Raw genomic sequence first — 138,803 nt, 5'->3', positions numbered from 1 at the left:
TACATAAAAGACAAGAATTTGGAGTCAGGAAATGAGGAGGAGAGCTGTTTAATGCGTCATTCACTTGTAATCACTTTTTTATGTCTCTCTCTGTGTGTCTCTGTCTCTCTGTTTCTGTCTGTCTTAGTCCCTCTGTCTCTCTCTTCCCTATCTCTGTCTCTCTGTCTGTCTCTGTGTCTCTGTCTCTCTCTGTCTCTCCCTCTCTCTGTCTCTGTCTCTGTCTCCGTCTCTCTCTCTCTCTCTCTCTCTCTCTCTCTCTGGGGTACATGGTTAACTATATTTCTGAGACAATCCAAAACCACCTGCATAGGGATAATATAACCCACAATAGTCTCTGCCCTCCTACTTCAATTAAGATACTCAAGAGATTACTCCACAGAGTTCTTCAAAGGGATCTATAAAAGACACTAACTCAACCGAGTCCCTTCTAGCCCCACTCTTGTGACTTTAGGATGTGTATATTTCACAGTAAATGCTAATTACCACTGGAAGCTCCCTGATATCCAAGGAAGTGCTCATCACTGTTTGTGTGACCATCACTTGTGCTCTTGTTCACAGCCTCAGACAGTTGGACCTCAGTTCAGAAACAGCCCACCCTGATGTTCACCTTCCCACTTCCCTGATTCTCATGCACAGAACTCTTTGGTGTCAATCAGTGACATTTTAATTCATGAGAAATGAAGTGAAATTGGTAACATGGTCTATTCTGACTCAGGACAGGCTTGCCTGGCACCTTCACTTCCCCTTCCAGTCAAAATGTCATCAGAGGTGAGTCAGTCACCAGGTGAGACAGGAGCAGACATAAGAGCAGAGCTCTGAGCCGCTTTTTGTCCCCCATCAACTGTACATTTTCATCTGTCATTTGATGGTCTATGAGCAAGTGGTGTTCCTCCTAGGACAAGAAAGTCATAAAAGGGGCTGGAGAGATGGCTCAGGAGATAAGAGCACTGACCCCTCTTCCAGAGGTCCTGAGTTCAATTCCAAGCAACCACATGGTGACTTACAACCATCTGTAATGGGGTGTTTTTAAAAAGATTTTAAAAATAAATCTTTTTAAAAAAGGAATGTCATAAAAGGAAGTGGAGGAGACTGGAATACATGTATTACTGACAAAAAACAAAAACAAAAACAAAAACCCCCAAAACTACTTGCTTTCTCAAGGTTCCTACCTTCACCTATAATGTTACACTGCCTGTCTGAGATATTCTGCAACTCTCCACATGAAACTGAACCTTGAATAATCTGAGAGACAAAGAAAGAAGACAATTGAGGGTTACACCAGGAGGCTCAGAAAGAGTGAGACTTGATTGCACCCACACAGACATTTTCTTCATGTTACCAGAAAATCAAAAGACTCTAACCCAAAGCTTAGTGAAAATCCACTCAGCAGAGGATGGAATTTTGTTACATATAGTCCTATTGATGCTGGTGGTAGAGATATGGAGGAGGTAGGCATTGGGTCCCTGTTGTTAATAATGATGTGCAGGTAAACATGTTTTCATAAGGATCCTGGAGATCACCGTCAGTAAGCCCATTAAAACTATATAGATGGGTGAGGGTAGGAAGAGGTTTGTTCCTGGGTAGAATTAATATTCTAAGATGTTATGAATGAGATATTAGGGCCACATTATGAAAACAGGAAAAAAAGCTACTTCTAAAGCCACTCTGACATCAAAAGAGTGCAGGAGAAGAGCCTGTTTAAGAGCAAGCCACAGTTTGGGATCAGATACAACCACATATGGATCCCAAGTAGAGATCACAGTGTAGCTTAGTGGGAATATATTTGCTACCATAACATGGTCCTGACAGCACACACACAAAAGACTGAACTTTAATCTCATATGTACACTAAGACTGAGATGCCCATATTCTTCCAAAACTGGGGGTAACCTGGTTCTATTGTAAACAAGAATGGGACCTCAACACCACTCCTTACCAAACCCTGGGCTGGAAAGTTTGGGCTTGGGATAGCAAAGGCTGTCAATTTCAACCTAGGTGTCCATGTGAGTGCTTTGTTTCAGGAACCCAAGAGGAACTGGTTGTTCATTGCCTACTCTTGAGTTTGAGTAGTTAAAATCATGAAGGAATCAAATTTACTCTCAGCTATAAATTGGAGTTGGTTCTGTCATTTCTTCTTGTACTGACTAGGTTCCAGTTTCAACACAGATAAAGTTCTAAGTCATTAACTGTGACAGTGGGTGAAATAGTTTCCTTCAGACCATGTGAGAAGCTCTGAGGCTTTGACTGACACATGCAGATTGTATAATGACACCGAGGCTCACAAGTTTGTGTTCCCTTCTGTGAGGTTGGAGTTGTCAGTTGTAATTTTGGCCTTGTATAGCAGTACTTTGCAGGCAGGACAGAGAGAAGATGGCCCTCTGTGGGATCTCTAATTCTTGCAAATGCCTCTTTAATCCAGTGTTTTCTCTCTTAACTCTACCCACAATAAATTCCCTTAGGAGACTAGACAGAGGTGACTCAAGCAAATTCAGGAGGACCTGAGTCCTACAATACAATGATCCCATGTGCTGGGTGGGAGAAACAGTACATGTCACATGTAAACTAAGCCTCAGTACCTGATGTTATAGACCATGGAGCTGAAGGCAAAGCTCCATTGACAATCCTTATCTTTACTGACACACTGCCTGTCTCTCCAGAGAATTCTGTGTCCCTCCAGCTGCACTGATCTCTAGTCTGTGTCTTAGGACAGCAACTTCCAAGATTTTAATGTTAAAAATCTCTCTTACAGGTGGGACTGAAAAAAACCTTCCCTTTAAATTTCCTGAGCAGCACCAATACCTGTCCTCATGACTTTATGTGTATACAGAAATCCCACATGAGACTAGGATTCAGGTACCTATGCATGATAAGTCATGACAAACATGAGGTGTTTAAAATCAGTGAGTTTCTGAGCAGAGAGTGCCCTCTGTTAGATGCACAAAATATTCGGAGGCACAAGCAAAGACCAGTAGCTTATGTTGCAGAAGTGACTGTAGTGAACACACACACACACACACACACACACAAAACAACAACAACAACAACAACAACAACAACAACAACAACAACTAATTTATGGTCTAGTATGTGAAATGCTGCAGAAAATTTCCAGAGTCATGTGCCTTAATTTTGGAGTAAAATCTAACTGTCCATGTGTTTTTGGTTCCTGAACAGGATATCCTTCAAGCTATGGACGATCAAGATTAATATCAGCTCCTCCATGCTCTACAGACAGCTGAGACGGCCTCTAAGGGTAGGGACAGTAGATATGTGACTGCAGACAGATGACTCATGCTCACATCTGATTCACATGGTCTGTGTGAGCCTGAGCAGAGCAAGCCCTCTGGTAAGATTCAGAATTTATTGGAAAAGGCACAACAAAGTCTTTTCCTTTACATTCCAGGAGGAGTCACATTGGCATACCGAATAACACATAATTTCATGTGTAGTAGGTAGGATGGAGAGTCCTGTAGTTCTGCAGAAATTCTCCAGAAGCAGGAGTTAATTTTGTATATCAGTTTTCCAGATAGAAGACACATAGTTGGTGAATCTTGAAATCTCTATACTGTAACCTTTAATACTAATAAGACAGAAACTTTGGTCAGGACAGCTGTCTAGAAGAGCAGCTTAATCTAATTCTTTGTCTGAGATATAGCACTACACATCCTCCTTTCAGCAGGACAAATTCAGAAAAAATTCTGATATTACAATTTTCCTACATGGGGTATGGCCTCACCGAATGCTCAAATCTACTGTGGGGAAAAATAATAATAAAAGAACCCGACAGGTATTTAGCAAATCCAGACATGTTTCCCTTGTTTTACTAAGTAGAAACACCACACAAAACACCCAGAGATCAAAAAGGACCTCCAAGTGTGCATCTAGGTGTGTCTATAGAACTCAATGGACAAAACCTACATATATGGTCTCTTTTCAATTAGTGATTTTGAATTTGTCCTTTATTCTGTACTGAAATCTGCTCTCATGTTTCTGAATAGACTACACCTGATTGCAATTCAGAGCTCTGCTCACACTCAAGAGTATTTGTGAGAAACGGTTATACCTACCCAAACTCTTCCTCTAGAATCCCTGCATGATCTTTTAATAATTTCATTTTATAAGATTTATTATTTGTATGTGTTTGTTTCCCTATGTGAGTTGCTAAGGGCCCACTAAGGACAGGTGACTCTGTGTCATCCACTGGAGCTGGAGATAGTTAGGGTTGTGTTGTCTCCTAAGATTGTTGCAGGGAACTGAATTTGTGTCATCAGGGAGAACCACAAATTCTCTTATCCACTGAGCCATCTCCCCAGACTTTCTTCCATGTTTCAATGCTCTGTGGCTTTGTGGTTGCAGTAAACCCTTTAGACTACCTTCTAGAAGCCAGTGTGCTTTACAATGTTTTGCAGCTAGAGCTTTGTGAAGATAGGAATCTGCCTGGGCTTCTTTTTTATTTAAATTAGGTTATTTATTAACTTTCCAACATTGCTCTCCTCAGTGCCCCCTCCAACAGTTTCTTGTCCCATTAAGCCTCCTTATTGCCTCCATCAGGCCTCCTCTTCCTTGTGGCCTGAAGGCTTCCTTGTGACATTAAGCTCATCTTCTCTCATTGAGGACAGACGAATTAGACTTCTGCCACATGTGTGCCAGGGGCCTCAGACCCACCCGTGTATGCTACTGGTTTGTGACTTAGTCTCTGGGAGCTCCCTGGTGTCTGGGTTATCTGACAATGCTGATCTTCCTATGGAGTCGATGTCCCTTTCTGCTTCTTCAACCCTTCCACTATTTCAAACATATGGACCCCAGACTTCGTTGCAATGGTTGGATGTAATTATCTGCTTCTATCTCAGTCAGCTGATGATAGGGCTTCTCTGAGAACAGCCACTCGAGGCTCCCATTTGTAAGCACATTATCACTCAGTAGTGTCAGGCCTTCATCTCCACCTAGTCATGCCCAAGTAAGATGGAACGTTGGGCCAGTCATTGGACCTCCTTTCCTTTAGTCTCTTTTGCATTTTTGTCCCTGCAGTTCTTTTACACAGGGACAAATCTTGGTCAGGAAATCTGATTGTGGTTTAGTGACCATATCCCTCCTCTTTAGGTTCTGTCTATCTCGTGGAAGTGAACTCTTCAAAGTTCCTTTGCCAAATGTTGGGCATTTTGGCTAAGGTCACCCCTAATGAGTCCTGAGAGTGTCTCCCCTCCTCGGCATCTGGTACTCTCTAGAGTACCACCTCTCACTCCCCGAAGTTACTTATTTTCATTAATTCTCTTGGGCCTCTGGGCTTCTCTCCTGTCGCTTTCCCTCCATATCTGATCTCATTCTCTTTTTCTTCCCCTACCCACTCCCACCCAGGTCCCTCCTTCCCTCAGCCTGTTGTGATTATTTCCTTCCACTTTCTAAGTTGTGTTGAAACCTCCTCATTTGGGGATTTCTGTGCTACAATTATTCTATTCTGTAGATTGTATCCAAAGCATACTGTACGTTTTGGATAATATTTGCTAATATTCACGTATCAGTGAGTACCTATCATGCATGTCCTTTTGCATCTGAGTTACCTCACTCAGGATAATATTTTATGGTTCCATTCATTTGCCTGCAAAATTCATCTTATTCTTTCTTTTTGGAGTGAAATAATATTCCACTGTGAAAATTAACATTTTCTGTATCCACTTTTCAGCTGAGTGACATATGGATTGTTTCCAGGTCCTGGCTATTACAAATAAAGCTGCTATGAACATGGTGGAGCACATGTCCTTGTAGTATGGTGGGGCATCTTTTGGGTGTATGCCCAAGAGTGTTATAGTTGGGTCTTCAGGAAGAACTATTTCCAATTTTCTGAGGAACTCACAGATTGATTTCCTAAGTGGTTATACATGTTTGCAATCCCATCAGCAATGGAAGAGTGTTCGTCTTTCTCTACATCCTCATCAGCATGTGTTGTCACTTGAGTTTTTTGATCTTGGTCATTTTTTACTGGTATAACTTGGAATCTCAGGGCCATTTTCATTTTCATTTTCATTTCTCCGATGAGTAAGGACTTTGAACATTTCTTTAAGTGCTACACAGCCATTCAAGATTCATCTGTTGTGAATTCTCCATTTAGCTCTGTACCTTATTTTTAAAATTGGGGTGTATGTTTTTTTGGAGATTGTCTCTTTGAGTTATTTATATATTTTGGATATTATTCTTCTGTCAAATGTAGGATTCGTGAAGATCTATTCCCGATCTTGCTTTTTTGTCCTATTGAAAGGTTCCTTTTCCTTACAGAAGCTTTTCAATTTTATGAGGTCCCATGTGTCAATTGTTGATCTTAGAGGCTGAGCCACTTAGAGGCTGTGGCCTGTTTAGAAAAATTTCCCCTGTGCTGTGTTTGAGGTTCATTCCCACTTTCTCTCTCTCTCTCTCTCTCTCTCTCTCTCTCTTCATTTTCATTTTTAATTAAGCAGATTCAAAATTCTCCAAATACTGACAAAACTTTTCATTCTTTTATAAATCCATCAAAAATGATCAGAGTTGGGCATATTTATTAAAATACAAAAACTTCATGGCAGTCTGATATATTTACATTTAAAATAATAGCATTTTCATACTTTTCTGTCATTATACATGATTATGAGTTTTGTTCTCTGAATAATTTTTGGCACAGGTGTTTGGCGCCTCCACCATGATTGAGTACGAGAAATGTCATTTTTTTTTGTGGAAAACTTACAATGTGCATCTTCATGTTTGTATATTTCTGCCTATTTGATCTTGTAGAATTTGCTTAATCTATTGGAGACTTAATTTCCTCTTTGCAGAACTCAACAGAGTTGTTGAGAGGTCTAATAAAATTAATGTGTTTGGAATGCCTTGATAATGATATAGAGTTATATTCTCATAAAGAGAAATTATTCAGGTTCAGGTTGATAACATTTATCATTGCAAGACTTTCTTGTGCTAGGACAGGCTGGGTTTTATCTAATTAACAGGCTATGCAAGGGATTCTTTTGTTTTTCAGGAGCCTTGGTTTGTGTGTGTGTTCACCTAATGTAAGAAGTATTTTTTGGACCCATGAATCATTTTTACCAGCTCACTTAGTGATTGGTTGCCTCCTTTGAAGAGCTTTCTCTATTTTGATGCACTTCTTCATTCCAAGCTTGAAAGATAATTAGGGCAAGATGAGTTCCAGGGCTAGAATTTGCTTCCCTTAACTGAATTGATCATGAATGGATTCTATTAAGATTATTTATTGGAAGAAAGTTTGAAATAAAATTTCCTGAAATAAAATCACCTGTTTTTGGCCAGGTTTAAACTTTAAGTATGAAAGTTACTTATTGTGAAAACAACGTTAATAAAATAAGTATGATGCATTGTTAAAAGTTTTCCTTATAAAATAAGACTATTGTTTCCGTTCTTTGGTTAAAAAACCACTCATTCCTTATCAATGAATAAAAAGATTTGATTTGTTATGATGGAAACATATATTACAAATTTTATGTAGTTAGTGTCACTAACACCTTGTAATACAGTTCTTTATGGTTTATTTCTGTAAATTTTATTCAGTTGTATTCCTTGATCTAAAATTCACAAACATATGCCTTTGTGAAGTGGGCAAAATTATCTCAACACCATGATTCTTGGTTACAATGAATATTTCACTCAATGATTCCAAATTCTTTTCCATTCCTAATTGTTATCTTTCCAGGTTCTGGAAGCTACTGTCACTTCTGTTTTATTAATTTGTTTGTTATTATTTATTTATACTTCTTGAGATTACTGAAACAGGCTCTCACTGTGTAGCTTTTGTCATTCTACAACTGATACTGTAAACCAGGCTGGCCTTGAACTCACAGAGATCTGCCTGCCTCTACTTTCCAAGTTCTGAAGTTAAAGGCACTTACCACTAGTCATAAGTCTTCCTTAAGTTTGGTACTTTTATCGTATCTTGTAAAGTCCATGCTCATAGATACGTATTTTAAGATGTAAAATTGCTTTCATAGTTTCACAAAATGGATGAAAATACTTTTGGGTCTGGCCTTGTTAAATATAGTAGTAATAATATCTTAAGAAGGAAGATGTTTTTTACTGCTGAAAGTTTAAACAATGAAATGGAGAGAGAGAGAGAGAGAGAGAGAGAGAGAGAGTTAGCATATTAGTGTGTACCCTTGTAGTGTAGTTGGAGAACTGGAGAGCATACTGTTTATGCTAAAAGAAGCTATTGTTAACTTAGCTGTCATCCCCTTGAGATAATAAAATAATGAGGTCTCAACAATACTTTCACCCATTTTTCCTTCCTTCTTTGAGTGTATAATATAATTATTCTTTTCCCCACCTTTTCTTCCCTCTGAACATACCTAGCCCCCACCCAATACATGCCACTTTGCTCGTTTTCAAATTCAGGCCTCTCTTGTATTTATTGTTGCATAGCTATGTGTCTATCTAAATGTTTATGTTTATACACATGTATTGTCCAACATAACAGGCTCAATCTGGACAATGCCATTCACATGCACACTCTCAGAAGTCATCATTTGCACAGCCAATTGGTGTGTTCTTTCCTGGAGAAGACTATTTCTCCCACTCCCAGCATTCCTTAGTTACCTGTAATTCTTTAATTGGAAGTTTTCTTTTCCATATAGGCTGGAAGGAAACCCTATGTGACAAATGTACCACATGCCTTCAGAATGCCTGTCCCTTGTGTAGTCTTTTACGATGCTTTAGACACAGAAGGTATACTACAGATGGTGAAGAAAGTCTATTTGTTGATTTAGAAGATGAACTTTAGATCTTGCCATATATTTTTCTCACCCTCCTGAACCATCCTCTGACTGTTCCACATCCCACACCTCTCCACTCCTCTGTCTCCACAGGGATGTCCTACCCCTCAACCCACCTGGCCTTTAAATTCCCTGAGGCCTGTAGTCTCTTGAGGGTTAGGTGCATCACCTCTGAATGAACACAGACCTAGAAGTCCTCTACTGTATGTGTGTTGAGGGCCTCATATCAGCTGGTGTAAGCTGTCTGTTTGGTGGCCCAGTGTTTGAGAAATCTTGGGAGTCCAGATTAATTGAGACTGCTGGTCCTCCTACAGGACCGCTCATCTCCTCAGATTCTTTCAGCCTTCCCTAATTCAATAACAGGAGTCAGCTGCTTCTGTCCATTGGTTGGGCGCAAGAATCTGCATCTGATTCTTTCAGGTGCTTGTTGGATCTTCTCGAGTGTGGTCATGCTAGGTCTTTTATTTTGAGCTCTCTATAGCCTCAGTAATAGTGTCAATCCTTGGGACCTCCCCTTGAGCTGGATCCCACTCTGGGCCTTCTTTTCCTTGGGCTCCTCTCCATTTCCATCCCTGTAATTCTTTCAAACAGGAACAGTTATGGGTCAGAGATGTGACTCTGGGATGCCAACCCCATCCATCACTTGATGTCCTGTCTTCCTGTTGGAGGTGAGCTCTGTAAGTTCCCTCTACCTACTGTTGTGCATTCCATCCATGATCCCTCCCTTTGAGAACTGAGAGTATCTCACCTCCCTGGTCTCTGCTCCATTCTAGAGGATCCCCCGACCTCTGAATCCCTGAGGTTAATTCTCTTGGGCCTCTAGGCTTCTTTCCTGTCCCCTCCCCTCCATGTCTGATCCTGTTTCCATTTTTTACTTTCCCTCTGTTGTCCCATCCATGTCCCTCCTTCACTGAGCCTCCTGTGATTATCTCCTTCCACTTTCTGAGTGGTCTTGAAACCTCCTCACTTGGGCATTTCTGTGTGTTACAGTTATTACAGTCTGTAGTTTATATCCTAGGTATTCTGTACTTTTTGACTAATATCCACTTATCAGAGTACATATCTTGAATGTCCTTTTGGGTCTGAGTTACCTCCCTCAGGATGATAATCTCTGGTTCCATCAATTTGACTGCAAAATTTAACATCTTCTTTTTTAATAGTTGAATATTATTCTATTGTGTAAATAAACCACATTTTCTGTATCCACTCTTCAACTAAAGGACATCTGGATTGTTTCCAGCTTCTGGCTATTACCAATGAAGCTATTATAAACATACTGGACGCCTTTAATCCCAGCACTCAGGAGGCAGAGGCAGGCGAATTTCTGAGTTCGAGGCCAGTGTGGTCTACAAAGTGAGTTCCAGGACAGCTAGAGCTATACAGAGAAACCCTGTCTCAAAAAACCAAATAAATAAATAAATAAATAAATAAATAAATAAATAAATATTAAAAAAAACATACTGGAACAAATGTCCTTGTGGTATGGTGGGGCATCTTTTGGGTATATGCCCAAGAGTGTTCTACCTGGAACTTCAGGTAGAATTGTTTCCAATTTTCTGAGGAAATAACAGATTGGTTTCCAGAGTGGTTGTACCAGTTTGCAATATCACCAGCAGTGCAGGAGTGATCCTCTTTCTCGACATTTTTGCCAGCATGGGATGTCACTTGTGTTTTTGGTCTTAACCATTCTGAGTGTTGTGACTTGGAATCTCAGGGTCGTTTTCATTTGCGTTTCTCAGATGAGTAAGAACTTTGAACATTACTTTAAGTGCTTCTCAGCCATTAAAGATTCTTCTTTTGTGAATTCTTTTTTTTTCCATTTTTTATTAGCTCATTTACATTTCCAATGCTATACCAAAAGTCCCCCATACCCACCCACCCCTACTCCCCTACCCACCCACTCCCCCTTTTTGGCCCTGGCGTTCCCCTGTACTGGGGCATATAAAGTTTGCCTGTCCAGTGGGTCTCTCTTTCCAGTGATGGCCGACTAGGCCATCTTTTGATACATATGCAGCTAGAGTCAAGAACTCTGGGGTACTGGTTTGTTCATAATGTTGCACCTACAGGGTTGCAGATCTCTTTAGCTCCTTGTATACTTTCTCTAACTCCTCCATTGGGGGCCCTGTGATCCATCCAAGAGGTGACTGTGAACATCCACTTCTGTGTTTGCTAGGCCCCGGCCTAGTCTCACAAGAGACAGCTATATCACGGTTCTTGCAACAAACGCTTGCTAGTGTATGCAATGGTGTCATCATTTGGAGGCTAATTATGGGATGGATCCCTGGATATGGCAGTCTTGATGGTCCATCCTTTTGTCTCAGCTCCAAACTTTGTCTCTGTAACTCCTTCCATGGGTGATTGTTTCCAATTCTAAGAAGGGGCAAAGTGTCCACACTTTGGTCTTCGTTCTTCTTCAGTTTCATGTGTTTTGCAAATTGTACCTTATATCTCACTATACTAAGTTTCTGGGCTAATATCCACTTATCAGTGAGTACATATTATTTGAGTTCTTTTGTGATTGGGTTACCTCACTCAGGATGATGCCCTCCAGGTCCAACCATTTGCCTAGGAATTTCATAAATTCATTCTTTTTAATAGCTGAGTAGTACTCCATTGTATAAATGTACCACATTTTTTGTATCCATTCCTCTGTTGAGGGCCATCTGGGTTCTTTCCAGCTTCTGGCTATTATAAATAAGGCTTCTATGAACATAGTGGAGCATGTGTCCTTCTTACAGGTTGGGACATCTTCTGGATATATGCCCAGGAGAGGTATTGCGGTATCCTCCGGTAGTACTATGTCCAATTTTCTGAGGAACCGCCAAACTTTTGTGAATTCTTTGTTTAGCTCTGTACCCCATTTTTACAAGTGTGTTATATGGTTTTTTGGAGGTTGACTTCTTGAATTATTTATATATTTTGCATATTAGTCCTCTGTCAAATGTAGGATTAATGAAGATTTATTCCCAAACTTTAGGTTGCTTTTTTGTCCTATTGACAGTTTTTTTTTTGCCTTATAGAAACTTTTCAATTTTATAAGGTCCCATTTGTCAATTGTTGTTCTTACAGGTCCATTGGTATCCTTTTCAGGAAAATTTCCCCTCTGCTGATGTGTTTGAGGCTCCCACTTTCTCTTGTATTAGATACTGTGTCTGGATTTATGTGGACTTCCTTTATCCACTTGGACTTGAGTTTTTTTCAAGGTGACAAATATGATCTATTTTCTTTCTTCTATATACACACCAACAGTTAGCCCATCACCATTTATTGAAAATGCTTTCTTTTATGGATTATTTGTCAAAGATCAAGTGTCCATAGGTGTATGGGTTTATTTCTGGGTCTTCCATTCTATTTCATTGACTTAACTGTCTGTCTCTGTACCAATAGCATGTGGTTCTTATCAGCAGTGCATTGTAGTGCAGTTGAGGTCAAGAATGATGATTTCCCTGAAAGTTCTTTTATTGCTTATAATTGTCCTGGCTGTCCTGGGATTTCTTTCTATATGAAGTCAAGATTTGCTGTTTCCATGTCTTTGAAGAATTGTGTAGGAATTTTTATGGGGATTGTTTTGAATCTATAGATAGCTTTTGGTAAGATGGCCATGCCCACTATATTAATCCTATTTATCCATGTATATGGGAGATGTTTCCATTTTCTGAGATTTTTTTTCTATTTCTTTTTTCAGGGATTTGAAGTTCTTGTCCATCTAATCTTTCACTATCTTGGTAAGAGTTGCACCAAAACATTTTATAATATTTGGGGCTATTGTGAAGGGTGTTGTTTCCCCAATTTCTTTCTCAGCCTTTTTATCATTACTGTGAAGGAAGGCTACTGATTTGAGTTAATTTTATATTCTGCTACTTTGTTGGACTTGTTCATCAGCTGTAGGATTTCTCTTGTCTAATTTTTGGGGCCGCTTAATGTATACTGTCACATCATCTGCATATAGTCATACTTTGACTTATTCCTTCCCAATTTGTATCCCCTTGTTATCCTTTTGTTGTCTAATTGTTCTAGCTGGAACATAAAATAGTATACTGAATAGATAATGTAAGAGTGAGCAACCTTAGATTGTCCATAATTTATTATGAGTGCTTCTAGTTTCTCTCTATTAAATTTGATGTTATCTGTTGTTTTGCTATATTTTGTTTTAGTTATGTTTAGGTAGGTGCCTTGAGATCCTGATCTATGTAGGACTTTTAAAGTGAAGGGCTGTTGTATTTTGATGAAGGTCTTTTCAGATTCTAATGAGATAGTTATGTTTTTTTCCTTGAGTTTATATAGTGTATTACATTGATGGAATTTCATATATTAAACTATCCTTGCATCCCTGTAGTGAAGCCTACTTGATCGTGGCGCAATGACAGTTTTGATGTGTTCTTGGATATGGTGTGAAAAAAAACTTTAAGACAGGGTTTCTCTGTGTAGCCCTGACTGTCCTGGAACTCATGCTGTAGACCAGGTTGGCCTTGAACTCAGAAATTCGCCTGCCTCTGCCTTCTAAGTGCTGGTATTAAAGGCATGTGCCACCACACCCAGCAGTTGAAATAATTTTATTGACTATTTTTGCATTGATATTCATATGCAAGATTGTTTCGAAGTTCTTCTCTTTCTTTGTTGGGTCTCTGTTCTTTGTGTGGTTTAGGTATCAGAGAAACTGTGGCTTCATAGAATGAGTTAGGTAGTGATTCTTCTGTTTCAATTTTGTGTAATAGTTTGATGGGTATTGGTATTAGCTTTTCTTTGAATATCTGGTAGAATTCTGCACTAAAACCATATGGCCCTGGGATTTTCTTAGTTGGAAGGGTTTTGATGAAAATTTATATTTCCTTGGGGATTATGGAATTGTTTAAATAGTTTTGCTGATCTTAATTTTACTTTAATACATGGTATCAGTCTAGAAACTCTTCCAGTTTGTGTAGATTTTATAGTTTCATACAGTATATACACTTGTAGGTTTTGATGATTTGTAAAATAAAAACTTCCTCAGGTCTTTTTATGTCTCCCTTTTCATTTCTGATTTTGTTAATTTTGATACTGTCTCTGTGCCCTTTTGTTAGTTTGGCTAAGGTTTTAAATCTCTTGTTAAGTTTCTCAAAGAACCAGCTCTTGGTTTTCTTGATTCTTTGTATCATTCTCTTTGTTTGTTTCTTTTTTATTTTAATTATTTACATTTCAAATGTTATCCCCATTTTCAGTTAAACCCCTTTCACCTTCCCCATCCTCTTTGCTTCAACAAGGGTGCTATCACTTCCAACCACTCTTCCTGCCTCAACACTCTAGCATTCCCCTACACTGTGGCATCAAGTCTCCACGGGACCAAGGGGCTTCCTGCCCATTGATTGAGATAAGGCAATCCTCTGCTACATATACAGCTGTAGCCACTGGTCCCTCCATGTGTGCACTTTAGTTGGTTTAGTTCCTGGGAGCTTTGGTATGGTTGGTTGATAGTGTTGTTTTTTCTGTGGGGTTGCTAACTCCTTGAGCACCTTCGGTTCTTCCCCTAACTACTCCATTGGGCTACCTGAGCTTAGTCCCATAGTTGACTGTGTGCATACACATCTGTATTGGTCAGGCTCTGGCAGAGCCTCTCAAGGGATAGTGATAACAGAATCCTGTCAGGAAGTGCTTCTTGGCATCAGCAATAGTGTCTGTGTCTAGTGTCAGCAGGAGGGATAGATCCCTAGGTTTGGCAGTCTCTGAATGGCCTTTTCTTCTGTCTCTGTTCCTCTCTTTGTCTGTGCATTTCTTTTTGCTAGGAGTAATCCTGAATTAATATTTAGAGATGAGTGGTTGGCCCCATTCCTCAACCAGGGCCCATGCATATCTACTGGATATGGTCTCTACAGGTTTTCTCTCCCCTTTGTTGGGTTTTTGGCTGTCATCCCCATTGTGTCCTGAGAATCTGGTACTTTCAAGTGGCTATCCCAGTTCCATATCCCCCACTGCTACACAGCTCTATTCAATTTCTTGACCCACTGTACTTTTCTCCCATCTCCTTCCACACCTCATCCTGCCCCTACCCCCCATTTTAGTCTCCAGTCTTTCACTTCCACAGTAAGTACTGTGTCCAATTTTCTGAGGAACCACCAGAGTTATTTCCAGATTAGTTCTACCAGCTTGCAATCTCAACATCAGTGGAGTAGTGTTCCTTCTTCTCCACATCCTTGGCAGGACCTACTGTTACCTCTATTGCTCTGTAGAACAGCTTCAGGTTAGGGATGGTGATTCCACCAGAAGTTATTTTATTGTTGAGAATGGTTTTTGATATCCTGAGTGTTTTGTTATTCCAGATGAATTTGAGAATTGTTCTATCTCTTTGAAGGATTGAATTGGGATTTTCACAGGTGTCTTACTTAGGGTTTTACTGCTGTGTATCATGACCAAGACAAGTCTTATAAAGGAGAACATTTAATTGGGAATGGCTTACAGGTTCAGTCCATTATCATCAAGGTGGGAGTACAACAGCATCTAGGATGTCATGGTGCAGGCAGAGGTGAAGGTTCTACATCTTCATCTGAAGGCTGCCAGTGGAAGACTGACTTCCAGGCAGCTAAGGGTGAAGGTTTTAAGCCCACACCCACAGTGATACAGCTACTCCGACAAGACCACACCTCCAAATAGCGCCACTCCCTGGCCCAAGCTTATTAATACCATGACAATAGGTATTGCATTGTGTCTGTAGTTTGCTTTTGGTCAGATGGCCATTTTTACTATGTTAATCTTGCTGATCCATAAGCATGGGAGATATGTCCATCTTCAGAGGTCTTCTTTAATTTATTTCTGAGAGACTTTAAGTTCTTGTCATACAGACCTTTCACATTGTTGGTCAGAGTCACACCAAGATATATTATGTTATTTGAGACTATTGTGAAGTTTATTTTTTTTTGAGGGATTTTTCTCACAAGTCAGTTTATTTTTCCATATTAATTTTTATTAGAATTTTCTATATTTATATTTCAAGTGTTTCCCCTCTGAGTACCCCCTATCCCCTACCCCCTACCCCTGCTCACCAACCCACCCACTCCTGCTTCCCAGCCCTGGCATTCCCGTACACTGGGGCTTAGAGCCTTCACAGGACCTAGGGTCTCTCTTCCCACTGATGACCAACTAGGCCAACCTCTGCTACATATGCAGCTGCAGTCCTGTGTCCCACCATGTGTATTCTTTGGTTTGTGGTTTAGTCCATGGGAGCTCTGGAGTACTGATTAGTTCATATTATTGTTCCTCCTATGAGGCTGCAAACCCCTTCAGCTCCTTGGGTAATTTCTCTAGCTCCTTGACTGGGGACACTGTGCTCAGTCCAATGGATGGCTATGAGCATCCACTTCTGTATTTGTCAAGCACTGGCAGAGTCTCTCAGGAGACAGACATATCAGGATCCTGTCAGCAAGCACTTGTTGGCATCCACAATAGTGTATGGGTTTAGTGATTGTATATGGGAGGGATTCCCAGGTGGGGCAGTTTTGTTTCTCTAATTTCTTTCTCAGCCTGCTTATCCTTTCAATAGAGAAAAGCTACTGATTATTATTATTTTTTTTTTAGTTAATTTTATATCCAGCCACTTTTCTGAAGTTGCCTATTAGCTGTAGGATTTCTCATGTGGATTTTTTGGGATCACTCATGCATACCATTATATCAGACACAAATAGTGATATATTAACTTCCCCCTTTCCAATTTGTATCCCTTTGATTTCCTTTCATCGCCTGATTGCTCTGGCTAGAACATCGATAACGATATTGAATAGATAAGGAGAGAGTGGACAGCCTTGTCTTGTCCCTGGTTTTAATGGGATTGCTTCAGTTTGTTGACTATTGGTTTGTTGTATATTGCTTTTATTATGTTCTGTATTGACCTTGAATTCCTAATTTCTCCAATACTCTTAGCATGGAGGGGTATTGTATTTTCTCAAAGGTTTTTTTCAGCATCTAATGAGATGATCATGTGGGTTTTTTTTTAATTTAGTTGTCATATATTGTGGATTACATTGTTGGTTATCAATGTATTGTATAATCCCTGCATCCCTGGGATGAAGCCTACTTGATCATGGTGAATGATCATTTTGATGTGTCCTTAAATTCAGTTAGCAAGAATTTTATTGAATATTATTACCTCAATTTTCATGAGGGAAACTGGTCTAAAGTTCTCTTTCTTTGTTGGATCTTTGTGTGGTTTAGGTATCAGTGTAACTGTGGCTTCATAGAACATATTGTGTAGAGTTTCTTCTGTTTCTATTTTATGGAATAGTTTGATAAGTATTGGGATCAGATCTTCTTTGGAAGCCTGACTCTGGTCCTATGATTTGTTTGTTTGTTTGTTTGTTTGTTTGGGAGGGGTTATGCTACTGTTTACGTGATTTATCTTGTCCTGATTTAACTTTGGCACCTGGTATCTGTCTAGAAAATCATCCATTTCACCAGATTTTCCAGTTTTGTTGAGTATAGGTTTTTGCAAGTAGAATCTGTTAATGTTTTGAAGTTTTTTTTTCAGTTTCTGTTGTTATGTCTCCCTTTTCATTTCTGATTTTGTTGCTTTGGATACTATTTCTGTGCCCTCTGGTTAGTCTGGCTAAGAGTTTGTCTACCTTGTTGATTTTCTAAAAAACAAACAAACAAACAAAAACAGACAAAAACAAACAAACAAAAAGAAAACAAAACCTACCTTCTGGTTTTGATGATTCTTTGTATGGTTCTCTTTGTTCCTACTTGGTTGATTTCAGTCCTTAGTTTGAATATTTCTTGCCATCTACTCCTTTTGGTTGTATTTGCTTCTTCTTGTTCTAGATCTTTCAGATGTACTGTTAAGCTGCAAGTGTATGATCTATCAAATTCTATATGGAGGCACTCAGTGTATGAGTTTTACTCTTATCACTGCTTTCATTGTACCCCATTAGTTTTGTAATGTTGTGCCTTCATTTTCATTAAATTCTAAAGAGCCTTTAATTTCTTTATTACTTCCCTGAGCAAGTTCTCATTGAGTAGAGTATTATTCAGCTTCCATGTGTATGTGGGTTTTCTGTTGTTTTTGTTGTTGTTGAAGACCAGCTTCAGTCTTTTGTGATCTGATAGTATGTCTGAGATTATTTCAATATTCTTGTATAGGTTTAGGCTTGTTTTATGTCCAATTATATGGGCAATTTTGGTTAAGGTACCATGAGGTGCTGAGAAGAAGATATAATATTTCATTTTAGGGTGAAATGTTCTGTATATATCTGTTAAGTCCATTTGACTCATAACTTCTGTTAGTTTTATTATGTTTCTCTTTAGTTTCTGTTTGCATTATCTGTCAACTGGTGAGATTGGAATGTTAAAGTTTCATACTACTATTGTGTAAGATTCAATGTGTGCTTTGAACTTCAGTAGTGTTTCTTTTACAAATTTGGTTGCACTGGATTTGGGGGCATAGATTTTCAAAATTGAGAGTTCATCTTGAGGATTTTTCTCTTTGCTGAATATGAAATGTCCTTCCTCATCTTTTTTGATAATTTGGTTGAAAGTCTATCTTATTGGACACTAGAATTACTAATCCAGCTTGTTTCTTCAAATATTTGCTTAGAATTTTTTTCCAGCCATTTACCTTGTGGTAGTAACTGTCTTTGTCACTGAGGTGTGTTTCCTGTACGCAGAAAAATGCTGGGTCTTATTTACATATGAACTCTGTTACTTGAGTAGATGAGTCCATTGATTTTGAGAGATACTAAAGAGCAATGATAGTTGCTTCCAGTTACTGTTGTAGTTAGAGGTAGGATTACACTAGCATGGTTTTTTTTTTTTTTCGAGTATGTTGTGAGATTAATTTCTTACTTTTTGTCAGATGTAATTTCCTTCCTTGTATTGTAGCTTTCCTTTTATTATCCTTTGTGGGGCAGGGTTGTTGGCAAGAGGATGTTTAAATTTTCTTTTCTCATAAATATCTTCGTATCTGCATCTATGGTAATTGAGAATTTTGCTGGGTAAAGCAGCCTGGGCATGCAATTTAGTTCTTTTATAGTCTGTATGACATCTGCCCAAAATCTTCTGGATTTTTGAGTCTCTATGGAGAAGTCTGGTGTAATTCTGTTTGGTCGGCCTTTAAATATTACTTGACTATTTTCCTTTACCACTTTTAATATTATTTCTTTGTTCTGTGCTTTTTGTATTTTGATTATTATGTAACAGGAGGAATTTCTTTTCTGGTCCAATCTGTTTGGTGTTCTGTAAGCTTCTTGTATGTTCATGGGCTTCTCTTTCTTTAGCTTAGGGAAGTTTCCTTCTGTAAGTATTTGAAGATGTTTACTGGCCCTCTCAACGTGGAGTCTTTGCTCTCTTCTCTACCTATTATTCTTAAGTTTGGACTTTCATTGTGTCCTGTATTTCTTGAATTTTTTGAGTTAGGTACATTTTTCCTTTTGTATTTTCTTTGACTTTTGTGTCAATGTGTTTTATGGTATCTTCTAGTCCTGAGATTCTCTCTTTTATCTCTTATATTCTGTTGGTGATGCTTGCATCTGTGACTCTTGATCCCTTGCCTATGTTTTCCATTTCCATGGTTATCTACCTTTGAGTTGTCTTTAATATCTCTATTTCCATTTTTAGATCCTCGATGGCTTTGTTCAACTCCTTCACCTGTTTGTGTTTTCCTGTATTTCTTTAAGATATTTATGTGTTTCCACTTTAATCACTCCTATTTGTTTATCAGTGTTCTCATGTATTTTTTTTTCTTTTTTTTTGGTTTTCTTTTTTTTCGAGACAGGGTTTCTCTGTATAGCCCTGGCTGTCCTGGAACTCACTTTGTGACCAGGCTGGCCTCAAACTCATTAATCTGCCTGCCTCTGCCTCCCGAGTGCTGGGATTAAAGGTATGCACCACCACACCTGGCTTCTCATGTATTTCTTTAAGGGATGTATTTATGTCCTCTATCATATTCATGAGGTGGGATTTTTAGATCTGAATCTTGCTTCTCAGGTGTGGTGGGGTATCCAGGGCTTGCTGTAGTGGGACAACTGGGTAATGACATTGCCAAGTATTATTGGTTTCTGTTGCTTATGATCTTGTGCTTGTCTCTCATCATCTGGTTATCTCTAGTGTTAACTGCCCTTGCTATGTTTTACTGGAGCCTGTCCCTCCTTTGAGACTGGTTGTGTCAGAACTCCTTGGAGTCCAGCTTTCTCTGTGATCCTGTGATTCTGGTTGTGGCAGAGGTCCTGTGTTGTGGATGGCCTGGTGCTGTTCTTGTGAACCAATCCCCTAATGAATAAAGGAGCCAATCTCTGGGTGAGTAGGCGGGACTTTCAGGTTGGAGGGAGAAAGAGAGGTTGCAGGAGAGAGTTAGGTCCTTTTTGGAACAGGACCTCAGAGGGGTAAGATATAGCTGCTAGAGTTTCTCAGTATCATGGTGGATCTGCAGTGATGTGCCACCAAAGTAATCATATTTTAATAAGGCTTACAAGATAAGGTTTTAGTTGTTGTGCCCAGAGACTGAGTTACCATTTTTTCTGAACTATGTTTGTGTTGTGTTTTCCTTTACACAGCAGCCCATCTGGGTTCAAGAGAGAAAGGTATGGCAGTAAAGTGTGGGTTTGCTAGATGTGTGCCACAAAGGCCATGGGGGATTTGAAGGATGGGGTTGGTGTGGTTGCAACCCAAAAGTTGGAACCTAGCAAGATGGGTGGAGACATGTTGGGAGGTCCAAGCCAGAGAGTCTCTATGCAAGAAAACAGGTCAGCCATCATCTGGTAGTGTTTGGCTGGCCAGGCCACCAGGACAGAGGTACAAGTGCAGAAACCTGCAAGTTTGTTTTTAATATTTCCTGCTATAGTCTTGGGAGTCAAGCTCCCTGTGAGGTTGTGAGATTGTAGTGTGTCCAAGCTCTGGTGGTCCTGTGATCCTGTGTATTGTCAGAACTCCTGTGATCCCGGGTGTGTTAAAGCTCCTGTCTTCCTGGTTGTGTAAGAGCACCAGGGAATCAAGATTCCTCTGGATGCTCTAGGAGTGAGCAGGGAGCCAGAGCCATGAGTCCACTCTGGGTGAAGGTGCAAACCAGAAGGAATGTACCTCTGGCTGGACAGGGTTCATGTGTCACTGGTTCCCAGGTGGTCCCAGTTATGCCAGGTGTTGGAGCTGATGTTATTTACTCACATGAGACCCTGGTATAACAGAGCTCCTGGGAGTCAAGCTTTCTCTGGGTGTTGCTATAGTGGTTAGGAAGCCAGAACCTTGGGTTCACTCCAGGCTCAGGTGCACAGAAGAAGTAATGTGTGCCTCTGGTTGGGTTGTGCTTCTTTTATCCAGGGCCCTGAGATCCTGGTATGTCAGAGCTCCTGACAGTTAAGCTTTGTCTAGGTATTGCTGGAGTGGATGAGGAGCCAGCATTCTCTTTGTTTCTAATTGATTGATTTCAGCCCTGGTTTCGACTATTTCCTGACATAGATACCTTTTAGGTGTGTTTGCTTCTTTCTATTTTAGAGATTTCAGATGTGCTATTAAGTTCATTGAATGGGATCTCTCCACTTTCTTTATGAAGACACTTAATGTTATGAATTTTCCTCTTAACACTATTTTCATTGTGTCCCATTTGGGTATGATGTGTATTCATTTTCAGTGAATTCTCTGAAGTCTTTTGTTTATCTCTTATATCTTCCCTGACCAAGTTATCATTGAGCAAAGTGTTGTTTAGTTTCCATGAGTGTGTGGGCCTTCTGTTGGTTTTCTAGTTATTGAAGTCTAGCCTTAATTCATTGTGATCTGATAGAATACATGGGATTGTGCCAATTATCTTGTATCTATTGAAGCTTATTTTATGTCTGATTATATGGTCACTTTTGGAGAAGGTACCATGAGGTGCTGAGAAGAAAGTATATTCTGTTGTTTTGGGGGGTGAAATGTTCTCTTGAAATCTGTTAAATCCATTTGGTTGACAATTTCTGTTAGTTTCCCTTTGTCTCTATTTAGTTTCTGTTTCAATGACCTGTCCATGAATGAGAGTGTTGTATTGAAGTCTCCCACTATTACTGTGTAAGGTTGAGTGTGTATCTTGAGCTTTAGTAATGTTTCCTTATGAATGTGAATACAGTTGCATTTAGGGCATAGATGTTCAGAATTGAGAAGTCCTCTTGGTGTATTTTTACTTTGATGAATATGAAGTGTCCCTCTGCATTTCATTTGACAATTTTTTTGTTTAAAGTATATTATGTTGGATATTTGAATGGAAAGTCCAGATTGTTTTGGGGGACTATTTGCTTGTAAAGCTTTTTTATAGCCTTTTACTCTGATTTAGTTCCTGTCTTTCATAGAGATATGTTTCTTTTATGCAGCAAAATGCTGGATGCTGCTTAAGTATCCAGTCTATTAGCCTGTGCCTTTTTGTTGGGGAATTCAGTCCATTGATGTTAAGAGATATTAAAGATAGATGATTGTTAGTTCCTGTTACCTCTGTTACTGGAGGTAATATTGTGTTTGTATGATTCTTTTGAGTTTGTTGTGATCTATTTAGTTTGTTGTATTTTCTTGGGTGTAGTTACCCTCTTTATAGTGGGTATTTTGTTCCAATATTCTCTGTAGGGCTGGATTAGTAGACAAATATTATTTAAATTTGTTTTTGACATGGAATATCTTGGCTTCTCCATCTATGGTGATTGAGAGTTTTGCTAGGTATAGTATCCTGGGCTGACTTTTATGTTCCCTTATAGACTGTAATATGTTTGGCCAGGGTCTTCTGGTTTTTAGAGTCTCTCTGGAGAAGTCTTGAAAGAACCTCATGGGGAAACCCCCACTCAATTCCCAATTTGGCGTGCACCCAAGAATCATGAACAGTCGACCACCTTGATGTAAAAACACGAGGTAGTTTAATGGCAGAGCTCCAGGTCAAATTATATCTCACACAGGAGATAGTGGTTTCAACTGTTTAATGGCAGAGCTCTGGGTCGAAACATATCTCACATAGGAGACAGTGGTTTCAACCGTTTAATGGTGGAGCCATAATGGCAGAGCTCCAGGTTGTACCGTATCTCATGCGGGAGACAGTGGATTCAACCCTGAGGCTTGGAAGCTAGGGGGTTTTATAGAAAGGGGGTAGGGCTGGGGGAGGAATTGGCGCAGTTTCACATGATTGGTTCATTTAAACATCAGCAGGGAGGAATTGGTGAGGTTTCACATGATTGGTCTATTTAAAAATTAGCAGACTGTCAGAAGGGCAGGAGATAGGGAGGCGCCGGGCCAGTCTGGCATGTCATTCTCTTTACCTTTATGGCTAAGCAGCCTCAGGAATGTCTCAGTGATGGGCCTGCCCGGGCATGTCCTGGCCTGTTCTGCTATGTTCTCAGCCCCAGGTTTCAAAGCTCACAAACAACTCTTTGGGCTATTTGACATAAATTACATGAATTACAGGTCTCAAGTTTTATTTCCTTTCAGTCTCATGTAATTCTGATAAGTTTACCTTTATATTTTGCTTGACTTTAAGCTTTTAGTATACTTCATTTGTTCAGACATTTAGTGTTTTTGATCATTATGTGATGAGAGGATTTTTTTTCTGGTCCAATTTATTAGTTTCTGAAGGCTTCATGGACATTTAAGGCCATATCTTTTTTTAAGTTATGGAATATTTCTTCTATGATTGGTTGAAGATATTTTCTGGCCGTTTGAGCTGGTATTTTTCTCACTTTTCTATTCCTGTTATTCTTTTTTTTTAATTAGATATGTTCTTTATTTACATTTCAAATGCTTAATTTCCTGGATATTTTGGGTTAGGAGCTTTTTACATTTTATATTTTCTTTAACAAACATGTTGATGTTTCTATGGTATCTTCTACATCCGAGATTCTCTCTTCTGTCCCTTGTATTCTGTGATGCTTGTATTTGTGAATCCTGATCTCTCTCCTAACTTTCCTTCACCATGGTTGCCTCCCTTTGTGGTTTCTTTATTGTTTCTATTTCCATATTTAGTTTTTGGACCATTTTTTTTTCAATTCCTTCACCTACTTAATTGTATTTACTTGTATTTTTAAAAATATATTTATTTGCTTCTTCTTTAATGGCTTCTAACTGTTTGCCTGTGTTTTCCTATATTTCTTCAAAGGAGTTTTGATATCATCCTTAAAAGCTTTTACAACCTTCATGAATTTTTATTTTAGATCATCATTTTGCTTTTCATGCATGATAGAGTATCCAGGGCTTGCTGTGGTGAAAAAACTGGGTTTTAATGGTGCCAAATTGCACAGAGTTCTGTCATTTTTGATCTTATGCTTGCCTCTGGCCATCTGGTTCTCTTTGTTGTTAACTTGCCTGGATGTCTCTGACTGAAACTTTTCTCCTGGAAAGCAGGTAGAGCTCTGTGACCTGAGTTTAGGCTGGTTTAACTGAAGGCAGGCAGTGCTGTCTCTGATTATGGTCTGCCTCCTGTGTCTCTGTTTAGAGTAGACCTCCTGTGCCCCTGGTTACTGCAGAACTCTTGTGCTATTAGTTACTGTCAAAGTCCTGAGAGTTTCACAGACCACAGTGTTTTGCAGGTATCTGTCAGGCTGGAGTGCTGGCATGGTGTGAATGTGAGCTCAAAGGAAGTTCTTGAATTTCTGTGAATATCTAGTGCCTGGAAAACTCTCAGATGTATGTACATGAATGAATGAATGTTTGAAAAATTTAATGATGGAAGTAAAGAAACGCATACCAGTGCAATGCCTTTAAAGGGAGGCTCATGGTGTAAGATAACAAAACAATTAACAAACTGCATGAGATTTTCTAGTATTCCTCACATCATAGGCTGGACCTAGAAAATATCAGAAAGACAAAGAGGAGAGATTTCTGAAGGCCAGGCCAAGAGTCTCAGAAGAAGACAGAAACTTGATTAGACCCACACAGACTTGAAATCCTCTTCTGGTCATCTCCAGAAAATCAAAGACTTCATCCCAATGCTCAATGTAGATTGCCCCAGTCTAGGATGTAATTTGTTTCATCTATGGTCCTATTGAGCATGGTGGGGGAGAGCTATGGAGGAGGCAGGAATGAAGTTCCTGTTATTAAAAATGTGTTTTTAAAAAAGCACATTTTCATAAGAATCCTGAAGAACCCTGTAATTACCCCCATCAGAAATATACAGATATATAAGGGCCTTCATATCAGGAAAGGCAGACGTCTGTGTTTTGATGGAAATAAACATCTAAGGTGTTATTAATGGAGCATCAGGGCCACATGGTGAAAACAAACAAACAAACAAAATGCCAATCTTATATAAACAAAGGGCAGTGGGAAGTTCTTGGTCTGTAGTTGTACAGCATCTCTCTGGGCTATGATAAAACTACAATTAAATAGATACCAACAACAGATTGGGGTGTAGATTAGTATGAGTATGCTTGGCTACCATAAACAACCCCCAGGCAGCACACAGATAAAAAGGACTGAACAATACTCTAATGTGTTCAAGAAAAGTGAGTCCAAGATCCCCCTATTCCTCAATCACTTGGAATAACCTGGTTCTACTCCATAGAGGAATAGCCTCGCAACCCCATTCCTGATGCAACACTGGACCAGTAATATTTGCATGGGATAACAAACACTGATAGTTTCAACCTACATGTCCATGTGGGTGTTTTAGTTTAGGAACCCAGGAAGAACTGGTTGTTCATGATCTACTCCTTCGTTCAGGCATTTAGAGTCTGAAGGATTCAAATTTACTCAGTTAAATTTCAGGTCGTTTCTTTCATTTCTGTTGGCACTGAATGAGGTCATGATTCAAAGGTCATAAAATACTAAGTAATTCACTGTGGCACTATGTGAAATGAGAGTCATGTTTCCTTCAGAAAGACACAGCCTCTGTGAGAGACTCTGATGATTAGAAAGTTATAGACAGGTTTTTTGTTGAGTCTGAGTCATACAAGTTACTATTCCACTCTGAGCTTTGTGATGAGGCCTTAGGTAGCATTGTTGTACAGGCAATAGAGAGAAGATGCCCCCCTGTGGGATCTCTGATCTTTGCAAAGGCATTGTTCCTTCACTATTGGACTCCCTAAACTCAACCTCTAATCCATGTCCTTAAAAACTGAGAGAAGTTGACTCACAGGAGGATGCTAGAGGATCTGAGTTCTCTAATACAAGCCCCTCTGCTGAATGGGAGAAACAGTCTTTGTCATATGCAAGCTATACTACAAAGCTTGATAATAAATGCCTTAAAACTGAGGTCAGAGCTCCTTAGAGCATCCTTATTTTTACTGACTCATGGCCTACCTGGAGCTGGGGGATTCTGATCATTACTGATAATTCTGGACCAGTTCCCTACCAAGTTTTATTGTTCAAAGTTCTCTTGCATATAGGACTGAATAAGACTTCCTATTAAGCTTCCTGAGCAGCACCCACAGCCTGTCCGTGGGACTCTTTGTGTGTACAGGTCTCATACTTGAGACCAAAAGCAGTTCAAAATTCTGCTAACTACCCAATATGAAACATAGCAAAAATTGATCTGACTGAAATCAGTGACTCTCTGAGAAGAAAGAACCTTGTGTTATATGCAATATGTACTGGGAGGTACAATGCAAAGACTAGTCCTTTATGTTCCTGGAGTGACAAAATCATATCAGAAAACATAGAATTTAGTCATGTGGTTTAGATGTGGAGTCAAATCTAACTGTCCATTTGTTTTGCTACCCAAACAAGATGTCTCCTCAAGCTATGGATGGCCAAGATAACATTAGCTCCTCCTTGCTCCACAGACAGCTGAGAAGAGCTTCAGGGTAGAGACAGTAGATACTTGACTACAGACAGATTACTCATGCTTCACATCTGCTTCTCATGGTCAGTGTGAGCCTGAGGGGGGGGGGGAGAGAGAGAGAGAGAGAGAGAGAGAGAGAGAGAGAGAGAGAGAGAGAGAGAGAGAGAGAGAGAGAGAGGTGTATTAGATTTAGGACTTATTGAAAGGAACACAGGAAAACCTTTTCCTTTACATTCCAGAAGAGACAGTGACACACCAGATAACACATGATTTCATCTGAAGTAGGCAGCATGGAGAGGAATTTGGCAGAAATTTTCTCAGGAAGGAGTATTTTTCTTATAGTGAATGTTGAAATCTCTATAATGTCAACTTAAATATGAACAAGACATAAGCTTGGGACAGGAAAGCTATCTAGATGAGCAGCATCTGTTCCTATTTTCCAGAAGAAGAGGCTGCATTGGACTCAATTCCTGAAGACACTGAGGTGTCAGGAGGATCTATGTTCTCTGTTCCTCCCCTTGGGAATCTTAACTATTCTTTGAGATTTCATAAAAATATCAGAACAGTTGCCTGATGAACTGAGCATCTGTAGAGCTCTGTTCTACATGCAGAGTCAGAAGGAGATACCCCGGTGTCCTAGTCTAACTGTGGTTCTCATAGACGTGCACTGGCTGGTCCCATGAACTAGGAGACTCAGAAAGGAATTAAATCAGTCTACTATGTTATTTCCAATAGGTTATGTTCCAACCCTGCCTCCACTCTCCCTAAGTGGCCTTAACTCAGGAGTTCAAAACACTGACCTGTAGCCAGGACTTTGTAGTGGTCTCTCTTTTAGTAATACTTGATAGGTTCCTCAGACAGCTCCCACCTGAAATCCAAAGATCCTTCTGAGGGCTACATTTATTGTGAAATAATTATTTACTTATTTATTTATTTATTTATTTATTTATTTATTTATTTATTCATTCATTCCTTATGAAAAATCTAGGCTTATTCCAGTCCTTTGACTGAATTAAGACAACACATAACTTATTCTAAGTAGGATGTACTCAGAAAAATATTTCTGATATTTCAGGTTCCCTATACCAGATGTGTCCTGCACTAAATGCTCAAGTCAGATGTACATATAAGGAAGTCTGACAGTGAGTAGGCAAGTCCAGACATGATGGTCTTGGTTTACAAAGTAGAAACACTCACGAAACGTGGTACACATATGTAAAAATAAAATATGTGGATTGTTTATAGGGTGAAACATGTGGATTTCTTTATGTTTCACCACAGCATATCAGATTTGTAGGGGAAAAACATCTGTTTTCACCTGGATGGCATTCTGAAACTTTAGGGAATCCGTTGCTGTACGCTGTTTCTCTGACACTGTGAGCAGGTCCCAGGACACTGATGGCTATTACAGACTATGCATATTCTTCCCTGTCAGCAGCACTTACCCCTTTCTATCAGTAAAATCTTGAACATTTTTTGGCACATTGAGTACTAATTGAACATCTTCCCCTTCAGCTTCATTGAGCAACAGTGATCTTATAATGAGTTGAGCAGTATGAGGAGAGGACGATTAAAATTCAGGCTAGGACCTGAAAAGATGACTTAGAGGATGAGAGCTTAGGCTCCTATTTCAAAGATTGTGGTTTACTAGTGTCACAAACCGGGCCTAATCAGAACCCCCTCAATCCGTGGAAATCAGGGGTTCCAGCAGATGGGCATAGAGTCGGTGGGATTTGGGGTGACAGACTCAACACAAGGGAGTGTGGTTGAATGTAATTTGTCAAATTGAGCATCAAACTTTTTATACAGAAGAAAATAGGGAAATTAGGTGACACACCAGCAAGGTACAATGAGGTTACTGGATTCTTACACAAAACAGAGGAATGCCTACAAAGGACTGGCAGGAACCAACTGGGATAAAATTCAATGTTAACAACTGGGAATCAAAAGCAGCCCTACCTAAGGTCCACTTAATCTTAGAAGTCAGGGGCAAGGGCTTCGTGCCCTTGCCATAGTTCCTATTCTAGTCTATTGTATAGTCCACCTTCCCCCTAGGCCATTGTAAATACTTGTGTATGGGTGTAACTCAGCTATCTATAGTTCTAAGTGTCTACTCTGGTTCCTCCTTAGATCACAAATTTCCTTCTTCCTAGATAATGGTAAATTCCTGTGTAGGGCAGTGACAGCTATCCATGCCCAGGGTCAGCGCAACGACTGCCTAGGACTGGTGAAGAATCTAACTTAGCTATATGTCAAAAATTCAATCCTTAGAAGCACTTATAATAGAGCAATATTAAGGGAAAGCACACAGATCCGTTTACCAACTAAAGCAAGAACATTGGAGCATTCATTATACAGGATGCCACGATTCCAGGAGGCTAAGTTTCTGTGAACTTTTCACCTCGGGACAATGGCTAGGTTTTTTGGGGGCCTGTTGCACTTGTCACTACTGGAGTGGATGTAGCATCCTAGCACATGCATTGCCTGCCTCCCCTGCCTGTTTCTGAAATCCTAGGAAACCTGGACACTCTACTGCTCTCTTCTGGCACTACGTATAATTAATACAAAGGAACATATGTAGGTATAACACTCATAAATGTTAATAAATCTTTAAACATTTCTTTTAAAAATAAGTTAAAATTTAAGGTAGAAGGAAGACTCTGGAATCTTGGTACTTGTGCATTTAATAGGATAGTTGTGTCCTACGACCTAAGCAGTTGTGTTCACGTTTCTGTCTCCATGTATGTGAAAGAACCACAATGTGAGGACTCCCCCATGTTCTGACTCAGGTGAGATGACACCCCAAATCATTCACAAGAAACGGCCTTGATGCAAACTGCAAGAGGACTTTTTATTCCAAGAACGCTTTGGGGCCCACAGTCATACACCATGCAGGGGTAGAGGACTGTGGCTCCCTGAGTAGCTAGGTAAGGCAGTATTTAAAGGAAGAAAACACAACTCAAGGGGGTGGGGAGGGCATTGTTGGAAAATACCAAAAATACCAGTTAAGAGTCATGAGGAAGTAGAAAGTCAAGACAGTTTTCTATGAGCCTCTAACAATAGTACATTTGCATAGCAGGTTCCAGCAATGGTCAAGGTGGGTCAGGGTGATTTTCTTTGAACGAACACTCGCTGAACCCAGGAAGCTGGGTTTTATGATTAGCATGTCTTGGAGCATTGAGTCACAAAGGTCACATTATCAAGCCTGGGCCTAAAGGCCTAGAATTTTTTGGTTTTTATGTTTCACTTTTTCATAGGTATTGGTTATGTCTTGGGTATAGATCTTGATGGAAAATAGCTACCATGGCATGACACCTTTTCAATTAGTTCTCATCAATGTGTCCTTTACTTTGTATTGAACTATGTTGTCTTGTTTCTGAATATATCACACCTGTCTGCTCAAACTCAACAGTACCTGTGGGGTACAGTAGATGACTTCCCTCACTGCTTCCTCTAGAGTACCTGTCATTTCTTTAACATTTAATGCTTATGAGATTTATATTAATGGTATGTGTGTGTGTCTGTGTGTGTGTGCTTCAGAACTATATGACTAAAGGGCCCTCTGAGGACAGTGGGCTATATAAATTCCCCCCTGGAAGTGGTGGTAGTTAAGGTTGGGTAAAGTCTTCTAAGATGAGTACTGGGAACTGAACTCAAGTCCTCTGAGAGAACCACAATTACTGTTACACACCAAGCCATTTCCGCAGCCCTTCTTTCACATTTTTTTGGCTCTGTGGCCTTTGTGGTTTCACTCAAACCCTAACATTGCCTTCTAGATGTCAGTCTGATTTATAGCTCATTGCAACTAGAGTATTTGTGGGAAGATATAGTACCTGGAAAACTGTGAGATACATGTGAATGAATGAAAATATGAACAAATGGATGAATGAATGAATGAACATACCAATGCACTGTCTTTAGAGGTAGAGCAAGGTATAACTTAGTATGACTTTGCTTGGATAACACACAAAAAGTCTGAACTGTACTCTCATGCATTCACTAAGACTGAATCTGAGATGTCCCTATTTCTCCATCACGGGGAGAAACCTTGTTCTACTCCAAACAGTAATGAAGCACATTATGACCAAAGAAAGGGTCAGAAAGCTTTGACTTGGAATAATAAAACCTGATAATTTCAACCTACATATCCATGTGAATGCTTTGGGCCATGAACCCTAGAGATGTTCATGGTTTTAAAATTGGGAGTCATGGTCTAGTCTTGGCATGTAGGTAGTTACAGTCATGAAAGTACCAAATAAACTCTGAGCTAGCATTCAGGTTAATTTTAACATTCCTGTTGGTACTCACTATATTTCAAGTTCAATACTCATAAAAATCTTAAGTCATTCATTGTGGCAATAGGTAAATTGAGAGCCACATTTCCTTCAGACACATACATCACATGACCATGTGAAAGGCTCTGATAATTGACCACAATAGAGAGGTTGTATCTTGAGGTCAGTATCACAAGTTAATGTTTCACTTGGTGGGGTTAAAATTGACACTTATGATATGAACTTGGGTAGCAATGCTGTGTAGGCAACATGGAGAAATGGCTTCTTGAGGGACCTCTGATTCTTGCAAAGGCCTCTTTAATCCAGTAGTAGTTTTTCTTATCTCTAACCCCAACACATGCCCTTAGGAAACTAGACAAAATGTGACTCAGGCAGGTAGAAGAGAAGCCCTGAGATGATGGGCCCTTTGGTGAGTTAGACAATGAGTCTTTGTCACATGTGAGCTAAGTTGTAGAACTTGATGGTACAGACCTAGCACCTGAAGTTGTTGCTCCATTGTCTCTCCTTTCCTGTGGCACCACAGAAATCTGTATCCCTCTATCTGCAATGATGTTCACTTCTCAGCCTGGGCCAGTACCCTCCCAGGGTTTACTGTTCAAAGCTGTCTTTTATTAGGACAGAATAAAACTTCCCATTAAGCTTCCTGAGAAGTACCCACAGCTTGTCCACAGGATTTGATGTGTGAACAGAAATCTCACACATAAGCTCTGGTGCATGATTAGAATTCAGCCAAGCTGGACAATAACATGGGCCAATTTTTTCAGGTGTTTGATGGAGACTGACATGAACCACAGGGCTGCAAAGGCAAAGGATGAAACTCAGGGGATAAGTCTCAGAATGATTTAGGGAAATGAAGGGTAAAGGCTATATGCAAGCTTATATCAGAACCATTGTTTTTTGTCATTGTTCTATAATGATTTTCTCAAACAGGTCAGTACCATGAGATATATTTTCTGAAATGCAGATGACTGGCTTTTTTCTTTAACTTTTTTTGTGTTCAGTAATTTTGACTATATGTTTATCTCTATAACGCATACATACCTGGTGTCCACAAAACTCAGTCCACACTAGATCCCATAGAACTGGATTGACAAATGTTTATGAGCTACCATGGGAGTGCTAGAAATTGAACTGGATCTTCTACAAGAGCATCCTGTGATATTATACATGAAGACATATCTGCAGCACTCCTGGGTGGATGCTTTCAGAGGCAGATCTAATTGGTAGAAGGTAGAGAACAAGAAATTGATGGAACTATGCCTGGAAGAGATGAGTGTAGTCATTAGATCTAGGCTAGTGGTTTCAGATGATACCTGTATGACAGCATTGTTTCTAATATCCAATATCTGAAGCCAATACTTGTAAGAATTATTTCTCTAAAGAGAACAATTTTTATGATGAAAATAAAAAGATGCAGCAGCTGTTTTAAATCAAGAACTCTGAGCAGAGAGAGCCCTGTGTTAGATGTAGGGTCTATTGAAGTGTAGGTTGAAGCAAAACAGTGCCACTTACCTACAAGATTTGTGACAGTGGCAAACTAGAAAACGTTATTTCCTGTCTATTACTTGCAATTCTGCAGAAAATTTCTAGTGGCACGTGTCTTATTTAGTTAAATTTGGAGTCAAATATAAATGTCCATTTGTGTGTGCTTCCTGAACAAATTGTCTTCTCAAGCTATGAATGACCAAAATTAGCATCATCTACTTCCTGCTCCATAGACACCTGAGAAGGCCTCCCTGGCAGAGACAATAGCTATGTGGCTGAAGACAGATAGCCCATGTTCACATACCACCTATGGTCTGTGTGAGCCTGAACAAAGCTAGCCCAGTGTTAGATTACAGATTTAATGGAAGGGACACAGCAAAGCCTTCTCCTATACATTCCAGGAAAAGTGACAGTGACACAACAGATAACACATGATTTCATCTGTAGTGATAAAATGTCCTGGAATTCTGTAGAAATTTGCAGAGGCAGGCATTCTTTTTGTATACCAGTTTCCCAGATATAGGACACATGGTTAGTGAATGCTGCAATGTCTATAATGTAGGTTTATATCTGAACAACACCTAACTTTTGGATAGACTATGTGTGTAGATGAGCAGCATCTGTTCCTATTTGCCTGGCAGAGAGAATGAGCTAGACTTAATCCCTGCAGACACAGAAGAGACAGAAGGATCTATGTCCTCTCTTTATCGCTTGGGAATATTCATTATTCTGTGAAGTGTCACAAGACCATCAGAACAGTTGCCTGATGAACTAGGCACCTGTGCATCTCTGCTCACCATGCAGATTCAAAAGAAGATGCCTGTTAGTGATGCCGAGTAACTGTGGATCTCACAGCAATGCATGGTCTTGTCTCATGAGCTAGGAGACTTAGACATGTGGTAAACCAATCTGCTCTGTTATCTCTAACAGGTCATGTTCCAGTCCTGCCCCTACTCTCTCAGAGTGACTTGATGTCACACAAATGACGTGGAGCCAAAACTTCTTAGTGGTCACCCTCTAATAAGACTTTATAGTTCCCTCAGATATACCATACCTGAAGCACAAATAACTTTCATAGGGCAACATTAATGGTGAGAGAAACACATTCTTAGCTTATTCAGACTCTTTGGCTGAGGTATCCCTCTACACATTCTTTTCTCATCAGGATAAATTCAGAAAAATATTATGATATTCCAATTTCCCTAAACAGCTTGAGTCCTGATAAATGTTCCTGCAAAATGTGTGTGTAAAAGTACAACAGAGTAGACAAATTCAGACATGATGGTTTTGTTTACAAAGTAGAAGCACTGTACTAGGTATCCTAAAGGTAAAAAAGAAAAGGAATGGGCCTATTACATTTTCAAACTCATGGATTTTTTTTAAGATTCATACTCAGCATATCACATTTGTAGTAGAAAAACTGTTTTCACTTTTGTGACATTCTGAAGTGTAGAGAATTCAGTGGTGTACATTGTCTCACTGACACTGTATGAAAACCCCAGCACATTGATTGCTGGCTATTACAAAGTATGCAAGTTCAATTGTCTCAGTCACAGTTACCACTTTGTATCATTTGGCACATTAAGAAGAAATGGAACATCTTCCCCTTAAGCTGCACTGAGCAACAATAATCCCATAGTAAGTTGAGCAGTATGGGGAATCGACCATTGACAGTCAGGCTGGGACTTGGGGTAATGACTTAGTGGTTGAAAGCACTGACTACTCTATATGAATTCTCTTCTCATGTTTGTCAATAAATCACACATGACTGCAGTTCAGATCTTTGCTCACACTCAAGATCATTTGTGGGGAATGGAGATGCCTACTCAAAACTCTTCCACTGGAATACCTGCATCTTCTTTTAATCATTTTATTTTATAAGATTTATAGTGTGTGTATGTGTGTGTGTGTGTGTGTGTGTGTGTGTGCGCTTCACTGTGAGTTCAAGAGCCCTGTGAGGACAGATCACTTTATGGAATCTCCTGGAGCTAGAGATAGTTAAGATTGTGTACTCTCCTAAGATACAGCTGGACCAATGAAACAAAGGGGTAGAAGTTCAATATTCCCATTAGAGTTCTGTACTGCCCCCATATTTTTATTAATTAATTATTTCATTTATTTACACCAAAAATGTTGCCCTCTTACAGTCCCACATCACAGAGTTCTTCTCTCCATTCTCCCTTCCCTTAGCCTCTGAGAGGGTACTTCCTTTTCCCCAGTATTCCCTCACCCTGGATTATAACTTCTCTACAGCATTATGTGCATCCTCTCTCTCTGATGCCTAACAAGGCAGCACTCTGCTACATGCTTGTTGGGAGCCTTGAACGAGCTTGTGTGTGCTCTTTTGTTGGTGACACAGCCTTTGAGAGTTCCCAGGGGTTCATTTAAAGTACTGAATTTTAATCTATGATGCTTGCTTTTGCTTGAATATTTAACTGGACCTGTAAAATGTCTAGGAATTGTAAAGCAGAACCAGGAAGATATCTATATAAGTATTTCCAGAGATGTTTGGCATGCGGGGAAGTAACATGCAGGAAAAGTTCTAGCCTGAATGTAGGTGACATCATCTATGGATTTGGAGCCGAGATGGAACAGAATTGAAGGAGGAATACATCCATGCACCTGTCTACTCTATTCCTTCTAAGCAATGTGTCTGTCACTCACAGCTATCAGACATTAGATTCTTTAGCCTGTCAGCAAAGATACAACACCAGCATCTCTCTAAGGGCTGGCCAGGTCTTCAACTTGAAACTGTGACCCCTGGAGTTTCTACCACTTGGGCTAAGTAGCTATCACTTATTTAGCCTCTAAATAGGAAGACAGTATTTTTGGACTATCCAGTGTCCTGTTGCGTAAGTCAATACAACAAATCATCTTTGTAGTGTACATCATCCTATTAATCTAGAGGAACCCAATGCAAAACCCCAAATTGACAACTCTGACTTAATTCCTGAAAGCAGACACTATAGTGATCTTTTCAATACCCCCCTATTCCCTCACAATGGAAAAGTCTTGGTTAGGAAAAGAAAGTTGGGAAAAGGCTAGAGTAATGTGAAGCTGGAGTCAGAGGTTCACATACAAAGGAAGCAGAGTTATTATGACAAGTTGCTAGTTGGGGCAGCTTTGAGGTTACAACAACTACATCTGAAGAACATGGATGAAAAGACACTTGTAGGTGTTAAGAGTACATTTCATTGCCCCCTGTTTCTGTGAATTCTAAGTGTAGTTATTAAAAGCAATTCAGTTTTGCAGAGTCCCATAGGACTTTCTGTAAATAGCTAAACAGAGAGAATCACAGTGTTACCTTCTTTCCATTAGGAAAAAAATTGTCTGTTTAGTAAAAGGAAGGGTTCCTCGGATCTATATGTGTTAACACAGGTGCTACTGTTCTCAAAACAAAAGTCACAGCTCTTCTATTAAAAGGAAAAATGGTAGTTTATTCTGGAAACATTTTGAGTGACCACAGCTAGAAACACAGATTTTAGTTACCCCAAATTCCACATTCCAAATTGGAAGCAGTTTCCTGAAATTTTACTCTTACAGAACAAAGTCATAAATCACTGTCTAAATCTGATCTTGGTAGTATGTGAATCAGGAAGTCTCTAGAATTTTGGAAATAAATGAACATCCTTTTCGATTTAAAATAAAAGATTGAGGAATACATTAGAAAATGAGATGATATCTTACTCATGCTTATAGGTTGGTATAATCAATATTATGAGAATAACCATTCTAACAAGGTAATTTGCAGACTAAATGCAATCCCAATCAAACCTCCATGATATTTCTCACAGAAATAGAAAAAAAATCCTATATTCTATGTGTGTGGGACCACATGGGCCATTCTACCAGATGAAATGGGATAACACTAGTGAGGTGGAGTGCCAGAGTCTTGTACTGTTGGGGTTCAGAACCCAAAGAAGGATGCATGGAATAAGCAAAGTAAACTCTAACCAAGAGGTTCAGTTCACACACTCTGGTCCTTAGAAATCTCAGGCCACCTTCGTTTATACATCTATTGCTTTTCCACAGCTGAAAAGATTTTGCATTCTCTTTCATGTTTTCTCATGAATAATCTCTTTTTTTTTATTAGGTATTTTCCTCATTTACATTTTCAATGCTATCCCAAAGGTCCCCCATACCCACCCCCCAATCCCCTACCCACCCACTCCCCCTTTTTGGCCCTGGCGTTCCCCTGTACTGGGGCATATAAAGTTTGCAAGTCCAATAGGCCTCTCTTTGCAGTGATGGCCGACTAGGCCATCCTTTGATACATATGCAGCTAAAGACAAGAGCTCCAGGGTACTGGTTAGTTCATATTGTTGTTCCACCTATAGGGTTACAGTTCCCTTTAGCTTCTTGGGTAATTTCTCTAGCTCCTCCATTAGGGGCCGTGTGACCCATCCAATAGCTGACTGTGATCATCCACTTCTGTGTTTGCTAGGCCCCGGCATAGTCTCATAAGAGAGAGCTATAACTGGGTCCTTTCAGCGAAATCTTGCTAGTGTATGCAATGGTGTCAGCATTTGGAAGCAGATTATGGGATGGATCCCTGCATATGGCAATCACTAGATGGTCCATCCTTTCGTCACAGCTCCAAATTTTGTCTCTGTAACTCCTTCTATGGGTGTTTTGTTCCCATTTCTAAGAAAGGGTAAAGTGTCCACACTTGGGTCTTTGTTCTTCTTGAATTTCATGCGTTTGGCAAGTTGTATCTTATATCTTGGGTATCCTAAGTTTCTGGGCTATTGTCCACTTATCAGTGAGTACATATTGTGCAAGTTCCTTTGTGATTGGGTTACTTCACTCAGGATGATACCCTCCAGGTCCATCTATTTGCCTAGGAATTTCATAAATTCATTTTTTTAATAGCTGAGTAGTATTCCATTGTGCAAATGTACCACATTTTCTGTATCCATTCCTCTGTTGAGGGGCATCTGGGTTCTTTCCAGCTTCTGGCTATTATAAACAAGGCTGCTATGAACATAGTGGAGCATGTGTTCTTCTTACCGGTTGGGACATCTTCTGGATATATGCCCAGGAGAGGTATTGCAGGATCCTCCGGCAGTACTATGTCCAATTTTCTGAGGAACCGCCAGACTGATTTCCAGAGTGGTTGTACAAGCTTGCAATCCCACCAACAATGGAGGAGTGTTCCCCTTTCTCCACATCCTCGCCAACATCTGCTGTCACCTGAGTTTTTGATCTTAGCCATTCTGACTGGAGTGAAGTGGAATCTCAGTGTTTTTTTGATTTGCATTTCCCTGATGATTAAGGATGTTGAACATTTTTTCAGGTGTTTCTCTGCCATTCGTTATTCCTTAGGTGAGAATTCTTTGTTCAGCTCTGAGCCCCATTTTTTAATGGGGTTATTTGATTTTCTGGAGTCCACCTTCTTGAGTTCTTTATATATATTGGATATTAGTCCCCTATCCGATTTGGGATAGGTAAAGATCCTTTCCCAATCTGTTGGTGGTCTTTTTGTCTTATTGACGGTGTCTTTTGCTTTGCAGAAGCTTTGCAATTTTATGAGGTCCCATTTATCGATTCTTGATCTTACAGCACAAGCCATTGCTGTTCTATTCAGGAATTTTTCCCCCTGTACCCATATCTTTGAGGCTTTTCCCTACTTTCTCCTCTATAAGTTTCAGTGTCTCTGGTTTTATGTGGAGTTCCTTAATCCACTTAGATTTGACCTTAGTACAAGGAGATAGAAATGGATCAATTCGCATTCTTCTACATGATAACCGCCAGTTGTGCCAGCACCATTTGTTGAAAATGCTGTCTTTTTTAGAACTTCCTACATTTAACAATAGTGCACATAGTGTGCTTTTCCCTTTCCTTCTCCCCCTCAATCTCTGTGGTTTCCTGCTAATCCATGAACTGTATCAAGAAAGAGAAAACATAGCTTTAGCAAGTAGTTAATAACTAACCCAGCACATTTGTATACATCTGAATGACCATGCATGGTTGGTAGCAATTGCAGTTACAGTATAAGAGGATGATTGACTACATACACAAGAAATTCTCATTTAATTATTGACACATATCATCTCTCTATACTCTACCTAGGAGATCTAATTCTTCTGATGCTCAGAGCACTAAGAAAATTACTAATCTGAGTCAGTTCATCATCCTTACTTGGCTCAACTAATTGTTTGGAACAGGATAGTGAGAAAAATGTTGTCAGCACCAAGTTCCCATCAGAAGAAAACATTAGGAGGTTAAGTAATGTACCCAGAATAGGGCCTTAAGTTGACTCAACTTCATCATTAACAAACAGATTAATAGTGACCAATTTCATTCTCACAAACCTCGGAGACAAGCAAGAATAAATCATAATCCAAATTTTCTTTTTCTGATCATGAGGAAATGTCTGTCACATACAAAGTGAAAGTAAAGACTTACAATAGCAATGCTAAGAAATGTAAATGTAAGGGAAAAGCAAACAAACTAATCCCTCAGAAGAGACTAGGAGTTGCTGCATAAGTATTCCCAAAGGTCCTTGCCATATGGTAACACAGCTCCTCAGTTCTTGCCATAAGGGCATACATCTGCATTAAACTCAAGCACAGTTCCCAGAGAAGGTGGTAGCCACCACCATCAGAGCACACTAAAATCCAGTGTATCTCAAAATTTGAGACCAGCAGGTCTGTCCCTGTTTCTATGCCTGCCTCAGAAAATTGGACTTTCACATTACTTGAATAAGAATGGTTAACAGGTATAAGCATAATTGTGGCTTCATCGAATCAATTGGTGGTGTATCTTCTGTTTCTTTTTTGTAGAATAGTTTTGTTGGAAGAGTATTGTTATTAGGTCTTCTATAAATGTTGGATAGAGTTCTCCACTAAACCCATCTGGTCCTGGACTTTGTTTTTTGGTTGGAAGAATATTAATGACTATATTTATTTCTTTGGGTGTTATGGGGTCGTTCAGATGTTTTATCTGATCCTGTTTTAACTTTGGCATCTTGTATGTGTCTAGAAAATTGTCCATTTCATCCAGATTTTCCAATTTAGTTGAGTATAAACTTTTGTAGTAGGATCTGATTATTTTTTTCATTTTCCACTGTTTCTGTTGTTATGTCTCCTTTTTCAATACTGATTTTATTAATTTGGATACTGTCTCTGTGCCCTCTGGTTAGTCTGGCTAAGGGTTTACCTATCTTGTTGATTTTTCTCAAAGAACCAGCTCCTGGTTTTGTTGATTCTTTGTGTAGTTCTTCTTTCTTTCTTTCTTTCTTTTTAAACTTGGTTCCTTCATCCCTGAGTTTAAGTATTTACTGCCATCTACTCCTCTTGGGTGTATTTGCTTCTTTTTGTTTGAGAACTTTCAGGTGTCCTGTCAAGCTGCCTTGCAAGCTCTCTCTAGTTTCTTTTTTGTGGCACTTAGAGCTTAGGTACTTTAGCAGTCCTAATGAAAGCTCTTAGGACTGCTTTCATTGTACCCCATAAGTTTTGGTATATGTTTCATTTTCATTAACTTCTAAAACATATTTAATTTCCTTCTTTCTTTCTTTCTTTCTTTCTTTCTTTCTTTCTTTCTTTCTTTCTTTCCTTCCTTCCTTCTTTTCCTTCCTTCCTTCTTTTCTTTCCTTCCTTCTTTCTTTCTTTCTTTCTTTCTTTCTTTCTTTCTTTCTTTCTTTCTTTCTTTCTTTCTTTCTTTCTTTCTTTCTTCCTTGACCAATTTGTCATTGAGTAGAGTGTTGTTCAGTTTCTATGTGTATGTGTGTTTTCTGTTATATTTATTCTTATTGAAGAACAGCCTTAGTCTCTGGTGATCTGATAGGTTCCATGGGATTATTTCAATATTCTTATATCTGTTGAGGCCTGTTTTGTGGCCAATAATATGGTCAATTTTGGAGAACGTACCATGATGTGCTGAGAGGAAAGTATGTTCTTTTGCTTTAGGATGAAACGTTCTATAGATATCTGTTAGATCCATTTGGTTCATAATTTTTATGCGTTTCACTGTATTTCTGTTGAGTTTTGGTTTCCATGATCTATTTATCCATTGCTGAGAGTGGGGTGGTAAAGTCTCCCACTATTATTGTGTTGGGTGCAATATGTGCTTTGAGCTTTAGTAAAGTTTATTTTATGAGTGTGGGTGCCCTTGCATTTAGAGCATAGATGTTCAGAATTGAGAGATGGTATTGGTAGATTTTTTCTTTGACAAGTATGAAGTGTAATTCCTTATCCTTTTTGATAACTTTTGGTTGAAAGTCGATCTTTTTTAAATATTAGAATGGCTATTCCAGCTTGTTTTGTGGGACCATTTGTTTGAAAAATTGTATTCCAACCTTTTCCTCTGAGGGAGTGTCTGTCTTTGTCACTGATGTGTATCTCCTGTCTGCAGCAAAATTTTGGGTCCTGTTTATGTATCCAGTCTTTTAGTCTATGTCTTTTTATCAAGGAATTGAGTCCATTGATGTTAAGATATATTAAAAAAAAATTGAGAGAGGAAAATTGATTGTTACTCCCTGTTATTTTTGTTGTTACAAGTGGCATTATATTTTTGTGCCTATCTTATTTTGGATTTGTTGAAAGATTACTTTCTTGCTTTTTAGGATTTTCACATTACCTGAAGAAAATGTTGTACATTTACATAATGGAGTACTACTCATCTATTAAAAACAACGAATTCATGAAATTATTTCGCAAATGGATAAAACTAGAAAATATCATCCTGAGTGAGGTAACCCAATTGCAAAAGAAAACACATGCTATGCACTCACTGATAAGTAGACACTAGCCCAAAAGCTCCAAATAACCAGATAAAATTCACAGACCACGGGAAGCTCAAAAAGAAAGAAAACCAAAATGTGTGTGCTTTGGTTCTTAAAAGGAGAACAAAATACAGGAGCAAATATGGAGATAAAGAGTTGAGCAGAGAATAAAGGAAAGGCACCCAGAGACTGTCCCAACTGGGTATTCATCCCGTATACAGTTACCAAACCCAGACACTATTGTGGATGTTGAAGGAGCCTGATAACACTGTCTCCTGAGAAGCCCTGCCAGAGCCTTACAAATACAGAGGCAGATGTTATCAGCCAACAATTGGACTGAGTGTGAGGTCCCTAATAGAGGAGTTGGAGAAGGGACTGAAGGAGTTGAAGGAGTTTGCAATCCCATAGGAAGAACAACAGTATCAACCAACCAGAAACCCCTGAACTCCCAGAGACTAAGCCATCAACACATGGCTCCAGCTGCATATGTAGCAGAGGATGGACTTTTCATGCATCAATGGAAGGAGAGGTCCTTATTCCTATGAAGGCTCAATAGATGCCCCAGTATAGGGGAATTGAGGATGGGGAACTGGGAAGTTTGTGGGTGTGTTGAGGAACATCCTCATAGAAGCAGGGGTAGGTAGGATGTGATATGGTGCTTCCTGGAGGGAGGGAAACCAGGAAAGAGTATAACATTTGAAATGTAAATAAAGAAAATATCCAATAAAAATAGCTAATAGACTACATCAAATGCTGATGAGGTTGTGGAGAAAGGTGAGGCTTCATTCATTTAGCTTGTAGGGTTACAAACTAGTGAAGTAATTTTGTGTGGAGAACTGTAGAAACCTATGGTGAACTCCCCCATATAACATTAAAACAGTCTACCAATCTTGGTGTTTCATCAAAGAATTTGACATCCTATACAGATACCTGTTCAGTAATGCATATTCATAACAACTCTATTCATAATAGCCATAAATAAAAAAATTAATGACAATTAACTGATGAGTTGGCAACAAAAATATAATATATACACAATGAAATAATTTTCTGTGCATTGATTTTTGTGTCCTTAATTTGATCTCTAGAAAATACAAGGGAACAGTGCCTTTTTTTATGGGGCTACAACATAAATGGTTACCAGGCTTGTATACTGTGAGGTGACCTAACACTTGGGCACAAGTGCATTGCAGGGATAGTCATACTGCTCATTAAGTGTAGGCAGTGTAGGGTGAGTTTGTGGAGAACTTGTAATTTGTCCTTGGAACACTTGGTCCAAAAACAGAAAACTTATGCATACAGAGGTTATACAGATGCATAAGAAGCAGAGTACCTCCAAAATTTCAGAGGAACCTCCTGTCATTTTCTCTTGAGGCTTAAGGTAGAGTATGCCAAAATACCTTTATATTTTGTGACTAAATTGATTACATATCTATTTTATATCCTAGGTAATTAATAGAAGCTCCTCTTTGAATTTTTTTTCAGGAGCAATTTGGAATCCCCAACAAGGCAAAATTTTCTTTGCTTTATCAAATATTTTTTCTAAGGTATCTGTATCTGAATCATCCAGCAAAATTTCATCCATATAATGACCAATTGTAGAGGAAACTATTTCTGAATTATTTTTAATGGCTTTTGCATATAATACTGATACAAGGTACGACTGTTTAATGTTCCTTCTCCCAAGACATTCCAATGGTAATTCCTAGTTGGCTTGGGATGGTCAAACATAGGCACAATGAAAGCAAGGGATATTGAGAAAGAGCAATTTTTTAAGTCTATGACTAAAATAGACCATGCCTTAGGCAATAAAGAAGTTAAAGTGATTCCATGTTGTAAGGGACCCATAGGTCGAATGACTTTATTGATTACATTCAGATCTCTTAACAACATCCATTTTTCAGATTTCTTCTTAATAACAAATATAAAACTCCAGGGGCTAGTGGACTCTTCAACATGTTAAGTCTATAGTTGATCTTAGACTACCTCTTCTAGTGTCTGTACCTTTTTTAAAATTTATTTAAGAGCCATTGCTCTACATAAATAAGCTTATTAGTTAACCATTCTAGTGGTAGATAAATTCGTTTTCCATCAACAGTGGCTCCCTCATATAAATTTGCAGAGCCAAGCTATGCTGATTTCTGTTTGTGACCAGGCTGGACAATCAGTCTTTAATTGTCTTTAGTTACATTTTTTAAATATCTAAATTGAAAACATCTCTTTTAAAGCCTATTTCTGTGACTCCTGCTGTTGCAACAGATCTCCACATAAATAAATGTCTATTTCTGCTACTTATGGCTTTAATATTCCTACATGATCTTCTGATCATATGCATTTAATCATTTTTAGATTTTCTTTTACTGGAAACAATTTCAGTTCCTAAGAGCTGTACCTTTTCAAGTGGCCACAGTGTATAAGAAAATTATCCTAACACTTGAGAGTAAAACTTCAAGTTGGGAACATTAGGTTTTCCTGCTCTCCAGGGACAATGCTTATCTGTCCAGAAATCCAAAACATCTCACCCCAAGGCATGTTGTTCCAGTTCAGGGTTCCAATTAGGAAGGAATTTGAATTTTGTGGATATGGTACCAACAAGACCAGTACCAGAGCTGTGTATTGAATCTGATAATTAAAAATGATATTGGAGAGCAGACCTTGTGCTTCAGTTCTCCCAACCCCACCCACACCCACAGATAGATTGACCCCCAGTAGTTCTGACACCCCTAGGCTCCCAGGTGAGCCTGTTATTACTGCCCCAATACCTGACCTAAACAGGATCTCCTGGAGCCCAGGTGATCCAGTAATTCTAGCCTACCTGGAGACATACCATCCTTCCAGTTAGCATCTACTTCTGGAAGCAGATCCTGTGCTATAATCCCCTTGCCCACCCTAGTCACACCCAGAGACAGCTTGAATCCAAAGAGTTGTGACACAGCAAGGATCCTAAATGAGGCTCTCCAGACCCCCTCCTATTCCCAGAGACAGCTTGACACAAGAAGGCCCAACATAAACAGATTCATAGGAAGGACAGGCTCCAGTCAGAGACAGCAAGGTCAGTTAACACCAGAGATAACCAGATGGTAAGATATAAGAAAAAGAACAAAAGCAACAAAACCAGTATTACTTGGCAATATCAGAACCCAGTGATCTCAGTACAGCAAGGTCTGGAAACACCAACACACCTGGAAAAAATTCAGATCCTGAATTAAAATCACATTTCATGATGATGATAGAGGACTTTAAGGAGGACATAAAGAACCCCCTTTAAAAAATACAGGAGAACACAGGTAAATAGGTAGAAAAATTAAAGAGGAATACACAAAAATACCTAAAAGTATTACAGGGAAATGCAAACAAACAGGTGAAGGAATTAAACAAAACCATCCAGTATCTAAAAATGAAAGTAGCAACAATGAAAAAAATCACAAAAGCAATCAAAACTGAAAATGGAGAACCTAGGAAAGAGATCAGAAGTCACAGATGCGAGCATAACCAACAGAATTCAAGAGACAGAAGAGAGAAACTCAGGAGTAGAAGAAATCTTACAAGATATTGACACAACAGTAAAAGAAAATACAAAACATAGAGAGCTTCTAACACAAAACATCTAAGAAATCCAAGACACAATGAAAAAAAAAACCTAAGAATAACAGTTATAGAAGAGATAGAAGATTCCCAACTCAAAGGGCCATAAACATATTCTATAAAATTTTTGAAGAAAACATCCCCAACATGAAAATAAAGATAGCCATAAATATACAAAAAACTTACAAAAAGACAAATAGATTCCACCAGAAAAGACATTCCTCCAGTCATATAATAATCAAAACACTAAATTCACATAACAAAGAAAGAATCTTAAAAGCAGTAAGGTAAAAAGGTCAAGTAACCTAAAAAGGCAGACCTATTAGAATTATACCAAATTTCTCAACAGAGACTCTAAAAACAGATCTGGGGCAGATGTTACATAGACTCTAAGAGAACAAAAATTACCAGCCCAGGCTACTATACCCAGCAAAACTCATTTACCATAGAAGGAGAAACCAAGATATTCTATGACAAAAGCAGATTTAAGCAATATCTTTCCACAAATCCAGCCCTACAGAGGATAATAGAAGGAAAATTCTAATATAAAAATGGAAAGTACAGCAAAGAAAAGCAAGAAATTAATCTCCTCACAACAAACCCAAAAGAAGAGAACTACACAAACATAATTACACCTCTAACAACAAAAATAACAGGAAGCAACAATCATTGGTACTTAATATCTCTCAACATCAATGGAATCAATTCCCCAATAAAAAGACATAGAGAAGCGGGATTATAAGTAAACAGGACCCAGCATTTTGCTACATATAAGTAACACACCTCAGTGTCAAAGGCAGACATTAACTCAAAGTAAAATGCTGGAAAATTTTTTCCAAGCAAATGGTCCCAAGAAACAAGCTTGTGTAGTCATTCTAATATTCGATTAAATAGACTTTCAACCAAACGTTATCAAAAAACATTGTGAAGGGCACATACTCATCTAAGGAAAAAATCTACCAAGATGAACTTTCAATACTGAACATGCTCCAAATGAAAGGGCAACACATTCGTAAAAGAATCTTTACTAAAGCTCAAAGCATATATTGAATCTCACAAAGTAATAGTGGGAGACTTCAACATCCCATCCTCACCAATGTACAGATAGTGGAAACAGAACTTAAACAGAAACACATTGAAACTTAAAGAAGTTATGAATCAAATATATTTATCTACAGAACATTTCACCTTAAAACAAAAGAATATACTTCTTCTCAGCACCTCATAGTACCTTCTAAACAATTGACCACATAATCAGACACAAACAAGCCTTAGCAGACATAAGAAGATTAAATTAATCCCATGCATTCTATCAGACCACCACAGACTAAGGCTTGTCTTCTATTAGAACAACAACAAGAAAACCCACATGCATGTGGAAGCTGAACAGCTACCTACTCAATGATAACCTGGTCAGGGATTAAATAAATAAAGAAATTAAAGACTGTAAAATTTACTGAAAAAGAAGGCTCAGCATGCCCAACTTTTGAGACACAATGAAACCAGTGTTAAGAGAAAAATTCATAGCTCTGAATGCCTCCATTAAGAACCTGGAGAGATCATACACTACCAGTCTAATAGCACCTCTGAAAGGTATAGAACAGAAACAAGCAAAAACACACAAGAGGAAAATATCGCAGAAAACAAAAAAAGTCAGGATTAAAATCAAACAAGTAGGATTAAAGAGAACTATACAGTGAATCAACAAAACTAGGAGATGGTTCTTTGAGAAAATCAACAAGATAGATAAACCCTGAACCAAACTAACTAGAAAATACAATGACAGTATCCAGATTAACATAATTAGAAATGAAAAGAAAGACATAACAACAGAGAATGGGAAAATTTTTAAAAGTCATCAGATCCTACTGCAAAGAACTATACTAAAAACAACTGAAAAAAAAATCTAGAAGAAATAGATGATTTTGTAGACAGGTACCAGATACCAATGTTAAAACAGGATCAAATAAACCATCAAAACAGTCAGATAACCCGTAAGTAAATAGAAGTCATCATTAAAAGTCTCTCAATACCAAAAAAGCCTGGGGCAATATGGTTGCAGTGTAGAATACTAGCCGACCTTCAAAGAACACCTACTATGAATACATCTTAAACTATTCCACAAAATAAACACGGGGAGAAACTACCGAATTCATTGTACGAAGCCACAGTTATGCTGATTGAACTTAAAACCATTTTGCCTTATGATTATTGAAGCAAAAATACTCAATAAAATTCTCACAACTAAATCCAAGAACACATCAAAACAAAAGTCACCATGATCAGGCAGGCTTATCCCAGGGATACAGGGATGGTTCAATATAAGGAAATCCATCAATGTAAACCACTATATAAACAAACTCAAAGAAAAAAATACATGATTATCTCATTAGATACTGAAAAGCCTTAGACAAAATACATTCCTTCATGTTATATGTCTTAGAAAGATCAAAAATTCAAGGTTCATACCTAAACATAATAAAAGCAATATACAGAAAACCAATAACCAACATCAAACTAAAGAGAGAGAAACTTGAAGCAATCCCACTAAAATCAGGGCCAAGACAAGGCTACCGGCTATTTATTTTGTATTTATTCAATATCGTGCTGAACATCTATGCTCCAAATGCAAGGGGACCCGCATTCGTAACAGAAATATTACTCAAGCTCAAAGCACATATTGCACCTCACACAATCATAGTGGAAGAATTGAACAACCCATTCTTTTCAATAGACCATGGGAACACACACTAAACAGAGACCCAGAGAAACTAACAGAAGTTCTGAACCAAATGGATTTAACATATATATAAACATTTCTTCCTAAATCAAAAGAATATACCTTCTTCTCAGCACATCATGGTACCTTTTCCAAAACTGATGATATAATTGGTCACAAAACAGAACTGAACAGATATAAGAAGGCTAAAATAATCCCATGCCTCCTATCAGACCGCTATGGATAAGGACTGATGGTCTTCAGTAGCAACAAAACCAGCAGAATGCCCACATATACATGGAAGCTGAAAAATGTTCTATTCAATGATAACTTGTTCAAGGAAAAAAAATAAAAAAATAAAAGACGTTTTAGAATTTGTTGAAAATAAAATTACAACCTATTCAAACTTATAGAACACAATGAAAGCAGTGCTAAGATTAAAACTCATATTCCTGAGTGCCTTCAAAATGAAGCTGGAGAAAGCATACACTAATATCTTGACAGCACACATGAAAACTCTAGAACAGAAAGAAGCAAATACACCCTAGAGGAGTAGACAACAGGAAATAATCAAATCAGGGCTGAAATCATCCAAGTAGAAACAAAAATAACTATAAAAGGAATGAACAAAACAAAGAGGAGGTTCTATGAGAAAATCAACAGATAGATAAACCCTTAGACAGACTAAACAAAGGGCACAGAAACAGTATGCAAATTAACAAAATCAGAAATGAAAAGGGAGATGTGACAACAAAAACTGAGAAAATCACAAAAATCATAAGATACTATTCATAAGATCCTACTACAAAATCCTATACTCAACACAACTGGAAAATCTGATTGAAATGGACAAATTTCTAGAAAAATACCAAATACCAAATTTAATCAGATCAATAAACCATCTAAACAGTCCCATAACCCATAAAGAAATATAAGCTGTTATTAAAAGTCTCCCAAACAAAATTCCCAGGACCAGATGGGTTTAGTGCAGAACACTAGAAGAGTTTCAAAGAAGACTTAATACCAATATTCTTGAAACTATTCAACAAAGTAGAAACAGAAGGAACACTACCCAATTTGTTCTATGAAGCCACAGTTATGCTGAAACGAAAGCCTCACAAAGACCCAACAAAGAAAGAGAACTTTATATCAATTTTTATTATGAATATTGATGTAAAAATACACAATAAAATTCTCACAAACAGAATCCAAGAACAAATCAAAACAACCATTCATGAAGATTAAGTAGGCTTCATCCAAGGGATGCAAGGATGGTTCAATATATGGAAATCTACCAAAGTAATCTACTGCATAAACAAACTCAAAGAAAAAAAAACTACATGATTATTTCATTGGATGGTGAAAAATCATTTGACAAAATTCAACATCCCTTCATGTTAATAATAGTCTTGGAAAGATCAGGAATTCAAGGCCCATGCATAAACATAGTAAAAGCAATATACAGAAAACCAGTAGCCAATGTGAAACTAAATGGAGAGAAACTTGAAGCAATCCCACTAAAATCAGGACTAGATAAGGCTGCCTCTCTTTCTCCATATCTACTCAAATATCGTTCTTAAAGTACTAGCTGGAGCAATTAGACAACAAAAAGAGTTCAAATGAATACAAATTGGAAATGGAGAAGTAAAAATATCACTATTTGCAGATGATATGATTGTAAGTGACCCCAAAACCTCCACCAAAGAAATCTGACAGTTGATAGACACCTTCAACAAAGTAGCCAGATATAAAATTAATTCAAACAAAAATCAGGAGCCTTCCTATACTCAAAGGATAAACAGGCTGAGAAAGAAATTAGGGAATCGACAACCTTCAAAATAGTCACAAAGAAGATACAATTTGCAAAATACATCAAACTTAAGAAGAAGGAAGACCAAAGTGTGGATACTCGATCCTTAGAAGGAGGAAGAAAATGCCAATTGAAGTAGTTACAGAGACAAAGTTCAGAGCAGAGACTGAAAGCACAACCATCCAAAGACTGCCCCACCTGGGGATCCGTCCCATAAACAACCACCAAACCCATACACTATTGCAGATGCCAATGAGAGCTTGCTGACAGGATACTGATATAGCTGTCTCCTGAGAGGCTCTGCCAGTGCCTGACTAATACAGAAGTGGATGCTCACAGTCATCCATTAGACAGAGCACAGGGTCCCCAATGAAGGGGCTAGAGAAAGTACCCAAGGAGCTGTAGGGGTTTGCAGCCCCATAGGAGGAACAATAAGATGAACTAACCAGTAAGCCCAGAGTTTTCTGGGACTAAACCACCAATCAAAGAAAACACACAGAGAGACTCATGTCTCTAGCTGCATATGTAGCTGAGGATGGCTTAGTAGGTCATCAATGGGAAGAGAGGCCCTTGGTCCTGTGAAGGTTCTATGTCCCAGTATAGGGGAATGCCAGGGCCATGGGAGTGGGTGGGTTGGGGAGCAGGGGGAGGGGGAAGAGGATAAGGTATTTTCGGATAGGAAACTAGGAAAGGGAATAACATTTGAAATGTAAATAAACAAAATATCTAATAATAAAATAAATTAAAATTACATACACACACAAACAAAATATCTTGGCGTGACTCCAGCCAAACAAGTGAAAGATCTGTATGACAAGAACTCAAATTTTCTGAAGAGAGAAACCAAAGACCTCAGAAGATGGAAAGATCTCCCAGACTGATGGATTGGCAGGATTGATATAGTATAAATGGCCATATTGCCTAAAGGAATATCTATAGATTCAATGCAATCCCCATTGAAATTCCAACTCAATTCTTCATTGAGTTAGAAAGAAAAATTCTGAAATTCATTTGGAATAACAAAAAACCCAGGATAGCAAAAACTATTCCCAACAATAAAAGAAATTCTGGGGGAATCACCATTCCTAAACTTAAGCTGTACTACAGACTAGTAGCAATAAAAACTGCACAGTATTGGTATATATGGAATGGAATTGAAGGCTCAGGAATGAAATCACACACCTATGGTCATTTGATCTTTGGAGAAGGAGCTAAAGCCATCCAGTGGAAAAAAAGATATCATTTTCAGCCAATGGTGCTGGTTCAACAGGTGGTCAAAATATAGAAGAATGCAAATTGACCCATTCTTATCTCCCTGGACATAGCTCAAGTTCAGGTGGATCAAGGTCTTCCAAATAAAACCAGATACACTGAATCTAATAGAAGAGAAAGTGGGGAAAGTCTCTAATACATGGTCATGGGGGAAAAGTTACTGAACAGAACACCAGTGGCATATCCTCTAAGATTAAGGATTGTCAAATCAGACCACATAAAGTTGCGAAGCTTCTTAAAGGCAAAGGACACTGTCAATAGAACAAAATGGCAGCCAACAGATTAGAAAAAAATCTTTACCTATCCTACATCTGATAGAGGGCTAATATACAATATATGCAAAGGGCTAATATACAATATATACAAAGAACTCAAGAAGTTAGACTGCAGAGAACCAAATAACTCTATTAAAAATGAGGTACAGTTCTACACAAAGAATTTTCAACTGAAAAAATATCGAATGGCTGAGAAGCACCTAAAGAATAGTTTAAAGTCCTTACTTATCAGGGAAGTGCAATTCAAAATGACCCTGAGATTCCACCTCACACCAATCGGAATGGCTAAGATAAAAAATTCAGGTGACAGCAAATACTGGTGACGATGTGGAGCAAGAGGAACACTTTTCCATTGCTGGTTGGATTGCAATCTGGTAGAACCGGCTTTGCAAAACAATCTGGAGATTCCTCATAAAATTGGAAATGGTTGTACCTGGAGATCCACTACTGGGCAGATACTTAAAAGATGCTCCAACATCTAACAAGGACATGTGCTTCACTATGTTCATAACAACCTTATTTATAACCAGAAGCTTAAAAAATCCTACATGTTGCTCACTGGAAGAATAAATACAAAAAATATAGGATGCTTACACAATGAATTATTACTCACCTATTAAAATGATGAATCCATGAAATTCTTAGACAAATTGATGGAACAAGAAAATATAATCCTGAGTGATGTAGCAAAGACAAAAAAAATACCATGGCATGTACTCACTGATAAGTGGATATTAGCTCCAAAGCTCAGAATACTCATGGCACAACTCACAGACCATATGAAACTGAGAAGAAGGAAGACCAAAATGTGGATGGTTCAGTCTTACTTGGATAGGAGAAGAATAATAACGGGAGGTAGAGGGATGGAAGGATCTGGGAGGGATTTAGAAGGGGGATGAAAAAAAGCAAGGCAGGATCAAGTATGGGAAGAGATAGGAGAGAAGTACAGAGAAGTACAGAAGTACAATTTTCTGATAGGTCAGAAAATTGAATAGAAATATGTAGCAATGGGGGAATGAGAACTGGGGGTAGCCACTATAAAATCTCAGATGCCAGGGAAGTGAGAGTTTCCTAGGACCAAACAGGGATGACATTAACCTAAATAGCAAACAACAGTGATATAGAACCTGTAGATAGCACCTCTAGTAGATAGGCCCAATCCCCATTTGAATGATGAGGCCACCTACCCATCTCAAAATTTTAACCCAGAATTGTTCCTGTCTAAACTAAATGCAGGGACAAAATATAAAGCAGAGACTGAAGAAAAAGCCATCCAGAGACTGCTTTACCTAGGGATCAATCCTATTTGCATATACCAAACCCCAACACCAAGAAGTGCTTGCTGACAGGAGCCTGATATAGCTCTCCCATGAGAGTTTCTGCCAGCACCTGACTAATACAAATGCAGATGCACACAGGTAACCACCAGTCTGACCCCAGGGACCCCAATGGAAGAGGTAGGGGAGAGCTGAAAGATCAAAAGGGGATTGTAAACCCATAGGAAGAACAGTAATATTAACTAACTAGACCACCCACAGCTCCCATGGACTAAACCACCAATCAAAAAGTATGAAAATGGAGGCTGGGCTTGAGCTACATATGTAGTGTGAGGGGAGTCCCTTGGTCCTGTGGAGGCTTGGCGATGAGAGTTCCAATTGTGCTTCTACAGACTCATAGATGGTCCTCAGGATTCAATGTATGAACAGGAACAGAAACCCAGGGAACCATGAATTTCAACTCAGTGGCATAGTTTAACCACAAATTGAGCTATCATTATGTCTGACAGTGAAAGTTAATTTCAAGATAAAAACAATGAGTGGAGATTGCACCAAGGATTTTACATCTGGACCTCAAACAAGTTGTGGGTTGAAACTATTTAGAAACCACCAATGTGCACAGTGAATCATGGATAGTTCCATCTGGTAGAATTGGTGTTAGATGAAACTACTTGAGCATATGACAGGATGTTTGTCTCCATGCAAACACTGCACTATTTAAAAGGGGACTCAGAACACTTGGAAACTTGAGGCTGCTAAAATTAGCCTTCAAGGATTCTAAAAAACAAACAAACAAAAGCAATATATTTAATCCACAACCTAAGCTCTTAACCTCAATTGGTTTTATTATATTGATGTCTTTATTTTGCTTTGGTAAACAGGTTTCATATTAAATCATGGCCTATCCTTGTACACTTGGTTACGTCAGGACTACAGGCATGATTAACAATGAAGGCAGTACATGAGTGGTAACTGACAATTTTTACCACTTAACTCATCTCCATTTTGCACCCCATCAATACGGAAATGACCACACACTGCTGTAGACGAGAGGAGAGAGGTAGGTCACTCTTCCATCACAGACAGACAGACTGGGAGACTGGACTTTGAACTGACTGGGTTGTAGACCTCACATTGATACTTTCCAGCATCCTCCCTCCAGACGGGATCTATGCTGAGTTGGCACTTTGAAGGGGAAAGTGTCATTCTCTCTGTGAGCTGCAGACTCTGCTTATTGAAGAGCCAACGGATGGAGACTCCAGGGTCAGCTGAGAAGCAAGTGAAGACTACTGAGCTCTGTACTCTGACTGTGGTGTCAGTCACTCGCACAAAAGGCCATGAAACAGGGTCTGTAAAGAAACAGAGGAGGGGACAAAATAACAGTAGTCCTTCAGAGAGCTCAATGATTCCCTCTATAGTTCACACTTAATAAAGCATCCAGGGAGGGGAAATTAGAGCTGTTACGATAGACATATCTTGTGATTTTGATTTATTACACGTGGGCTGTGTGACCCTGATTATCCCACTGAGGGTATTGTGTTTTGACTTCTCTATAACATGGCAGATGGTGCATGATCATTACTGTGTCTCTATGAGTTAAACTTAGTTATGATCAATCTTAAGACCTTGGAATGAGGTAGCTGCTCAAATTCTAAGTATATGCCAGGAGAAGAATATTCCCTATGGTGTACCTCTGAGGACAAGTAGTAGGGTGGAATAACTGTCTCCATTGCTTCTCGAACTAGGGACACTGACCTTCCTGTGAAGTCTCAGAAACCCAAAACAATAATTGATGAATTCTCCAGGAACATGTGCAGTGTGATTCAGAAGGTGTTGGCCCAGATGACCTACAAAACTTCAGCTTTCATGGCAGTCTATAACTGGTTTGATAGTCTATGGAATTTGTGAATTCACTATAAGCATGTTCTCTGCAAGTTCTAACAGAAAATCAAAACAAAGCATTGACAAAAAGGTTCCCAGTGGCACGTGGAGATGAAGCATGAAGAGTTTGGAGCCAGAGCATCCTGGTGGGCTTTGTGTGGAGTCAGTGTGTCCTCAACCATGGCTTGCCCAAGCTCCACAGAGTCTCTCTTGGAGCCAGGTGTACCTTGAGAACCCCAAGAGTCTGTGCTGGGTCTGATGTACTAGAACTGAGTTATTCAGCATATGTTCTCCTCTCTGCAATAAAGTACTGGTGAGGGATTCTGGTCTAACGAAGTTTGTCTAAGGAATGCATTTCCTGCAGTAATTGCCCAAACCCCAGTGTTGGGGGCTAAATGGAATGGGAGAGTAAATAGGTTCAGCTCTTTCCAAACAGTACAGCATATAAAGCAGGAGAAGCCATACAAAACAGCTGGAGGGCAGTGAGAGTTACTTACTATTTACATGGACTTGCACATGTGCTCTCTCAAGTTTGAAGTCCTTATGTAAAATTTCTAACATGTACAATCCTGTATCATGCTCAGTGACATTCTGGATCAGCAGGGATCCATTAGTGTACACCACCTCTCTTCCACTGTGTGCAAGCCCCCAGATAGTGGATTCCATGGATCTGCTATATTCTGCAATTTTAAAAATATCTGTCCTATACACCGATTTGTACCAGAAAAATGTCTGAACATCTTCTGGCACATTGCAAACAAGGAGAAGAACACTTTTCCCTACAGCAATATTCCAAGGCACTGGTTCAATTATGAGTTGATCAGAGCTGAGAAGATTACAGCAAGTAGAAGCTACAAGAAAAGAGAAAAGTTATCAATTCAGGAGCATATGGTTGGAGATAAAATTAGTGAGCTTTGTCTGGAGCAGATGAATTGATCCCTCAGTCTAAAAATAGAGGCATAGGTGTGTCTCTACTATCTGATGGAGGTGAGCAACATAACATCAATTCTCTCAGGGGTGCTGAATGTATCATTTCCTCTACAAGGATCTCTCTCCCTCTCTCCCTCTCTCTCTCTCCCTTCCTCTTTCCCTCTCTCCCTCCCTTTCTCTCTCCCTCCCTCCCTCCTCCTCCACCCCTCCTCCCTCTCCCATCCCTCTCTCTCTGCCCCCTCTCTCTTCTCTCTCTCCCTCTCTCTCTCTCTCTCTCTCTCTCTCTCTCTCTCTCTCTCTCTCTCTCTTCTCTCTCTTCTCTCTCTATTTTTTTCCATGGCTGCCACTTCACTCCCCTCAGTCAGACACTGGGTACACTCATGCCCACTGAAATTTGTGATGATGTCTCCCCTGAACACTTTATAACTTTTGTTCCAATCTACTTTATAGCTACAGCCAGCCATTAAATTTCCCTAATACACATGCCTGCTACTTTGCCCTGCAGCAAATGGAACTGGGACTGAATGAGGGTAAGAAGAAGTTTGATTTTCTTGGCAGGCACAAGTATTAGAAAACGTTCAAAGACTAGAATGGCTGAGTGTATGTCAAGGTGAAACAAACTAGAGTATTTTGGAAAAATGGAAACGATAGTTTAATATGCCACAACAGGATTGCACTCTGGGAAAGCCAGCAATATATAATGTGTAATAGTATATTGATAGTGCAGGGTCCAGACCACTGCAAGACAATCCACCCCTCTGCTATCGGTTCTGGGAGATAGAAGGAAACATACCAGCCTGAACAAGTCATGAGGACTAAGTCAGTAAGCATCACAATTCCTTTCATCTGCATGAAATTGTAGATTATATTTACAGACTTCTGATGCTTGGACCTAATAAATACCCTAGTTTTATATGATTGGCCTAAAATGCTGGTTCCCTCTAAGCACTGGGAAAAGTAAGGGTAGAGTCATGGCAAATGAACCTCAGGGTCACCTGTGGTTAAGCCTGGGTCAGATGACTGTGATCAGGGCTTCTTGGTACTTACTTCACTGTGAGAATGCAATGGTCTCCTCATATGCTTGGCTTCAACTCTGATTCTTGGCAGACTCTGACAACTAAAGCTGAGTTGCTTTCCTTCAATGACTTCTTTATTACAGGAATGAGTCAGAAAATAAAATCTGATCTAGGCCTGTTTGGCTCTAACCTAAGTGTCTTACACTAAGTGCTCAAACCCCAACATGGGGACACAGTGCAGTGGGGAAGGAGACACAATACAGTCACGACAATCCTGTGAATCTGAGCCCCACCCAGCAATGAACAATCACAGAGAACCACTTACTGTCCAGCTGGAGTTGCACATGTGCTATTTCATCTTTCAGATCTGTACTTATAGTTCGTAGAGTATAGAATCCAGTATCATTGTGCATGACCCTCTGGAGCAGCATGGATCCATTGCTGTACACTGTTTCTCGACCACTGTGTGCAGGCCCTGGCAAGCTTGAACTTGTGGCTATTATGTGTTGGATGAGCTCAGATTTCTCCTCTGCAATCACACCTTTGTACCAGAAAAGGGATTGAAGATTTTTTGGGAGATTGTGAACCAGTAGAAGAACACTTTCCCCTTCAACAATGCTGGGTGGCACTGATTCTATACTGAACCTTGCAGTGGAGCCAGAGTCCTTGGAGTTTGGAACAAAGCCTAAAGGTAAAGAAAGAGAATTGTGTTTATTGTGACCATTGTGTATTTTTTCTTAATTTTTTTATTATTTAAATGAATTTTATCCATCAAACATATTAATAATATTGAGTATTTTGAGAATAAAATGGTACATAGGAAATTTGTTCAACTTTTATAGTCATATCATTTCATAGCCTAAAAATATCATTAATGAACATTTAATACTATCCATAACGTAGGATCCAATATCTATTGTTAAACACTAAATTGTTTAAAAACATACAATATATTGTTTGGGAATTACACATAGTAAATGAGCAAAAATATTAAAAAATGAATCATTAAGAAATGTATTCAAGCCAGGCACTGATGGCACATGCCTTTAATCCCAGCACTTGGGAGGCAGAGGAAGGCGGATTTCTGAGTTCAAGGCCAGCCTGGTCTGCAGAGTGAGTTCTGGGACAACCAGGACTATACAGAGATACCCTTTCTCAAAAAACCAATATAAGCCCTTATTTGATACTACCTGACATAGTGAGAGAGTATCTAAAATGCATTATATATCTGTGTACATTGTCTAACTATAAGTTTACTTTAAAAAAATTATCAGTGTTTCTAGAGCATTTCATCCTAAAGCAAAAGAATATACCTTTTTCTCAGCACCTCATGGTACCTTATAATCAGTCACAAAACACTCCTCAACAGATACAAAAAGATTGAAATAATCCCATGCACCCTGCCATATCACCACAGACCAAAAAAAAACCCAATGGAAAGCATGCATACACATGGAAGCCGAACAACACTGTACTTAATAATAACTTGGTCAAGGAAGAAATAAAGAAAGAAATTAAAGCTTTTTAGTATGTAATGAAAATGAAGACACATCATACCAAAACTTAAGGGGCACAATAGAAGCAATGGGAAGAGAAAAACTCATAGCTCTAAGTGCCTCCAAAAAGAAACTGGAGAGAGCATGTACAAGCAGCTTGACAGCACACTTGAAAGTTCTAGAACAAAAAGAAGCAAATATACTCAAGAGGAGTAGATGGCAGGAGATAATCAGGGCTGAAATCAACCAAGTAGAAACAAAAGGAACTAAACAAAGAATCAACAAAACTGGAAGCTGGTTCTTTGAGAAAATCAACAAGATAGATAAAACCTAGCTAGACTTGCCAGAGGGCATAGAGACAGTATCCAAATTAATAAAATCAAAATGAAAAGGGATACATAACAATGAAATATCTTAAAATAATTATTCTGTTTGTTGAATATTAACAGTTGAAAATATCAAAATCATATTTGACAAGAATCATGATAATATTATTGATATTTTTCTCACTGTGCTTGAAATTAGCATTTTTAATGTTTAATTTCAAAGGGTCTTAGCGATTTTGAATATTTAAAATATATTTACTGATAAAATAATTTCTCTCTATTGTATATTTTTGAGATGAGGCCCTGTGTCCTGGGGAGTGCTCATTGTGAAGACTATCTGTGAAGGAAGTGTCTCCCTGTCCTACTTTGTGTCCCTCTACTTGTGATATTCTCTGCATAGTGCTCTCTACTTAGGTGACAACATGGTTCTGGCTCACTGTCCTCAGATCCCTGATATCATTCAGCGTAGAATGGTGTTGGGGTGGTGCACCCCTAATCTTTGACCCTACACCTCCTTCATCTTAACTCCCTGACCCTTTGTTATTGTTTTTATTGATGTTGTTGTTCTCTTCTGAACTTCTTGTTATTCCAATGACATGAATTCAATTTCTACCTTTCTTTACTGGCCATTTTTCCAGTCAACTTGGATTGGGACATTGTAAGTATTGGGATTTGTCTTATACTTTTTAAGGAAATACAGTCTAGAAATAACCAGGTCCATCTAGGGAAGGAAGGAAGGAAGGAAGGAAGGAAGGAAGGAAGGAAGGAAGGAAGGAAGGAAGGAAGGAAGGGAGGGAGGGAGGGAGGGAGGGAGGGAGGGAGGGAGGGAGGGAGGGAAGAAGGAGGGAGAGAGGAAGGAAGGAAGTTGCAGCACCCTTTATGTCTCTCTCTGTATGTGTACATATATTGAAAGATATATATAATTCATGGGTATGGGCATACATAGCAAAATGTTTCCAATTCCTTTGCAAATTATATTTGTGTGTGAGTCCTGTGCAAAGCTGTATCTCAGGGTGTGTGGATGAATGCAGGACATAGCACGTAGGTGGAGGTCAGGGGACACAGTGGGTTCATCACTTCTCAGAACATCAGAAAATGTAGCAAATAACTACATGCATTAATGCATGTTAATGATCAACACAAGAGTATTTTTTATAGGGCAGGCATAGATGTGAATATTAGTCTTCATAATATTCTTGTCATGGTAATTAACATTCCATGAGAAAAATCTCATGCCCATGCTTAAAATTTATATTCAATAAGAGCTTCTTGATGAACATCTTCTGTCTCACTCTTTCTATTCTTGTCTAAAATCCCAAGACTTCTCTCAGGACCTTTTGCCTATTAGGAGAATCTAGACAGCAGATGGAACTACTATCATTCTCCTGATCAACTGGGAGCAGAGCTCCTGAAAGATGGTGTGCCCTTTTCAGAGGACCACAAGGTTATCTTCCTGCTGTGAAACTTCAGCTCCAGCACAGCTACTGAGCTTGATTATACTTTCCCTCTCTAAGTGGAAGCCCCTCCCAGGCAGGCACATCTCCAAAAGTTCCAAGAGCTGGGGATTTGTTTGTGTTCAAGACACTTCTTTCCCCTGCTCCACTCTTAGTACTGTCCATTATCCTTCTTCCCTTTCTCTCTTTATATTTTAGTTATCTAAACCACACTGTGATTAAAAAAAAAGCTGATAAGTCTCCCTGTGTCATAGAGCACAGCAAATTAACTCAGGACTGATAACTAATATACCCTGGATTTGGACTGTCAGTACCAAAGAGAAAACCTTTGTGCTTCATGTGTGAAGGCCAAACCCAACTGCTGACACAGTCTACCCACTGATCTCAAAGTTCTATGAAGATAGAATTTTAATCTCAGCTAGAAGTGAACAGAGATGCCTGTTAGTGCTCCAAATGGGACCAATAGAGTGATGCATAAGGAAAGGGGCAGAACTCTTCTGAGTGGAGCTACCAGGCAGCATTCTGACCCAAGACAGATGACCAGGAGCAGATTTATGGAGTTTCAAACCTTGGGTTTGGTAGAGTGGGTAAGCTGAGTCCTGGAAAGACAGGGTGAACTCCATTGTCCCTGGAAGAGTTTCAAGATGATGCTCCCAGTTCTGCTTGATGAGCTGTGTGAAGGGTCTTTCTATGTGCTCCCTGAGCTTTCTGGGATGCCCTGAACTTCTGTGTAGGAGATGTCCCTCAGTAGCTACCATATCTTTCCCAAAGGAAATGTATATAAGAGATAAATGAACATGATTCACTTGCAGTGTAGCATGCATGATAGCCAGCCATTAGGTCTAAAATGTCTATGTCCTTGACTTCTTGATCTGTAGGGGAAGAAGTAGAAGCCAGGCTAAAAGGTAAGTTCCTGGTTCAGATAAATACTATTTTGAATATGGATTGTGTGTCACAATAGTGCACATTATTGATAACTAGGGGAACTGCAGCTCATGCCTGGAGAACTATCCAGATAAATATAACCTGTTGTCATGTGCCTGCAGAAAATAATTCCCTGAACTAGACCCAAGAGGACAGACATTTCTTATGAAGACTAATGTCCATTTCCCTCTCTCTGGCAACCATGACTTTCCATAAACCCAAAAGCCCAGGATAGTCTGTTAGTAGGCTGTGAACATGTCCAGCTATGCCATCCTTGCTCAGTAACTAGGGAGTGTGGAGAGCCATGCCTTGAGCAATCACCATAATAAGATGGCGCTGGCCTCAGCTGTGCCTAACTAGTAAACAAGCCTTGTACGCAGGTGTGAGAGTGAACTCACTCCTAGTCACTCCCATTCTCGGGGTGTAATAGTGGGGTGATGGGCGAGCAACGAATCAGGAGCTGTCATGCCATATCAGGTGCTGAAACGTCACGCTGCGGGTTTTAAAAGTGGCGCCATTTTCCCAGTTCAGGGTCTTCCTGAAGAAGTAAGCAATAAAGCTTTTGCCACGGAAGATTCTGGTTTGTTGTGTCTTTCTTGCCGGTCGAGTGGGACGCAATAAGGGAGTATCCCATTGTTTTCTCAACCAGTTGCACTTGTTGTCTCTGACGATCTTTTTCAAGGACAAGTTCCTGGACAGAATCCCAAGAATGTAGACAGGGGTGATATCCTTAGGATGAATTACCCACCATGAGTTAAGTTACCTCCATAGTGAAGTCAAATGAAGCATTCTGATCAATTGCAGTTATTCTTTACCATGTGAGTCCTGCACTAAATGCCCAAACCCCAACATGGAGTTACAACAGAGAGGGACTTTGTCTACTCAATGTGTATACTGAAGTAGGTGCAAAAAACCCAGTGTAGAGATAAATGCAATGGGAAAGTCAGTAGGTCCAACTCCTCCTAGACAGTTCAGTGTATAAAGTAGGATAAGCCATGTTCAGCAATTGGAAGTCATCGAGAATCACTTACTATTTACAAGGAGTTGAACATAGGCTTTTTCAATTTTGAAGTCTTCTCTTAAAATTTCTAGCATGTAAATTCCTGCATCATCCTCAGTGACATCAATCATCGCCATGGATCCATTGGTGTATATAAGCTCTCTTAAACTGTATGCACTCCCCATAATGGTGATGTCCATGGCTCTGCTGTATTCTGCAATTTTGTATGTATCTCTTCTATATGCTGATTTGTACCAGAAAAATGCTTGAAAGTCTTCAGGCAAATTGTGAACTAGGAGAAGAACAGTTTTCCCTACAGCAACATTCTGAGGAAGTGATTCGATCTTGACTTGCAAATGGTGACAGCAAGTAGAAAGGGAGGCTAAAAGACAAAACAAAACAAAACAAAACAGAAAGAGAAATTATAATTGTGAATATTGGGTTTGTGGGAATGTCATGATCTTTGTCATGAGCAAGTAGATTTATCATTTAGCCTAAAGATGCAGGTATTGGCATGTCTATCCAACTTGGTGAATGTCAGCAACTAGACTTCTATTCTCTCAGGGATGCTAAGTATGTAATTTCTCTGTCATGATCTCTCTATCATAACCTCTCTCCTCTCTCTCTCTGTCTCTCTCTGTCTCTCTCTCTCTGTCTCTCTGTCTCTCTCTCTCTCTCTCTCTCTCTCTCTCTCTCTCTCTCTCTCTTGTTTTTTCCATGCCTGGCTCCTCAGTGCCCTCAGTTAGATACTGGGCACTCTCATGCCCACTGTAGTTTTAGATAATGCCTCCTCTGAATTCTGTGACTTTTGTTCCAATTTGCTTTATAGCTAAGGACAACTACTAACTCTACTGATCTCTGTGCTTGCTGCTCTGCCCTGCAGCTCTCAAGACTGGTGCTTAATAATAGGAAGCAGAAGTCTGGCCCCCTTCTCATGCAAAGTTATTTAAAAAGGTTCACATAGTAGAATGGCTGGCTTCAAGTGATCCTGAAACATGCTAGAGTCCTTTGGAAAATGGAAGCCTCAGTTTAATATGACATTACAAGAGTCACCTGTAGTATATATTGTTTAATGGGATATTGATATTGCAGAATCCAGACCACTGCAGGACAATCCATCCCTGGGTGTATGATAAAAGAGAACAGATGACACAGAGCAAGCCATAAGGGGCAATCCAGTATGCAGCACTCCTCATTTTATCTGAATGAGATTGTAGACTATATTTAGAGACCTCTGAAGCTTGTACCTAATAAATACCCCAGTTTGATATTTCCTCTAAGCACTGTGAAATATTGGGTAATGTCATGGAAAATGATCCCCAGGGTCACCTGTGGGCAAACCTGGGTCAGATGACTATTATAAGTGCTTCCTGGTATTCACTTCCCTGTAAGAAGGTCATAGTTTCCTCTTATACATAGTTATAAATTTCATACTTTGAAGAGTCTGACACCTTAACCTGAATTGTTTTCCATCAGTGACTTCTTTATTACAGGAATGAGTCAGAAAATAAAATCTGACCTAGGCCTGTTTGGCTCTAACCTAAGTGTCTTACACTAAGTGCTCAAACCCCAACATGGGGACACAGTGCAGTGGGGAAGGAGACACAATACAGTCATGACAATCCTGTGAGTCTGAGCCCCACCCAGCAATGAACAATCACAGAGAACCACTTACTGTCCAGCTGGAGTTGCACATGTGCTATTTCATCTTTCAGATCTGTACTTATAGTTCGTAGAGTATAGAATCCAGTATCATTGTGCATGACCCTCTGGAGCAGCATGGATCCATTGCTGTACACTGTTTCTCGACCACTGTGTGCAGGCCCTGGCAAGCTTGAACTTGTGGCTATTATGTGTTGGATGAGCTCAGATTTCTCCTCTGCAATTACACCTTTGTACCAGAAAAGGGATTGAAGATTTTTTGGGAGATTGTGAACCAGTAGAAGAACACTTTCCCCTCCAACAATGCTGGGGGGCACTGATTCTATACTGAGCCTTGCAGTGGAGCCAGAATCCTTGGAGTTTTGAACAAAGCCTAAAGGTAAAAAAAGAGAATTGTGTTTATTGTGACCATTGAGTATTTTTAAGATGAGGCCCTGTGTCCTGAGGAGTGCTCATTGTACAGCCTAACTGTGGAGGAAGTATCTTCCTGATCTACTTTGTGTACCTCTACTTGTGATATTGTCTGCATGGTGCTCTCTACTTGGGTGTCAACATGGTTTTAGCTTACTGTCCTGAGATATCTGATATCATTCAGCATAGAATGGTGTTGGAGTGATGCACCCCTAATCTTTGTCCCTACACTCAGTTACTCTTTGTTATTGTTTTTTTATTATTGTTGTTGTTCTCTTCTATAGTTCTTTTGGTTCCAATCACATGATGGCAGTTTCTACCTTTCTTTACTGGCCATTCTTCCATCAACTGCATCTGGGACATTATAAGAATTGGGATTTGTTTTATATTTTAAGGAAATACAGGCTAGAAAAATAATCACATGTGTCTAGATAATGAATGAATCAATCAATGAATGCAGTTATAGCATCCATTATGACTCTCTCCATATATATGTAAATATATAAAAGTTTTATAAGTATAGATATGTATGTATATAAATATATATGTATATGTGTGGACACACACACACACACACACACACACACATATATATATATATATGGGCATAAAGTGCTAAATTTTTGTAATGGTTTTGACTTTTAACACTTATTTACAAATTAGTGTGTGAATGCTGTGCAGGGCTATGTCTCAGTGTTTGTGAATGGATGCAGGACACAGTAAATTAACATTACATAAGAAAAATTTCATGCCTATCCTTAAAATTTTTGTTCACTATGAGCTTCTTGATGAACAGCTTCTGTCTCATTCTTTCTTTTTTTTTTTCCATTTTTTATTAGGTATTTAGCTCATTTACATTTCCAATGCTATACCAAAAGTCCCCCATACCCACCCACCCCCACTCCCCTACCCACCCACTCCCCCTTTTTGGCCCTGGTGTTCCCCTGTTCTGGGGTATATAAAGTTTGTGTGTCCAATGGGCTTCTCTTTCCAGTGATGGCCGACTAGGCCATCTTTTGATACATATGCAGCTAGAGTCAAGAGCTCCGGGGTACTGGTTAGTTCATAATGTTGATCCACCTATAGGGTTGCAGATCCCTTTAGCTCCTTGGGTACTTTCTCTAGCTCCTCCATTGGGAGCCCTGTGATCCATCCATTAGCTGACTGTGGGCATCCACTTCTGTGTTTGCTAGGCCCCGGCATAGTCTCACAAGAGACAGCTACATCTGGGTCCTTTCGATAAAATCTTGCTAGTGTATGCAATGGTGTCAGCATTTGGATGCTGATTATGGGGTGGATCCCTGGATAAGGCAGTCTCTACATGGTCCATCCTTTCATCTCAGCTCCAAACTTTGTCTCTGTAACTCCTTCCAAGGGTGTTTTGTTCCCACTTCTAAGGAGGGCCATAGTGTCCACACTTCAGTCTTCATTTTTCTTGAGTTTCATGTGTTTAGGAAATTGTATCTTATATCTTGGGTATCCTAGGTTTTGGGCTAAAACCCCATGACTTCTTTCAGGTTCTTTTGCCTATTAGGAGAATCTATACAGCAGATTGAACTACTATCATTTCCCTGACAACCTGTGAGCAGAGCTCCTTACAAATGGTGTACCCTTTGCAGGGGGACTCAAGGATGTCCTCCTTCTGTGAAACTTCAGCTCCAACACAGCTGCTGAACTCCATTGTACTTTCCCTCTCTAAATGAGCCTCCTTCCAGGCAGGGGGATTTTCCAAAGTACCATGATCTGTGGTTTTATCTGTGTTCAAAATCAGTATTCCCCAGAGCTGTCTCTAGTTGCATATGTAGCAGAGGATGGCCTAGTCGGCCATCAATCGGGGAGAGGCCCTTGGTATTGTGAAGATCATATGCCCCAGTATAGAGGAATTCCAGGGCCAGGAAGCAGGAGTGAGTGGGTTGGAGAGCAGGGCAGGGGGAGGATGTAGGGGATACTGTTTGAGGAAAGCATTTGAAATGTAAATGAAGAAAATTTCTAATAAAAACACTGCTTTCCCCCACTCCACTCTTAGTACTACCCAGTGTTGCTTTATCCTTCTCTCTTTATATTTTAGTTATCCAAACCATGCTGTCATAAAAAGACTCAGAAGCCTCCCTATGCCCTGAGAAGACATCAACTTAACTCAGGGCTGACTTCTACTGTGCCCTGGATTTGGTCTGTCAGCACCAAAAGAGACCCTCTGTGCTTCCTTTGTGAAGCACAAACCCAACTGCTGATACTGTCTATCCACTGATCTCAAAGTCCTACAAATATGGAATTTTAATCTTAGTAAGAAGTGGACAAAGGTGCTTGTGAGTGCTCCAAACTGGACCAGCAGAGTGATGCATGAGGAAAGGGACAGAACTCTTCTGAGTGGAGCTACCAGGCAGCATTCTGACCCAAGACAAAGGACCAAAAGAAGATTTATGGAGTTTCACATATTGGTATGAAGTATGGAGTTTCACACCTTGAGTAACGTCAAGCTGAGTCCTGGAAAGATGGGGACTCCATTGTCTCTTGAAGAGTCAAGATGATGCTCCCAGTTCTGCTTGATGAGCTGTGTGAGGATCTTTCTATGTGCCCCCTGGGATTTCTGGGATTCCCTAAACTTCTGACTAGGTGATGTCCCTCAGCTACCATATCTCTTCCAAAGGAAATAAAAGATACACACACACACACACACACAATATATATATATATATATATATATATATATATATATATATATATATATATGAGATAAAAGAGATAAAAGAACATGATTTACTCGCACAGTAGCATACATGGGAGCCAGCCATTAGGTCTAAAAACTCTGTGTCCTTGACGTCCTGATCTGTAGGGGAAGAAGTAGAAGCCAGGCTAAAAGGTAAGTTCCTGGTTCAGATAAATACTATTTTGAATATGGATTGTGTGTCACAATAGTGCACATATTGATAACTAGGTGAACTGCAACTCATGCTTGGGGATCTATACAGATGATCATATTCTATTGTCATGTACCTCCAGAAAAGAATTCCCTGAGTTAGACCCAAGAGGACAGACATTTCTTATGAAGACTAATGTCCATTTCCCTCTCTCTGGCAACCATGACTTTCCATAAGTCCAATAAGCCCATCAGGACAGTTAGTTAGTAGGCTATGAACTTATCCAACTATGTTATCCTTGTTCAGTAACAAGGGAGTATACCACTGTTTTCTCAACCACTTGCACTAATTGTTTCTGACTATCATTCTCAAGGACAAGTTTCTGGACAGAATCCCAAGAATATAGACAGGGTCTGATATCCTTGGGGTGAATTACCCACTATGGGTTAAGTTACCTGCATAGTGAAGTCAATGAAGCATTCTGATCAATTGCAGTTATTCTTTACCATGTGAGTCCTGCACTAAATGCCCAAGCCCCAACATGGAGTTACAACAGAGAGGGAGTTTGTCTACTCAATGTGTATACTGAAGTAGGTGCAAAAACCACAGTGTAGAGATAAATGCAATGGGAAAGTCTGTAGGTCCAACTCCTCCTAGACAGCTCAGTGTATAAAGTAGGAGAGCCACTTACTATTTACATGGAGTTGAATGTAGGCTTTCTCAATCTTGAAATCTTTTCTTAAAATTTCTAGCATAAAGAATCCTGCATCATCCACAGTGACATCAATTATCAGCATGGATCCATTGTTGTATATAAACTCTCTTAAACTGTATGCACTCCCCATGATGGTGGTATCCATGGCTCTGCTGTATTCTACAATTTTGTATGTATCTCTTCTATATGCTGATTTGTACCAGAAAAATGCTTGAAAGTCTTCAGGCAAATTGTGAACCAGAAGAAGAACACTTTTCCCTACAGCAACTTTTTGAGGAAGTGATTCAATTTTGACTTGAGAAAGTTGGTAGCAAGTAGAAAGGGATGCTAGACAAAAAAAGAGAGAAAGAAAAATTATCGTTGTGAATATTGGGTTGGTGGGAAGAAGATGATCTCTGTCATTAGTAAGTAGATTTATCATTCAGCCTAATGATGCAGGTGAATACCAGCAACTTGACTTTTATTCTCCCAAGAACACTGTATCATTTCTCTGCTATTCTCTCTCTCTCTCTGTATATATATATATATATATATATATATATATATATATATATATATGTGTGTGTGTGTGTGTGTGTGTGTGTGTGTGTGTGTGTGTGTGTATCCTCACTGCCCTCAGTCAGATACTCCCATGCCCACTTAAGTTTGAGATGACTCTTTGTGACTTTTTTCCAATTTTCTTTATTGCTACAGCCAACCACTACTCCAGCTGATAGGTGTGCTGCTGCTCTGCCCTGCAGCCCATGGGATTGGTGCAAATGAGGGCAAGGAGAAGTCTGAACTTTGCAGACTAAGGTATTAGAAAAGTTTCAGATAGTAGAATGGCTGGCTTCAAGTGATCTTGACACATGCTAGTGTCCTTTGAAATATGGAAGCCTAGTTGAATATGATACTACAGGGGTTACCTGTAGTATATATTGTTTAATGGGATATTTATATTGCAGAATCCAGACCACTGCATACACCCATGGGTGTATGATAAAAGAGAACACACTGAGCAAATCATAAGGGGCAATCCAGTATGCAGCACTCCTCATTTTATCTGCATGAGATTGTAGATTATATTTACAGACCTCTGAAGCTTGGAACTAATAAATACCCCAGTTTGATATTATTGGCCTAACACTGGTTCCCTATAAGCAGTGAAAAAATTAAGGATAATATCATTGCAAATGATCCCCAGGGTCCCCTGTGGTTAAGCCTGGTTCAGTTGACTGTGATCAGGTATTCCTGGTATTCACTTCCCTGAAAGAATGCAATGGTTTCCTCATTTTCATAGCTACAACTCTGATTTTTGATAGACTCAGACTTCTTAAGCTGAATTGCTTTCTATCAATTACTTGTTTGGTACAAGGGAGAATGCTACGCTCACTCCAGTGAAGTCTGCCTGTCGAGGTCAAATGGCCTGGAGGCAGTCACTAGGCAAAGAGTTTCAAGGAAACAGCCTCCTGAAACCTTGGCATTCTCATAGCCCGAATACTCAAACCCTATCCCCACATTAGTAAGGTGTATGCTCTATTTCAGTATTCTTTTATTATAAGTGCCTTTAAAGATTGAATTTAAAATAGGTGAGCCTCCACCAGTGTCCCACCATGTCCTAGAAAATCCTTGAAGCAGAGGAGCTTGGAATTCAGTAGGAATTCAGTAAGAAGGTTACCTATTCAGTAACATTCAAATTTACTTCTAGTAGAGACTGTGAAACTAATTAGGCATTACAAAGAACGGAGCTAGAATAGCTCAGGGCTAGTCTGCAGAGTGATTACTTAGGACAGTAGCCAAGTCTCACCCAAACAAGAGAATACACAATGGCCTAGCGAATAGGTAGGGTAACCAGGAAAGAGTTAGGGAATCCCCCTGGGACAGGTTTCTTCACTAGACCCAAAGGAACAGCATAATTTACTAAGAACCCCTGGTGGTGGGTTTAAAAATAGACTAACATTACCCAGTCTCCATTCTAAGTGGTAAATGCAGTCTGGTCCCCGCCATCTTTTGATGTATGCATTCCTTTTGTTTTGTGTCACTGTAACTTAGAGGATGTGTCTCTCCTGGTTTCTTGCTATTCTTCTGTATAAAAAAGTTTGATACTCAATTTGACAAATTACACTCAGATCCAACACACTCTCTTCTGTCGTATTTGCTGTCATTCGGCAACTCCTTCGCCCACCTGCAACTAGAGACCCGTTCTGTGCAGATAGGAGACCCAAAAAAGGGGTTAGTCTGCGGCAGGAGAGTCACACTATATAGTCTGATTTTATGGATATTTGACATCACTATGTGTATTCTGCACTAAGTGCTTAAAGCATGGCATGGGGACACAGCAGTGGGGGAAAGGAGGCAGCGTATAGGCATGACAATCCTGTGTGTCTAAGCCCCACCCTGCATTAAACAATCACAGAGAACCACTTACTGTCCATGTACAGCTGCACATGTGCTACTTCATCTTTCAGATCTGTACTCATAGTTCGTAGAGTATAGAATCCAGTATCACTCTGCATAACTTCCTGTAGCAGAAGGGATCCATTGCTGAATACTGTCTCACGACCAGTGTGTGCAGGCCCTGGAACACTTGAATTTGTGGCTTTTATGTGTCTGGCAACCTCAAATTTCTTCACTGCAATAACTCCTTTGTACCAGAAAAGGGATAGAAGGTTTTTGGGGAGATTTTTAACCAGTAGAAGAACACTTCCCCCTTCAGAAATGCCGGGAGGCACTGATTCAATGGTGAGCTTGGCATGGGGAGAAGGGTGCTCACATGTCCAAAGAGATGCTAGAAACAAAAAGAGAGATCCATATAGTTTACAGTGCTTTTTGGTAATATGAAGTCCTGTATCCTACCCAGGTAAGTTCATTGTTAGCCTCACTGTATGGTTTAGTGTCTCTCTAACCTACTTTGTGTTCCTGCACTGCTAATTTCTTCTACCTGGTACTCTCTACTCAGGTGTCAGCATGGCTCTGAGTCACTGCCCTTGATTTAGCTGATAACATTCAGTCTAGATTAGTATTGGGTCGATGCCTCCCATACCTTTTCCCCTACACATCCTGTAGCTTAACTCTCTGCCTCTTTGTTGTTATTGTTCTCTTCCTCTTGTGGTTCCAGTCAATAGCTGACTTCAACTTTAAGGTATTTTTCTACCTGCCATTCTTCTTGTCAACTAGGCTAGTAGCATCATGAGAACTATGATTTGACTTATAATTTTTTAAGAAAATGTATCCTGGAAAATGATCTGATACCTATGGAAACTATTTTCTTATAGTACTCTGCATGCCCTTAGATTTATTTGAAATATTAGTAAATTTGGGCATACCATGCTATATGTCTTCATTTTTTAACTTTTTACAAATAGACTGAATGTTATCACTTTTTAACTTATTTACAAATTACATTGTGTGAGTTCATGTGCATGAGTGTGTCACAGTGTGTGTAGGTAGGTACAACATATGTTGAGTTCAGAGGATACTTTGAGTTCATTGGTTCTCATGTTATCAGACAATGATGCAAATGCCTATGTGCATTGAACGATATCACTGATCAACACCTGCTTGATTTTTTTTTCTTTTGGTCTGGTAAATCACAGCTGAGAACACCAGTTTCCAGAAAATGTTGATAGTGGTTAAATTTATGTAAGAAAATGCTCATATCTATCCTTACAATTTCTTTTTCATTGTGTCCTTCCTGAAGCTGAGCCTCTGTCTGGTTGTGTGAATTCTCTCCTAAAAACACTGAGAGTGCTCTCAAGTTGTTGTCTTACTTAGGAGAATCCAGACAGTAGAAAGATTCATTCTCATGATCTTCCTCACCTTTTAGAGTGAGCTCCTGAAAATTTATGCACTATGGTAGGATTTTGATCACACTCTGAACCCTGAGGTTTTGTTATTTACTGGGAAAATCTGTTTCTAGTTTTCCTGTTCAACCTCACCTTTAGTCCAAGAGTTTTCTGTTTATTTTAAACAGAATTAAGTATAGTCAACCATAGGTCAAGGGTCACAACAAGAAACCAGTTGACAGGGAGTAAACATAGAAATACTAGATTAAGAGGGAGTCAGGAGGATGGATATAGATGCTCACAGGAAGAGTGGAGGCATATTCAATTTGAAAGGGTTTTGTGAAGGCATAGAGAATGAGAACTCTCTGTTGGGGAAATGTCAACTGAGGAGGAAGGTCAGCTAGGTGCTTTATCTGCTTCTCTTATTTAGCAGGCTCTCAAACAAGCATCTGGCTCCTGAGACATTTTTGGTAAAATTGAGATTTGTTTTTCAAAAAACACTATTTGGCACACCAATGCCTGGCACAAGCACCAGGACAGAGAAATCATGCCAGATGTACACAACCTAAGAAGCCATCAGATTTGTTAAACCATCTGAAAAGTTCTCAAAGAGAGACTTAAGGATGGAAAATACCAAAATATAAGGTGCTAGAACCCTATATATAGTGCTGCCTTAGATGGCTTGAAAATAGCAATACATAATGTAAATATAATTGAGATTGTCATAATGGCAATTAAAATTACTATTGGTCTGTTATTTCATATTTTATCCTCTATAGTCATAGATTTACAAGCGAAAAATAAGAAAAATACTCAGACACAGAGGAATTTAGACAAGACTCGACCACACCACTACATGATGAGACTGAAGAGGGGAGCCCAAGGTCAATAGAAAATGAAACTTAGTTAATCCAGTTACTATACAAGGACTACCAGCTGACAATACATATCCACACTGTTATGAAAAGGCTAGCACAGTCCAAGAAAATTACTAGCTGAGTCTGGAAGGCAGATAGCTCTGAAAGAGAAGAAAAAAGATGCAAATGTAGATCATTTGGTTCCAAAGTTAGCTTGTATTTTAATTATTTTCCTTTCTATTCATTCTCCAAAAAACTGTAAACAACCTAGATGTCTCTCAACTGCAGAATGGATCAAGAAAAGGTGGTACATTTACACAATGAAATACAAGTAATCCATTAAAAACAAAGACATCATAAAATTTGCATAGACTATAACAACTTATGTGTGGTAACACAAACCCAAAAAGGCACATGTGATATGTGCCCACTTATAAGTGAAAATTAGCTATAAAATACAGGCTAACTCTGTGTTACAATCCACAGAACCAAAGAAACTAATTATTAGGGACAGCTCAGGGAAGGAAGAGAAAACAAAATAGCCACTGGAGGTAGAAGGAAGGAGGAAACTGGATGGGTAGAAGGTGAAGATAAGAATGAGTAAGGGGATTACTTATGGGAAAGTTGGTATGAGAAAAGGGTTAGAGTTAGAACAGAAATCAATGCAGGACATCTCTGAGTCTACCAGGAGATATGGAACAAGGGAGTCTCTGAGAAGCCTATGGGAATGACCTTAACTGAAATTCCTACATCAGGAGATATAGAGGCTGAAGTGGCCACTTCCAGTGGCCAAGTGGGACTCCCAGCAGAGAGGGGATATCAACCCACCCAGAAAAACCTCCAACTCAAAATATTTCCTGCCTACAGATGTTCAGGGGTAACAATGGAGTAGATTGAGGAAATGACCAAACAATGACTGGCCCAATTTGATATCTGTACCATATAAAAGAGCTGACCCCTGATACTCTTAATGACACTCTACTATGCTTGAATGCAAGAGCCCGGAATATCTGTTTTCTAAGCGGCTTCATCCAACAATTAATGGAAACAAATGTGGAGATCCACAACCAAACATCAGGCAGTGGTCAGTAAGTTGTGTGGATGAGTTGGGGATAGAATTGAGGGAGGCAGAAGGGTCAAGGACTCTACAAGAGACCTACACAGAAAACTAATTTGGGCGCATGGAAGCTCACAGAGACTGAGCTACCAACCAAAGAGTAGGCACAAGTTGGACCTAGGCCCCTACATTTTAAGAGATGTGTAGCATGGTCTTCATATGGACCCCCTAACAATTGGAATAGGGGCTGTCTCTGACTCTGCTGTCTTTCAATGGAACCCCTTCCTCTAGATAGACTTCCAGGTTGGGTCTCACTGGAAGAAGATTCATTTATTCCTGCTTGGACTGGATGTACCAGAGTAGAGTTGTGCCCAAGTGGGTATTCTCCTCTCTGAATAGGTGGAAAGGGGATGATGGGAGAGATATGTAACGGTGGGACTGAGAGGAGAGAAGGGACAAGGCCCAACATCAGGATAGGAAATGTATGAATAACTGAATAGAATAGAATAGAATAGAATAGAATAGAATAGAATAGAATAGAACAGAACAGAACAGAACAGAACAGAACAGAACAGAACAGAACAGAACAGAACAGAACAGAACAGAACAGAATAGAATAGAATAGAATAGAAGTATGATACTCTTGCCAGCTTTTGGACCATTTCCCCTAACTGAGCTTTCTTATCTGACCTCAGTAGAAGATAATGCACCTAGTCCTACTTTAGTTTCATATGTCAAAGTGGTTGATATTCACATGTGCCCCCCCACTTCTCTGAGGAGAGATGGAGGTGTGGGGGGAAGAGAAGGGAAGACGATTGGCTGGGAGAAAGAGGGGAAGGTGTGATGGGGGGTAAAGTAAATAAGTTAATTAATTAATAGTTAAGGAAATAAGTAATTTATTTCAAACCTTACAAGGTGATAAGGATTTAAATAGTCCAAGAAGTTTATCAGCTAAGACCTAAGGGAATGCCTACCATGTCATGGAAGTGAAATATGATCATTCCAGGGTTCAGATCTCAGCTCAACTGGAGACTAGCCTGTCTATGCATAGCCCAATGCCCTACAGTTTATCAGGTTTAGGAGTTCTATGGTGGAATTTTGGGGGTCACTTAATTATAGTATCATATCATCTGCACATAGTGTATATAAGCGGCCCTCCCTGGGTTTCCCGGGTTCCTGTAGCATCGAGGTGTTCCTGAAATAAAGAAGGCTGTTCCAAACTTTGTCTCTGTAACTCCTTCCATGGGTGTTTTGTTCCCAATTCTAAGGAGGGGCATAATGTCCACACTTCAGTCTTCATTCTTCTTGAGTTTCATGTGTTTAGCAAATTGTATCTTATATCTTGGGTATCCTAGGTTTTGGGCTAATATCCACTTATCAGTGAGTACATATTGTGTGAGTTCCTTTGTGAATGTGTTACCTCACTCAGGATGATGCCCTCCAGGTCCATCCATTTGCCTAGGAATTTCATAAATTCATTCTTTTTAATAGCTGAGTAGTACTCCATTGTGTAAATGTACCACATTTTCTGTATCCATTCCTCTGTTGAGGGGCATCTGGGTTCTTTCCAGCTTCTGGCTATTATAAATAAGGCTGCTACCAAATGCTGACACCATTGCATACACTAGCAAGATTTTATCTAAAGGACCGAGATGTCGCTGTCTCTTGTCAGACTATGCTGGGCCTAGCAAACACAGAAGTGGATGCTCACAGTCAGCTATTGGATGGATCACAGGGCTCCCAATGGAGGAGCTAGAGAAAGTACCCAAGGAGCTAAAGGGATCTGCAACCCTATAGGTGGAACAACATTATGAACTAACCAGTACCCCGGAACTCTTGACTCTAGCTGCATATGTATCAAAAGATGGCCTAGTCGGCCATCACTGGAAAGAGAGGCCCATTGGACACGCAAACTGTATATGCCCCAGTACAGGGGAACGCCAGGGCCAAAAAAATGGGAATGGGTGGGTAGGGAAGTGGGCGGGAGGGTATGGGGGACTTTTGGGATAGCATTGGAAATGTAATTGAGGAAAATATGTAATAAAAAATATTTTAAAAAAAAAGAATGCTGTTGAGAAGAATCCGACCGTGTTGCGTTTTTTCTTGCTGGATGAGGTGAGCGCAACAAAGGGAAATTTTTCCTGAGCAGAATACCAATGGCTTATGCTCAAAGATCAAGAATTGACAACTGGGACCTCATGAATTTGCAAAGCTTCTTTAAGGGAAAAGACACTGCCAATAGAAAAAACTGGCAACCAACAGTTTAGAAAAATATCTTTACCAATCCTACATGTGATAGAGAGCTAATTTACAAGATATACAAAGAACTCAAGAAGTTAGACTCCAGAGAACCACATAGCCTTATTAAAAATGGGGTACAGAGCTAAACAAATAATTCTCAACTGAAAAATAGTGAATGGCTGAAAAGCACCTAAAGAAGTGTTCAACATCCTTAGTTATCAGGGAAATGCAAACCAAAACAACCCTGAGATACCACCTATACCAGTCAGAATGGCTAAGATCAAAAGCTCAGGTGACAGAAGACGATGGCAAGAATGTGGGGAAAGAGGAACACTCTGCCACTGCTGGTAGGATTACAATCTAGTGCAACCACTCTGGAAATCAGTCTCATGGTTCCTCGGAAAATTGGATATAGTAATACATGAGGACCCAGCAATAACACTCCTGTACATATACTCAGAAGATATTCCAACATGTAATAAGGAAACATGCTCTACTATGTTCTTAGCAGCCATATTTATAGTAGCCAGAATCTGGAATGAACCCAGATGTCTCTCAACAGAGGAATGGATACTGAAAATATGGTACATTTACATAATGGAATACTACTCAGCTATTAAAAACAGTGAATTCATGAAATTCTTAGGCAAATGGATGGAATTAGAAAATATGATACTGAGGGAGGTAACCAAATCACAGAAGAACACACATTGTACCCACTCATAGATAACTGGATATTAGCCCAAAAACTCAGAATACCCAAAATACAATTCATAGACCACATGAAACTCAAGAAGAAGTAAGACTAAAGTGTGACTACCTCAGTCCATCTTAGAAGGGGAAACAATATACACATGGGAGGAGATACAGAGACAAATTGTGGAGCAGAAACTGAGGGAAAGGCTGTCCAAAGACTCTTACCCACCTGGGGATTCATCCTATATACATTTACCAAACCCAGACACTAGTGTGTATGCCAACAAGTGCTTACTGACAAGACCTGAGATAGCTACCTCCTGAGAGGCTCAGCCAGTACCTGACAAACACAGAGAGGGCTGCTCAAAGTCAACCACTGGACTGAACACAGAGTCCCCAGTGGAGGAGCTAGAGAAAGTACACAAGGAGCAGAAGGTTTGCAGCCCCATAGGAGGAACAACAATATGAACCAACCAGTACTCCCAGATCTCCCAGGGACTAAACCACCAACCAAAGAGTACACATGTGCTAAACACACTCCAGTGAAGTTTGCTTGGCAGGCCAAGAGGTCTGGGAGCACTCAGGAGGCAAAGTGTTTCACAGAAACTCACCTCCTGGAACTTTGGCATTCTCATAACCCATATACTCATACCCTATCCCCACGTTAGTCTGGTGTATGGATCCACGTGCTCTCTTTTAGTATTATTTTATTATAAGTGCCTTTTAAAGATTGAATTCTGACATAGTTAAGCCTTCACCAACGTTCCAACATCACAGAAAATCCTTAAAGCCGACAAAGTTGGAATTCAGTAGGAATTCAGTGAGAATGTTACATATCAAGTAACATTCAAATTTACTTCTAGTAGAGACAGTGAAACTAATTAGGCATTACAAAGAACATAGCTGGAATAGCTCAGGGCTGGTCTGCAGAGTGTTTACTTGAGACAATAGCCAGTTTTACCCAGAGAAGGGAATTCACAATGGCCTAGCCAATAGGTGGGTTTACCATGAAAGAGTTAGGGAATCCCCCCACTCGAGACAGGTTTCTTCACTAGGCCCAAAGAAATCAGGCATTTACTAAGAACCCCTGGTGGTGGGCTTAACAATAGACTAGCATTACACCTTGCTCCTGTCTTAGTGGCAGCAACCTGGTCCCCAACTTCTTTTGATGTATACATTTCTTTTGTATTGTGTCACTGTAACTCTGTGGATGTATCTCCCCTGGTTTCTTGTTATTCTTCTATTTAAAAATTTTGGTGCTCGACTTGACAAATTATATTCAGATTCTACACAACCTCTTGTGTTGTGTCTGTCTGTCATTTGCCAACTCCTTGCACATCTGCAACTAGAGACCCGTTCAACCCAGACAAAGGGACCCAGAGGGTCTGCGGCACACATGGAGGGACCTGTGGCTATAGTTGCATATATAGTAAAAGATGTCCTTGTCAGACATCAATGAGAGGAGAAACCCTTGGTCCTGGGAAGGATCATTGCCCCAGTGTAGGGGAATGCCAGGATAGGGAAGTGGGAGTGGGTGGTTTATCGAATAGGGGGAGGAGTATGGGATAGGGGGATTTAGGAGAGGAAATAAGGAAAGGGGTTAATATTTGAAATGTAACTATAGAAAATATCTAATAAAAGTAAATTTTATTATTTAAAAAAAAAACCTACTAACCCAAAATAACTAGGAAAATTAAGGACATAATGAATAGACTAAACTAAGAATAATAGGTACAGAAGAGAATGAGGGTTCCCAGATCAAAGAAACAGAAAATGTCTTCAACCAAATCATAGAGGAAAACTTCCCCAAACTAAAGAAAGACATGCCCATAAATGTACAAGATACATATAGAACACAAAATACAGTAGACCAGAAAAGAAAATCCTCCCATCATACAATAATCAAAATACTCTATGCCCAGAATAAAGAAATATTAAAAGCTGTAAGTGAAAAAGGCCAAATAACATAGAGGCAGACCTATCAGAAGCTCACCATTCTTCTCAATAAAGATCCTAAAAGCCAGAAGACACTGGATAGGTGCTATGTAGACCCAAAGATTACACAAATGCCAATCCAGGATACTATACCCCGAAAAACTCTTAATCATTATAGATAAGAAACCAAAGTAATCCATGTCAAACAAAAATTTAAACAATATCTTTCTTCCAATTCAGACCTACAGATGATTCTAGAAGGAAAACTTCAGCACACAGAAAGTAACAAACACCAAAAAACAAACAAACAAACATGAAATTAATCATCTCCCAACAAAATACAAAGAATAGAATGAAAAACACACAATGCCACCTACACCAACAAATATGTAAGTAATGAACAGTTATCTGTCTTGAATATCTGTCTATTCTCCAATACAAGACAAAGCTGACAGACAGGATTGCAAGCATGATCCAACATCTTCCTGCATATAAGAAATACACTTCAATAACATAAAGAGACTACCTCTGAGTAAAATGCTAGGTAAAATATTTCAAAGCAAATGATCCCAAGAAAAAAGTGGGAGTTACCTCTCTAATACACAATAAAATAGAAATTCAACCAAAAGTTACCAAGGAACATGGGGAAGGACACTTCATATTCACCAAAGGAAAAAAAATCTACCAAGAAAAAGTCTCTATTCTGTACATCGATGCTCCCAATTCAAGGGTATGCACATTTGTAATAGAAAGATTACTAAAACTCAAAACACTTTGAACCCTACACAGTAACAATGAGAGACTTCAGCACCCATTCTCACCAATAGACATGTTATTGAAACAAAAACTAAACACAGAAACAGTGAAACAAATAAAGGTTTTAAACCAAATGGATTTAACAGATATATACAGAACATTTCACCCTAAAACAAAAGAATATACCTTTTTCTCAGCACCTCTTATAACCTTCTCCAAAACTGACTATATAAATCACTCCCAAAATAAGCCTCAACAGATACAATATTATTGACATAATCCCATGCATTCTATCAGATCACCACAGACTAAAGCTAGACTTCAATAACAACAAAAACAACCAAAACCCACAAACTCATAGAAACTGAACAACTCTCTACTCAATAATAAACTGGTCAGGGAAGAAATAAAGAAATTAAAGACTTCCTGGAATTCAATGAAAATGATGGCACAGAATACCCACATTTATGGGACACAATGAAAGCAGTGCTAAGAGGAAAGTCATAGCAGTAAGTGCCCTCATAAGGAAACTGGAAAGATTTTACACTGGCAGCATAACAGCACACATGAAAGCCCTAAAATAAAAAAGAAGCAAATGCACCCAAGAGGAGTAGAAGGCAGGAAAAAGGCAAACTCAGGACCAAAGTCAACCAAGTAGAAACAAAGAGAAAAATACACAGAATTAACAACACCAAAAGCTGGTACTTTGAGAAAATCACCAAGATAGATAAACCCCTAGCCAAACTAAATACGGGCACAAGACAGGATTCAAATTAACAAAGTCAAAAATGAAAAGAGAGGCATAACAGAAACTGAGGAAGTTAAAAAAAAATCATCGGATCCTACTATAAAGGTCTATACTCAATAAAACTTGAAAATCTAGGTAAAGGTGAATGAATTTCTAGACAGAAACCAAGTACCAAGGTTAAACCAAAATCAGGTAAAATATCTAAACAGTTGCATATCCCCTAAGGAAATAGAAGAATTCATTAAAATTTTCCAACTGAGAGAGAGAAAGAGAGAGTGCTCAGGGCAACCTGGCTTTAGTGCATAATTCTCCCATTCCTCAAAGAAGAGCTAATATGAGCCTTCCTCAAAATTTTCATTGAATTAGAAACGAAAGGAACACTACCTAATTCATTGTATCAAGCATCGATAACTCTGATAACTAAACCACACAATACTCCAAAAGCAAAATAGAATCTCAGACCAATTTCACTTATGAATACCGGTTCAAAAATACTCAGTAAAATTCTTGCAAACAGAAGCCAAGAACACATCAAAACCATCATTCACCAGGATCAAGTAGGCTTCATCCCAGGGATTTAGGGTTGGTTCAATATATGAAAATTCTTCAACATAATCGACAATATAAACAAACTCAAAGAAAAAAGTTACATGATCATCTCACTAGATGCTGAAAAAGCATTTGACAAAATACAACACCTCTTCATGTTAAAAGTATTGGGGGTCAGAAATTCAAGGCCCATTGTTAAACTTAATAAAAGCAGTATACAGCAAAAACAACAGCCAATTCCAAATAAAATGGGCAGATTTATGAATCTATCCCATTAAACACAGGGCTAACCACTCTCCACATATTTATTCAATATAGTACTTGAAATACTAGTTAAAGCAATACAGCAACAGAAAAGTGTTCAATGGAATACAAATTGGCAAAAAGAAGTCAAGGTATCATTATTTGGAGGTGATATGATAGTATACATAATCTACCCCAAAAATTCTACCAGAGATCTTCTACAGTTGATAAACAACTTCAGTAAAGTGGCTGGATATAAAACTAATTCAAACAAATCAGAAGCCTTCTTTTATACAAATGATAAGTGGTCAGAAAAAGAAATAGGGAAATATCATCCTGCATCACAGTCTCAAATAAAGTAAAACATTTTGGGGTCAAAGTCTAACCAATCAAATGAAAGGTCTATATGACAAGAACTTCAAGTCCCTCAAGAAAGAAATCATAGAAGATTCAGAAGATGGAGAGATCTCCCATGCTCATGGATTGGTAGGATTAACATAGTGAAAATGGCTCTCCTACAGAATGAAATACATAGATTCAATGCAATCCCCCTTAAAATTGCAACCCAGTTCTTCACAGACATGGAAAGAGCAATTTTCAAGTTCATATGGAAAAAGGAAAAAAAACCATGATAGTAAAAACAATTCTTAACCACAAAAGAACTTCTGGGAGAAGCACCATCCCTCACCTCAAGGTGTACTACAGAGTAATAGTAATAAAACCTGCAAGGTATTGGAACAGATCCAGACAGGTTGATCAACGGAATAGAATTGAAGACACAGAAATAAACTGATCTCTATGATATAGGTGTTTTCTAAACTACAGAGTAACAGTGAACAAGGTAGTGGTGGCACACATTACCCAGTGTCAGGACTCAGATACATCTCCTAATTTATATGCTTACATACTAGATAAATCACATACATTTACAAATTACTATAAAATATCCTCTACAGGGTTGCTGGGAAGTCAGCTAAATTCCAAAGGGAAAATGAACAAAGAGTAGTTTTTGTAACTGCCTGTAAAGTCATCTCCTATTCATGCAGTCCTGACCAATATTGAACCAGATGATACCTTACTATGGATATACTGTTTATTGGTGAATTTGTGATTAGGGACTCTTTATTAATCAAAAGGCAGTCTACCAGCATCTGTCTGTTGGCTTCAATTACAAACCCTTTCCTTATATGGAGAATAAAAATTCTGTCTTTGAGAAACAAATCTGAACATTTTATGAGGCATGGAAAATCTTATACTCTTGTCATTGTCAACCATCCTATGGTCATGAGGTGGCCCCTTAAAATGATATATTGGATCTTTTCAAGGACAGAGACCTTAGCTATGGAAGGGTATGTATTAAAGTAAAACTGGTATGTATCCTAATTCAGTAGTGATCAGGATAAGGTAGCAAAGGGGTTTGTGCCTTTCTGCAGTGAGAAAATAGCTCACTTGCCTATAATCCCCAGCCCTAAGCCAGTCACCCTTCCCCAAAAAGAGGCACATATTGAACTGTGGGGACCAATGGATTTAAAATCAAAGCTGGCTTTAGGTTAGGAGCATGGCTTTCTTTGTCTCTGAATCCATGCATGCTTGTTAAAGGAAAATCCAAGATCACTGTTTCATTTCAAAAGTGTCACCTGGTATGGTACACAGCAAAAGAAAAAATAAGGGACTAAGTTATTTCCACTAATCTCCTTTTCTTTTGGTTTTCATTTGACTCCCTAAAACATTTCTTAATATATAAATATTATCTCAAAATATTTAAGATTATATATGTATATGCTTTCTGTCATGGTACTAGTAGTCATACAGAGTACTAAATAATTTTTGAAATATGCTTAATCTATCTTCCTGTATGTTTTCAGGTTTGATTCTGAACCAGGTATCTAGGAACAAAGGTTTTCTACCTTGGGCATATGTAATAACTGTGGTCCTCAAAAAATTCTGAGATCTGCTTAAAATTCCATTTAAAATATTTAAGTTTTCTACTATTCCTAAAAGTAACTTTCGAGGTCTGAGAGAAGATGCTGGGACCCTTCACTGATGAAGCCACCTAGATTTTGATAACACTAGCCACTAGGCAAAACTGCCCCTTGCCACTTCTTCCAGAAGATTCTTCACAAACAGGTGACAACTTTGCATTGATTGCCGTGGTCTACCTAGCTAGGATTGCCACTAAGCTGACAATCATCCAAAGATCAGCTTTGAACTAAAAACTGTCCAGGACATTCAAATTCCCGAGTTCATCAGAGAAGGAAAATTTTACAGAACTTTAAACTCAAAATTTCTTCATCCTAAGATTATCAAATACACTCATGCTGGATATCATGGAAAATGTGGGAAAAAATACTTCATTACTGTAAATATTGAGGCCTGCTCCTTTTAACATAATTGTAGCCATTTTGAATTCAATTTTCACATGGCTCATAAGGTAAATTAAGTTCAGATTCTCAGCCTCTACTTCCCAAAGTAATTATCCACAGCTGACACTAAAGAATGCTACAAATAAGCCAAGAAGTTATGGTTGAATCATGTGTACACTGTTGTCTCAATGTTCTGAAATTCTCTTGTCCTCCACCCTTCTTAACTCACTCAGGACCAATCAGTTTAAAGGTTAGCTGGTAATACTTTGCTTAGTTACCCCAAAAATGCAGTACCACTTCAATGCCTGCCATCAAACTTTTAAACCTGGTTTTTCATATGAAAAGCCTGCCCTGAGGAGAGACTGGTGCCACAATTAGGTTTTTCCTTCTTCTGGTCCTCAATACCTAGCATGCTGTGCATTCAGTAAGCTGTGCTTGCTTAACAGAGATTGGTGTATGTATGATTTGTGTGTCAATTCCCAGACGACGACAGAAAATATTTTTATTTTATTAGAGTTAAAAGCATTTCATTTAATTAGAGAAAAGGGAGAAATGTTGCAGGATATTTGATCACACTGTGAATCCTGAGATTGTGTAAATTACTCCCAAAATCATGTTTCTAATTGTGGTCTGGCTCAGCCACACCACACCCCTTTAATACGAGAGCTTTCTGTTTACTGTAAGCAGCAACCAGTACACAGGGACTGAACACAGGAAAAAGCAGAAAGTAAGAAGGAGTCTGGAAAGATAGAGACATGCACAGGAAGTAGAAGGGAGGGACATTCAGTTTGAGGGTTTTCTGGGATGAAGAGAAAACTTCCATCTGGGATTTTGAGTGATGAGGAAGGTAAGCTGGATGTGTTCTCTGCCTCTCTGAGCTAGCAGAGTTTTATCCCGCATCTGGTTCCTGGGCTAAATTGAATGTTTGTAATATGGTTAAATTCAAAAGAAAGAAAATACAGCCCTTGCAAAGGCATACAAGGGTATCTCCCTGGTCTCTGTGGCCTAACCGTTCCCTTCACTGTGAAACGTCTGCTACATAACAGCTCCCAAGCTCTGTTTTCCTTTCTCCTTTCTGAGCTGAGCCTTCTCACAGGCAGCAGCATCTCTCAGAATCTCATGAGCTGTGGGTGGGTATGAGTTCAAAACACTGCTCTGCCTACTCTACTCTCAGTACAACCTGGTGTCCCTCTCCTCTTTCTATCTTTATATTATAGTTTTCCAAATTACACTGGAATCAAAAAGGCTTATAAGCATTCATGTGCCCTGATAAGACATCAGATTATCTCAGGGCTGACTTTTGCAGTGACATAGATTTGGTCGGTCAGCACCAAAGAAAGTCATTGTGCTTCCTGTGTGAAGCACAAACTTAACTGCACTCACAGTCTACCCTGGGATCTCAAGTTCTGTAAAGATGGAATTTCGTTCAGCTTGAAAGGGCCAGAGATTCACAAAAAGGGCCCAAAAGGACAAGCTGAGTGGTGTATGAGGAAAGGGATAGAATTTTTCTCAATGGAGTATTCTGACCAGATTATGGAGTTTGACACTTTGGGTTTATGGGAGTAAGAAATCTGATTCCTAGAAACAGGGAATGGGCTCCACTCTCCTATGAAGAGTTTCAAGATGATGCTCCCATTTTTTCTGTTTGGTGAGCTGGGCGATGGGTCTGCACATGTGCTCTCTGGGCTTTCGTGGATGCTTTGGACATTTGTCTAGGTAATTCCCCATGGATACCACGTCCTTCCTAAAGAAACTACATAAGGGGGAGAATTGAATATGAGCCCCTAGCAATGTAGGTTTTCCCCCTGATGTTCAGCTTTTTCAGAGGCCCCCTTGGCTTTTTCAATAAGGCTAAATCATTGTACCTTGCGGTCTTTCTCAAGGACATATTCCTGGTGAAAACCTTAGGAATTTCTTAAATGCACCCAACATTTTTTGATTAAGGTTCTTTCTCAACTATACATTCCTGAGGAGATGATGCCATTCTTGGCTGATGTAACCACTATGTGTCTACATGTCTGTAATATGAAGTCAAATGAAGGATTCTGATCTTTTGCCCTTATTCTACACCATGTGCATCCTGCAATAAATGTTCAAAGCTGAGCATAAAGATACAATGAAGAAGGAGGTAGGCACATGCAGTCATAATAGTCTTTTGTGTGTCTAGTGAAATGAATCCCACCCAGCACCCAGAGATAACAAATAATTACTTACAGTACACGTTGAGGTATATGGATGTTATTGACACAATTTCTCCATGTCTATTCATGACTCGTAGGCTGTAGAATCCTATATCCTCTTTGGTGACATTGTAGATTTGCACGGATCCATTGCTGTACAAAGTTTCTCTACCACTGTGACCAGGCCCCAGCACAGTAACATTAGTGGCCAGTGTATATTGTCCAATTTGAGGGCTCTTAATCCTCATTCCTCTGAACCAGGCTAAGGTTGTAAGATTCTCTGGCAGATTGTTGATACGTATGAGAACATTTTCTCCTTCAATCACATGGGGTGGCACTAATTCAATGGTTATTTGGGCAGTGGTAGGCAGGTGACAGCAGGTTAAAAAGGAGGCTAGGCAGGAATAGAGTAAAACAGTCAATACTGAACAGATGTATTTATCACTTAGCTTAGGTGTGTGGATAGGTGTTTGTCCATACTCCTTGATTAAGTTCAACAACATGACCTCCACTCCCTCAAAGCATCTATGTTTTTCCTCTCTATGGGATTCTTTGATCATGTGCTGCCTGATTCACTGCTTAGTATCGGCATATCCTTTCTCATTAAGAGAATATTTGTTGTAAGGGTCAATGCTTCTTTGACCTACTTCTCTAGAAGGTTCTCATTTTCTGACATGTTTTTATGTTCCCTTTGTGATTCTAGAGAAACTGTAACCTCGTCTCTAAGACAGTCTTATTTTTGATTCACTTTATTCAGAGTTTTGTGGGAGCTTCATTGATCTATCAGTCTGATATCTTTGGAAGGTTCAATTAATGTAAAGACCCAGACACCAGTCAAAACCAAAGGAAACAATGGAGGTATAGAAGGAGGAAGGGGAAAACAGAACGAAGGAAGCATGAGAGAGAGGGAGGATGGAGGGAGGGAGAAAAATCTAAGGAAGGAAGCAAGGATGGAGGGAAGGAAGGAACTGCTCATGGGTTGATTGACATAGTTCCCAGATTTGGCATTAACAAAAATAATTGTATTTGAGGTTGATTTGTGTTTTTAACATTTTCTTGTGTGCTGTATATGTGTTTTATGATGATACCTGTCTTACTGTGCATATGCAACAGTGCTGTGTGGAAGAACATTTCTCGTGGTGGGAGCATGTATGGGCACATTGGTCAATTTTCAGGAGTCTGTTCTCTCCATTAACCATGTAGGAATTAAGGAATAAATATAGGTTGTCACATAGAAACACTGAGACATCTCACTGCCCCATCTTTTTATTTCTATTTGCAGAGTCCCACTGTCATGATTGGGAACATCAATCTTTAGATTATGGCAGCCATTATAACTGAGTTGTAACTTATGAATAGTGAGTGGTTGGGGATTTTCACATTCCTCATCATCTCCTGTCTCCTGAGAGCTTCTGACTGCTGACCCTCTGTTCCTCATTGTACCTTCTATCCTATGACTGCAAACAAAAACCCTGAGTCTCATCTTGGTCTCTTACCCACTTTAGGAGATCACAGATGGCTTCTGAGTTTCCCTACCTCCACACTCAGAAAGTTGGTACACTTACCTGTGAGCAGAAGCCCTTGCAAGTGGGTACACCACTTGCATGGAAGGACAGAGGATGCTTCCATCTCTCTTCTAGCTGTGCTGTTCTCCCTCTGGAAAAAAACTTTAGCTCTAGCACAGCACCCAAGTTCTTCTGTATTTCCTTCTTCTTAGCTGAGTGTCTCCCAAGAAAGGACCACTTTCCAGAATCCAATGGGCTGTGGGTGGTGGGGTCTGTGTCTAAGACCTTGTTCTGTTCCTTCCACTTTCAGTGCTGTCCTGATTCCCTCTCAACCTTTCTCCCTTTATTTTCTACCTCTAAGAAATGCACTGAGCAACAAAGCTGATAAGCATCCCTATACCTTAGAGAATAACAGTTCATCCAGGGCTGACATCTGCTGAATCATGGCCTTAAGTCTGTCAGCATCAAAGAGGGAGTCTCTATCCTACCTAGGTATCCTTTGGACAAAGAGACTCAGCTGAGCACCCAGTCTGTCCTTTGTACTCACTGCTCAGGGAAGGTGAGATTCACTCCCAGCAGGAAGGTAACAAAGATGTCTCTGAGGGCCAAGAAGGGACCAGCTGAGTGGTGACTAGGAATGAATAGCAATTATTTATCACCAGTCAAATTACTGATGTAGGAGACATGTTCTATAGCAGTTGTGTCGTGAGTTTCATGTCTTCAGTGTCGGAGAAAAGGTGACATGCGTTCTAGAAAGAACTTTGTGCTCCTTTTTCCTACAGAGAGTTTCAATGAAAATTTCCAGCTTCATGTGCTATCTGAACTGTGTGTTGGATGAGCCCATGTCCTCTATGATATTTTTTGGTCACCTATGCCCATTGTCTAGGTGATTTCTCAGTGGTATCACCCTTATGAGAGAAGCCAGGATGAAGGGGCATTCCAGGCTACTCAGGTAGAGAGGTGTTCTCAGGCACAGGAAGTAGCTAGCAGGTCAGAGTAGGGTCTAGAATGGGATCTCTGGGTTAGTAGACTTAGGGATGAAAACAAGGGCAAGACATGGCTCACACACTCTTCTGAGTATTGATTATGTGTCTCGATATTGCCCCCTGGAGATCACTGGGAGAACTCTGCAGATCTCCTAATTCCTTCTAGAGTAGGATGAGTCTAAATAGAGTTCCAATTTTTTCCTGGGAAGACCTGGACTAAATTTGAAAGTATTGGTCCTTCAAAGAATGGGCATTCTCTCTAGGAGAGGTTTGTCTGCAAATTTTCATAGGTAAATACATAGATATTTTTCTTGGGATTCAGAGGAAAAGACATAAGTATATGGGCTCCCCTGCATTTTCTGGCCCTTCTCTGGTGTCTAAAGTCTTCCCTTTTGCCCAGAGGGTACAGAAGGGTTCTGTTGTTGAGTACAGAGAACATTGATTCAAATGTATGTGTCATATACTCTTACCAATACACTGTTCTAGGTCTCCTTCTCTTGATAAATCTACCCTGAACAGAAGCAGTTTGGGAGAGGAAAGGATACATTTTCCTTAAAAGTCTGAGACAGAATAGCACTGAAGAAATTCAAGGAAGAAAACAGGTTGATTACAGAATCATTCTCTGTTTCACACTGGGACTCTCAGATACCTAGCTTTCTTGTAGAAACTAGGAACAACTGCCTATATGGTACTGCCCACAGTGTCCTAGGTCCTCCTGCAACAGTTATGATAATCCCCGATACATATGTTTATGTGCTAAAAAAAAAAAAAAATAAACCACAGAAAGTACAGATCAGGAGATGTTAATTACAAACAATAATTTTCAAAACTTGATGAAAAATATTAACTAGCTTTGTTTTTTATTAGATATTTTCTTCATTTACATTACAAATGTTATCCCAAAAGTCCTCTATACACTCCCCCTGCCCTGATTCCAAACCCACTCAATCCTGCTTCCTGGCCCTGACATTCATCTATACTGTGGCATATGACATTGGCAAGACCAAGGGCCTCTCCGCCCATTGATGGCCTACTAGGCCATTCTCTGCTACATATGGAACTAGAGACACAGCTCTGGGGGGTACTGGTTAGTTCATATTGTTGTTCCACCAATAGGGATGCGGAACCCTTAAGATCCATGGGTACTTTCTCTATCTCCTTCATTAGAGGTCCTGTATACCATCCAATAGATGACTGTGAGCATCCACTTCTGTATTTGCCAGGCATTAGCATGGCCTCACAAGAGACAGCTATATCAGGGTTCTGTCAGCAAAATCTTTCTGGCATATGCAATAGTGTCTTGGTTTGGTGGTTGTATATGGGAAGGATCCCCGGGTCGGGCAGTCTCTGGATGGTCTTTCCTTCCATATCAGCTCTGAACTTTGTCTCTGTAACTCCTTCCATGGGAATTTTGGTCCCTATTCTAAGGAGGAATGAAGTATCCACATGTTGGTCTTCATTCTTGTTGAGTTTCATGTGTTTTGCAAATTGTATCTTGGGTATTCGAAGTTTCTGGGCTAATATCCACATATCAGTGAGTGCATATCATGTGTGTTCTTTTCTGATTGGGTTACCTCAGTCAGGATGATATCCTCCAGACCCATCCATTAGCCTAGGAATTGCAAAAATTCATTGTTTTTAATTGTTGTGTAGTCCTCCATTGTGTAAATGTACCATATATTCTGTATCCATTCATCTGTTTAGGGACATCTGAGTTCTTTCCAGCTTCTGGATATTATAAATAAGACTGCTATGAACATAGTGGAGCATGCATCCTTATTACCAGTTGGGACATCTTCTGGGTATATGCCCAGGAGAGGTATTGTTTGATCTGCTAGTAGTACTATGTCCAATTTTCTTAGGAACTGACAGACTGATATCCAGAGCGGTTGTAAGCTTGCAGTCCCACCAGCAATGTAGGAGTGTCCCTCTTTCTCCACATCCTCAACAGCTTCTACTGTCACATGAATTTTTGATCCTAATCATTCTGACTGGTGTGAGGTGGACTCTCAGGGTTGTTTGGATTTGAATTTCCCTGATTATTAAGGATGTTAAACATTTATTTATTCAGGTGCTTCTCATCCATCCGGTATTCCTCAGTTGAGAATTATTTGTTTACCTCTGTACCCCCTTTTTAATGGGGTTACTTGAATTTCTGGAGTCCATCTTCTTAATTTCTTTATATATATTGGATTTTAGTCCCCTATCTGAATTAGGAATGGTAAAGATCCTTTCCCAATTTGTTGGAGGCCTATTTGTCTTATTGATTGTGTCTTTTGGCTTACAGAAATCTTTGCAATTTTATGAGGTTTCATTTGTTGATTCTTGATGTTACTGCACAGGCCATTGCTGTTCTGTACAGGAATTTTTCCCCTGTGCCCATATCTTTGAGGGTTTTCCCCATTTTCTCCACTATAAGTTTCAGTGTCTCTGGTTTTATGTGGATTTCCTTGATCCATTTAGGCTTGACCTTGGTAGAAGGAGATAAGAATGGATCAATTTGCAACCTTCTACATGATAACCTCCAGTTGTGCCAGCACCATTTGTTGAAAATGCTGTCTTTTTTCCACGGGAAGGTTTTAGCTCCCTTGGCAAAGATCAAGTGACCATAGGTATGCGGGTTCATTTCTGGGTCTTAAATTCTATTGCATTTATCTACCTGTTTATAATTGTACCAGTATTATGCAGTTTTTTAATCACAATTACTCTGTAGTACAGCTTTAGGTCAGGCATGGTGATTCCAACAAAGGTTCTTTTATTGTTGAGAAGAGTTTTTGCTATTCTCAGTTTTTTTGTTATTGCAGATGAATTTGCAAATTGCTCTTTTTTATTTGTTGAAGAATTGAATTGGAAGTTTGATGGGGATTGCATTGAATCTGTAGATTGCTTTCAGCAACATAGTCATTTGGACTATTTTAATCCCACCCATCTATGGGCATGGGAGATCTTTCCATCTTCTGAGATCTTCTAATTCTTTCTTCAGAGACTTGAAGTTCTTACCATACAGATCTTTCACTTGCTTAGAGTCACACCAAGGTATATTATATTATTTGTAACCATAAGAAGAGTGTTGTTTCCCTAATTTCTTTCTTAGCCTGTCTATACTTTGTATAGAGAAAGATCACTGATTTGTTTGAATTAATTTTATATCCAACTACTTCACTGAAGCTGTTTATCAGGTTTAGGAGTTCTCTGGTGGAATTTTTAGAGTCACTTATATTCACTATCATATCATCTGCAAATAGTGATATTTTTTACTTCTTCCTTTCCAATTTCTATCCCCTTGATCTTTTTTTGTTGTCTAATTGCTCTGGCTAGTACTTCTTTTTTTGGCAGCTTTATTTTTTTAATTAGATATTTTCTTTCTATATATTTCAAATTTCAAATGGTATCCAGAAAGTTCCCTATATCCCCCCCCCCCCCGCCCGACTTCCCTATCAACCCACTCCTGCTTCTTGGCCCTGGCATTCCCCTGTACTGGGGCTAGGACTTCCAGTACTATATTGAATAGGTAGGGAGAAAGTGGGCAGCCTTGTCTAGCCTTGTCTTGTCTTATTTTAGTGGGATTGCTTCCAGCTTCTCTCCCTTTAGTTTCATATTGGCTACTGGTTTGCTGTAGAGTGCTTTTATTATGTTAAGGTATGGGCCTTGAATTCCTGATCTTTCCAAGACTTTTATCAATAATGGATGTTGGATTTTGTCAAATGCTTTCTCAACATCTAATGAGAGGATCCTGTGGATTTTTGCCTTTGAGTTTGTTTATATAGTGGATTATGTTGATGTATTTTCATATATTGAACCATCCCTGCATCCCTAGAATGAAACCTACTTGATCACAAATATTTTCCTTAATATCTCTTAATATCAATGGACTCAATTCCCCAATAAAAAGACATAGACTAACAGATTGGCTACACAAACATTTTGTGCAACATTTTGTGCAACATTTTGCTGCTTACAAGAAACTCATCTCAGGGAAAGAGACAGACACCTCCTCAGAGTGAAAGGCTGGAAAACAATTTCCCAAGCAAACGGTCTGAAGAAACAAGCTGGAGTAGCCATTCTAATATTGAATAAAATTGACTTCCAAACAAAAGTTATCAAAAAAGACAAGAAGGGGCACTTCATACTAATCAAAGGTAAAATCCATGAAGATGAACTTTCAATTCTGAATATCTATATTCCAAATGCAAGGGCATCCACATTCATTAAAGAAACTTTAGTAAAGCTCAAAGTACACATTGCACCTCACACAATAATAGTGGGAGACTTCAATACCCCACTCTCATCAATGGACAGATCCTGGAAACAGGGACATAATGAAACTAACAGAAGTTGTGAAACAAATGGATTTAACAGATATCTACTGAACATTTTATCCTAAAACAAAAGAATATGCCTTCTTCTCAGCACCTCATGGTACCTTCTCCAAAAGTGACCATCTAATTGCTCACAAAACAGGCCTCAAAAGATACAAAAATATTGAAATTCTCCCATGCATCCTATCAGGTTACCATGGACTCAGGCTAATTTACAATAACAACAGAAATAATAAAATTTCAACATTCACGTGGAAACTGAACAACACCCTCCTTGGTCAAGAAAGAAATAAAGAAAGAATTTAAAGACTTTTTAGAGTTTAATGAAAATGAAGCCACAACATACCCAAACTTATGAGACACAATGAAAGCATTCCTAAGAGGAAAACTCATAGTTCTAATGCCTCCAAAAAGAAACTAGAGAGAGCATAAACTAGCAGTTTGACAACACAACTAAAAGCTCTCAAACAAAGGAAGTAAATTCACCCAGAGGAGTAGATGGCAGGAAATAAACTCAGGGGAAAAATCAACCAAGTGGAAAGAAAAATAATTATTTAAAGAATTAACCACACCAGGAGCTGGTTCTTTGAGAAAAAACAACAAGACAGATAAACCCTTAGCCAGACTCACTAGAGAGCACAGGGACAGCATCCTGATTAACAAAATCATAAATGAAAAGGGAGACATAACAACAGATCCTGAGGAAATCCCAAACACCACAAGATCCTTCTACAAAAAGCAATATTCAACAAAACTGGAAAACCTGGATGAAATGGACAAATTTCTAAACAGAAGGTACCAAAGTTAAATCAGAATCAGATTAATGACCTAAACTGTCCAATATCCCTTAAAGAAATAGAAGCAGTCATTAATAGTCTCCCAAACAAAGAAAGCCCAGGACCAGATGGGTTTAGTGCAGAGTTCTATCAGACCTTCAAGGAAGACCTAATTCCAACTCTCCTCAAAGTATTCCACAAAATAGAAACAGAAGGTACTCTACCTAATTCATTCTATGAAGCCACAATTACTCTGATACCTAAACCACATAAAGACCCAACAAAGATAGAGAACTTCAGACCAAATTCCCTTATGAATATCGATGCAAAAATACTCAATAAAATTCTTGCTAACCGAATCTAAGAACACATCAAAGCAATCATCCATCATGACTAAGTAGGCTTCATTCCAAGGATGCACGGATGGTTTAATATACAGAAATCCATCAATGTATTCCACTACATAAACAAACTCAAAGACAAAAACCACATGATCATCTCCTTAGATGCTGAGAAAGCATTTTACAAAATCCAACACCCATTCATGATAAAAGTCTTGAAAAGATCAGGAATTCAAGGCCCATACCTAAACATAACAAAAGCACTCTACAGCAAACCAGTAGCCAACATCAAATTAAATAGAGAGAAGCTGGAAGCAACCCCACTAAAATCAGGGACTAGACAAGGCTGCCCACTTTCTCCCTACTTATTCAATATAGTACTTGACGTTCTAGCCAGAGCAATTCGACAACAAAAGGAGATCAAGGGGATTAAAAATTGGAAAGGAAGAAGTCAAAATATCACTATTTGCAGATGATATGATAGTATATATAAGTGACCCTAAAAATTCCACCAGAGAACTCCTAAACTTGATAAACAGCTTCAGTGAAGTAGCTGGATATAAAATTAACTCAAAGAAATCATTGGCCTTTCTCTACACAAAGGATAAACAGGATGAGAAAGAAATTAGGGAAACAATACTCTTCACAATAGTCACGAATAATATAAAATGACTCTAACTAAGGAAGTGAAAGATCTGTATCACAAGAACTTCAAGTCTCTGAAGAAAGAAATTAAAGAAGACCTCAGAGGATGGAGAGATATCCCATGCTCATGGACTGGCAGGATTAATACAGTCCTGGATATCCTGCAGAAAGCAATCTACAGATTCAATGCAATCCCCATCAAAATTCCAACTCAATTCTTCACTGTGTTAGAAAGGGCAATTTGCAAATTCATCTGCAATAACAAAAAACCTAATATAGCACAAACTATTCTCAATAATAAAAGAACCTCTTGGGGAATCACCATGCCTGACCTCAAGCTGTACTACAGAGCAATTGTGATTAAAAACTGCATGGTACTCTTACAGTGATACACAAGGAAATCAATGGAATAGAATTGAAGAGCCAGAAATGAACCCACACACCTATGGTAACCTGATCTTTGATAAAATAGCTAAAACCATCCAGTGGAAAAAAAGACAGCATTTTCAACAAATACTGCTGGCACAGCTGGCAGTTATCATGTTGAAGAATGTGAATTGATCCATTCTTATCTACTTGTACAAAGCTCAAGTCTAAGTGGATCAAAGACCTCCACATAAAACCAGAGACACTGAAATTTATACAGGAGAAAGTGGGGAAAACCCTGAAAGATATGGGCACAGGGGGAAAATTCCTAAGCAGAACAGCAATGGCTTGTGCTCTAAGATCAAGAATTGACAGTTTGGACCTCATAAAATTGCAAAGCTTCTATAGGGCAAAAGATACTGTCAATAAGACAAAAAGGCCACCAACAGATTGGGAAAGAATTTTTACCAGTCCTAAATCTGATAGGGGACAAATACCCAATGAATACAAAGAGCTCAAGAAGCAGAACTCCAGAAATTCAAATAACCCCATTAAAAAATGGGCACAGATCTAAACAAAGAATTCTTAACAAAGGAATACTGAGGGGCTGAGAAGGACTTGAAAAAAATGTTCAACATCCTTAATCATCAGGGAAATGCAAATCAAAACTACCCTGAAATTCTACCTCACACCAGTCAGATTGGCTAGGGTCAAAAATTCAGGTGACAGCAGAAACTGGTGAGGATGTGGAGAAAGAGGAACACTCCTCCATTGCTGGTGGGATTGCAAGCTTGTACAACCACTGGGAATCAGTCGGGTGGTTCTTCAGAAAACTGGACATAGTACTACCAGTAGATCCAGCAATACCTCTCCTGGGCATATACCCAGTAGATGTTCCTTCCAACTGGTAATAAGGACACATGCTCCACTATGTTCATAGCATCCATATTTATAATAGCCAGAAGCTGAAAAGAACCCAAATGTCCCTCAACAGAGGAATGGATACAGAAAATGTGGTACATCTACACAATGCAGTACTACTCAGCTACTGAAAACAATGAATTTAGGAATGTCTTGGGCAAATGTATGTGTCTGGAGTATATCATCCTGAGTGAGGCAACACAATCACAAAAGAAACCACTTGATATGCATTCACTGATAAGGGGATGTTAGCCCAGAAACCTAGAATACCCAAGATACAACTTCCAAAACACAAGAAAATCAAGAAGGAAGACCAAATCGTGGATACTTCATTCCTCCGTAGAATAGGGAATAAAATGTCCATGGAAGGAGTTGCAGAGACAAAGTTTAGAAGTAAGACAAAATGATGGACCATCCAGAGACTGCCCCACCCAGGGGTCAATCCCATAATTAGCCACCAAACTCAGACACTATTGCATATGCCAGCAAGGTTTTGCTGAAAGGACCCTGATATAGCTGTCTCTTGTGAGACTATGCCAGTGCCTGGCAAACACAGAAGTGGATGCTCACAGTCAGCTATTGGATGAAACACAGGGCCCCCAATTGAGGAGCTAGAGAAAGTACCCAAGGAGCTGAAGAGGTCTGTAACCCTATAGGTGGAACAACAATATGAACTAACCAGTTCCTCCAGAGCTCTTGCATCTAGCTGCATAAATAGCAGAAGATGGCCTAGTTGGCCATTATTGGGAAGAGAGGCCCCTTGGTCTTGCAAACTTTATATGCCCCAGTACAAGGGAACACCAAGGCCAAGAAGTGGGAGCGGGTGGGTAGGGGAGGGGGGGATAGTGGACTTTTCGGATAGCATTTGAAATGTAAATGAAGAAAATACCTAAGAAAATATTGGGAAAAGAAAAAAAAAAGAGTGAGGGTTCATTCTGTCTTGTTTGGGTTTTGAAGCTGAATTATATTAACCAGCTCTAGAAAGCAGCTCATTTCTACCAAGTAGAAAATACTGATGAAAAAAACCTTTTTATTGATTAAAAAATAAAATATAATTAAAAACCTGCTAACCCAAAATATCTAGGAAATTCAGGACACAATGAATAGACCAAACTGAAGAATAATAGGTACAAAAGAGAGTCAAGATTCCCAGCTCAAAGAAACAGAAAATATCTTCAACAAAATCATTGAAGAAAATTTCTCCAACCTAAAGAAACACTTGCCCATAAATGTACAAGATACTTATAAAACACACAAAGAAAATCCTCCCATTACACAATAATCAAAACACTCTATGCCCAGAATAAAGAAATGTTAAAAGCTGTAGAGGAAAAATGCCAAGTAACATACAGAGGCAGACCTATCAAAAGCTCACCAGTCTTCTCAGTAAAGGCCCCAAAAGCCAGAAGAGACTGGATAGATGCTATGTAGACCCAAAGATTACACAAATGCCTATCCAGGATACTATACCCTGAAAAAAGTCTTAATCATCATAGGTAGAGAAACCAAAATATGCCATGTAAAAACCAAATGTAAATAATACCTATTTACCAATTGAGCCCTATAGAAGATTCTAGAAGGAAAATTTCAGCACATGGAGGGTAATAGAAAAAAAAGTGTGTGGGGGGGAACCAAGAAATTAATCATTTCACAACATAACCAAAAGAAAAGAATGAAAAACCATAATGCCACCTGCAAAAACAAACATATCAGTAACTGACAATCATCTGTCTTTAATACACCATAATATCAAGAGATTAATTTCTCCAAAAAAAAAAAAAAACAAAGCTGACAGACAGGATATGCAAACAGGATCCAGCATCTTCTTGCATACAAGAAATACAATTCAATGACAAAGACAGACACTACCTCAGAGTAAATGGCTAGATGTTCTTCTAAGCAAATGGTCCCAAGAAACAAGTGGGAGTTACCTCTCCCAATAAAATAGACATTGAACCAAAAGTTACCAATGAACATGGGGAAGGACAGTTCATATTCACCAAAGGAAAAATCTACCAAGAAAAAGTCTATTCTTAACATCTATGCCCCCAATTCAAGGGTATACACATTTGTAAAAGAAACTATACTAAAATTCCAAACACCTTGAACCCTACAAAATCACAGTGAGAAACTTCAACATCACATTCTCACCAATAGACATGTCATTGAAACAGAAACTAAACATAGAAACAGTGAAACAAATAAAGGTTTTAAACCAAATGGATTTAACAGATATATACAGAACATTTCACCCTAAAACAAAAGAATATACCTTCTTCTCAGCACCTATTATCACCTTCTCCAAAACTGACCATATAATCACTCACAAAATAAGCCTCAACAGATACAATATGATTGACATAATCCCATGCATTCTATCAGATCACCACAGACTAAGGCTAGACTTCAATAACAATGAAAACAACCAAAAACCCACATACTCATAGAAACTGAACAACTCTCTACTTAATAATAAACTGGTCAGGGAAGAAATAAAGAAATTAAAGACTTCCTGGAATTCAATGAAAACGATGGCACAGAATACCCACATTTATGGGACACAATGAAAGCAGTGCTAAGAGGAAAGTCATAGCAGTAAGTGCTCTCATAAAGAAATTGGAAAGATCTTACACTGGTAGCATAACAGTACACTTGAAAAACCTAAAACAAAAAAAGAAGCAAGTTCACCCAAGAGAAGTAGAAGACAGGAAAAAGGCAAACTGATGACCATAATCATCTAAGTAGAAACAAAGAGAAAAATACACAGAACACCAACACCAAAAGCTGGTACTTTGAGAAAATCACCAAGGTAGATAAACCCCTAGCCAAAGTAACTAAAGGGCACAAGACAGGATTCAAATTAACAAGGTCAAAAATGAAAACAGAAACATAACAGAAACTGACTGAGGAAAAAGAAAAAGAAAAACTCATTGGATCCTACTATAAAAATTTATACTTAATAAAATCTAGATAAAATGGATGAATTCCTAGACAGATACCAAGTACCAAGGTTAAACCAAAGCAGGTAAACTATCTAAACAGTCAAATATCTCCTAAGGAAATAGAAGAATTCTTTAAAATTTTCCAACCAGGGGGGGGGGGAGGGAGGGAGGGAGGGAGGGAGGGAGGGAGGAAAAGGAGGGAGGGAGAAAGAGAGAGAGAGAAAGAGAGAGAGAGAGAGAGAGAGAGAGAGAGAGAGAGAGAGAGAGAGAGAGAGAGAGAGAGAGAGAGAGTCTGGGCCACATGGCTTTAGTGCATAATTCTCCCATACCTTCAAAGAAGAGCTAATATGAGCCTTCCTCAAATTTTGCATTAAATTAGAAACTAAAGGAACACTACCTAATTCATTGTATCAAGCATCAATTACTCTGATACCTAAACCACACAAGACTCCAAAAATGAAATAGAATCTCAGGCCAATTTCACTTATGAATACCAGTTTAAAAATACTCAGTAAAATTCTTGCAAACAGAAGCCAAGAACACATCAAAACCATCATTCACCAGGATCAAGTAGTTTTCATCCCAGGGATGCAAGGTTGGTTCAAAATATAAAAATTCTTCAACTATATAAACTATATAAACAAACTCAAAGAAAAAAGTTACACGACCACCTCATTAGATGCTGAAAAGCATTTAACAAAATACAACACGTCTTCATGTGTCAGAAATTCAAGGTCAATTCTTTTTTTTTTTTTTCAAGATAGGTTTTCTTTGTGTAGCCCTGGCTGTCCTGGAACTCACTATGTAAAACAGGCTGGCCTCGAACTAAAAAATTCGCCTGTCAAGGTCCATTATTAAACATAATAAAAGCAATATACAGCAAATCAACAGCCAATTTCAAATGAAATGGATAGATTTGTGAAGCCATCCCACTAAACCCAGGGCTGACCACTCTCCACATATCTATTCTATATAGTATGTGAAGTACTAGTTAGAGTAATAAGGCAACAAAAAATGATCAAGGGAATACAAATTGGCAAAAAGAAGTTAAGGTATCACTATTTGGAGATGATATGATAGTATATATAATCTACCTAAAAAATTCTAACCAGAGAACTTCTACAGTTGATAAACCACTTCAGTAAAGTAGTTGGATATAAAACTAATTCAAACAAATCAAAAGCCTTCCTTTATACAAATGATAAATGGTCAGAGAAAGAAATAGCGAAACAACATCCTCCACCACAGTCTCTAATAATATAAAACATTTTGGGGTCTTTGTGTGTCTAGTAAAATGAATCCCACCCAGCACCCAGAGATAACAAATAATTACTTACAGTACACGTTGAGGTATATGGATGTTATTGACACAATTTTTCCATGTCTATTCATGACTCGTAGGCTGTAGAATCCTATGTCCTCCTGGGTGACATTGTAGATCTGCAGGGATCCATTGCTGTACAAAGTTTCTCTACCACTGTGACCAGGCCCCAGCACAGTAACATTAGTGGCCAGTGTATATTGTCCAATTTGAGGGCTCTTAATCCTCATTCCTCTGAACCAGACTAAGGTTGTAAGATTCTCTGGCAGATTGTTGACACGTATGAGAACATTTTCTCCTTCAATCACATGGGGTGGCACTAATTCAATGGTTATTTGGGCAGTGGCAGGCAGGTGACAACAGGTTAAAAATGAGGCTAGGCAGGAATACAGTAAAACAATCAATATTGAACAGATGTATTTATTACTTAGGTTAGGCTTGTGGGTACAGGTTTGTCCATCCTCCTTGATTAAGTTCAACATCATGACCTACACTACCTCAGAACACCTATGTCCTTTCCTCTCTATGGGATTCTTTGCTCAGGTGCTGGCTGATTTACTGTTTAGTATCCCCACATCCTTCCTCCATAAACGAGTGTTTGGTGTAAGGGTCAATGCTCCACTTACGTATTCCTCTAGGGGGGTAGTCACTTTCTGACCTTTTTCAATGTTCATTGTGTGGTTCTAGGGAAACTATGACCTCATTTATAAGACTATCTGATTTCTGATGCACTACATCCAGTGGTTTTTGAGGAGCCACACTGATCTATTAGTCTGTTATCTTTGGAAGATTCAATTCCTGTAAGAGACACAGACACCAGTCAAGAACAGAAGGAAGGGAGGGATGGAGAGAGGAATGGAGGGGAAAAATAAAGGAAGGAAGGAAGGAAGGAAGGAAGGAAGGAAGGAAGGAAGGAAGGAAGGAAGGAAGGAAGGAAGGAAGGAAAGGTGGGATGGAGGGAGGGACAAAAATCTAAGGAAGGAAGGAAGGAAGGAAGGAAGGAAGGAAGGAAGGAAGGAAGGAAGGAAGGAAGGAAGGAAGGAAGGAAGGAAGGAAGGAATAGCACATGGGTTTATGTACATAGTTACCAGATTTGGCATTAACAAAAATAAATGTATTCACGTTTGGTTTGATTTTTTGTTTTTTACATTTTCTCATGTGTTGTATGAGTGTTTTGTGATGATAATTGTCTTACTGTGCAGTGCTGTGTGGGAGAACATCTCTCATGGTGGGATCATGTATGAGCACATTTGTCATTTTTCAGGAGTCTCTTCTCTCCATTTACCATGTAGGAATTAAAGAATAAGTTCAGATTGTCACATATAGAAACACTGAGACATCTCACTGCCCCATCTTTTTTAATTTCTATTTGCAGAGTCCCACTGTCATGATTGGGAACATCAGTCTTCAGAATATGGAAGCCATTATGAACGACTTGTGACTTATGAAGAGTAAATGGTTGGGGATTTTTGCATTCTTCATCATCTCCTGATTCCTGAGATTCGGACTTCTATGCTTCTATCCCTCAATGTACATTCTAACCTATAGCTGCAAACAAACCCCCGAGTTTCTTCTTGGGCTCCTACCCTCTTTAGGAGATCTCAGATGGCTTCTGAGTTTCCCTACCTCCACACTCAGAAAGTTGGTACACTTACCTGTGAGCAGAAGCCCTTGCAAGTGAGTACACCACTTGCATGGAAGCACAAAGGATGCTTCCATCTCTCTTCTAGCTGTGCTGTTCTCCCTCTGGAAAAAAGCTTTAGCTCTAGCACAGCACCCAGGTTCTTCTGTCTTTCCTTCTTCTTATCTGAGTGTCTCCCAAGGAAGGACCACTTTCCAGAATCCAATGGGCTCTGGGTGGTGGGGTCTGTGTCTAAGGCACTGTTCTGTTCTTTCCACTCTTAGTGCTGTCCTGAATCCATCTCAACTTGTCTCCCTTTATGTTTTACCTCCAAGAAATGCAGAGCAACAAAGCTGATAACATCCCCATGCCCTCAGAGAATAACAGCTCATCCTAGGGCTGACATCTGCTGAATCATGGCCTTGAGTCTGTCAGCATCAAAGAGGGAGTCTCCATCCCGCTTAGGTGCCCTTTGGACAAAGAGACTCAGCTGAGCACCCCATCTGTCCTGTGTACTCACAGCTCTGGGAAGGTGAGATTCATTCCCAGCAGGAGGTGACAAAGATGTCTCTGGGGGCCAGAAATGGACCAGCTGAGTGGTCTCTAGGAATTAATAGCAATTATTTATCACCAGTCAAATTCATGATGCAGGAGAAATGTCCTATAGCAGTTGTGTCGGGAGTTTCATGTCTTCAGTGTTGTTAAAGAGGTGACATGCGTTCTAGAAAGAGCTTTGTGTTCCATTTTTTCCTACAGAGGGTTTCAATGAAACTTTCCAGCTTCATGTGCTGTCTGAACTGTGTGTTGGATGAGCCCATTTCCTCTATGGTCTTCTTTGGTCATCTATGTCCATTGTCTAGGTGACTTCTCAGTGGTATCACCCTTATAAGAGAAGCCTGGATGATGTGGTCTCCCAGGTTACTCAGATAGAGAGGTGTTCTCAGGCACAGGAAGTAGCTGGTAGTTCAGAGTAAGGTCTAGAGTAAGATCACTGGGTTAGAAGACTTAAGGATAAAAACCAGTCTACAAGGGCAAGACATGGCTTAAACACTCTGCTGAGTATTAATTATGTGTTCTGATATTGCCCCCTGTAGATCACTGGGAGAACTGCAATCTCATGTCTAGTCATACAGTATGCATGATCAACAAGTCAAATGTGACCTGCTCTGATCACTTAAGCAGAGGTGGGATGCCGGTCCTGTCATCTTGCTCACTGTGCACTGCAGATCTCCTAATTCCATCTAGCATAGGACAAGACTAAATACAGTTCCAAATATTTCCTGGGAAGACCTGGACTAAAGTTGAAAGTAGTGGTCCTCCAAAGGATGGGCATTCTCTTTAGAAGAGGTTTATCTGCAAATTTTCATAGGTAAATACATAGACATTTTTCTTGGTATTCAAAGGAAAAGACATAAGTGTATGGGCTTCCCTTGTATTTTCTGGACCTTCTCTGATGTCTACATTCTTCCCTTTTGCCTAGAGGGTTTGCAAGGGTTCTGCTGTTCAGTACAGAGAACATTGATTCTAATGCATGTGTTATACGCTCTTACCTATACACTTTTCTAGGTTTCGGTCTCTTCCTATTATAAGTATATCCTGAATGAAAGCAGTCTGGGAGAGGAAAGGATCCATTTTCCTTAAAAGGCTGAGTAATAATATTATACTGAAGAAATTCAAGGCAGAAAACATGCTGTTTGCTGACACATTCCCCATTTTACACTGTGACTCACAGTTACTTAGTTTTCTTATAAATCATTGTGAAGAGAGGCCCCTTGGTCTTACAAACTTTATATGCCTCAATATGGGGGAATGTCAGGGCCAAGAAGTGGGAGTGGGTGGGTAGGGGAGTGTGGGGAGGGTCTGGGGGACTTTTGAGATAGCATTTGAAATATAAATGAAGAAAATACCTAATTAAAAAAAAACTAGGATCATCTGCCTATATGGTACTGCCCACAGTGGCCTGGGTTCTCCTGCATTAGTTAGGATATTCCCCCATAGATATGTCGACTATGGGATTTGATAAGACAGTACTCATTTGGGGAAATGTTTATAGTTGATATCTCCATAATTTTGTGCTGGGTCAAGTTAACTGGTTCATGCCATGACACTGATTCAAACTCTTAAGTCCTCCTCCGTAGGGAGACTCCACAAAATTTCTCAATTTTTAAGTGAGAGTCCTGTTCTGTTTCCTATCTTCATGACATGTGCTGCTGTCCCTCATAGCTGGATCTTCAGAGTCAAGCACATCTCTGGGCATCTATCTCATGGTTATGCGCTTCACATTTCCCAGATACTGTTCTGATGCTCACCACTGATATTGTGAAGACTAATTCAAACAAAACCATCAAAACATTAGTTCCATTCTGACTCAGGAAATAACTCCCAGGCACATTCATCAACTGCATCTTCTGGCTCTATTGGAAGTAGATGAAGCTGATCACCACCTGATACAAGAGTAGATCTGGGAGAATCATTGGGGTAAAAGAACATGAGCATCATTTAAAGATCTGGGTGTTCCTTCTGTGTCATGAAGATTATGAAATCAAATGTTGAAGACAGAAAGGCATAATTTATTGGCAGAAGAAAACTCTACTTGTCCTTAAGAACAGTCTCTCCACCTGGGAAGTTTCCCCTAACTTCACATTCTAAGTACAGTTCACGGATGTACAGTAGAAATCCGAAATGCAAGAAGAGGGGGAAGAAACAGTGTTGGACTGTCATGAGGGAACTGGGATTTTTTTGTACAAATGGACATAGGCTGGGAATTAGCTTCTCTGTCTATTCATAAATTCAAGGCTTCACCCCAAGACTCAGTGCTGATGTTTCACAGATTCATTTTCAAAGACCTGTAATTTTCTTCAATGTGTTCCCTTCAAGATTCATGGCATAGTACCAGACAAAGGATACATAGAATCTGATCTGCTATTATGAGTAGTGATGTTGGTGATAAAGCACACTTAGAAGGATGATTGAGGTTTCCTGTTGATGCACCAAGATGCATGCACTGCCCATGGGGGGGGGTGAAAGGCAACATGGCTGAGGAGGTTGATGTTTGTATTTGGATAGAAATGAATATCCAAGAAGGATAAGCACAAGACATTTGAACCATCTGGAACAAACAGAATAATGCCACATGTTATATCAACAGATAGAAGGGGAAATTCTGTTCTACAGAAGGCCATGAGCTATGCTATCATTTCAGTTAGCATGCACAAGCATGCACAAGCCCCTGATCCATCACCAGCATAAACCCAAAACAGACAGACAGTATTCACTGAGCATGAATCTGAGATGTCCCATGTGCCTCTATCACCATGAGCCTTTCAATAAAAAAGCTCTTCCAACACATTCTAGCTCAATTTTGGGCCAGGTTGAATGTGCTTGGAGCACACCAGGATACCCTGGATAGCTTAGGTATCTGCATGGTGACTCTGTGCAACTCAAGGTGGGCCTATTGTTCTGGCTCTGGCCTTCTGTCTTTATACGGGAACAGCCATGATGAAACAGAAATTACTCCTTGCTAACATTCAGGTTGAATGGGCCTTTTAAAATTTTTTATTAGATATTTTCTTCATTTACATTTCAAATGCTATCCTGAAAGTTCCCTATACCCTCCCCCTGCCTTGCTCCCCTACATACCCACTCCCACTTCTTGGCCCTGGCATTCCCCTGTACTGGGGCATATAAAGTTTGCAATACCAAGGGGCCTCTCTTCCCAATGATGGCTGACTAGCCCATCTTCTGCCTCATATGCAGCTAGAGACACGAGCTCTGGGGGTACTGGTTAGTTCATATTGTTGCTCCACCTATAGGGTTTCAGACCCCTTCAGCTCCTTGGGTACTTTCGCTAGCACCTCCACTGGGGGCCCTGTGTTCCATCCTATAGATGACTATGAGCATCCACATCTGTATTTGCCAGGCACTGGCATAACCTCACAAAAGAGAGCTATATCAGGGTCCTTTCAGCAAAATCTTGCTGGCATATGCAATAGTGTCTGGTTTTGGTGGCTGATTATGAGATGGATCCCTGGGTTGGGGTAGTATCTGGATGGTCCATCCTTTCATCTTAGCCCCAAACTTTGTCTCTGTAACTCCTTCCATGGGTATTTTGTTCCATATTCCAAGGAAGAATGAAGTATCCACGCATTGGTCTTCCTTCTTCTTGATTTTCTTGTGTTTTGCAAATTGTATCTTGGGTATTATAAGTTTCTGGGCAAATATCCACTTATCAGTGAGTGCATATCAAGTGATATATTTTGTGATTGAGTTACCTTACTCAGGATATCCTCCAGATACATCCATTTGCCTAAGAATTTCATAAATTCATTGTTTTTAATAGCTGAGTAGTACTCTATTGAGTAAATGTACCACATTTTCTGTATCCATTCCTCTGTTGAGGGACATCTGGGTTCTTTTCAGCTTCTGGCTATTATAAATAAGGCTACTATGAATATAGTGGAGCATGTGTCCTTATTACAAGTTGGAAGGAACATCTTCTGGGTATATGCCCAGGAGAGGCAAATGACACCCACTCGGTTACAGATTAATGTCAGTTGTGACACTGAATAAATAAGGGTTCAATTTTCCTCTGATAGCTTCAGTCTGTAATCTTCTGAGAGGTTTTAATCATTTGTCCTCCACAGTTAAGTTATATTCTGAGTTTCATGTTCATTCCTTAACATTTCTCCCATGGGGTTAGAATTGTCACTTGTGATGTTAGCCTCAGGTATCAGTGCTGTTCAGACAACAGTGGGACTTCTGAAAAGGCCTCTTTCAACCAGTATTGACCTCTCTAAACTGCATCCCCAATCCATGTCCTTAGAGAACCATGGATAAGATGACTCACAGGCAGATATAGGAGGACCTGAGTGGTGAGAGGTGGTAGGTCTTCTCTGCTTTGTATCAGGAACATTCTTTGTCATATGGGAGTAGAACTGCATAGCTTTAAGATTCAGATCAAGAACTGGACCTAAAGTCCTAATGATAGACCTAGTGGGGAAACCCCTACTCAATTCCCAATTCGGCGTACACCCAAAAAACTCACGAAGGACCATCTCGATGTAATTACATGAAGTCATTTAATTACGGAGCTCCGGACCGACATGCATCCCACACAGGAGATAACGGATGTTGGCCATGAGGCTCAAAAGCTAGGGGTTTTTATGGGGTGAGGGGCTTAGGGGTGTGGAATTCGGCATAGCGACACACTAGACACACTATTGGCTTCAGCAAAAGGGCATCAGGACTTTGTTTCTGTGGGCTGGGGGCTTATCTTGTTCACATAGCAACCAGTTGATGTATGACTTTACTGGGCACCAAGGGGCAATAGACAGAGGGGAGGTTCCGGCCAGATGGTGTCGACTCAGACAAGATAGCCTTGCCTGCATCCTTGCATTCTTTTTCATCTTTACAGTCAAGAGCCCTGCCCTGGCATCCGGGCTCATAGACAACTCTTTTACATGAATCACAAGTTACAAAATCTCATTTTCCTTCACTTTTTTTTCTTCTGGTTCTTGCAGACCCTCTGCCTGCCTGGCACTATGGAGTGCTGTGTCCCTCCAGATTCACTGATCTCAATTTCTAAGCTTGGTCTAGTGACTTCCAAGACAATTCACTACATAAGACATGAAGATTTCACACTAAATTTCCCTAAAAATTACCCACAATATGTCCTCAGGACTTCATGTTTATACAGAAATTTCACACATGATACCAAGAGCAGGCTTGGAATTAAGCTAACTACTCAGGCTGGATAATAACATGGACCAATCTTCCTAGGTGTTTTACAGTGACTGATATAAGGCAGAGGATACCAAATAGTAAAGGATGAGTCTCAGAAGGATTTAAGAGAGTGAAAGTGTGGTTCAGGAGACCATGGAGTTTTCTTTGACTACCTGGTTTGAGATGTATGCACCATAAGATTTTAAGGTTAGAGTCCATAGCTCATTGGGCACTGTGTGCCTTTTAGTTACTGAGAAACCCAGGCACTCCCTCAGGCTGTGAATCATTTAATCCACTTTGTTTCTCTATGCTCCCTTAGAAGGAAAGAAAGCATAGAATTTGATGCAGAAATTTGTCTTAAATATTAATCTTATGTACCCTGTATACCTTAGAGATGTCTTTGTATCCTGGCAACTACAACTTCATTGATTACAGAAACTGCAACTATATTGTGATTCTGATAAGACTGTACAAAAGTCTGATTGTTCTCAATAAAATTGTGACAACTTCAGTCTTTCTGTGGTTCTTTCAAACTGAGCCTGATTAATTCCTTGACCATCCATAACAGGTAAACTTAAAATAGTAAGCATGGGTGCTTATAGTATGGGGGGAGACAGACTTGAAGCAGGACCATTGCTTTGTCACTGGCTTCTAATGATGTGTCTCATACATATAAGCATCAAGCAGAGACATTTTGTGAACTGCAGGTGGCTATTTTCTTTTTTTTATTTTTTTTTTTGTATCTGTAAACTTATTTTGATTATATATATGAAACAAAAGCATGTCTGGTGACCAAAGAGGCAAGGACAGGACATTGGATTCCATGTAACTGGAGTTATAGATAGTTATAAGCTGCCATGTATGTGCTGGGAACTGAACTTGGATCCTTTACAAGAGTATCTCATCCTCTTAGCCATTCAACTATCACTCCAGATCTCCTAGATGAATATTTTCAGAAGCAGATCTGACTGGTAGAAATTAGAGAGCAAGAACTTTCTAGAACTCTAGCTAGAAGAAAGAGGTTTGTTTGGCAAACCTGGGCTAGGGATATGGAACATTGATTTTCTCTGTATAAGACCATTGCTATTAATCCCAATGATCTAATGTCAATTCGTATAATGATTATTTCTTTTAAAAGCATAATGAGGTGAAATGAGAGGTAGATGCTATTGTTAGAACATTACAAGGTAAGACAAGAGGCAAATGCTATTGTGTGAAATCAGTGACTCTCTGAGCAGAGAGAACCATGTAATTGATCCAGGATCTACTTGGAGAAACAAAGCATAACCCTGTACATTATGTTCCAGGAGGAGTGACATTGGTACACCAGATAACACATGATTTCTTGTCCAGTAAGTGGGATGGGAGTCCTGGAATTTTGAAGCAATTCAACACAGGCAGGTGAATTAGTTCTAGCGTCAACCTTAACTGTCTGTTTTCAGTTCCTGGATCAGATATTCTCTCAAGCTGACAATGGCTGAGATTAATATCTCTCAAAAACAGCTCCTCCCTTCTAAACAGACACCATAGATGGCCTCCAGGGTGGATATACTGGATATGTGGCTAAGACAGATAGCTTATGCTTCAAATCTGCCTGCTTGAGCCTGGTGTTGTCATTGTGTCTCTGTTTCCCTGTGATGGGACACATATTTAATGAACATTGCAAGGTCTATAAAGTAGCTTAAAATATGAACAGGGACATGGCATTTGAACAGTTCACCTGTCTAGATCAGTAGTTTCTGTTACTATTTGCCTGCAGGAAAGATTTGTCTAGACTTAATCCCTGAGGACGTGGAGTCATAAGGAGGACTTATGACTGTTGTTCCTCTCATAGGGACACTGATATTCATGTGAAATCTTGTAAGTTTGTCAGAACAGTTGTCTAATAGCCTGGACATCTGTGCAGCTGTGCTCTTGTGCTGATACTCAGGAGAAAGAGATGCCCAGTGACCAATCCTTCCTGTGGCTCTCATGGCAATTCAATAGCTGATTCTATAAGTTATGAGATTCAGACAGCTAAAAACAATTCTTCTCTGTTAGCTCTAACAGGTATGTTTCAACTCTACCCATACTCCTCCAACTCACCTGGAATCAGGAGACAAGTGACAATGATCTGGAGCCAGGATTTCTTTTGCTCCCCCTTTTAATAAGGCCCCATAATTCCCTCAGCCAGACACTTCCTAAAGCCCAACAATCTAAGGCCAAATTTATAGTGAGTTCTGTAGTAATAATATTGGTTTTATTAAAAAAACAAAGAAATGTTATGAATATGTTTTAATATTAATACCAGGTATAGTATATGGGGCTGCTTCAGATTGTTCAAAGCAGATTCTTGCACTAGCAGGGGTATGATTTTGCCAGTGCAAATAGTTTTGGTAAGTGTCTGATATTTGAAATTCTGGAGACTTTTCAAAGGATAAACAAATGCAAGAGGACTGATAGAAGTGGCTGTTTTCCTGGATGGTGTTTGACTGTGGTTTTTAGTAGTTTATAAAATGGTCATGTACAAAGAGATAATAAGAAGAAATTATATAAATGATTCTAATTCTTTGGATGAGTTATCCTATGCATACCCTCCTCTCAGCAGGTTGAATTCAGAAAAAAAAAAAAGATTCTGATATTGTAGTTTGTCAATACTCCATATGCCCTCTACTAAGTGCTAAAACCTAATTTGGGTACAAACTACTGACAGGGAATAGGCACAATCCAAACATGATGCTCTTGTTTGTGCAAAGTAGAAACATCGCACTGAGCATCCAGAAATAAAAAAGAAGCATGGACTGTTTATATGGTGATTCACATATGTTTCTTTCATTTCAACCTCAACATTTTAGATTTGTAGCATAAAAACCCTTTGTCCATGTGGATGGTGTTCTGAAAACAAAGAAATTCATTGGTGTACATTGTGTCTCTGAAACCGTGTAGAGGACAAAGCAGTTTTATTCCTGGCAATTACAAACTGTGTGTGTCAGTGACTGTTAACCACACTTTCTTAATAGCGTTCTCACACCCGGCCAGGAAGAACACAACAGACCAGAATCTTCTGCGGCAAAACTTTATTGCTTACATCTTCAGGAGCTAGGAGCGCAAACCCCCAGCCCCAAAAGCGAAAGCCACCCCTATAACGAAACCGAAACCCCTTCCCTATTTAGGAGAGTTATATTTCGCCTAGGACGCATCACTCCCTGATTGGCTGCAGCCCATGGCCGAGCTGACGTTCACGGGAAAGGCAGAGTACAAGTAGTCGTAAAATACCCTTGGCACATGCGCAGATTATTTGTTTACCACTTAGAACACAGGATGTCAGCGCCATCTTGTGACGGCGAATGTGGGGGCGGCTCCCAACATCTCCCCCTTTTCTTTTAATAAGAGCAAATAGGCCACCCATATTAATGAGAGTGGAGATAGAGGTCAAATCCCCAGTGTGTAGGTAAAGGAGCCGTACACATAACCTCCTCCCAGGCTCATCACCCAGAGGGGTCCTGGTCTGGTCCCGTGTTGTTTTTCCTGGGGGAAGGACACTTGAACACTCAACCTTCTTGAAAGATGACATGTCTCCCTAGAATAGGCTCATTTTATGCTGCAGAGCCCTTCTATTGCAGTGCTTAGCCGTGCAACTCTCTCGGGCTGCTGAAGCACACTCACTCTATCGCGTGCAATGAGACTAGCCTCATGGGATATAAGAGCTGAGTGGCCAGCGACCTATTGCCTAAGCATAGATATATCAGGGGAAGCTCCATGTTCTAGTCCTGCAAGCGCCTGGGCAATAACCACCTTGTCTCTCCTAGTTTGGGCCTTAAGCTTACAGACCAACCAGAGAAGCAACACTAATCCACAGCAAAGTGTATCTCCAAATAATATCAATCCCACCCATTCTTTAAAGAAGGAAAATGCTGAGGAGATCCAATTGGGTAATCCTTTGGTCAGGGACAGGTCCAAGCGCGTGGAGTTGACCTGAAGTCTCAATTCCCGAAGGATCTGTTCAAATTCAGCCATCCAATTCTGTAACATATACTGAAAAAGACTTTTTGACAAATTAGCTGCCCTAGTAAAATTCTCATACTGAATGGAAGTAACACACAATCTCGGAAACTTTTGTTTACACCCCAGCTGAGCTATTTGCCATAATACATCTAGTTGTTTCTGGACAAGATCTATGAGTTGATTAACCAGCATGAGACCTCCCTGTATCATGACATTAGCTGAGGCCTGTTTATCTATGACTGTAGTCACTGAGGCTGACAAAGTGTTAATGGTGTCAGTCGTCTGGACCTGTCCAGACAGAGCCAAGGCTGTCTGAATCAAGGCTAAACCCAGTTCCTAGTTAGTGGTAAAAAAGCAGGAGAATACTTGAGCATTATACATCACCGTCATTGGGAGTGGAAATGTCGACATTATTCCCCAACGCTGCTCTCTCTTTATTATTGACGCCCTGGACATCACCAAGACGAGGGACATCAGTATTCCCTTGGTCAGTCTGGATTTTTCGGGTGAGTCTTTCTGGTATCCAAAATGGGTTGTCTTCATTCTGTGGGAAAACACAAACCGCTCCCCTGGATCTTATCAAAATAGGATCCGGGCCATACCATTTATTATCAAGGACATTTTTCCATTTAACCATCTCATTGGGCCTATCTGGTTCTGAACAATGACGTTCAGCCGCAGTATGGCCATGAGCATCAATATTTAAAAAATTGAGTGTAAAGAGTGCCATAGACACAGACACTCTTGGTGCTCGGGGTAGAGTCTCCTCAAAAGTTCCCCTCTTCTGTTTTATAAGATAGGCTTTGAGGGTGCGATGCGCACGCTCAACAATACCCTGTCCTTGAGGGTTGTATGGAAGTCCAGTCAGGTGGGTTACGTCCATCTGACGGCAGAACTGCTGAAATTTTTGAGACATATAAGCTGGTCCATTATCAGTCTTAAGGAGTTTGGGTTTCCCCCAAGCATTCCATGCCTCAAGGCAATGTTGAATCACATGTGAGGCTTTTTCTCCGGTTAACGGAGAAGCAAACATGATGCCAGAACATGTGTCAATGGACACATGGAGATATTGAAGTTTTCCAAAGGAAGAAACATGTGTAACATCCATTTGCCAGACCTGTAGAGGTCGAATACCGCATGGGTTAATTCCCACATGAGGAACTGGCAAGAACTCACAGCAGCTTTGACATTGAGTAACAATGTCACGGGCTTCTTTTCTTGTCAAGGAGAAACGACTGCGTAATGTTTCAGCCGTCACATGAAAATTGTTATGAAAATTTCTTGCAGCCTCTACCGGGGATGATAGGGCAGCAGCCACCACTTTAGTGGCCTTATCTGCCAAATCATTTCCCAGAGCCATGGGGCCAGGTAGGCCTGAATGGGCTCTAACATGAGTAATATAAACAGGAAATCTTCTAGATAACAAAACTAATTGTATCTGCTGAAAAATATTGGCAACTCTACTGGAAGGCTTAATCACTCCAGCCACTTCTAAAAGATTTACTGCATTAACCACATAACAGGAATCTGACACAATATTAAGGGGTTCTAAAAAGGTTTTTAAAACTTCTAAAACCACTAAACATTCTACCACTTGAGGTGAATTTTCATTATATTGTTTGGATACCACTTTACCATTAGCCACATAGGCACCTATGCCAGTTTTTGATCCATCAGTATATACCACAATCCCATTTTTAAGTGGGTTTCTTACTGTTATTTGTGGAAACACAACAGATTGATTTTGGGCAAACTGTAAAATTGGATGTTTTGGATAATGGTTATCTATTTGTCCTGAAAAGGAGGTAACTAAAACTGCCCAATCATTAGATGTGGCTGCCAAGGTTTGAACCTGTGCAGCGGTATAAGGTACAATTAAAAGATATGGACTTCGCCCAAAGTGGGTGATTGCTGCTTTTAGGCCTTTAAGGGCAAGCTGTGCAATTGCATCAGGATACCAATCTATTATTTTAGCTGGGGATACGTTTGGATGGATCCACAACAATGGCCCATTCTGCCACAAAACTGCGGTTGGCAATTGTGCTGTCTTAAAGACACACAAACTGAAAGGCTGCGAATCCTCAATACGTTGTAATTGTGCATTCTGTAAGGCTTTTTCCACCTTTTGTAAGGCCTGGTTAGCAGCTAGAGTAAGAGTCCTAGGGGAGGAGATATGAGGATCTCCTTCTAAAATACCAAACAAAGGCCTTAACTCAGCGGAAGGAATCTTTAAAAAAGGTCTGAGCCAATTAATATCTCCCAACAGCTTTTGAAAATCATTTAAGGTATGGAGGTGATCTCTTCTTATCTCTACCTTTTGGGGCACAATCTTATCTGGGGACACCACAGAGCCCAAAAATTGTCCTGTATCAGAAATTTGGACTTTTTCTGTGGCTATCTGTAAACCCCACTGACTTAAAGTTTTAAGTAGAAAAGGATATGCCTTTTGTAGCATGGTAAGGTCTTTATGGCACAGGAGGATGTCATCCATGTAAAGGAGCAAAATTAAAGAGGGGAATTGTTCCCTCACTGGCAAAAGAGCTTCTTGTACATAAAGTTGACACATAGTAGGACTATTGGACATTCCCTGTGGTAAGACCTTCCATTGATACCTCTTATCAGGTTCCATGTGATTAATAGAGGGGATGGTCAAAGAGGCAGAATCATTTTCTGAGGAGCCCATTTTCTTTATCTCAGGTCCTGCAAATTTCTCCCTGGTATTATCAGGGAGGAGCAGCAGCTGAGCTATCCTATCTCCTTTACTAATAGAAAAAACGCCTTTAGGGCTTGAGCACAGGACCTGTATTTCAGGGGAATGTTGACAATCCATAACTCCAGGGTGGACTACTAAGCCCTGCAAGGTGAGTGAACCCCGGCCGAGAATAAGGCCCATGGTTCCCGGGGGCAAGGATGGTATAGGCTCCACTGGCACCGGCTGAATACTCATTTGAGGCATTAATAGGAAGTCGGAGGCGGCACGCAGGTCCACCCTTGTGGGTCTTCCTGGGTCGCCTCTCTGACTGCTTCCTGGGTCCTGACAAACTGGTTCCCATATCTTTGAGGGCCCTGGGACCGAGGGCCCGATGACCCGTTTTTTGGCACATAAGCTGATTGACTATCAGGTGGGGGAAGGATTCTGCCCTTTATATCCCTCACAGAGCGACACTGGTCGGCTCTATGATAACCCTTGCCACACTTAGAGCAAAGAGTGAGAGTCCCTCCCTGTTTATCTGGAGCTCTGCAATCTTTCTTAAAATGCCCAGGCTTTCCGCAGTTAAAACATGTCCTCTGATTATTTCTGCCCATGGAGCGGTTTTGGGATTGAAGGATGGCAGCCGCTAAACCTGCATTGCTGAGAGGTCCCCCAAGCTCTCGACAAACCCTGAGCCAGTCTTGTAAGCCTTTGTTCTTTCTTGGGGCTATGGCCGCTCGGCACTCCTTTGTGGCTTGCTCATAGATGAGCTGTTCTATCAGAGGCGCGGCTTGCTCTGACTCTCCAAAAATACGCTCTGCTGCCTCTGTCATTCTGGCCACAAAATCTGAGAAGGACTCCTGAGGTCCCTGGATTATCTTTGTTAACTGCCCAGTGGCTTCACCTGCTCGGGAGAGCGCCTTCCAGGCCCTAATAGCCGTGGAGGAAATTTGGGCATAAGCTCCCCAATGGTAGTTTGTCTGATCAGCAGAATAAGCTCCCTGACCCGTTAACAAGTCAAAAGTCCAATCTCTCTGCTCTGGAGTCAAAGCAGCTGCGTTTGCTCGGGCCTGCGCTTGTGCAGCCTCGTGCCAAAGCGCTCTCCATTCCATATATTTGCCCATACTAGGGAGAGCGGCTTTTACAATCGTTTGCCAGTCAGCAGGAGTTAGTGCCATGCCGGCGAGCCTGTCTAACTGCACCAAGGTAAAATTAGCATTGGTTCCGTATTTACGGACCGACTCGGCGAGTTCTTTAATCTGCACGTATTCTACCGGAGCGTGGACACGCCCACCCTCGGCTCCTTCAAAGACCGGAAATGCCTGTTGTATTTTCCTTTGTTCCTCTCTGGGAATGAATGAGTCTGCGCACTGCCTCTCTGCGCACTGCCTCTCTGCGCACTGCCTCTCTGCGCACTGCCTCTCTGCGCACTGCCTCTCTGCGCATTGCTGACGCACTACGCAGGGCGGGGGCTCCGCATAGGGCGGACCTTGAAACCGACTGCCCGGAGGTTGAACAGTACGCTGGCTTTCGCCAGCCGCTTTTGGCTTTTTTCTTGACCAATTAGCTGGCTGGTAATGGGCTGCTTCTTCCTCCCAGTCTGTTTCCTCAGAGGAGAATTCTTCATCTGCTTCAGAGCTACTAAGAGCTGGCTTCCTGAGCTCATCTAGTGACGAGTATCTCCTAGAGACCTCCGCTAATCTATCTTTTTTCTTTTCTTTTTTCTTTTCCTTCCTTCTAATCTCTCCCCAGGTATTCTTACCTGACCTAAACTTTTCCTCGGGTTCAAGACCCTTGGAAAGGCCTGTATACTTATTTTGTGTACCATATTTTCTCTTTGCTCCTACTCTCTCTCCCCGCTTTACTTCTGATAGATTGCCCTGAATTTCATCCAGAATTTTCAGCCCTATCTTAATCACCTGATAACATGTGAAAAGGAACAAAAGGGCTCCTAACACTAGAAAAAATTCAAGGCCAAACATTTTCCACTTTACTTCTGATAGACTGTCTTGAATTTCCTTAGAAAGTTCAAGACCAGACTTACCTCGTAAAGCTGTACTCACTGGTACTCTCGTTCCCCAGCTGAAAAGTTCTGAATTCATGCAGTTGAATCCTTCTCAACAGTCTGCTTTACGGGAACCTTTATTACCGCGACCCGCAGTTCTGGTTCTGGAATGAGGGATCTTCCTTGCGCCGGTCCCGAGTTTTCTTGTGTTTTTTCGTCCCGGATTTTTTCTCGTCCCGGATTTCAGCACCAATTCTTAATAGCGTTCTCACGCCCGGCCAGGAAGAACACAACAGACCAGAATCTTCTGCGGCAAAACTTTATTGCTTACATCTTCAGGAGCTAGGAGCGCAAACCCCCAGCCCCAAAAGCGAAAGCCACCCCTATAACGAAACCGAAACCCCTTCCCTATTTAGGAGAGTTATATTTCGCCTAGGACGCATCACTCCCTGATTGGCTGCAGCCCATGGCCGAGCTGACGTTCACGGGAAAGGCAGAGTACAAGTAGTCGTAAAATACCCTTGGCACATGCGCAGATTATTTGTTTACCACTTAGAACACAGGATGTCAGCGCCATCTTGTGACAGCGAATATGGGGGCGGCTCCCAACAACACTTACCCCTTTATATCAGTGAAAGGTTTGAACATTCCCTGGCACATCAAGAACAAATAGAACATTCCCCATTGTCTGCATTGTACAACAGTGATCCAATACTGAGTTGAGGAATGTGTGGAGGGTACCATTGAAAATGAGGATAGGAGCTGGAGAGATAGCTTAGTGGTTGAGAGCACTTGTTGCTCTTTTAGAGGACTTGGGGTTCGATTTGCACCACTCACAGGGCAGCTTACCACTGACTATAACTACAGTTTTGAGGAATATAAGCCCTCTTCCAGGGTATACTGGCAACACATGCAGTTAGTATGCAGAACAACTTGCATACAAAACTCGAATATAAATCAATCAATAAATAAATCAATAAATAAATACTTAAATACACCTTAAAATTAAATTTAACTTCCAGTCTGAGCAGGTACCCTGAACAAGTTTGGGTGCGAACTCCACAACACCCAGAGGAAGCTCCACTCCAAAGCACTCTAGCATGACAATGATCAAATGATTAGAGGTTAGGAGGACATAACACCTGTTCCAACATCACTGGGAGTAACTGGGACCAGTGGGATCCAGGGAATCAGGAATCCTCTCTGGACACTGGCTTGGGTTCCTTCCAGTCTGAGCAGGTGCTTTGCACAGACTTTGGTGTGAAATCTGCAGTTATTCCCATAATGCCCAGAGGAAGGTCCACTCTCAGGTGCTCTAACACACCCAGCATCACAGGATCACAAGATCCCATGAGCTTGGTCACAGCAGGATCTCAGGGTCTCAGAGGCAGCTTGACTCCCAGGATTTCTGACAAACTCAGGATCACAGGATCCCAGAATCGCAGGATCACAAAGATGGCAGGACTCTGAGGATTTCTGACACAATCAGGATCACAAGAAGGACAAGTTCTAGTCAGATATAGTGAGGGCATGTAGCAGTAGAGATAATCAGATGGAGGGAGGCAAATGTAAGAACATAAGCAACTGAAAACAGGGCTAATTGGCATCATCACAACACAATTCTCCCACCACAGTGAGTCCTGGATACACCATCACATTGGAAAACAAGATTCAAATTTAAAACTCACTTCGTATGATGAATATAGAGCACTGTAAGACAGACATAAATAACTCCTTTAAAAAAATACAGGAGAACACAGATAAACTGGTAGAAGCCCTTACAGAGGAAACACAAAACTCCCTTAAAGAATTACAGGAAAACACAATCAAACAGGCAAAAGAAATGAACAAACCATCCAAGATCTGAAAATAGAAATAGAAACAATAAAGAAATCACAAAGAGAGACAGCCATGTGCCAGGGCACTCCGGTGGAGTCAGCTTGTGAGGCAGAAATGCCAAAAAGCTGCTCATGAGAAATGAATTTCTAGGACTCTCCTCCTGGATATCTGACGAAAGTCAGCTCTCCAGTTTGGGTCAGTTTGACAGGCAAAAAGCCTAAAAGCTGTTCACGAGGATAAGAGTTCCATGGAAATTCCCCTCCCGGAGTTTTGGCGTTTTCCCCTAACCCATAATAATCAAATTTCCACCACGTTAGTCTAATGTATAGACTCACGTGCACTCTATTAAGCATTACCTTATAGGAAATGCCTTTTAAGATTGTATTATAGCATAGCTAAAGCCTTTCCCCAGTGTTCTTAGATTCCAGATAGCAGCAAGGAGTTTAACCTATTCAGTAACTAATTAAGCACTACCATAAAACAATAAAGCACTAGCCATTAATTCGGTTGTCTGCAGAAAGAGTCTGAAATTCTCACTGAGATAGAAATTCATATTACAGACTATATTCCATACCAAGAGTAAGTTAATACACTATCCTAATAATCAGGATCCTTCAGACAAGATAATTTAACAAGGCCTAGAGAATTTTGGGGTCAGTGACTCTACATTATTCTTGAGGCATGTCAAGAGTTAACAACCCTGGTGCTGTTAACACTAAGTGTAAAACTCTTGCCTGGCAGAAGGTGCTAATCTCTAGTGTTAAACATTTATCTGGTTCCTTTTGAAGTCACTCCTTTTGCATCTGGAAAAATTCAATGTGCCTTATTCTGTTATGATTTGCAATTTACTCTGTATTATAAAAAGTCTGAGGCTCGACTGAAACATTACATTCAGATCCAACACCACTCTTGCGTGTTCGTCTGTTTGTCACCCCATCTGACTCTTTGCCCATCTGCTTGAGAGAACCCATACTAAGCAGACCAGGGACTCAGAGGGTCTGCGGCAGCCATGGAGTTAAAAAACATAGGAAAGAGATCAGGAGTCATAGATGCGAGACTCACAAACAGAATACAAGAGATAGAATAGAGAATCTCAGGGACAAAAGATACCATAGAAAACATTGACAAAGCAGTCAAGGAAAATGCAAAAGGCAAAAAGCTCCTAAACAAAAACACCGAAGGAATACAGGACACAATAAGAAGATGAACTGTAAAGATAATAGGTATAGAAGAAAGTGAAGATTTCCAACTTCAAGGGCTAGTAAATGTCTTCAACAACAGTAAAGAAGAAAATTTCTCTAACCTAAACAAAGAAATGCCCATGAACATAGAAGAAGCCTACAGAACTTCAAATAGACTGGACCAGAAAAGAAATTCCTCCCATCACATAATAATCAAAGCACCAAATACCCTAAATAAAGAAAGAATATTAAAAGCAGTGAAGGAAATAGGTCAAGAAACATATAAAGGCAGACCTATCAGAATTACACGTGACTTCTCACCAGAGACTATAAAAGCCAGAAGATCCTGAGAAGATATCATACAGACCCTAACAGAACATAAATGCCAGCACAGGCTACTATACCCAGCAAAACTCTCAATTACCATAGACAGAGAAAACAAGATCTTCCATGACAAAACCAAATTTATACAATATCTTTCCAGAAATCCAGCCTTAAAAGGATAATAGTTGGAAAACAACAGAAGGGGGGAAAGTACAACCTAGAAAAAGCAAGAAAGTAATCTTTCAACAAACCAAAAAAGGATAGACACACAAACATAATTCCACCTTTAACAACAAAAATAACAGTGAGCAACAATCAATTTTCCTTAACATCTCTTAACTTCAGTGGACTCAATTACCCAATAAAAAGAAATAGGCTAACAGACTGGATATGTAAACAGAACCCACCATTTTCCTGCATACAGGAAACCCACTGCAGTGACAAAGACAAACACTACCTCAAAGTAAAAGGTTGGAAAACAATTTTCCAAGAAAATGGTCCTAAGAAACAAGCTGGAGTAGGCATTCTAATATTGAAAAAAATGACTTATAACCAAAATTATCAAAAAAATGATACAGAAGGACATTTCGTACTTGTCAAAGTAAAAATCTACCAAGATGAGCTCTCAATTCTGAACATCTATGCTTCAGATGCAAGGACACAAAAATAAATAAAAGAAACTTTACTAAACCTCAAAACACACATCATACCACTCACAATAATAGTGGGAGACTTCAAAACCATACTTTCAGCAATGGGCAGATCATGGAAAAGAAACTAAACAGAGGCAGAATGAAACTAGCAGAAGTTATGAAACAAATGAATCTAAAAGATATCTATAGAACATTTAATTCTAATGAAATAGAATATACCTTCATCTCAGCACCTCACGGTACCTTCTCCAAAAATGACCATATAATCCATATAGTTGGTCACAAAACAGTCCTCAACAGATACAAGAAGATTGAAATAATCCCATTCCCCCTATCAGATCACAATGGACTAAGGCTGCTCTTAAATTCCAAAATAAATAAATAAATAAATTAAATAAATAAATAAATAACTGAAACTGCACATATACATGGAAGATGAACAATGTTGTGCTCAATGATAACCTGGTCAAGGAAGAAAGAAAGAAAGAAAGAAAGAAAGAAAGAAAGAAAGAAAGAAAGAAAGAAAGAAAGAAAGAAAGAAGTTAAAGACTTTTTAGAATTTAATAAAAGTGAAAACACATCATACAAAAATTTATGGGAGACAATGAAAGTAGTCCTAAGAGGAAAAGTCATAGCTTTGAGTGCTGCCAAAAAGAAACTGGAAAGAGCTTACACAAGCAGCTTGACAGAACACTTGGAATCTCTAGAAAAAAAGAAGCAAATACACCCAAGAGAAGTAGACAGCAGGAAATAATCAAACTTGGGGCGGAAATCAACCAAATAGAAACAAATAGAACTATACAAAGAATCAACCAAACCAGGAGCTGGTTCTTTGAGGAAATCAACAAAATAGATAAACCCTTCGCTAGACTAACCAGAGGACACAGAGAAAATATCCAACTTAATAAAATCAGAAATGAAAAGAGAGACATAAATACAGAAACCATGGAAATTCCAAAAATCAACATCCTACTACAAAGCTTATATTCAACAAAATTAGAAAATCTGGATGAAATTAAAATTTTTCTACATACAAACAAGGTGCTAAATTAAAACAGGATCAGACAAACCATCTAAACAGTCCCATAACCCCTAAATAAATAGACACAATCATTGATAGTCTCCCCACTAAAATAAGCCCAGGACCAGATGGGTTTAGTGGAGAATTCTTTTTTTTCCTTTTTTTTTTTTTTATTTTTTATTAGGTATTTAGCTCATTTACATTTCCAATGCTATACCAAAAGTCCCCCATACCCACCCACCCCCACTCCCCTACCCACCCACTCCCCCTTTTTGGCCCTGGCATTCCCCTGTACTGGGGCATATAAAGTTTGCAAGTCCAATGGGCCTCTCTTTCCAGTGATGGCCGACTAGGCCATCTTTTGATACATATGCAGCTAGAGTCAAGAGCTCAGGGGTACTGGTTAGTTCATAATGTTGTTCCACCTATAGGGTTGCAGATCCCTTTAGCTCCTTGGCTACTTTCTCTAGCTCCTCCATTGGGAGCCCTGTGATCCATCCATTAGCTGACTGTGAGCATCCACTTCTGTGTTTGCTAGGCCCCGGCATAGTCTCACAAGAGACAGCTACATCTGGGTCCCTTCGATAAAATCTTGCTAGTGTATGCAATGGTGTCAGCGTTTGGATGCTGATTATGGGGTGGATCCCTGGATATGGCAGTCTCTACATGGTCCATCCTTTCATCTCAGCTGCAAACTTTGTCTCTGTAACTCCTTCCAAGGGTGTTTTGTTCCCACTTCTAAGGAGGGGCATAGTGTCCACACTTCAGTCTTCATTTTCTTTTGAGTTTCATGTGTTTAGGAAATTGTATCTTATATCTTGGGTATCCTAGGTTTTGGGCTAATATCCACTTATCAGTGAGTACATATTGTGTGAGTTCCTTTGTGAATGTGTTACCTCACTCAGGATGATGCCCTCCAGGTTCATCCATTTGGCTAGGAATTTCATAAATTCATTCTTTGGGGCTCAGAACTGAACAAAGAATTCTCACCTGAGGAATACCAAATGGCAGAGAAGCACCTGAAAAAATGTTCAACATCCTTAATCATCAGGGAAATGCAAATCAAAACAACCCTGAGACTCCACCTCACACCAGTCAGAATGGCTAAGATCAAAAATTCAGGTGACAGCAGATGCTGGCGTGGATGTGGAGAAAGAGGAACATCCTCCATTGTTGGTGGGATTGCAGGCTTGTACAACCACTCTGGAAATCCGTCTGGCGGTTCCTCAGAAAATTGGACATAGTACTACCGGAGGATCCAGCAATACCTCTCCTGGGCATATATCCAGAAGATGCCCCAACTGGTAAGAAGGACACATGCTCCACTATGTTCATAGCAGCCTTATTTATAATAGCCAGAAGCTGGAAAGAAACCAGATGCCCCTCAACAGAGGAATGGATACAGAAAATGTGGTACATCTACACAATGGAGAACTACTCAGCTATTAAAAAGAATGAATTTATGAAATTCCTAGTGGAGAATTCTATCAAACATTTAAAGAATACCTAAGACCAATACTCTGCAAACTATTCCACAAAATAGAAACAGAAGGAGCACTGCCCAATTCTATGAAGCCACAATTACACTTATATCTAAACACACAGAGACCAAATGAAGAAAGAGTACATCAGACCAATCCTCCTTATGAACATTGATGGAAAAACACTCAATAAAATTCTCACAAACTGAATCCAACAACATATCAAAACAATCAGGAGCCCCGGGCTACCTTGCCAGCAGAGTCTTGCCCAACACCCGCAAGGGTCCACACGGGACTCCCCACGGGACCCTAAGACCTCTGGTGAGTGGATCACAGTGCCTGCCCCAATCCAATCGCGCGGAACTTGAGACTGCGGTACATAGGGAAGCAGGCTACCCGGGCCTGATCTGGGGCACAAGTCCCTTCCGCTCGACTCGAGACTCGAGCCCCGGGCTACCTTGCCAGCAGAGTCTTGCCCAACACCCGCAAGGGCCCACACGGGACTCCCCACGGGACCCTAAGACCTCTGGTGAGTGGAACACAGCGCCTACCCCAATCCAATCGCGTGGAACTTGAGACTGCGGTACATAGGGAAGCAGGCTACCCGGGCTTGATCTGGGGCACAAACCCCTTCCACTCCACTCGAGCCCTGGCTACCTTGCCAGCTGAGTCGCCTGACACCCCCAAGGGCCCACACAGGATTCCACACGTGATCCTAAGACCTCTAGTGAGTGGAACACAACTTCTGCCAGGAGTCTGGTTCGAACACCAGATATCTGGGTACCTGCCTTGCAAGAAGAGAGCTTGCCTGCAGAGAATACTCTGCCCACTGAAACTAAGGAGAGTGCTACCCTCCAGGTCTGCTCATAGAGGCTAACAGAGTCACCTGAAGAACAAGCTCTTAACAGTGACAACTAAAACAGCTAGCTTCAGAGATTACCAGATGGCGAAAGGCAAACGTAAGAATCCTACTAACAGAAATCAAGACCACTCACCATCATCAGAACGCAGCACTCCCACCCCACCTAGTCCTGGGCACCCCAACACAACCGAAAATCTAGACCCAGATTTAAAAACATTTCTCATGATGATGATAGAGGACATCAAGAAGGACTTTCATAAGTCACTTAAAGATTTACAGGAGAGCACTGCTAAAGAGTTACAGGCTCTTAAAGAAAAGCAGGAAAACACAGCCAAACAGGTGATGGAAATGAACAAAACCATACTAGAACTAAAAGGGGAAGTAGACACAATAAAGAAAACCCAAAGCGAGGCAACGCTGGAGATAGAAACCCTAGGAAAGAGATCTGGAACCATAGATGCGAGCATCAGCAACAGAATACAAGAAATGGAAGAGAGAATCTCAGGTGCAGAAGATTCCATAGAGAACATCGACACAACAGTCAAAGAAAATACAAAATGCAAAAGGATCCTAACTCAAAACATCCAGGTAATCCAGGACACAATGAGAAGACCAAACCTACGGATAATAGGAATTGATGAGAATGAAGATTTTCAACTTAAAGGGCCAGCTAATATCTTCAACAAAATAATAGAAGAAAACTTCCCAAACATAAAAAAAGAGATGCCCATGATCATACAAGAAGCATACAGAACTCCAAATAGACTGGACCAGAAAAGAAATTCCTCCCGACACATAATAATCAGAACAACAAATGCACTAAATAAAGATAGAATATTAAAAGCAGTAAGGGAGAAAGGTCAAGTAACATATAAAGGAAGGCCTATCAGAATTACACCAGACTTTTCACCAGAGACTATGAAAGCCAGAAGAGCCTGGACAGATGTTATACAGACACTAAGAGAACACAAATGCCAGCCCAGGCTACTATACCCGGCCAAACTCTCAATTACCATAGATGGAGAAACCAAAGTATTCCACGACAAAACCAAGTTCACACAATATCTTTCCACGAATCCAGCCCTTCAAAGGATAATAACAGAAAAGAAGCAATACAAGGACGGAAATCACGCCCTAGAACAACCAAGAAAGTAATCATTCAACAAACCAAAAAGAAGACAGCCACAAGAACAGAATGCCAACTCTAACAACAAAAATAAAAGGGAGCAACAATTACTTTTCCTTAATATCTCTTAATATCAATGGACTCAATTCCCCAATAAAAAGACATAGACTAACAGACTGGCTACACAAACAGGACCCAACATTCTGCTGCTTACAGGAAACCCATCTCAGGGAAAAAGACAGACACTACCTCAGAGTGAAAGGCTGGAAAACAATTTTCCAAGCAAATGGACTGAAGAAACAAGCTGGAGTAGCCATTTTAATATCGGATAAAATCGACTTCCAACCCAAAGTTATCAAAAAAGACAAGGAGGGACACTTCATACTCATCAAAGGTAAAATCCTCCAAGAGGAACTCTCAATTCTGAATATCTACGCACCAAATGCAAGGGCAGCCACATTCATTAGAGACACTTTAGTAAAGCTCAAAGCATACATTGCACCTCACACAATAATAGTGGGAGACTTCAACACACCACTTTCTTCAAAGGACAGATCGTGGAAACAGAAACTAAACAGGGACACAGTGAAACTAACAGAAGTTATGAAACAAATGGACCTGACAGATATCTACAGAACATTTTATCCTAAAACAAAAGGATATACCTTCTTCTCAGCACCTCATGGGACCTTCGCCAAAATTGACCATATAATTGGTCACAAAACAGGCCTCAATAGATACAAAAATATTGAAATTGTCCCATGTATCCTATCAGACCACCATGGCCTAAGACTGATCTTCAATAACAACATAAATAATGGAAAGCCAACATTCACGTGGAAACTGAATAACACTCTTCTCAATGATACCTTGGTCAAGGAAGGAATAAAGAAAGAAATTAAAGACTTTTTAGAGTTTAATGAAAATGAAGCCACAACGTACCCAAACCTATGGGACACAATGAAAGCATTTCTAAGAGGGAAACTCATAGCGCTGAGTGCCTCCAAGAAGAAACGGGAGACAGCACATACTAGCAGCTTGACAACACATCTAAAAGCCCTAGAAAAAAAGGAAGCAAATTCACCCAAGAGGAGTAGACGGCAGGAAATAATCAAACTCAGGGGTGAAATCAACCAAGTGGAAACAAGAACTATTCAAAGAATTAACCAAACGAGGAGTTGGTTCTTTGAGAAAATCAACAAGATAGATAAACCCTTAGCTAGACTCACTAAAGGGCACAGGGACAAAATCCTAATTAACAAAATCAGAAATGAAAAGGGAGACATAACAACAGATCCTGAAGAAATCCAAAACACCATCAGATCCTTCTACAAAAGGCTATACTCAACAAAACTGGAAAACCTGGACGAAATGGACAAATTTCTGGACAGATACCAGGTACCAAAGTTGAATCAGGATCAAGTTGACCATCTAAACAGTCCCATATCACCTAAAGAAATAGAAGCAGTTATTAATAGTCTCCCAACCAAAAAAAGCCCAGGACCAGATGGGTTTAGTGCAGAGTTCTATCAGACCTTCAAAGAAGATCTAATTCCAATTCTGCACAAACTATTTCACAAAATAGAAGTAGAAGGTACTCTACCCAACTCATTTTATGAAGCCACTATTACTCTGATACCTAAACCACAGAAAGATCCAACAAAGATAGAGAACTTCAGACCAATTTCTCTTATGAATATCGATGCAAAAATCCTCAATAAAATTCTCGCTAACCGAATCCAAGAACACATTAAAGCAATCATCCATCCTGACCAAGTAGGTTTTATTCCAGGGATGCAGGGATGGTTTAATATACGAAAATCCATCAATGTAATCCATTATATAAACAAACTCAAAGACAAAAACCACATGATCATCTCGTTAGATGCAGAAAAAGCATTTGACAAGATCCAACACCCATTCATGATAAAAGTTTTGGAAAGATCAGGAATTCAAGGCCCATACCTAAACATGATAAAAGCAATCTACAGCAAACCAGTAGCCAACATCAAAGTAAATGGAGAGAAGCTGGAAGCAATCCCACTAAAATCAGGGACTAGACAAGGCTGCCCACTTTCTCCCTACCTTTTCAACATAGTACTTGAAGTATTAGCCAGAGCAATTCGACAACAAAAGGAGATCAAGGGGATACAAATTGGAAAAGAGGAAGTCAAAATATCACTTTTTGCAGATGATATGATAGTATATATAAGTGACCCTAAAAATTCTACCAGAGAACTCCTAAACGTGATAAACAGCTTCGGTGAAGTAGCTGGATATAAAATAAACTCAAACAAGTCAATGGCCTTTCTCTATACAAAGAATAAACAGGCTGAGAAAGAAATTAGGGAAACAACACCCTTCTCAATAGTCACAAATAATATAAAATATCTTGGCGTGACTCTAACTAAGGAGGTGAAAGATCTGTATGATAAAAACTTCAAATCTCTGAAGAAAGAAATTAAAGAAGATCTCAGAAGATGGAAAGATCTCCCATGCTCATGGATTGGCAGGATCAACATTGTAAAAATGGCTATCTTGCCAAAAGCAATCTACAGATTCAATGCAATCCCCATCAAAATTCCAACTCAATTCTTCAACGAATTGGAAGGAGCAATTTGCAAATTTGTCTGGAATAACAAAAAACCTAGGATAGCAAAAAGTCTTCTCAAGGATAAAAGAACTTCTGGCGGAATCACCATGCCAGACCTAAAGCTTTACTACAGAGCAATTGTGATAAAAACTGCATGGTACTGGTATAGAGACAGACAAGTAGACCAATGGAATAGAATTGAAGATCCAGAAATGAACCCACACACCTATGGTCACTTGATCTTCGACAAGGGAGCTAAAACCATCCAGTGGAAGAAAGACAGCATTTTCAACAATTGGTGCTGGCACAACTGGTTGTTATCGTGTAGAAGAATGCGAATCGATCCATACTTATCTCCTTGTACTAAGGTCAAATCTAAGTGGATCAAGGAACTTCACATAAAACCAGAGACACTGAAACTTATAGAGGAGAAAGTGGGGAAAAGCCTTGAAGATATGGGCAAAGGGGAAAAATTCCTGAACAGAACAGCAATGGCTTGTGCTGTAAGATCGAGAATCGACAAATGGGACCTAATGAAACTCCAAAGTTTCTGCAAGGCAAAAGACACCGTCAATAAGACAAAAAGACCACCAACAGATTGGGAAAGGATCTTTACCTATCCTAAATCAGATAGGGGACTAATATCCAACATATATAAAGAACTCAAGAAGGTGGACTTCAGAAAATCAAATAACCCCATTAAAAAATGGGGCTCAGAACTGAACAAAGAATTCTCACCTGAGGAATACCGAATGGCAGAGAAGCACTTGAAAAAATGTTCAACATCCTTAATCATCAGGGAAATGCAAATCAAAACAACCCTGAGATTCCACCTCACACCAGTCAGAATGGCTAAGATCAAAAATTCAGGTGACAGCAGATGCTGGCGAGGATGTGGAGAAAGAGGAACACTCCTCCATTGTTGGTGGGAGTGCAGGCTTGTACAACCACTCTGGAAATCAGTCTGGCGGTTCCTCAGAAAACTGGACATAGTACTACCGGAGGATCCAGCAATACCTCTCCTGGGCATATATCCAGAAGATGCCCCAACAGGTAAGAAGGACACATGCTCCACTATGTTCATAGCAGCCTTATTTATAATAGCCAGAAGCTGGAAAGAACCTAGATGCCCCTCAACAGAGGAATGGATACAGAAAATGTGGTACATTTTCACAATGGAGTACTACTCAGCTATTAAAAAGAATGAATTTATGAAATTCCTTGCCAAATGGATGGACCTGGAGGGCTTCATCCTGAGTGAGGTAACACATTCACAAAGGAACTCACACAATATGTACTCACTGATAAGTGGATATTAGCCCAAAACCTAGGATACCCAAGATATAAGATACAATTTGCTAAACACATGAAACTCAAGAAGAATGAAGACTGAAGTGTGGACACTATGCCCCTCCTTAGAATTGGGAACAAAACACCCATGGAAGGAGTTACAGAGACAAAGTTTGGAGCTGAGATGAAAGGATGGACCATGTAGAGACTGCCATAGCCAGGGATCCACCCCATAATCAGCATCCAAACACTGACACCATTGCATACACTAGCAAGATTTTATTGAAAGGACCCAGATGTAGCTGTCTCTTGTGAGACTATGCCAGGGCCCAGCAAACACAGAAGTGGATGCTCACAGTCAGCTAATGGATGGATCATAGGGCTCCCAATGGAGGAGCTAGAGAAAGTAGCCAAGGAGCTAAAGGGATCTGCAACCCTATAGGTGGAACAACATTATGAGCTAACCAGTACCCCGGAGCTCTTGACTCTAGCTGCATATATATCAAAAGATGGCCTAGTCGGCCATCACTGGAAAGAGAGGCCCATTGGACTTGCAAACTTTATATGCCCCAGTACAGGGGAATACCAGGGCCAAAAAGGGGGAGTGGGTGGGCAGGGGAGTGGGGGTGGGTGGATATGGGGGACTTTTGGTATAGCATTGGAAATGTAAATGAGTTAAATACCTAATAAAAAATGGAAAAAAAAAAACAATCATTCACCACAATCAAGGAGGCTTCATCCCAGGGATGCAGGAATGGTTCAATAAACAGAAATCCATCAATGTAATTCACTACATAAACAAACTCAAAGTCAAAAAACTCATGATCATTTCATTAGATGCTGAAAAAGCACCCAACAAAATTCAGCATCCCTTCATGTTAAAAGTCTTGGAAAGATCAGGAATTCAAGGCTCATACCTAAACATAGGAAAAGCTATATACATAAAACCAGTACCCAACATCAAACTAAATGAAGAGAAACTTGAAGCAATCCCACTAAAATCAGGGGCTAGACAAGGCTGCCCACTCTATCTCTATCTATTCAATATAGTACTTGAAGTTCTAGCTAAATCAATTAGACAACAAAACGAGGTCAAAGGGAGACAAATTGGAAACGAAGAAGTCAAAATATCACTATTTGTAGATGATATAATTGTATACTTAAGTGCTTCAAAAATTCCACCAGAGAACACCTAAAGCTGATAAAAAAACGTCAGCACAGTGGTTGGATAATAAGATTAACTCAAATAAATCATTAGCCTTCCTCTACTTTAAGGATAAACAGGCTGAGAAAGAAAATAGGAAACAACATTCTTCAAAATTGTAATAAATAATACTACCTAAATTGGTGTGACTCTAGCCAAGTAAGTGAAAGATCTGTATGACAAGGACTTCAAGTCTCTGTAGAAAGAAATCAAAGATCTCAGAAGACAGAATAATCTCCTATGCTCATGGATTGGCAGGATTAATATAGTAAAATTGGCCATCTTGCCAAAGCAATCTACAGATTCAATGCTATATCCATCAAAATTCCAAATCAATTCTTCATAGCATTAGAAAGCGCAATTTGCAAATTCATTTGGAATAAAAATAACCCAGGATAGGGAAAACTATTCTCAACAATAAAAGAACTGGGGGAAATCACCATGACTGACCTCAAGCTGTATTACAGAGCAATAGTGATAACAACTGCATGGCATTGGTACAGAGACAGGCATGAGGATCAGTGGAATAAAAGTGAAACACAGAAATGAACCCACAAACCTACGGTTACTTGATCTTTGACAAAGTATCTATAGCCATCCAGTGGGGAAAAACCAGCATTTTCAACAACTGGTGCTGATTCAACTGGGTGATAGCATGTAGAAGAATGCAAATTGATCCATTCTTGTCTCTTTGTACAAAGCTGAAGTCCAAGTGGATCAAGAACCTCCACATAAAACCAGATACACTGAAACTAATAGAAAGGAAATTGGGGAACAGCCTCAAGCACATGGGTACAGGGGAAATTTTCCTAAACAACACAAATGGCTTATGCTCTAAGATAAAGAATTGACAACTGGGACCACATAAAATTGCAAAACTTCTGTAAGGCAAAGGACACTGACAATAGGACAAAATGGGAACCAACAGACTGGGAAAAGGTCTTTACTAATCCTACATTTGATAGAGGGCTAATATCCAATATATAGAAAGAACTCAAGAAGTTATACTCCAGAGAACCAAAAAACCCTACTCAAAATGGAGTACAGAATTAAATATGAATTTTCAACTGGAGAATATTGAATGCCTGAAAAGCACCTAAAGAAATGTTCAACATTCTTTGTCATCAGAGAAATGCAAATCAAAACAACCCTGAGAATCCACCTCATACCAACCAGAATGGCTAAAATCAAAAACTCAGTTGACAACACTTGCTACAGAGTATGTGGAGAAAGGGTTACTCCTCCATTGCTGGTGGAATTGCAAGCTGGTATAACCATTCTGCAAATCATTCTGGCAGTTCCCCAGAATATTAAAGGACCCAGCTATACCACTCCTGGGCATATGCCCAGAATATGCTCCAACATGTAATTAGGATACATCCTCCACTATGTTCATAGAAGCCTTATTTATAATAGCCAGAAGCTGGAAAGAACCCAGATGTCCCTCAACAGAGGAATAGATACAGAAAATGTGGTACATTTACACAATGGTGTACTACTCAGCAATCAAAAACAATGAATTTTTAAAATTCTTAGGTAAGTGAATGGAAATATAAAATATCATCCTGAGTGAGATAACCCAATCACAAAAGAACACACAATGGTATGCACTAACTGATAAGTTAATATTAGCCCAGAAACTCGGAATACCCAAGATACTACTACACGTTGCTCAAGAAGAAGGAAGAACAAAGTGTGGATACTTAGGTCCTTCTTAGAAGAGGAAACAAAATGTGTATGGGAGGCAATACAGAGACAAAGTGTGGATCAGAGACTGAAGAAAAGGCCATCCAGAGACTCCCCCAACTGGGGATCCATCCTGTATACGTTTTTTTTTTGTTTTGTTTTGTGTTTTGTTTGTTTTGTTTTTTTCCTGGCCTTTGTTTTTATATATTTTTGACAGATCTTAAAAATCAAAAGCAACTATTAGGTTCAAAGAAAATAAAAACCAAAGGAACAAAGTATTTAGCAAGTAAGTCCAGCTCCTTCGAAGTATTCCTAAGAAGAACACCAGTATAATCTTTGATCTATCAAACTGCTACTAAAAATAAACATACAAGTTCATACATTAAAATCTATTACTCCATCTAGGGCTGCCTCCCAATTATCCACATCATAAAATCATTGGCCATACCACTGACTGTGCATGCCACAACGGCCTTCTGCTCACACAGTCCTTCTGAGAGGACTCTGTCATCAGTAGTTTCTTCTACCCACCACACCCTGTGGCCCCAAAGATGTGACCCAAAAATTCACCCCACCTGGCCCCCTCAAGCCTCAGGCTTCACTGCACTTCCTGCTCTTGCTTCAGGCACTGCTCTAAGTTGGTGACAGAATACTGTGATCAGTTTCCTAGTGAATCCCACATACATCTTTGGTATAGAACAGGCAAAAGGTGAGCAGGCCATGCCACCTGAAACAGAGAAATTTCTCAAAGATATCTCTGCTAGCCTGATGTTCTGAGGGTATGATGGAGAGCTGGAAACCACAAGGCCATCCAGAAACCAATCCCCAATTCCAGAAAGGATCATGATACTCAGTGTGACTTGCCATCACATTACTGAAGTGAGTCTCGGCACACAAACAATGTGGCAAAAAGAACTAGAACAAAGAACAGAAACCACTGTAAGTGCCCCTAAAGTTTCAAAAACTCCTGAGATATGAACCTGTCTGTGCTCAATGACTTCAATTTTGATGAATAAATCCAAGGAGAGAGAGAGAGAGAGAGAGAGAGAGAGAGAGAGAGAGAGAGAGAGAGAGAGAGAGAGAGAGACTTTTAGACAAAATCAGTTAATGCTAAGTTCAGAATTCGATTTCAACACTTTCATTTTAATAAACTGCAAACTGTCAACCTGAAACCAGGAATTATCCTCGAAATCCTTTTCAAGAAAAGGAATATTCCTGATTCCTTCCAGGCACCTAAGACAACAGTTTATGTTCCAGGAAAGGATGCTTTCAAACCTATCTGGAGTGATTATTGCACAGTGAAGCCCATGGGACAGTGACTTGCAAGGTGAGAGCTTACACTAAAAATAACACAATAAACACAGCTACACATTCTGCCCCACTCTAGCTCAACTTGATGAACACACAGACATTGATCCTGCTTAGAAAAAAAAACTGTGCCAAGGCTGTCATCAGAACTTCCATTATATTTCCACCGACATGAGGGATGCTCACAGACATGCAGTGAGAGGAAAGGGACAAAGGCTCTTCCTGCACTCTGTCTTGAAGTTCTTATCATACAGATGATTCAATTGCTTAGTTAGAGTCACAACAAGGTATTTTATATTATTTGTGATTATTGTGAAAGGTGCTGTTTCCCTAATTTATTTTCTCAACCTCTTTCTCCTTTGGGTAGAGGAAGGCTATTATATCCAGCTACTTTACTGAAGTTTTTGTCAGCTCTATGAGTTCTCTGGTGGAATATTTGAGGTCACAGAATTATATGATCATATCATCTCCAAATAGCCATTTGTATCCCTTTAACCTTCTTTTTATTGTCTAATTGCTCTGGCTAGGGCTTAAGTACTATATTGAATAGTTATGGAGAGAGTGTGCAGCCTTGTCTAGTCCCTGATTTTAGTGGGATTGTTTCGAGTTTCTCTCCATTTAGTTTCATGTTGGCTACTGGTTTGCTGTATATTGCTTTTAATATGTATAGGTATGGACCTTGAAATTCTGATGTTTCCAAGACTTTTTTTATTGAACGGGTGTTATATTTTGTCTAAGGCTTTTCAGTATCTGGTGAGATGATCATATATATATTTTTTGAGTTTGTTTATATAATGGAATATGTTGATGGATTTCTGTATTCTGAACCATCCCTGCATCCCTGGGATGAAGACTCCATGACCATGAAGGATGATTGTTTTGATGTATTCTTGGATTCAGTTTTCGAGAATTTCATTGAGTATTTTTGAATCAATATTCATAAGGGAAATTGGTCTGAAGTTCTTTTTTTTTGTTGGGTCTTTGTGTGGTTTATATATCAGGGTAATTGTGGCTTCATAGAACGAGTTCGGTAGTATTCCTTCTGTTTCTATTTTGTGGAATAGTTTGAGGAGTGTTGCTATTACATCTTCTTTGAAGGTCTGATAAAACTCTGCACTAAATCTATCTGGTCCTGGGCTTTTTTTTTTTTTTTTTTTTTTTTTTTGGTTGCACACTATTAATGGCTGTTTCTATTTCTTTAGCAGATAAAGGGCTGTTTAGACTGTTTATCTGATCCTGATTTAAGTTTGGTACCTCAGTATCTATCCAGAAAATTGTCCATTTAATCCTTGTTTTACAGCTTTGTTTTGTATAGGCTTTTGTAGGAGGATCTGATCGTTCTTTTTTGGATTTCCTAATTTCTGTTGTTATATCTCCCATTTCATTTTGAGTTTTGTTAACTAGAGTACTGTCTTGGTTCCCTCTAGTTAGTCTGGCTAAGGGTTTATCTATTTTGTTGATTTTCTCAAAGAACCAGCTCCTGGTTTGGTTGATTCTTTGCATAGTTCTTTTTGTTTCTATTTGGTTGATTTCAGCCCTGTGTTTGATAATTTCCTGCCTTCTACTCCCCTTGCATTAATTTGCTTCTTGTTGTTCTAGAATTTTCAGATGTGCTGCGACGCTACTAGTGTATGCTCTCTCCAGTTTCTTTCTGGAGGCACTCAGAGCTTTGAGTTTTCCTCTTAGCAATGCTTTCATTGTGTCCCATAATTTTCAGTATTTTGTGGCTTTATTTTCATTGAACTCTAAAAAAATCTTTAATTTCTGTCTTTATTTCTTCCTTGACCAGGTTATCAGTGTTGTTCAGCTTCAATGTGTATGTGGGCTTTGTACTGTTTATGCTATTGAAGACAAGCTTTAATCCCTGGTGATCTCATAGGATGCAGAGGATTATTTCAATCTTCTTGTATCTATTGAGGAATGTTTTGTGACTGATTATATGATCAGTCTTGGAGACGGTACCTTGAGGTGTTGAGAAAAGGTTATATCCTTTTGTTTTAGGATAAAATGTTCTATACATATCTCTTAAGTCCACTTAGTTCATAACTTCTGTGGGTTCACTGTGTCTCTGTTTAGTTTCTGTTTCCATGATCTGTCCATTGATTAGAGTGGGGTGTTGAAGTCTCCCACTATTATTGTGTGTGATACAATGTGTGCTTTGAGCTTTAGGGAAGTTTCTTTAATGAATGTGGGTCCCCTTGCATGTGAAGCATAGATGTTCAGAATTGAGAGTTCATCTTCATAGATTTTACCTTTGATAAGTATGAAGTGTCCCTCTTTATCATTTTTGATAACTTTAGGCTGAAATTCAATTTTTTCAATATTCTAATGGCTACTCCAGCTTGTTTCTTGGGACAATTTGCTTGGAAAATTGTTTTTCAGCCTTTTACTCTGAGGTAGTGTCTATCTTTGTCACTGAGATGGGTTTTCTGTATGCAGCAAAATGTTGGGTCCTGTTTACATAACCAGTCTGATAGTCGATGGCTTCTTTGAGGGAGAGTAGAGTTATTAAGAGATATTAAGAAATGTAATTGCTGACAGAGCTTCTGAGGTGGCGCCATCTTCGGCTCCAGACAACCGACCACCTTCCTGGTGAGTGCACAGGGGTCCGCCAGCCCGAGAGGTTTGTGCTTCAGGCCCCGGCGGGAGCCTCCGTGGCTCCAGGACTCCTCAGAGGGCAGGCTGCATGGGTGAGGGTGTGGAATACAGAGGCCAGTCATTTCTGGGACAGGCGAGAGACACAGAGCTTCTGAGGTGGCATCATCTTCGGCTCCAGACAACCGGCCACCTTCCTGGCCAAAGCAACACAGCTTCTGGGAAAGATCCTGTTTTGGGCCTTCATCTTCAGCCAGGAGGAGGTCCAAACACCAGATAACTGTGCAACTTCCCTGAAAGAGAAGAGCTTGCCTGCAGAGACGGCTCTGACCACTGAAACTCAGAGGAGAGAGCTAGTCTCCCACTTCTGCTGATAGAGGGTAACAAAATCAACAGAGGAACAATCTCTAAACAAAGACAACTATAACAACTAACTCCAGAGATTGCCAGATGGCAAAAGGTAAACGAAAGAATCCTACTAACAGGAACCAAGACCACTCACCATCATCAGAACCCAGCACTCCCACTTTGTCCAGTCCAGGGCATCCTAACACCTGAAAAGGTAGACCTGGATTTAAAAGCATTTCTCATGATGATGGTAGAGGACATCAAGAAGGAATTTAATAACTCACTTAAAGAAATACAGGAGAACACTGCTAAAGAGTTACAAGTCCTTAAAGAAAAACAGGAAAACACAACCAAACAGGTAGAAGTCCTTATAGAAAAACAGGAAAACACATCCAAACAGGTGATAGAAATGAACAAAACCATACTAGACCTAAAAAGGGAAGTAGACACAATAAAGAAAACCCAAAGTGAGGCAACGCTGGAGATAGAAACCCTAGGAAAGAAATCTGGAACCATAAATGCCAGATCAGCAACAGAATACAAGAGATGGAAGAGAGAATCTCAGGTGCAGAAGATTCCATAGAGAACATCAGCACAACAATCAAAGAAAATGGAAAATGCAAAAAGATCCTAACTCAAAGGATCCAGGAAATCCAGGACACAATGAGAAGACCAAACCTACGGATAATAGGAGTGGATGAGAATGAAGATTTTCAACTCAAAGGACCAGCAAACATCTTCAACAAAATTATTGAAGAAACCTTCCCAAATCTAAAGAAAGAGATGCCCATGAACATACAAGAAGCCTACAGAACTCCAAATAGACTGGACCAGAAAAGAAATTCCTCCCGACACATAATAATCAGAACATCAAATGCACTAAATAAAGATAGAATACTAAAAGCAGTAAGGGAAAAAGGTCAAGTAACATATAAAGGCAAGTCTATCAGAATTACACCAGATTTTTCACCAGAGACTATGAAAGCCAGAAGAGCCTGGACAGATGTTATACAGACACTAAGAGAACACAAATTCCAGCCCAGACTACTATACCCAGCCAAACTCTCAATTACCATAGATGGAGAAACCAAAGTATTCCACGACAAAACTAAATTCACCCATTATCTCTCCAGGAATCCAGCCCTTCAAAGGATAATAACAGAAAAAAACCAATACAAGGACAGGAACCACGCCCTAGAAAAAACAAGAAGATAATCCCTCAACAAAACTAAAAGAAGACAGCCACAAGAACAGAATGCTAACTTTAACAACAAAAATAACAGGAAGCAACAATTACTTTTCCTTAATATCTCTTAATATCAATGGTCTCAACTCCCCAATAAAAAGATATAGACTAACAGACTGGCTACACAAACAGGACCCAACATTCTGCTGCTTACAGGAAACCCATCTCAGGGAAAAAAGACAGACACTACCTCAGAGTGAAAGGCTGGAAAACAATTTTCCAAGCAAATAGTCTGAAGAAACAAGCTGGAGTAGCCATTTTAATATTGGATAAAATCGACTTCCAACCCAAAGTTATCAAAAAAGACAAGGAGGGACACTTCATACTCATCAAAGGTAAAATCCTCCAAGAGGAACTCACAATTCTGAATATCTATGCTCCAAATGCAAGGGCAGCCACATTCATTAAAGACACTATAGTAAAGCTCAAAGCACACGTTGCAACTCACACAATAATAGTGGGAGACTTCAACACACCACTTTCATCAATGGACAGATCGTGGAAACAGAAACTAAACAGGGACACAGTGAAACTAACAGAAGTTATGAAACAAATGGACCTGACAGATATCTACAGAACATTTTATCCTAAAACAAAAGGATATACCTTCTTCTCAGCACCTCACGGGACCTTCTACAAAAGTGAACATATAATTGGTCACAAAACAGGCCTCAAAAGATACAAAAATATTGAAATTGTCCCATGTATCCTATCAGACCACCATGGCCTAAGACTGATCTTCAATAACAACATAAATAATGGAAAGCCAACATTCACGTGGAAACTGAATAACACTCTTCTCAATGATACCTTGGTCAAGGAAGGAATAAAGAAAGAAATTAAAGACTTTTTAGAGTTTAATGAAAATGAAGCCACAACGTACCCAAACCTATGGGACACAATGAAAGCATTTCTAAGAGGGAAACTCATAGCGCTGAGTGCCTCCAAGAAGAAACGGGAGACAGCACATACTAGCAGCTTGACAACACATCTAAAAGCCCTAGAAAAAAAGGAAGCAAATTCACCCAAGAGGAGTAGACGGCAGGAAATAATCAAACTCAGGGGTGAAATCAACCAAGTGGAAACAAGAAGAACTATTCAAAGAATTAACCAAACGAGGAGTTGGTTCTTTGAGAAAATCAACAAGATAGATAAACCCTTAGCTAGACTCACTAAAGGGCACAGGGACAAAATCCTAATTAACAAAATCAGAAATGAAAAGGGAGACATAACAACAGATCCTGAAGAAATCCAAAACACCATCAGATCCTTCTACAAAAGGCTATACTCAACAAAACTGGAAAACCTGGACGAAATGGACAAATTTCTGGACAGATACCAGGTACCAAAGTTGAATCAGGATCAAGTTGACCATCTAAACAGTCCCATATCACCTAAAGAAATAGAAGCAGTTATTAATAGTCTCCCAACCAAAAAAAGCCCAGGACCAGATGGGTTTAGTGCAGAGTTCTATCAGACCTTCAAAGAAGATCTAATTCCAATTCTGCACAAACTATTTCACAAAATAGAAGTAGAAGGTACTCTACCCAACTCATTTTATGAAGCCACTATTACTCTGATACCTAAACCACAGAAAGATCCAACAAAGATAGAGAACTTCAGACCAATTTCTCTTATGAATATCGATGCAAAAATCCTCAATAAAATTCTCGCTAACCGAATCCAAGAACACATTAAAGCAATCATCCATCCTGACCAAGTAGGTTTTATTCCAGGGATGCAGGGATGGTTTAATATACGAAAATCCATCAATGTAATCCATTATATAAACAAACTCAAAGACAAAAACCACATGATCATCTCGTTAGATGCAGAAAAAGCATTTGACAAGATCCAACACCCATTCATGATAAAAGTTTTGGAAAGATCAGGAATTCAAGGCCCATACCTAAACATGATAAAAGCAATCTACAGCAAACCAGTAGCCAACATCAAAGTAAATGGAGAGAAGCTGGAAGCAATCCCACTAAAATCAGGGACTAGACAAGGCTGCCCACTTTCTCCCTACCTTTTCAACATAGTACTTGAAGTATTAGCCAGAGCAATTCGACAACAAAAGGAGATCAAGGGGATACAAATTGGAAAAGAGGAAGTCAAAATATCACTTTTTGCAGATGATATGATAGTATATATAAGTGACCCTAAAAATTCTACCAGAGAACTCCTAAACCTGATAAACAGCTTCGGTGAAGTAGCTGGATATAAAATAAACTCAAACAAGTCAATGGCCTTTCTCTATACAAAGAATAAACAGGCTGAGAAAGAAATTAGGGAAACAACACCCTTCTCAATAGTCACAAATAATATAAAATATCTTGGCGTGACTCTAACTAAGGAGGTGAAAGATCTGTATGATAAAAACTTCAAATCTCTGAAGAAAGAAATTAAAGAAGATCTCAGAAGATGGAAAGATCTCCCATGCTCATGGATTGGCAGGATCAACATTGTAAAAATGGCTATCTTGCCAAAAGCAATCTACAGATTCAATGCAATCCCCATCAAAATTCCAACTCAATTCTTCAACGAATTGGAAGGAGCAATTTGCAAATTTGTCTGGAATAACAAAAAACCTAGGATAGCAAAAAGTCTTCTCAAGGATAAAAGAACTTCTGGCGGAATCACCATGCCAGACCTAAAGCTTTACTACAGAGCAATTGTGATAAAAACTGCATGGTACTGGTATAGAGACAGACAAGTAGACCAATGGAATAGAATTGAAGATCCAGAAATGAACCCACACACCTATGGTCACTTGATCTTTGACAAGGGAGCTAAAACCATCCAGTGGAAGAAAGACAGCATTTTCAACAATTGGTGCTGGCACAACTGGTTGTTATCGTGTAGAAGAATGCGAATCGATCCATACTTATCTCCTTGTACTAAGGTCAAATCTAAGTGGATCAAGGAACTTCACATAAAACCAGAGACACTGAACCTTATAGAGGAGAAAGTGGGGAAAAGCCTTGAAGATATGGGCACAGGGGAAAAATTCCTGAACAGAACAGCAATGGCCTGTGCTGTAAGATCGAGAATCGACAAATGGGACCTAATGAAACTCCAAAGTTTCTGCAAGGCAAAAGACACTGTCAATAAGACAAAAAGACCACCAACAGATTGGGAAAGGATCTTTACCTATCCTAAATCAGATAGGGGACTAATATCCAACAAAGATAAAGAACTCAAGAAGGTGGACTTCAGAAAATCAAATAACCCCATTAAAAAATGGGGCTCAGAACTGAACAAAGAATTCTCACCTGAGGAATACCGAATGGCAGAGAAGCACTTGAAAAAATGTTCAACATCCTTAATCATCAGGGAAATGCAAATCAAAACAACCCTGAGATTCCACCTCACACCAGTCAGAATGGCTAAGATCAAAAATTCAGGTGACAGCAGATGCTGGCGAGGATGTGGAGAAAGAGGAACACTCCTCCATTGTTGGTGGGAGTGCAGGCTTGTACAACCACTCTGGAAATCAGTCTGGCGGTTCCTCAGAAAACTGGACATAGTACTACCGGAGGATCCAGCAATACCTCTCCTGGGCATATATCCAGAAGATGCCCCAACAGGTAAGAAGGACACATGCTCCACTATGTTCATAGCAGCCTTATTTATAATAGCCAGAAGCTGGAAAGAACCTAGATGCCCCTCAACAGAGGAATGGATACAGAAAATGTGGTACATCTACACAATGGAGTACTACTCAGCTATTAAAAAGAATGAATTTATGAAATTCCTAGCCAAATGGATGGACCTGGAGGGCATCATCCTGAGTGAGGTAACACATTCACAAAGAAACTCACACAATATGTATTCACTGATAAGTGGATATTAGCCCCAAACCTAGGATACCCAAGATATAAGATATAATTTGCTAAACACATGAAACTCAAGGAGAATGAAGACTGAAGTGTGGACACTATGCCCCTCCTTGGATTTGGG

General features: G+C 39.7%; 1 protein-coding gene across 7 annotated transcripts; it reads right to left on the bottom strand.

The window, feature by feature from the left end:
- Positions 1–52,696: 52,696 nt before the first annotated feature.
- Positions 52,697–99,996, bottom strand: Gm5155 (predicted gene 5155). 7 transcript variants are annotated; one of them, NM_001378684.1, is made up of 10 exons: positions 99,716–99,974; positions 98,077–98,436; positions 83,973–84,332; positions 68,957–69,316; positions 66,526–66,876; positions 62,579–62,938; positions 60,935–61,285; positions 56,029–56,388; positions 54,255–54,608; positions 52,702–53,225 (listed from the first exon to the last, which is right to left on the bottom strand). In NM_001378684.1, exons 1-10 carry the CDS (start codon positions 99,777–99,779, stop codon positions 52,942–52,944), a joined length of 3,204 nt encoding a protein of 1,067 aa, NP_001365613.1. In that variant the 5' UTR covers positions 99,780–99,974; the 3' UTR covers positions 52,702–52,941. The 7 variants fall into 7 exon arrangements, with proteins under 7 accessions (XP_006540521.1, XP_006540524.1, XP_006540522.1 ...); XM_006540458.1 differs by lacking the exon at positions 54,255–54,608 and having other exon boundaries at positions 52,697–53,225; positions 99,716–99,996; XM_006540461.2 differs by lacking the exon at positions 83,973–84,332 and having other exon boundaries at positions 52,697–53,225; positions 99,716–99,996.
- Between the last annotated feature and the right edge of the window lie 38,807 nt (positions 99,997–138,803).

Source organism: Mus musculus, chromosome 7 (genome assembly GCF_000001635.26).
Source record: "Mus musculus strain C57BL/6J chromosome 7, GRCm38.p6 C57BL/6J".
NCBI classification, from domain to species: domain Eukaryota; kingdom Metazoa; phylum Chordata; class Mammalia; order Rodentia; family Muridae; genus Mus; species Mus musculus.
This window is presented reverse-complemented; position numbering and strand designations above follow the sequence as displayed.

Coding starts and splice junctions, on each gene's coding strand:
- Gm5155 (NM_001378684.1), bottom strand. CDS start 99,779: ATGGAAGCATCCTTTGTGCTTCCATGCAAGTGGTGTACTCACTTGCAA. Junction 98,437..99,715: donor GCAAGGGCTTCTGCTCACAG/GTAAGTGTACCA, acceptor ATTCCTGCCTAG/CCTCATTTTTAACCTGTTGT. Junction 66,877..68,956: donor TGTGCAGCTGTACATGGACA/GTAAGTGGTTCT, acceptor TTTTTTGTCTAG/CATCCCTTTCTACTTGCTAC.